The following is a 121,896-nucleotide window of genomic DNA, read 5'->3' as shown; positions in this document are numbered from 1 at the left end:
CAACCTTACTAAGGATTCGACTCCCAGTTCGGCACATGATTTCTTTGATTTAGACCCGATCTCTATGACTGACTCCTAAAATCTGTCTTAGCCATCTTTGTTGAGACACATTTAATGATTTTCAATTTCGGCAGAAGACTATTCACACTTAATTAATGGAGCCCAAGCCACTGGTAGAAATCTGTAACCTTTCTTGACTACGCTCTTGGAATTACATGCCTGTATTTCGCTTTAGATTTTATATGGAAAAGGAAAGTTTTTTCGTCAAATCATCTGTTGAGGCGTTTTAAACTAAAAAATCTCTGGGTTTTTTTTTTTGTTTGTTTTTAATTCAAAACCCAATTTAGCTACGATCATAGAATTTGGTGACTGTAGTTTGCTTTAAAATAATATTGAAGAGAGATTTTCAACTCTAAACGCTCTGTGGGGGAATTTTGAACTCAAAACCATCTGGAGGGGTTTTGAAATTTAAAGAAAAAGCCATCTGGAGGAGGGGGATTTAAACTCAAAACCCCTTTGGCTACGCTCATAGATTTTATAGTGTGTAATTTGCTTTTTTTTTTATATTGAAGAAGTACTTTTTAGCTTCAAACCCCAACTGGAAGGGGGAGGGGGGTTAAACTCAAAACCCCGTTGGCTACGCTCATAGAATTTTGAGTGTGTAATTTGCTTTTTTTATTGAAGATGGGCTTATAGTAAATTTTGGATGGGGTTTTAAAATCAAAATCTTCCTCAACTGTGGTGTTGGAATTTGGGGATTGTTGTTTGCATTTTTTTTGTTTTGTTTTATAGAAGAGGGGGATTTAACTGCAAAAACCTCTGATAGGGGGTTTAAAATTCAAAACCCCCTGTAGGGGGTTTTAAACTCAAAGCCCCCTGGTAGAGGGATTTGTATCTCAAAACCCCCTGATAGGAGTTTTTAAAATCTCAAAACCCCCTGGTAGGGGGATTTAAACTCAAAACCCCCTGGTAGAGGGTTTTTAACTCAAAACTGCCTCGGCTGTGCTGTGGTAAGTGATGATTTAGTATTAAAATCTCACCTAAAATAAACAAAATGAAAGCAAAAATCAGTCATTAAGTCCGTCCCCCCCCCCGCAGGGGGGGATTTCATTTCGGGGGGGGGGTTGAACCCCAAGAACCCCCCCCCCCGGCTACGCCCATGCGTAGCATCCATGGCAAAAGTAACATCATATTCTTTTACATAGGGAATCTTTAAAGATGTTGAATTTTTGAATCACCTCCTGTGAACGAATTGGGGAGGAGGTTAATAAAAAATTTCAAGATAGAGCGATGATTAATTTATCATGGAATAATGTCTATCACTTGAATGGCTGCCTTGTCGTAATTTGTGTGCACTGGACTGTCGTTCGGATGGTCTCGTGTTTATACCCTGAGACAGAATCAATGTTGTTTGTTTTCCAACCGAATTAAAAAAAAAAAAACCTACTAATGACTTCACTTCATCAACAAGCTTGTCAAACATTCAAACTACATGAAAGACTGAGAACGGTGGATGATGTAAACAAAGAGCACATTGAAGAAGTTGACAATGGACCTCATTCACCAATGGTAAACAAACAACATTTAGTCACCAATGCTTTGTCAATATGTAATTAAACCTCTTGTCTTCAAGTACTCTTGTGTATTATTAATATCATTCAGTACATCTGCACTAAAAGGTCAAATCACAGCTAGAAATAATCCTTTAAGATTCCCCACCCCCCACCCCCAGGTGATGTTGACATGTCCAGAGCGATTTCCAAGAGCTTGAACATCAATTTTAGTGTTTCTCAACTTTGTACTTGTGACTTTTGTTAATCTCCTATGTTCTTTCTTACATTAAACGTAAGCTGTTGAATCAAGTTGACCAGATTTGTTTAAATCTCCGAGGCAACGCACTTTTACACGCTCATGTAGGCTACACTTTGTTACTCCATTGCTCAGTACGCTGGTTTCATCTAGATCTAGAGCTTATAAATAAATGACTTAGAGTCTAAAACAGCCCTATCTGGCACTTAATGGGCATCGCGAACAGGTTGAAGAAGAATGACAAAAACAAAATCTAGGTCGTTTCTAGGGGTTTGTGAAATTACTATCCAAGTACGATCCACTCCTGAGAGAACATTTGCTTCGAACTAAGCTTAGTTCCAGACCAAACACGTATATGTCTCTACAACTACAAAACAAGCTTATTGTAATATTAGGTGATAATGAGCCAAATATTTTTCGATTTTTTTAAACGGTTAATCTGACCTCACAAAATAGGATCAATTTTTCCAAATGTTGATATTACGTTGTCATGGATATTGATGGGGTTCAAATTCTGTAGTATTTCATTGACATCATCTTAATTCATTATCTGCTCGAACCATTCTCTGAGTTTGGCTGGAATTCGGGCTGAAGCTGAAATCTATTCAGTAACATTTTTCGGTACATTGGACCGTTTACACACCTTTTTATTGATTTCAGCACACCGCTAGGGCGTTCTCAACAAAATAACTGAAACTAGCCTTAAACGCTTTGTTAAAACCCGCTGGAGCGCAAGACAAGTCATTAAGATAGTTACGGATTCATTTCAAACATTATAGAAACTCTAGAGACATTGACTAGAACAGATGAAAAGTCTTCTACTAGGTCTGAAGCAGGCGATTGTTAGTTGTTATGTAGTCTTCATTTTTTCACCTACCTTGTGTTTTTGGCCCCTGTATTAACTGAATTAAGGACGCGTAAGTCTACCTTCAAAAACAAGAGACTGCGCACTTAAACGGACAAGATTAAAAACATTCTTAACTACTAGTCGGGAGAACATCGCTGAAGCCAGTGTTACCTTTACAGAATGCATGTGCTCAGATTTGCTGATTAGCGAAGAACCTCAAAGACGTGTTAGCCACAAGATGCCAGATGAAAAAGGTGAATATTCTGTATTAACACACAAGAAAGAGCTAAGAATGGAAATGTATTCTTCCTTGGACGGGATAGTTCAAGAAATAATAACCTGATATGAGCAATATCATGATGTGGTATGTAAATATGAATTTGTGTCACCATCCCAACTAGTGAACCCTCAGATCGAATTCAATGTCGATAGTTCTCATGAAGACATTGACAAAAACGAATTTCATCTGGAGTGAAAGAGACTTCAACGGTTTGTCGCAGTCTCTTCGGAAGCATTTGAACTTCTGAAACAAGGACACTGATTGAGATATTAAGTTTTAATTTTAAAAAATGTTGGATAGATGATTCAGTTGTAATATTGTCTCCCCCCCCTCCCCCCATATTTCCATATTTCTGACAATTCGTGGTAAGCGAGGTTCTGTGCGAGCAAAGTTTTTTCAGACTTAAGCTGATCATCACTTAATGGCAATCAACGCTGAATAAAAAATTGCATCCCACTAATTTGGCTTCGATTTTGCCAACAAGAAAGCAGCTCAGATCTTTGTAGTATCTTGGTCATTTTTTTTCTGCCAATTAGTAATATTTTAACAATAAATACACATTAACAATAAATATACTTTAACAATAAATACACATTAACAATAAATATACTTTAACAATAAATACACATTAACAATAAATATACTTTAACAATAAATACACATTAACAATAAATATACTTTAACAATAAATACACATTAACAATAAATATACTTTAACAATAAATACACATTCGAAAAAAAAGTCATTTCGCTGTTTTATTTCGTTTTTTACTTAGAGGGGGGGGGGGCATCACGGAGGAGTATGCATCTATTTGTAGACCCGATTCGAGTAGTGCAACGTCGCCAGCGAAGTCCAAATCCGTCATTCGATTCTGTTCACGCCATGGAGTACAATGAGACGAATCCATATATTGATATTAATCAGTTCTTTGTACAGCTATGGATATTAACAATGTAATAATAACAATAACAACGTCTGCCGACACAACAATACAATCACGCCGGCAACACTTTCCTCCCGCAAGCGTTTATTTTGTATGAAGTTTGGTAAGATTGTGGCTATTGATAGTTTGTACTTCACAGCTTTTGATAATCGCTCGCAAAATATTGAAGCATAGATCTATATATTAAATCTACTTGAAACGCGTTGGATTTAGTCTGAAAACAAGAACTCATTGTAATTTTGTTTTAATGCTGATTTGTAGTAAAATAAATTGGCCTAATTACAAAATCTTTGTCATTATTTAAAGATAGGATATTAAAGTCTAGAGCAAAATTGTATAGACAGTCAAATAAGGCAAAGTTCTCAGTTAAGAACGGATGCAGTAGCATATTTCACATGACCACCCAAACCTAGATGCGATCAGCGTTGAATAATATAAGAATATTTTGCCTCATAATATAGCCTATCTCATGCAGAAAAAAAGCCGCTGAACGTTGTATCAAATTTGACTGTTTTAAACTTTAAATTTTCCGTCCCGAGATGGATATATAGGTGCCTGTCGTGTGGTATGCGCTCTGAACTGTTGTCTGAGTGGCCCCGGGTTTGAACCCTGCCCGCCGCCAACCCCAGCCGGTCCTCCGTCCTAGAGCCGGGTTTGGACTACGATGTTCTGAATGAACATTCGAAACATTTAGAAAAAATTTAGATGTAGTGAATTACCATATCTTTGTCGACAAAACTATTCGTCGGACTACACCGACTACATAATAACCGTAATCATCAACAATTTAGCATATTCGTTAGAAACTTTATAACATTTTTCTGTCACAATTACTTGAATTAGAATAGGCCTATATTAAAGAATGAATAACCATAAACAAAAATTTTATTTTATGCAGATAAAGGTCTTATCTACAAATACAGCCACAGGCATTTAGAGTTCTAGACTCTGTAGTGCCGACTATGCTAGTCTTTTTTTTAATTATTTTTTTTACGTGATAAATATCAGCACCCTTTTTAATCTAGGACAGGGAGAATCAGACCACAAAACACCAGCCAATCAAAATACTAGATTTATTGCTCAACTGGGGGTTGCCCAGTGAGGCTGTACATCAGCTGTTACATTTATTTGTGCTGTGCCTGTTTGCCATTTTAGTGTTAAATCTCAATTCATAATAATGAAAATAGTATAAGCAGTTCTATCTGTAAGATCTATGTTGAATAATCGATACATATGTTTGTAGTTTTAAAATTGTGAAAAAAAACCTGTTCTATTTGAAATTTATTAGATAGAAACAATATTAGCCAAAGAGGCAAAAACTAAAAAAGTATTAGAAATATTGATATAGGTCTAGATCCGGTTAGCCTAACATTTTCCGTAAATCTGCCAAGTAAGCCGGTATGACTAAAGTATTATTCTAATTCTTGACATTATATAATTCCATAGACTATAACTCTATTAGATTCGATTATCACATTATATTTTGTTGATTGGAAAGTACCACAGTTTCTCAAATGGATAATTTAACAGATCATTTGTTTCACCCACAACAAGTTTTGGACTTTTTACCTGAAAATCCAATTAAAGAACCTTTTGCAAATGCATGGATTTATATGACAAACAATTATACAAAATTTCAAATAGCTACATGGGGATCTCTCATTGTTCACGAGGTAAGTGCTTTTTTTTTAAATATTAAATATGAAAATCTAGGACATGATCTAGATCTATGTTGAATTATCTATCTAGATCTACATGTTCTGGCTAATCAAATCTACAGTCTCTGTCTACTGGACACTATAGTATTTCAGTAGTATGCTATTTATAATGAGTGTTGACTGTATAAGTATATTGAATAGTACTATTAGTAGATTTATTATAATTTATATTGTATTTAATTATATTATATTTATAATGACAATAATGTTACTGTTACTTGAATACATGTATTATTATATATATAGCAGTGTGGCTATTATCATAATAATCACCACTGCCACTGGTGACCACTAAGTAAAAAGTCTCTAATTATCTTATATAATACATGTACATAAAATCTTAATGCAAAACATGCTAATCATTGCTAAAGTGCCTAAAGAAGATAGATTGCTCTTAAATAATTCATTTTAAAGAATGGTCTTAGAACATCTTAAGTCTTAACTCATAATTATGATAATATTACATCATATTTGTATTCCCCAGCTTATTTATTTTGCAGCATGTATGCCAGGTATTATTTTCCAGTTCATTCCTTTCATGAGAAGATTTAAGATTCAGGCAGTAAGTAAAATACACATTCTAGAATCTAGTATCATTTATTTTATATATATATAATGTGAAGTTAGATTTTTTGATATATATATATATATAATAATGTGAAGTTAGATTTTGTGATCAGAACTTTTTGTCCTGGGAAAAAAATAACTCTAAGTCTTCAGTGGAACTAGAAGAGTCATAAAAACAATTTCTTAAACTTAAAACATTGAGAAACAAATTTCTGATCACCTGCATAACATTAGAATCCATGCTTTCTGCCCTCATTATACTTTGGCAATTTATATCTAAGTAGGAAATTGTTATAATGACAGATTATAGTGGCTTTTTTAAAACTATATATTATACCTAGTTGGTGACGTAATCCTTGTCATAAACAAAATACATGGAAGCTCAGTCTTTAAGTATATAACTCCCTCTATTTTTTTTTAATTTAAATTCTAAAATGTCATATATATATCACAAATTAATGTTTTGCCTCACTTAGTTTGTAATCAAGTAATGACCTCAAAAACATATGTTCTTTCTTTTAGAATCGACCAGAAACTTTTGAGGGCCAGTGGAAATGTTTCAAGCTAATTATGTTCAACCATTTCTTTATACAGGTAAAAGTTCATTGATATTGAACAGTTATGTAGTTTGGACTAGTTTGATACTGAACATGTATGTAGTTAGGACTTGATTGATATTGAAAATGTGTATGTAGTTAGGACTAGATTGATATTGAACATGTAAATGTAGTTAGGACTAAATTGATATTGAACAGTTATGTAGTTAGGACAAGATTGATATTGAAAAGTTATGTAGTGTTAGGACTAGATTTATATTGAACATGTATGTAGTTAGGAATAGATTGATATTGAATAGTATGTAGTTAGGACTTGATTGATATTGAAAATGTGTATGTAGTTAGGACTAGATTGATATTGAACATGTATATGTAGTTAAGACTAGATTGATATTGAACATGTATATGTAGTTAGGACTAGATTGATATTGAACATGTATATGTAGTTAGGACTAGATTGATATTGAACAGTTATGTAGTTAGGACAAGATTGATATTGAACAGTTATGTAGTGTTAGGACTAGATTGATATTGAACATGTATATGTAGTTAGGACTAGATTGATATTGAACATGTATGTAGTTAGGAATAGATTGATATTGAATAGTATGTAGTTAGGACTAGATTGATATTGAATAGTATGTAGTTAGGACTAGATTGATTTTGAACAGTTATGTAGTTAGGACAAGATTGATATTGAACAGTTATGTAGTTAGGACTAGATTGATATTGAACATGTATGTAGTTAGGACTAGAATGCTGTAGCAGATATAAATGCTGAACTAAAATGTGTACCTCTTTTTCCACAGCTTCCCTTGATAGCAGGCACTTATGTTTTTACTGAATATTTTAATATACCTTATGGATGGGAAGAAATGCCTCCATGGTAAGATAGTTGCATTTTATGACATATTAAGATTATTGCATAAGATATACATGCATGTAAAATAAATATTTTCTAGATCGTTACTTAAGAAGTAAGAAAAATTTAGATTGATTTACGATTGTGTTTCCTAGATTCAATACCTTTGTATTTCAAAATATATTATAATCAAGATTTAAATTCAGTTTTTAACTTAATACAAAAATGTTATATTTACAAATTCTTTTCAATTCAATGTGCAATTTCTATACAAATAAAAGCTACTTAACAATTTGAATTGTAATTAAGGGGATGTCATCATGGATGTCTTCCCATTAGAAAATTAACTAATTTGTCATTATTTATTATTAATATTGAATAGAATATAAACAGAATCATTATGTTTTGTTTAACAATGTTGTCCCTAGGTATGATCTAGCTCTGAGAGTGTTTGGCTGTGCAGTAATTGAAGACACATGGCATTACTTTCTTCATGGTGCATTGCATGACAAGAGAATATACAAATATATTCACAAAGTACATCATAATTTTCAGGTACTTTTATTGCTGTCCATTCGTAAGGAAAATCCATTTGCTGTCCATGTGCTAAATGATGTTATGATCTAGGTTGTCATGTGGCAGGCACAAAAAGCTTGACTTTGTATAACTTTTGCCAGGCACAAGTTTTACTTATTATAACTTATGCCAGGCACAACATTAATCAGGATCATTTACATGTGTGCCACCTTTCAAATTTAAAAATGTTGCTTGCAGCAAAGTACCAACCAATCAATCACCTGATATATTTTGCATAAAAAAAGTACAATTTCTCTTTTAAACATGGGACAGATGAAGTTTAGGTAATTATTATTGAGGAGGTCAAATCAAGATCAACTTATCTTTACTTTCTCAAATTAATAATTTCACGTCATGTGCATTTTGCTGATTTAAACTTTAGATACTTTCAGAGCTAGTCAGTTGGTGAGGGTAAAACATAGCTTAGCCTTGATCTACCAGTGCTGGTGTGATACTTGCATTTATATGTGGTTGTAAATATGTCAAGTACAATAAATACATAGGGTGGTGCATAGTTTGTTGTGTTCTGTAGGCTTTATGTAAGTTCACATAATGATCTAGTGAAACAATCAATCAAAAACAATAATTTCTTCAAAAGAAGAACAACTTAAAAGATATTAGGAAGATTTATCTTGTACCTAACATAATCAAATGTTTGACATCTAACCATCTCATTTTTTCTGATGAAAATAATTATGACTAAATTAATTATCATGCAATTTTTTTATTTTTTTTTCAGTCACCTTTTGGTATGACTGCTGAATATGCTCATCCTGCAGAGACTCTTAGTAAGTGATTCATTAATATTGCTTGAGATGGTTGGTTCATATAATGTTAAAGGATTCTTAGTGATAATGTACCATTGATTTTTGATTCTTTTAAATTTCAATTGTAATGGTAAAGTAATTAGAACTAATTTTTCCCTTACTTAACCCAATAGCTCCTATTTCCGATTAAGAAAAACCCTTCCCAGGCCCTAAGCAAAGAGGGATACCTCCGAATTAAAAAAATCCTAGAAAATATTTTTTTTTGAAAAAAAAAATCAATTTTAAGATCTAATACATATAAACAAACAACTTAAAAAAATAAAACAATATGTCTAGTTTTAAAAAATATATACTTTTAATTCCCATTTTCCCACATGGGGGTTTATACACTGGGGCTATGGGCCTATTCATCTGAAAGATTATTTAAGTAATAAAAATCTTCCTGATTTTATTAAAAATAGAATTAGTAATCTCCAAAATGATTTGTAATCACTCTTGCAATGAGACTAGAAGAAATCTTCTTTTTTTTAAAGTTTAGCAACAATAATGAATAGGGGATTTTGGAAACATTCTACAATGGTTTAGGACTAAAACGGGAAAATGTTTCCAACTGCAGAAGGAGCTAATGGGTTAATAATAACTGTAATAGAAGACAGGTAATGTATGAATTACTGTGCTTACTGATTTTATCTTGACATAAGGTATTTGAGGTTAGTAATGGTGTATTTTAGACAAGTAAGTATTGTATGGTGTTTACATATAGGGAGTAAAAAAAATCTACAACTGAATTATGCATTCTGTCAGTTGAGTTGTAAACATTATTATTTTGTTTCAGTTCTAGGTATGGGATTTTTCTGGGGCATCCTGTTGCTGGCTAACCACATGGTCTTACTGTGGGCTTGGGTGTGTGTGCGTTTGTTTGAAACAATAGACGTGCACAGTGGATACGACATACCTTATCTGAACCCATTTCATCTTATCCCTTTCTATGGAGGTGAGTTGTAGTGTCTTCTTAAGATTGTATATTTAATAATAGACATAGTCCAATGTCTCAACTGAAACATTGAAGAGAATCCAACAGTTACTGTTACATTTGTAAATGAAATGTTTTGGTCGCTATACGTATTAACACAAAAACTACTGGTACAGTAGAATGCAGTGTTTATGAAGGATTATTGTGGTGCAATGCATTAGAAAGTTACCAATAACTTAATATAATTGGTGTTAAAAAAGTTCTTGTGTCTGGTTTAGAATGAGAAAGATAGCAGGCATATATGTTTTTACTGAATATTTTAATATACCTTATGGAAGGGAAAAAAATGACACCATTGTAAGATAACTGCATTTTTGTAATTTAAAAAAAAATTTTTTTAGTTATTGTGAAAATCTGATTAGTATGCATTATTTTATTTTTTTTTATCAAAGTCCAGATACCACAATGTATAAAAAAAAAATAATTTAGGGTTACCTCTCTTCATTTAGGACCTAGAAAAAGATTAATCATTATAGAAGGCCTGAAACCTGACCTGTGACATGTCAGTGTTTGGTCTCGGTTAGACACAACTTTTTCATAATAGTATCTATTGGACTAATACAATTTATGATTCAATGTATATTAGTTTCAGTGTACTTGTTTTGGAATAGTATTTTCCAATTTTTTTTAAGCAACACTTTATCTTTAGCAAGCTTTTCTTAAATATGTTCGCAGTAATAATACCAAACTCTGTTAATATTTGTTGTTGATACAAGCACTTTTCCCTAGGCTCCATTTTTTGTGGGGGAAAAATATTGTTTTATTTCTGACATTTTCATGTATTGTTTTCAAGCTCACATGATGTTTTGTTTTTTTTCTAGGCTCTAGATTTCATGACTTTCACCACTTTAACTTCACTGGCAACTACTCCTCAACATTCACATGGTGGGATAAAATATTCGGCACTGACAGGCAGTTTAAAGAATACTACGCAAAGCAAGAAAGTTTAAAGAGTGCTCAAAATAGCAATAAGACTCAACACAATAGTAAAAAGACTCAACAGAATGGCAAGAAAACTAAGTCTCAATAGGCATCATCATCTCTTCACTAGTGTTAGTATACTTTTAGGACTATATTGTAATGAGAATTGCAACTAGTATTAGTCATTTAATAGTAATGGCAACTAATCAATGTTCATATAAATGAAGTTAGTTTATTGAAACAATACTATCCATTAAAAATGTTTATTTTTTAAAAAAAAAAAAATAAGCTATAAAAAAATAAATAGGAGTATTACCTCTACTAAGTTGCTGTGGTAAATTTTGAAACATACACTTGTATGCAACATTGCAAAGTATTAATTTAAAAATTTGTAATGTCAAAATGAGTGATAGTCATTTGAACACAAACAATATTTGTTCCCTCTGGTCATTATATGTTACCTCGTTTGTACTATTTATTAATATTACATACTAAATATGTCAATTATAACCTGAGAGCTTACCACATTTTTAATGAGCCATGTCTACAATTTACTTTCTCAGACTTGGATTGTGTTTCTTCACAAAAAAAATAGTTTATGAAGTAAAGGACTTGAGGTGTTCACATGCCTTTTTTTAAAACATGATTATCTTCTGATGATGATAAACTTTTGTATGATTATACTATAGTTTTTAAGCACAATCATTTGACCTTGTGTATATAGAGTATATACTATATGTGTTGCTTTCATTGTCTTGCATGTCTTGTAAGTAACAAAAGATTCTTTTTTTTTTTTTTTTAAATCAGCATTTGGTGTTCAGCTGTTGGGAAGAATGCTTTGTCATTATTTTAAGGATAGTAATAAATCAACCCTAAACCACTTTCATAACTGTGTGGGATTAACACTGCATTGTTATTGATAACCAATGTTTGTACAACAGTTTAATATATCATACTCATGATTTCCATTTTAGTGTCTACAGTAATATATTCCTCTAGGCTATCATAGTTGATCAAATTTTTTATTTATTAAAGAGTTTTAATGTATCTAGCTACTTTGAGTAATGCCCCCTTTCAGCTCTGACATTCTAGACTTGTAGACTAATAATGTCCCTTACCATCATTTGTATTATAATATTATCAAAGACAAAACTATTTTTTTTTCAAGATAGAAATACCGAGTGTTATTTATTCTGCAAGCTTGTCTTATCTAATGAGTTCACATTTCTGATATTTATTTTGTGTACAGGATTTGTTTTTTTATCTTTGACTTTATCTGTCATCATTTTGTTGTTGTTAACATTATCAATTGTGTCGGTGTGGCGTGTGTAATATAGTTAGAGAAATATTTGTTTACTTTTAAGCCTAAGCCAAGAAACTATTTACAATGTGCTGGAACATTTATAAATGATGCTCTTGTGTAGTTTACTTAACAAATTGATTGCTTTTAATTTGATGCTGAAATTAGTCATAAGCTTTAATTTGTAAAATTAGCCAAATGTTGAATTAGTTTTAAGTTATAAGGAACTCAAATCTATAAACCAGCCAGTCACAACATACACTTTTTCTTTGAGCTTTAAAATAAAAAAAAAAAAGAGGTTCTTAAAATCTACTAAACCCCATTCTTAAATAAACCTGATCAATAACACTCTTCCAAGAGTGTGGTAACTGTACCTGTTAAGACATCAGTATTTTGTTTTGCAACTAGTTTCTAGTATCATCAAACTAATACAAAACTTTATTCCTGTTGTAGTCATGACTACTGTGTTTTTGATCTGGCTTGATGAAATGATGATAACTGTCTGATTGTTTTGTATAGGCTATGAATGTTTTATTTTATACTTTGTAAATACATAAATAAATTGTTTGTTTTTTTATTAAATATATCTTGCTAACTAGTTTTATTTTGTTGAAAGGTTAGATGTTTGTTGTTGGAGTATTGCCTACCTGTTCATTGGCTACATGTTGAAATGATAATCAAAAGTATAGTTTCAGTATTTCATTGCCTTTTAATGTCTTTGGGAGAAATAAAATCAAATCTTCACTGTGATGAAAAGAACATTCCAAACAAATAACTATGTCTAGTTTCAAACAGGCTTTTAATTTCATAAATGGTACATCTATTTATTTAAACATGCTAGATGTAACAGTAATAGGGCACTGGTCTGTGACATTTGGATCATCTAGGAGTTTTTACAGTCCATTGCAAAATGCCCGTGTCTTTAGTTTCTATTTGGGGGAAGGGGGAGTGCCTTTTGTGATCATTTCCAATATTCTGGATTGTTAATCTACCAAGTAGCCGATTGAAATATTTACTACTTGAAGTTTAAAGTATGGGGAGACAGTCCTTGAAAGAAGTAGTAAGTTATTGTAACAAAGTAAAACTGGCTAAGGCTGGCTCCTCTAACAGGACAAGTTATTGTAGAATTAAAACGGTAAAGACTGGCTCCTCTAGCAGGACAAAGTATTGTAGCAATCTAATTAAAACTGGTAAAGACTGGCTTCTCTAATATGACAAGTTATTGTAGCAGTGAAATTAAAATGGTAAAGAATGGCTCCTCTAGCAGGACAAAGTATTGTAGCAATCTAATTAAAACTGGTAAAGAATTAATGGCTCCTCCAGCTGACAGTCAGATGCTACTTTCATACATGATGTGAAAATACCTTTCCAAAATATTATTACAAACACATGATTAAAAAAATGCATTACGACATGAGCCATAGTTGTTTTATGACTGAAGGCGGCAAACTAATTGAATGTTAATAGGCCTAACAATCTTTATTATCCGTGAGGATGATCTATTATTACAAACTTGAAGGCGCTATATGCACACCTCTTGCGTTTCTTAAATTTCAGTAGATCTACCAGGGTTTCCTTCTTTGAATCTCTTCGTTTTTGTTGACATCATATTACTGGAGTGATGGGTAAGGCCCTTGGTAGACACACCTGTAGTAAATCCGGAGCTGTATAATAGACCTATTCAGGTCTACTTATTCCGGGTGTGGCAACATATGTAGGTCACAGGTGGGGCTGTGTATCCACGGAAAATACTGCATTCCTCATTTATCTTCGGACTCGAAGACAAGCCTTATTCCGAGCATGCTACAAGTGTACACTAAATTCTTAATCACGACATTTTTGCAAATCGTAAAAATGAAAAAAAAAAAAACCCCTTAAAAGTTTCTGACCCATCGAGATTCTGATATATTATTATTATTTTCTGTGTGTGTGTGTGTGGAGGCCCCTTTATTGTGGAGTCCCCGAGCTGTAGCCCTCTGTCTCCACACCTTTCTCTTTCCCAAAGTGCTTAAAATTCGAACCGATGAAATCCTTGGATCTTTGGACGAACCAACTCAATAATATAATGCACATTTGAATGGACGCTCTGAGTCAATTTTGGTAAAAGTGGATCTATAGCAGCTTAGATTAGGCCTACTGTCTACAACTCTACCCCATTATAACGGTAAATTCGTTATTAATTTATAAGCTCAGCGTCTCGTTATATAAATTGACCCGAGTATGTTCTTATCTTATGTTATATAATACAGACGTTACTTCAAAAAAGAAGATGATTATGTCCTACGCGTCATGCATTCAGTCATGCATAATAACCAATGACTTAAATTCTGCCAAATCACTGCAATGGTTTTCCTGGCTAGCTCAGGCAACCCATTCCATATTCTAATAGCACTAGGGAAGAAGGAGTATTTTTATAAATTTGTCCTAGCATATGGGATGAGGACTGTGCCTCACACTAATGTATTATAACTTCTACAGGACTATACAAAATATAAAATAGTTCAACTTGATATTGGATCATAAAGTAGAATAGGCCCCTATGTCGTAAATAGTAGGCCTAATAGTTGTAAGCAACCTTCAATACATTTATCTTATCTTATATGATACAGACGTTACTTCAAAAAAAAAAAAAAAGATGATTACGTCCTACGCGTCATGCATTTTAACAAATAACCTAAATTCTGCGAGAAGTCACTGGTTTTCCTGGCTAGCTCAGGCAACCCATTCCATGCTCTATCTAGAGTCTAATAGCGCTATAGGGAAGAAGGAGCATTTGTAGAAATTTGTCCTAGCATATTAAATATATTTATAGCATATTTCATTCTCGTTTCTTTGATAGATTTTAACAGTTCTGATGCTGATTTTTTTCTTGATATGCATTTCACCGCAGAGACACATTAAATATTAATGCTAGGAGCAATAATGATGCTCTTTGAAGCTTTATTTGCATAAATCTATACTAAAATAACTTTCAGTCTGGAATGCTACTAATTTATAACCTGTACTCGGATCTGTAGTTGAAAGGCTCAATGGATATGTAAACTTTTGACAATTCTGAAGGAAACAATCATTGAGATAACCTACTCATTTCGTGCATTGGAGTAAGGACTCCATCAGCTTGCATTTTTTTTACGACTTTCTTTCCCCTTTCTAACCCTCTTTCTTTTTATTCGTTATAAAGTAGGCTACCGATCGATGATGGAACAACTAAGCGCAAGTTTAATAGTGATGTCATGAAAAAAGAGTTCTGCTTCCTAAATCCTCTGACGTCATTAGTCAATAGGCTGCCATTTTCTTCCTCTCTCTATCTCTTGTTAATTTTATATGATGCCTTTATCATATGAAAAGTGAACAATCTACGAGTTGTTAAGGATTTTTCGGTTTTGGTAAGGCTCTAGTCTATATTTACTTAGATTATTTATATAATTTAAACTCGTGGTTCCATGTTGTTTTTGTTTTATAGCTACTCGATCTCCATAAATCATAAAAAATTAAACTAAGACTCGTTTTTTTCGTTCTGTGACTGACTCGTTTCGAGACTCCTCACTCAGACCTCAGTCAGTCTCAGTCCTTTCAGACTAGACTCTATTCCGTATTCGCAGTTTATTTTTTCTGAGTATAATGTATCCTGAGTAGACGGTAGAGTCTACTCTAACTAACTAGATCTAGAGTCTAAATTGAAAATTCCAGAGATTCTTAGATTGATTTTTTATTTTTATCATACTAAGACGACTAACCAGTCTAGAGTCTAGTCTAGATCTAAGTCTAAGTAACTCATCATAAGATCATACTTACTAGATAGATCTATTAGTCTTAGTACTATGAAATAGAGTTTATAGACTTATACTTATACTATTTATATTTATAGTTATAGAGATAGAGTTATAGACTAATAGTAATACTAATAGTAAATAGTAATAGTGATAGTAAATCTGAGTGTAGATTCTTAATTCTTAGGGCAGGCTGTCTATTATTATTACATATCTAATCTATAATCTATATAGACTCTACAATACTCTACATATAGACTAAGTATTATTATCTATATTAATATTTAATAAACAAACATTAGCATGATTACATGATTCTAGAATCTAGTCTACTCAGTAGTAGATTCTAGATTAGTAGATAAGTAGATCTTGATCTAGAATTCTAAATCTAGAGTCTAGATGCTAGAGTAGTGACTGGTGTTTCCCATACCTTTTCACTTTTCCTTAAGTACCTTAAGTTAACAGAACACTTCGCACATTCAGAGTATTTAAATTAATGGTACACTTTGATTTTTTTTTAGAGAGATTAATTCATGTGGTGGCCTACAAGTTAATTATTCCAGTAGTTTGTGGAACATCTGTAATCCTATTCAGAACTTATGGAACACTAGGGTTCAGTGAACACAGTTTGGGAAACACTGGTCTAGAGTCTAGATCATGTTGACAGTAGTCTGTAGTCGCTATAGTCTTAGACTCATGTAGAGTGAGAGTCTATATATATATAAAATAAATGTATCTAAGTAGAGATCTACATCTATTCTAGAGTAATCTAGAGATATTTCCTAGTCCTTAATCTATAATCTATATATTGTTACGATCTTCTCTACCAGGCCTTCTGTAAACACTGCTTAACACAACACATCTAATACAAGAACTTGACGACAAGAGTTTATAATTACAAATACATCAACAGCCAATACAACTCATTGGTTACATTAACTTCAAATGCTTTCTTGCACTTAACAGAACTGCCTACTAAACACTACAAGTCTCTCTCTCTACTCCCGGACTCGTACAGCTACATTTTCAAGGACTCACATTCTACTGCCTTGCTGTCCTGAACTCACTTGCCTTTCTTATACACTGTCTCTCATCTGTGAAGGCTTTCAATCACATAACCATAACACAGGTTATATTTGCGTGTACTAGCAGTAATGCCCCTTGTCCATTGACAGCCGTTGACCTGTGTGATTTTCCTGAGTCAGATGTGTCAGTAGGTTGCACACACATTAACCCTATCAGTCTGCCACTGGAGTTAGAACAATATAGAGATCTAGATATTATTTGATATATAGTCTAGTAGACAGCACTTGTTACAACAGTCATATAAGAATAGAGAGATTCTATTTATCTATAGACTACTAGAACTAGAATTTGTATTTAAGAAAAACTATATATAGTATAGGTCTAGGTGATGGAACAACTAAGCACAAGTTCAGTTCAGAGCACATCACATTACTAGACAGCCATCCAATAAGATGAATAAATCTAGATCTAAACCTGTCTAGACATCATCCTGAAAGATTTAGATCTAGATTCTAAATTTATACTCAATTTAAAAGTCATAGATCTAGATTCTAGATTATACTCCTAATTTTAGATAATAAATCTCTTAATCCATGCTCTCTAGATACAGATTTGACTTTATTCTAGGCTAAATTTATCTTCTTTAAATTCTAGATTAGACAGTAGATCTCTTTACTTAGTTTCTAGACCTAAATCAAGTTAAAGTCTAGATGATCGAGATCTCATTTTGTAAGTGTAAACAGCAATGAAACATATATAATATATATATATATATATATATATATATATATATATATATATATATATATATATATATATATATATATATATATATATATTATGGAGAAAGATGCTAATACTCTTCTAAAACTATACATATTATCATTAGTAAGAAATGTTTTAGACCACACTCATATGTATATATATATTTGTATATGTATGCATTCTTAAATGTTCCTTTGCATGATATTTTTAAATTCAATATTTGAATAGTTAAAGAATCAATCTGTGTGAACTTATTAAAAAAAGTGAGATTTAATGATTTGAATAAAATGTTGCTTGTGTAAGGTACATTACTGTGTGTAGGAGACAGAGAGAGTGAGAGAGACAGAGACCAAAAGGAAAAAGACAGTGCTAGGAGGGCTCAGAAGGAAGGCAAATAGAGTGGGGGCGACATGTATGTTAGGAGAAGGAGGGTTTTCCAAGTTTTGAGAATATCATCACTAATCAATATTGCTTTTCAAGTTGTATTTAAGTAAAGTACAAGATATTTAATATCACTGAATATCTGGACGTACTACATTTTTTACGAAGAGCTCATTTAGAAAGTAAATTGTTAAAACTCTGGGAAATACATGTCTGTGATGAGACAGATAAGACAGATATTCATTATGCATATAATTCAGTTGTTAGAAACAAAATTCACCATTTGGAACTTTTTTCAGAAATTGTGTAGTGGTTGTATAAACTCAATAAAAAAATTTTTAAGCTGGTAGCTAGTTTACGATTTTTGTTTTTCAATAATGGCAATGTCTTCGATTACGAAGATTGAGAATGAGTGCAGTGTGCATCACATGACAACACCAACCCAGTTGTGATCTGCATGTTTTCCAGCATTTCATGCAGACAAAGCCATTGTAAGTTTTCTTTCCATCTTCTGCGTCTGTCTACAATAATGGCTTTTCTTTGAGTTAAAAAATATGTCCTGCAGCCTTTGTGAGAGCTCTCCGTCTCTTTGAGAGTCTATCTGCTGCCAGCTACTTTCCTCTATGCAAGTAAGGATGAAATGGTGCCTGAGTTGATCTTTATAGCACTTATGGGGGCACCTCTGTTACGTCGTCCAACTTTAAGATAGCCTTTGGCATGCGGTATATATGTCTGACCCAGCACAGCTGTCTAATGGTAATTAGTGGCTTCCAGCAGAACATGGCTATTTGTAATGTATTCTTGCCAGCCTATGTCCATCATAAAGTGATGGCATCTTGGATAGAAGCGCTCGAGGAGCATTAAATGCCTTCAGTAGGGCATCCAGGTCTCAGAGCCATACAAAAGTTTGGTGAGAACGGTAGAGTAGGTGCTGTATGTTAAATATGCTGCTGTTGGTGTGGGACCTAATGAAGATGCCCCCATGCAGAAGTCGCCTCAATTTATTTAGCATTGCTACAAATAATTTTGCAAAGAGCAAGCACACAACCCTGCTTCACACCATTCTCTGTAGAAAATTGAGCTGACAGGTCACCGTTGAATCTCATTAGACCCTTTTGATCCTCATGCAGTTGCTTCAGAATGGTGGACTGGGCTCCACAGCCTTGGTCGGATGGAAACTAAAAAATAAAACCATCTGCTATCTACATCCGTCTCAGACTACTGAGCCACTACTGTGGTTGGCTTCTAGCCTATTAATGAGTAGTTATGGTCTTCGCAATCCACATTCCACTATAAAAATACCTAGCGCAGGCTTGATGCCTTTTTCAATAAATTCATTATTATTAACTTTCTTACTTAGAAAATTTGATATTGTGGTTTGTCTGATTGAATTTTGAGATTCTTAGAATCATTTTAGTTATTTATCCTTGATAAGCATTTATTTATTTAAAAAAAAAAAAGAAAATAGGGGAAGTTTTGAAAATATTCCCTTCAGTTTGTGAAATCAGCCCTGTATGAGAAAAAGGATGGGTCAATGTAACCTTTGAGTCAATCTACCTATTCAGGGAAATATTAATTGTAATTTATAAGTTGCTCAATAATTCAAAGGTTTCATCATGTTCTTTTAAGCTTTAAATTATACATTTTAAAAATTCCAGTTTTCTTTACATTTTATTTTGATTGCTCCAAGCCTTGAATTTTGTTGTTGTTTATCAGAAATTTTCAAATGTAGATTATTGAAGTGGCTGTCAACATCAACTTAAAATGATAAATCAATGCACAGAAAATCTTGTGGAATTAAAAAAAAAAGTCCTGGAGATCTTAAATATTTACATTTTACCAGAGTGTCCTTGAATTTTGTAATCCCCAAAACTATCTATTTTCATTAAATAATTAGAAGCATTAAGTCAGAGATTGATTGTTTTGCCAGTGGGGGGTGGGGTGTTCATTTTTTTCTAGCTGTTTTAATGTTTAATCTCTTTTTATTTTATCTCTTTTTTGTTGTATAATAAAAAAAAACATAAATAGGATATCTGTGTTATGTTTTGCCAATAAAACTTGGTCAATGAAGTCACAGAGAGCTTATTAAAAAGCTAAGAGGTTAAAGTTTGCAGAAATATATGGATTAACACAGCATGATCATTGAAATGAACTAAACACTTGAAATAAATATTTCAAGTGCCTAAGGTGGTAGCAGATAGCAGATTTGAGATTCTGTAAGGTCATTTGGATATAGAGCATGTATTAGGTTATAACAATAAGTAGATCAAGTCTCAGACTGAAGATGCAGAGATAGACTTACAACTGTTCTTGCTGCAGACTTAAAAGAACAAATTTTGCTTATAGAGCAAAAACTATACGGAGAACTGCCTGATGAGGAAATCACTGCGTGGTTCATCTCTGATATAGGATTCATCTCATCATCTCTGCCTGTGGTCCCTTCTGGGGCATAGGCCACCAACCAGCTTCGGTTCTGAGCGAGTCTCTCCAACTGTCCCCATGTCTTGCCCATCTGCTTGGCATCTGCTTCCAAATCACAAAGCCAATGTGAATGAGGAACTGTGGCAAAGAACAAAGCAGCAGCCCATTGAAGTAGATATCCATCAGAGACGTTGGAGATAGGTCACACCCTTCGCAAGCCTGCATCCAACATAACAAGGCAAGCCCTAACCTGGAACCCCCGAGGAAAAAGGAAGAGGGGACGGCCCAGGAATACATGGTGCCGATATAGGATTACTGATCTGACCTCTCCGACATGTAAAATGAGAATGAAGAAGAAGGAAGGGGGTGAGCAACAAAAATGTATTGGTTTAGTAACCTTTTTTTTTTTTTTTTTGTTCAATCAGGTTTGAGCACTACTTCTTGAGGCTGTGGAAAGAACTCCGCAGCTCCATCACTGTAGATGTTTTATCACAGGGAGGTCTAATTCTTGGCAGGAACCTGATACTAACAACCATTCCCTCTTGAAGGGAGGCTTGGAACTCAATCAGGTATGTCCATTCTTTTATTATTCTTGTATATCTACTTTAGGGTCATAATGTCCTAAGTTATCTCTTGTTATTTCATTTCATATCATATTCACTTTATACCCTTTTCAATGCCTCTTTGACTGCCCTTTTTTTTTTTTTACAAAGTTTGTATTAATACACTGTGTATTTTTTCTTGTACATTTGGATTTTTGCTATGGGTTTTCTGCCACTTCTACTCATCCAATTGTCAACAAATTCTCCATACAATCTCATGCGTTGTGACAACACAGGAATGAATAAAAACATTAACCAATTAGTTGTAATAAATTAATTTAATTTTTATATAGAAAAATCTACTAAGCTTAGGGGAGATAAGTCATGGTTAATATGTTATTAATATCACTACACATCAGTGTGATTTCTCTTGGCGAATGGTAGGGCAAGCTTGACACACATAAGTTCAATATTTGGGTTGTCTCAAGTTGTCTTAATTTTTATTTTCGTTAATGATTTTTCCTTGTACAAAAAGAATTTTTATAAATAATTTATGTGACAAGCACACTTGCAGGGGATTATATTATCAAACTTGACAATTCAATGAAACGAATAAAGAACATCTCTCTGTATTTTCTTCAAACTTCTTTAATAACTTCTTCAACTTTCACATCAAATTAACTTCTTAATTCAATAACAACTTGACTTGATACTTCATAAATAAAACTTAAAGATACATAAAACTTCACTTAGTATAACTTCAACTAATAAAACTAATGGACCCGCTAATTTCACAAAACTTATAACCATTACTAATCGAGGACTGAGCGAGGACCATCGCTCTACAAGAACTACTACTATGCGAGGACCCCGTCTGACTTTCCCTTAATTTATACCTTTCTTAATCGTACATTCCAGAATCGTGGAAACTTCTCAGATAATTATTTTAGTAACTTTGACCTTCTAGAAGCTGACGTGTGCTTTTTTTTCCTTAACCCCTTTCATTGATTGGATACCTAAAATTAACTTGTTTACGCTGGACACTTGCATTGGTTTGAACTCAAGCTTCTAGAAACTGGTCGAAATAGGTCACAGACTCGACTCGTGACAGTTTAAAGTGACTAAAATTTATCAGAATTTGAAAATGATTGTTAATTTTTATCACTTAATAAATAGTACAATAATAGTACAATACAAATACTTACTAAACTAAACAGTACAATGTGGGTACAGAGTGGCCTAAATTTGTGCCTAATAACCAGATCCATAACAATCTATTTCTTTGTTTGAAGCCACTTAATGTTTTAGAGGAAAGTTGAATTGTTTCATTAATAAAGTAACATCTTTATCTTTTTTTTTATGTGGGTTAATAGAGAAAAAATATATTCAAAACATACTTTGAGTGCTGGGAAAATAAATTCTTATTTCTAAATACAATACAATACTTGCAATAACAATCAGTCATTTACCTATTTAAATAAGAACTGTGAGAAATATATTTTGAAAATTACAGTCTTATGTCTTATTGATCATACAAATATGATTTTTATTGAGGTTTTGCAATAGAAGCATGGCCAAGTGATCAATGTTGTTAGTTGTATGCTCAAATCTCTTTCTTGTTGGTTGTATGCCCCAGCCTCTTTCTTGTTGGTTGTATGCTCAAGTCTGTTGTTGGTTGTATGCCACAGCCTCTTTCTTGTTGGTTGTATGCCACAGCCTCTTTCTTGTTAGTTGTATGCCACAGCCTCTTTCTTGTTGGTTGTATGCCACAGCCTCTTTCTTGTTGGTTGTATGCCACAGCCTCTTTCTTGTTAGTTGTATGCCACAGCCTCTTTCTTGTTAGTTGTATGGCGTGGGTTTGAATCCTACTTCTGCCTATATTTTTTACACACTTGTTTTAAACTTCTAAACGCGCGAGAGACTGGATAGACTGAACAACTGCACAGACAGATAGGTTCAATAAAAGTATGTAATAAGAAAAAAACAACTTTTGGTTAAATTATCAACAGACAAGGTGTATTTGTTTACAGATTTGTCTCTGTCAATGTGATGTCTTCACAAACTGAACCTTATCTTTCATTCGTTATACACCGCACACGATTTATTCCCCTTTTCATCATGGTAGGGTCATGTAGACTATGACTTGCGTGTCTGTGGTGTATAGTAGTTGTTACGTTTTCATATTGGATGAGACTCTTTAGACATGTAAACGACAAAATCACAGTTTATAAATACTTTAATCTTTATTAACACTGAAAACACTTTCTTGTTCATAGTCCTCCATTTCGGTTTTTCTTTCCTTTCAACACGCAATCGCACCATTTCACATTCACACTAAGATGCGCACGTAACACCCCCCCTGTTTAACAAGTTCGATGCACATCGAACGTCCAAAATACAAATCACTGAATATATTATCAGACTATTCCAAGTTAAAACAAATCGGTAACATATAAAACCATAATGTAATAACTACACAAAATCAAACACAATGTCATGTTAATACCAATACAATTCCAACATGGAATAACAATTATATTCATCACAATAATAACTGTTATTATGAGCAATTGAAACCACTTCTGTTAACATATATCTATAAGTAATCATATTTTTATTAATACAACTCCCCACTCATAATCGTATGCCTGTACAAAACACCATCATTCCAGTCGCAATCAAATAGTTAACAAACAAAGTCTATCTTGCTCCATGCATATTGTAACAACAATATTCAATTCATTACACATATATTTATTCATTGTAGAATAGAACAATAATTAATGTCCATCATTCCCACCTTTTCTAATCCTATCTATATAATTCTAACATTATTGACATGCCATCCTTTCCGCTTCCCTCCTTTGCAATGATGTCCCATTGTGATCCTACTACCTAATGATCTAGCTGTACTGTTTTCTAGGCTGCTAATATCCCTCTCTTTTCTCGTATACGCCTCTTCACTATTGTACCTTGAATCCTTAATTCTAATTAATTGTTGACACTGTCTTCTAATATGCCCCCTTCTCCCACAATTAAAGCATAAGATGTATGAACTTGTACGTCTATATGTGGGTTTAAATCGCTTTCCCTGTACCACTGATTGCCTTACTTTACTTTGATTTGGACCCATTCCTATTGCATTGCTTTCTACCTTATCTGTTAATTCTTTCTTCTCGTGCTCTCTGCTACCCATGTCATCTGATGTATGAGATCTTATGTCTTCTTCCACATCCCCATTTCTACCTCGCGTAGACTTTATCCCATAATATTTCTTCCAATTCTCAATCTCCCTTACTGAACATATTTTCACCCCATGGATATTCCCAATAATTAAATCTATCTCACCCTGATCTACAACACAAGCTTCCACTGTCCCCTTAACATACGGTGTGTCTATACTAACTTTAGCAATCGGTAATTGTACAATATTCCCATTAAACATAACACACTTCCTAGATTCGCCTGTATATTCATGGTCTTCCACTAAATTCTTATTCACTCCAATAATAGTGCTCCCAGTATCCCTGATGGTCTTGGCTGCCTTGTTCCCTACGAATGTATGAAAAATCTCCAATGTTCCAGTATCAGATGACAATGATAAGCCTTGCTCTATTCTACCTTTCTCCCAGTCCTTTCTTTCCTGTCTGTTTCCTTGATATCTTCCGTTGCGGCTATCATTTTGTCTTTCATATGTACCACTTCTATACTGTCTCTCCTGTGTCTCCCTTGTTCTGTGAGAGTTATTCTGTGTCTCCCATGTTCTGTTAAAGGCAACTATTTCTTCTATATCACTGCCTCTAGATAATTTCTTCTCGGGATGTGCCACTTTATAAGCCCTTATCAGTCTTACTATGTCTTCTATGGATTTCGGTTTCCTCTCCAACAGAAATATTTTTAATTCCTCCTGACACTCGTACATCACTTTGTCCAGCATGAGAAATGTCTTAAGACTGTCAAAGGTTTTTTCTACCTCAGCGGTTTCTATCCAGTTATCGAAATGGCTGCTCATTTTGTCCAAGAAGGTCTGCGGGTCATCCTCTGGTTCTATCTCACAATTAAAAAACTGTTGGCGATAGAAAGCTTCTGTTTTCCCGAAAGTTCGAAGTAGTTGTTCTTTCACAATGCTGTAGTTACTCTGGTTCATACATATTTTTGAAGGCACCTCCGCTGTAAATGATCTTGACAATAAGAATGTCCATTTGTCTTCAGGGTACTCCAGTTCTCTCATTTCTATTTCGAACTTCTTCAAAAAAATGTCTATGTCCATTTTGTCTTCGTTGAATATCAAACCTTTATATTTTGCCAGTTTATTCCCTGTAGATTCACTCTTTCTTTTATCATTCTCTTTTCCTTGGTCTGTTTTTAACTTTTTCTCTGCTGTCTCTTTTTCAAATGCTAATCTTTCTCTTTCAATGGCGACCAATTCATTTTTCTTTTCCCTTTCAATTGCTACTATCTCCTTATCCTTTTCTCTTTCTCTTTTGTCCTCCTTATCTAATCTCTCCTTTTCTTTGTCTCTTTCCATCGCTAATCTCTCCTTTTCTTTTTCCCTTTCTCTTTTGTCCTCCTTATCTAATCTCTCCTTTTCTTTGTCTCTTTCCATCGCTAATCTCTCCTTTTCTTTTTCTCTTTCCATCGCTAATCTCTCCTTTTCTTTTTCTCTTTCCATCGCTAATCTCTCCCTCTCCATCAACCTTTCTTGTACGTATTTTCTTAGTTCTGCCCCTTCAAGCTCCAACAACCTTCCCTCTTCCTTCAACGCTGCTACCTCAGCCCTGTCCGCCATAGTCTATTTCTAATAATATCGAATCGAATGTTCTCCTGTCTCTAGATCTAGATTTTACTATCTCTACTGTCTGCTGACAGGAGATCCCCTGTGAATAGAGGGATACGTGGGTTACCTTTGCGTTGGGCGCCACTTGTTACGTTTTCATATTGGATGAGACTCTTTAGACATGTAAACGACAAAATCACAGTTTATAAATACTTTAATCTTTATTAACACTGAAAACACTTTCTTGTTCATAGTCCTCCATTTCGGTTTTTCTTTCCTTTCAACACGCAATCGCACCATTTCACATTCACACTAAGATGCGCACGTAACAGTAGTCAACAATCATTTTGGAATCTATACGAAGGATGATCAGCTGACCACCCCTTTCATTCATATGCAGTCTGACTAACCTAGCACTACGCCTCTAGCTCCTTTTTTTTTTTGAATTGGATAAACTTCTCGGTAAGCTCTGTCACCTCTTTTGAATTGGAGATCGCTGTCACTGTCTGCCTTACGCTTGATACATAGTTAGTCGGAAGAGCCCGACTATCATTGACCCTAATGTGCAAATATTACCAATAAGCGTCAGCCGAATTCTGTTAGAAAAACGGGGAGAGAAAAAAAGGTTGGGGTTGGTGGTGGCTGGATTTATCAGTAGATTAGGGCACAAGTCAATAAACTCTGTCCAGAGGATGTGCTGTAGGCTTTAAGATAATCTCCCCTTTCTCTTCACTTACTGAAAATAGAAATATTGCTCACACAAACGGCTTAAAGATTGCGGGTCACACTGGGTGGAATCGAATCCATTCATTTGAGGCTTCCGGGAATCACCTCGTTTGTCATCGCGTGTTTTAATACCGCATTATTCCAATGTTCGCGATCGATCATTCCATCTTCGTTAGTCGAGTCCGCTACTTAAATATTTGGACTAGGGGAGGGGGGGTGGCTCGATTCCCCCCCCCCCCCCCAGGATATTGGTTGTCTCTGACATTTAAAGACATGTCTACACTTTTTTTTTGTGGTTGCATGTCAGCTTCGCTTTTTTAACTTGGTATTTTTGGTTTGTGTTACCCACAATAAACGGTAGCGATAGAGTGCCCACACGAGATGGTAGTGATAGAGTAACCACACTGGACTGTAGCGACAGAGTATCCACATTAGACGGTGAGATATTGTACTTACAGTAGACGGTAGCGACATGGTATCCATATTAGACGGTAGAGATATTGTACCTACAGTAGACGGTAGCGACAGAGTACCCACAATAGACAGTAATGGTAGCATAAAGGCAGGTAAAAGCTATAATTTATTTATATTTGTAAAAGAAACTTGAAAAAGTACATTTCTGTAGTCTCAAACTGAAATCTTATGACTGGACAGCCTTACATGTCAACCTCAGACATTGAATTCTGAGCCAGACTTTTTCATATATAATTGTTTTATCTAGATCTACTTACACTACTAAGTTATGTAAATATCAGACGTGTAGACATCGGCAGTCTCTGTGCATGAAACGATGTCTTGTTTCATTGATGAATGAAAGTTGGACACTCATTAAATGAGGAAATGTCACAAAGTCTTTGTGTACCCTACCATTGGTCGACTATTCCCTTTATTTGCTGGTCGATCTTTACTTATACTTTAAGGAGAAATATATTAGTCATTTCCAAACTTTCATGAAAGAGACAAAATGGTTTTCAGGTTTCCGTCACCGGTTCAATGCCACTATTTATAATGTTGAGAAAAGGTATTAGACCCTTACGGATGTCTTAATTACGTCCCAAAAGATGGTTCATAAATGATTTCCATGACATCAAATGTGTTCCCACAAAATTGTTTTAACTGCCGTCCCCAATCACGAGTTTATGAAGAGAATATTCCAGTTCGTTCAATATCAGTGAGATGAGCTTTGAAAAGGTGAAAAAAATGTGTGTGTGGGGGGTGAGAGAAGACTCTCTACTACATTCCCCCCCACACCCAAGGTGCATCAGAACTTCTTATCTCACGGAGGGGAGGTAATTGTGTTTATATTTCCTTGTTTTCTACCAAACGATTGATTCTTCTAGTCTGTGTCGTCTGCAGTTGAACGAGATTCGGAAATGTAAACAGACTTGCACTAAGCGATGACAAATTGAAACATGAAGGGGACGTTTTCCTTTTCTTGAAATGTCAGGACTATAGTCGAGGCTGGCTGGGGAGGGGATATTAAGCAATCACTGGCAATCTTTGAGAAACTGAGAGATGGGGAAACGGGAGGGGGAACACTTAAACCTTTTTTTTTTTTTATGATCACGACCTTTTGAAATTGTCACTTGAGTTTGCTGAATTTTAGTCTACTGCTATGATGTGTGCATGTGGCTTTATGTATTTGTGTGTCTGTGGGCGTAGCCAGTATAGTATTGGCTCAAATTTGTTTGGATCAGATTCTTGTATGTTTTCCTCATTTTCAAGTTAAAATTGTTAAAGAAAAGAGGGTATTTATTTACATATGAGTCTTGTAGAATATTATTGTGCAGTCGCATTCATGCTTTCAGTTCTGTGCTCTTATGAGAGCGTAAGTCAGGCGTGGCTGCTTGGGGCTACACAAGTCTCGAAAGTCTCGTTGATGGTTGTTGAAGAACTCCTTGAGCTGGTTACGCATCTATTACTTCTATACCGAAGAATTTTTTTTTTTCAGTGTCAGAGCTCCAGGGGTAAATATCCGTGCGTATTGCGTCAGCACTTGGGCCCCCTTTTGGTCTCCACTGCCCACAGGTTGCGACGTGGCTTGTCAGTACAGAAAAGTTCATAAAAATGCCATTTCTTGTAGATCTGAATGACATTGTTGTGTTGTGCTTGGTCGTCTATATGTTAATGTTACGCTTTGACGTGCACTTTTTTTTTTTATGAAAGATACAACAAAAAAAAAGTTTTAAAAGACTTGGTGAAATGCCCTCTTCCCCCCTTCCCCTTGTGTGTGTCCCAATGGAACCACTTCATATCACGATGGTCCCTTCCTTTGTTAAAAATCCACGAGCCGACCCATACGCACCCCCCCCCCTCTTTTTTTTTCTCTCAGACTCGCTCTGTCACCGCGAAAGTTACGTGGGGTAACTCTAGTCCGACTTGCAGAAATGAAAGAGTTATCTTTCCATGACCTTTTCATCGTGGTGTCCTGCATGGTTTGGCCTCGAAGAGAATTATATATATAGATGTTTACCGGCAGTCTAGGAAGCATGTTGTTTGTTCCAGGAGGTAAGACACGCATTCTTTCTGTTCTCTACCTAGTCTAGTACTTTCACTTGTAGTCTGTGTGTGAGACACACGCCCTTACCTTGTCAAAGTTTTTTTTTTCACCTGATATATAAACGTCAAGGTGTACAACTGTGTTATGACGTGTTGTGTATAGCTGTGTTATGACGCGATGTGTACAGCTATGTTAAGAGGTGATGTGTACAGCTGTCTTATGACGTAATGTTTACAACTGTGTTTTGATGTGATATATTCAGTTATGACGTGATATGGACAGCTGTGTTATGACGTGATATGAAAGCTGTGTTATGACGATATGGACAGCTGTGTTTTGACGTGATATGTTCAGTTATGACGTGATGTGAACAGCTGTTATATGGACATCTGTGTTATGACATGATATGGACAGCTGTGTTTTGACTGAATGTGTACATTTGTGTTGTGATGTGTGCACTTTTGTGATATAGCTGTGTTATGACGTGTCGTGATGTGTATAGCTGCGTTTAGTGGAAATGCTTAGGTACACATTCAGTATAAATCAACGTTTTTTCATTACCATCTCCCCCCCCTCCCCCAAGAGACGTTATCGATAATTACCGGTATATTGATTTTAACCAAATCTAAATATTAAAAAGATGTAGTATGTATGAATGTATGGAGATGAATCAGTTTTAGGTGAAGAACAGTGTTTTGCAATCATTACTGTCTATAAAAGGCTGGCCAGATTTTTTGTCATCCTCAAAAGCCAAGCATCCAAAATTCCACAATTTTGTATTTGAACTAATTTAATGTGAAATCACCGTGTTTACTTTCATGCATGCTCCAGAGCGCTATGGTTCCAATCTCATAAAGTAAATGGGTGTGGGTCGTTATTTTTAATCCTATAACATTCTCATGAACCAGGGCCTACACAAATGGCCCGCAGGGCCACATTGAAGTATGTGGAGACCCCTGCACTTTGTACACAACTTTCATCCAAATTAATAGTAATCTTACACCGTGACATAGTTGAGAAGAAAGAACTAGTGTACTTGTACATAGACGCTCATTTTCCTTCTTTGTTTTTTAAACAGTAGGCTTTTTTTTTTAGTTCTGGGTTGACGGACTGACGTAAATCCGGAGCTTCGTTTATATATTACAAGCACGCTAGAATTTGACATTTCTTATCCACGACAGTGTAGCCGACCGTAACATTCAAGGCAAAAAATGAGAAACAAAAAATGAAATTAACAAAAAAAAGTATAAGTTTATCACTTGGCGAAATGGGGATTTTTTTTTTTTAAATCTCGATTGTGGGGAATCCTCACTTGTGGAGTCCTGGGGCAAGGTCTCTTGAGATTGTTTAGCATTCAATAAATCATCCTTCCACTAAATGAACGATACATCAAAACGTACTTAGTAGATGTATGTTAGCGGATTTTCCTGATTTCCCCCATGGCTTATCAAGGTGTTGAAAGGAGTGCACATAGCCTAGAGTACAGACCCGGTTTAAGTGTAGGTACATTCCAACACACTTCTTGTCCGCTATTGAAGTCGTCAGCCCATTCACCAGTTTCTACCGCGAGGTTACAGTGACACAATATGTTGGGGGGGAAGGGGGTTAGGCCGAACAAGTCAAAAGGTTGCGTTCCTTGTTTTGACCGAGTTTGTCACTTTGAACACTATGGGAAGAATTTTTTTTTTAAATGGTGATATTTAACTGGGAGGGAGGGGGGAGGAGAAATGTACTTTTGTAATCCTCTTTGAAATAACAAGAGATTCCACGTATCTCATCCCCCCCCCCCGGCAAATGACTAGATGCTCGTCTTCAAGACAGATGCATGAGGCGTGATGGCTGAGTAGTAGAGCGCTTGTTTTCCAAACAGGGGGCTTGACGTCGAATCCTGGTGAAGACTGGAGTTTTTAATTTCGGGATCTTTACGGCGTTGTGTGTTTGTATTTTATGTTATACGAAAATATCCCTCTCCTTTTTAAAATTAACATATATAAATATATATATAGGTTATGTTTTATTCTCTCTGTATGTCATGATGTAAATGTCATGTTTTGTTTCATGATGTTTGTACAATGTTCAAGATAATTCACAAATATAAGCAAGTCTCAACAAAGAAAGTTGAAGTCGAATGTTCAAAGTTTATTTTTTATTCTATACCCTTGAGCTTTTGTTTTTCTCTTGCATATGAAAAACTTGGATCTTTTTTTTTTTTTTTTTTTTTACAACTCCTCTATTTAGCTTGCAAATCGTTTGTTTTGTCCCTTTTGAAAACGCATTCATTAATCATTAAAAGCAAAAAACTAAATGCTTTTGCAAAGGTTGGTCAGCTGTAGAAAGATGGAAATTTTTTATAATTTTTTTTTAATTTTTTTTTTTATATTTCGTTTTTTTTTTTTTAAATTTGAAAATGTAGACACCATTCTTTGAGATGAATGCGTTTCAACATCTTGGCGATAATGATGAGCGAAGTAGTAAATGTACAGCATGTAGCAGCATTGACAGGGTGAATTGAATTGACGCCTTAGGTAGCAACTATTCAGTTGCGTTTTTTTTTTAATCTATGGCCAAACTACCTCGTATCTTATCCCCCCTCCCTTCCTTTTTTGTCCAACCTGCCTTGTCCATTTATAAGAACTCTACAGTATTCACCTGTAGAATGATATATGCCAATTACGCAATAATTTAAGCGTTTGACATGGCGTGACGTATTTTTTTTTAAAGCGCCTCTCCCCCTTCCTTCTCTCTTGTCTCTGCAAATAATGCTCTCTAGGACATTGCAACAGTGCGATTGGTTTATTGTGAAACTGTTTTGTTAGCTGGCTTCAGGGAATGCAGTCTTTCTCCTGGTGGCACGCACGCGTCATCTTTTTTTTTTTTTTTTTGTCTTGTTGAAATACTCGACATTGTAACTAATGAAATATATAGTTCGTGGTTCGATGATGACCACTTTGTCATCCAGGGGGCTGAGGGCTTTGCACTGGGGTTTTGTGCCTCCTCATGTGGCTGGTAAGACCCATGTGAGCCCGGAATGTTCGGCTTCACACTGGGCAGGTTATTCCAGCTAGTGTCATTGGTCTTGCTTTTCTTCTCTGGCGTTTTTCTTCTGCCAGCGTTGTTCTCTTTTCAGCAGCAACCTGTGCGCCAGTTTTCACAGCGCGACGCCATGATGCTCGGCCATGTGCCTCTGTCTCCCAGATGGCTGGGTATATGCTGAACGCCTTCAGAGAAGCTTTGAGGGTGTCCCTGAAGCGCTTTCTTTGACCACCCTGTGAGCGCTTTCCTTCGCTTTTTGTTTTTTAATCGAAGAAAAACTAATGAAATACTAATGACTAAATCTATGTATTGTTTGGTTTGGCTTCTTCACTTTATTGGCTACTCCGGGTCCTCGCTATAACGTGTAAACAATAGTCACGTCTATATGCTCATCGAAACAATCACGTAAGCTTGATGTCTAAGCCATGCAGGTAACGAGGCCAAGTGGATGAAACAAATGAGTTTGGCAAAACAAATCTAGAACTTCATTAAAAAGAAGAAAAAACATCCTGTGCTGCCCATGACGTAATCACCACGCGACTTATGGACAATTTACGTCCAACGTTGCCTTTAGGCTCCCAGTCTAGAGAGACAGGGTTGTGCTATTTTCTGGTGACATTTTCAGGCTGTCTCACGCGCTAAGGGAATGATTCCCCCCCCCCCCCCCCCGCGTCTCCATACTTTTTTTTTTTAAATCAAGTCACCGTGACCTAATTCATTGATGTCAAAACAATTATAACAGCTCATTATTTGGTCCGCTGTCTAAAAATAACTCTAATTAGTTGCATAAATCGTTCTAGAAATGTGTGTAGGTATGTCGGTAAGAACAGAAAAGGTGTTCCCGGGTTAAGTGAATCAATACGACGGACCTGGAGGAGATGTGCTGGAGCCATCGGCAGCTCTCTCTCAGCCACTCTACAAGTTGATTGCGCAATTTTTCAAACAAACTTATTGATTAGTGTATGGCTCAATTCTAGACTATACCTCCCCCACATCCGCTGTGTTTTTTTTTTCTCAATTCATTTTACTCGTAATCAAAGAAAATATGAGGAATTCAATAGAGAATGAGAGATTTCATTAATTGATAAAATGTATCATTAATGTATTCATCAATGTGCAATCATTGCTTTCATATTCGCCTGTCTGTCCATTAAACCAAGAAATGACTTTTAAAAACAGTTCTATAGGTACGTTATGGTGAGAATTAGAATCACACATAAAATAAACAGCATTTATTGTTTGGTATCAGAGGCACAGACGAACATTTTAATTATTCTTTATTGTTATAGTAAAAAAAATATCAAAAGTGCCTATTTGTATGTATGTTTACGTAGGCTTACATTAGTGTTTCTCTAAGTCTGTGTTTTCCTTTGCAGATACATAGCAGTGTAGGTAACACAAACGTGGTTGTTTTGTTTTCTTTTGATGACACACGTTTGAAAAGACTTTCACTGTGTATCAAATGTGTGATAATGTTGCTACAAAACTTCGTTTGCCTATCATGGAAGCCTTCAAACATGTATGAATGACTTGTAGATGTTTCATTTGTGTGTGTGTCTGTAAAATGATGAGTGTTACGTTTCACGTTTGTACCATGATAAGGGGAAAGTACTCAGTGATACAAACAAAAGACTATTCGCTTATGTTTTGTTTGATCGATCCTTGCGGTGACATTGGTTTATATTTTGAACAATGCGGATTTCACTTCCCCCCCCCCCTTTTCTCATTATGGTGTTTACCTTTTTTTTTTAATCTCCCCAAATTTGTTGTCTTTGATCATTAGCATACACACGATACTACACGCAGTTCCTTGACTGTACACATTGCATCATTGAATACACACATTACATCATTGAATATATGCGTTATGTCCTTGACTATACACATTGCATCATTGAATGCACGTTCACAAACTTTTAATAAGACAGACATACAGACAGAGAGAGTTTATAGAGACATGGCAGATATCAGTTTAAAAAAAAATTCACTGTTTAGTCGTATTGTGGAAGTAGTTTATACTATAACTATAACACTACATTTAGTTGCAGACACATTCAACGGATAGGAACGCTTGCAACTCTTTGATTCGCAACTGTTCACCTCGACATATCTGAAAAACGTTGAACTATTTGACTGGTCTAGATGTTTAGGAATGTGGGGGACCTGTGCTTACATTGATAAGTCAGATCAGGCAAGCCACCAACAGAATGTCAACATCGTGTGGCTGTTGAATATCTTCTTGTTCGCTGGATCTTAGTTTAGTATGATGGATCAGTTTAGGGCGTTTTGTTTTTTCAAAAGTAAAGCTATAAAATATTTCTACCTCTCGTATCCCCCCCCCTCCCCTAACCGAGGGGGGAAAAGTATTATTGCAATGAGTCTGGGACGTGTCGTTGATAAGACAGTGGTGACACACCCAGCGTGAGACTTTCTGTTCTAGATTTCCACGTGAAGTGACTGCACAGTAAACCAATATGCACAATTGAGAGTACCGGTACATACAAGTTACTAGATAGGTTCACTCCCATTCTGCCTCAAGTTTTGGGTGTGTCCCAGTCTTTTGCTCGGTGTCTGGCCATGACTAGATTTACTTCTGACTTAAACACTTCAAGATATTTAGACCACAGCGAGTTCATGTCGATAGCCGCCGTTACGCCCCCCTTTTTTTTTTTTTCGAATAATTTACATTTTTTAATTGGATTCTAGATTTCTCTGCATGTGTGTGTGTGCGTGGGGCGATCAAGTTTTGAATGTACTTTTGTGGTGTTACTTTGTGTATAGAAAGATCTTTATCAACTAACACTAGGTCAAGATAATCTTTATCATCTACCATCAGATGTAGATCTTCAATCACAAAATAGTTTCACTTGGTCTATATAAATTACGACTATATGTAGATCTTAATGTATCTTTACTTAGACTATATCAATCATGACTAGATATAGATCTTCAATCACGAAGTAGCTTCACTTAGTCTATATCAATCACGACTAGATATAGATCTTCAATCACAAAGTAGCTTTACTTGGTCTATATCAATCTCGACTATACGTAGTTAGGTCTATTGTTTCTATAGAACTGAAAAACCACCATTAGCTGATAGCTGTTAAATCAGAGACTGAAAGTTTAGTTAGTCACATTGTTATTGGCTTCTCTCTGGAACACAGTCACATTGTTATTGGCTTCTCTCTGGAACACAGTCACATTGTTATTGGCTTCTCTCTGGAACACAGTCACATTGTTATTGGCTTCTCTCTGGAACATAGTCACATTGTTATTGGCTTCTCTCTGGAACACAGTCACATTGTTATTGGCTTCTCTCTGGAACACAGTCACATTGTTATTGGCTTCTCTCTGGAACACAGTCACATTGTTATTGGCTTCTCTCTGGAACACAGTCACATTGTTATTGGCTTCTCTCTGGAACATAGTCACATTGTTATTGGCTTCTCTCTGGAACACAGTCACATTGTTATTGGCTTCTCTCTGGAACACAGTCACATTGTTATTGGCTTCTCTCTGGAACACAGTCACATTGTTATTGGCTTCTCTCTGGAACATAGTCACATTGTTATTGGCTTCTCTCTGGAACATAGTCACATTGTTATTGGCTTCTCTCTGGAACATAGTCACATTGTTATTGGCTTCTCTCTGGAACATAGTCACATTGTTATTGGCTTCTCTCTGGAACACAGTCACATTGTTATTGGCTTCTCTCTGGAACATAGTCACATTGTTATTGGCTTCTCTCTGGAACACAGTCACATTGTTATTGGCTTCTCTCTGATAATAGTGCGAGCTCTGTTTGGCCGTGGTTGCAGTTAACTGGGTTTCTGGGTAGACTCAAATTCAAATAACATTAATGTCCCAGCCACCACTTTGTACAAAGACACATGCTATGTTGTATGCGTAGTATGTTGATGATCTCGCTTATACTGACTCCCTCAGCGTAGTGTCTTGTCATTCTATCAATGACGTTTTTGCAATAAAAAAAAAAAAACGCGGGCTGCTTACGAGTTCAGTTTCACAAAATGTTTTTTTTTTTTTTGTTGAATGTATGTATACATATAATTTATTCAGCCATGACTCTCAGGTTTTTGTCTTGTGCCTGTAAAAAGAAGGCCGTGTAGGCCTCTAAGACCCTGCAGCCTCACAGGGGAACAATGTCATGACTTATGTCACAAATGTTCACCACTTGATGTAGCACCTGAAATGTGTAATACACAGTAGACTAACAGTTTCGCCCTGGGAATGAATGCTTATGAGGGTCATGACTTTTTCATGGTTATTAAAGGCTCATTTTTTTCTCTCGCTGTAGCTTAGTTCGTATGCAGTCTTAATGTCTCCACAGTCTCTACGTAACTAACGTATATACCTATCTATTCAGTCTAATGTAAAAGGGAACAAACTCATGTAAAATAAAATGTGTATCATGACGATTATTCCTGTATTTATCTCCCCTTAATACTCTAACAAGAGTTATTTGTCTTCTGGGAGAGGCGCACAAATAAATATAAATACCGTATTGTTCCGGGCGAAAGTGCGCATTGAAGTATAATTGTTAGGTGTACATGTTTCAAACATTTCTTCAGATGTGAGCATCGTTACGTCCTTACCCCAACCTCCTGCAGGACAGAGGGTAGCGGGCGGGTTTTGGACTCGTGACGACAGTCCTTAGCGCATAAAACACGACCAGTCAACCATCCGTTGGTCATTAGACTATAGGTTATTACTATATAGAATATCCAAAGAAATGTGCACCCTACACACATGATTACACAGTGACGAAGTATACTTATTAGAATGAATAAGAAATGAAATGGAGTTAAGTAACGTATGTGCTGTGTCTTGTAGATCCCCTGTAGTACAAATGAGTATCACTAACATTCCTTGTTTTGCACCAAACTGTCAATTATCTCGTTAAGACACCATGACTTAAATTTTTATTTATAAAGTTTTTTTTTTTTGTTATTGTTGTCTGTCCTGGACACAATGGTTGCCACATTTAAATAAAATTCATTGATTAATTCACTATCAGAAAAGGTATTGTTACTGAAGTCGTATGGAACCATTCCAACTAGACTCTGGTCTAGACAACACTGATACAACAAACAGTGTCCGACGTAGTTCGTCTGTCTACTAGGAACACAGTATATACCAATATCTAATAACATTGAAATAGACATAGTGAGAGAGGGATGTTTGAGACACTCTCCTTCTCTTTGTATTCTCTTAATATTGTGTTAAAGATACAGCTGGACACATACAATCATAGTAGTGGAGATTTTCACGCTAAACCTAACAATAGCGAGGATATATATATATATATATATTGCCAACTAAATAAAAGTCACAACAGGAAGAGTTAAAAGAAAAAGATTCTGCTGTGCTAAAATGTGCGCAAAAAAAATATCGAATGTAACCACACCTTATTAAACACATAGCTTGTCAATACTTTATTTTGTTCACCGGATACACCAATTAATAGGTTTTTTCGCCATGTTTAAAAATGTCCAAAAGGATTGCCTTTAAAACTATTCCCGACCTCCTTCCTACTGACTGAACTAATCTTAGGTCATCTAGACAGTTATTGTTTGATGCCTCTAACCCAAAAGAAGAGCACGGTATCAGAAACAAGAGACCTACTTGTAATGTAAGAGAACAAGGGGGGGGGGGGACCAACTACACACGCCGCACTTTAGGCTTACAACTTAGTTTTGGGCCCCAGGGGTATGGGCATTAGGCGAATCTGGCCCAGGCCTTTAGTGTGCTCGGCATCACAACGTACTGGACATAGCCAGGCTGTGGGTTGGAGTAGGTATGGAGTAGATAGGATTGAGGTCATGTCACAGCGCGTGGAGTTGTTTTGTCTCTGCCTACTCCACATGCTCCTGGACTTGGTTCAATACACCGCTGGTGGGGTAGGGGTGATCTACTGACCCAGTGGTTGCTGATAAGACTAGTCTTATTGAACATACTAGGTCACGAGGCCTGTGTACATGTGTTACCCCTATTACTTAGCCTGCTGACCAGCAGCACGCGTGATTCTCTTGCAGCGACGGGATAGCACGTGTGGGAGGGGAGCGTGCGGCGGGGCTGGGTGGTCATTGATGTGTAGTTACTAGTTGCAGTAGAGGCTGGCTTGTCCCGCAGATAGATAATAAAATAATACTGATAGACGAAAGTGGTCTGAAGTGGGTCACTCAAAATGACCACATCCGCAGACAGATCTATATGGTGTCTGGTTAGGATTTCTTCACAGTCACAAAGCAAGGTTTGTTGTTTTTCTCCAAAAATAAATAAAATCTCTATACTCTATTTAGTGACTCTATTTGGACGAATATACTCTGTCGACTTTTTTGAAACAATGTAAATGAATGTTTCTAGTCTACTTGTCACTTGAGTCGCTTGTAGTCACAGTACTGTTGTCTCTCATTGAACTCATTATTCGGTGGTTGGTTTGCCTCCGTCTTATTGGCATAAGGGATTCGTTGTTGTTGAGCCATTGATGATTGAAAATCTCGTTACTTGACCCATTCAATCATGGCTCAATCAATATTACATACGCCCCCTCCCAATTTCATTATAGGCCGCGTCATCCTCTCTAAATTAGTCTAAGCTGACTAAACTACTGCCACGGGAATTAACTCGACATTATATATAAAATGACATTAAAAAAAAGACCTGATACAGTTACTATGACTACATTGAAAATTATAAGCTCTAAATGTCTATCACATTCACATGAACGTCGGTAAATTTGAGCTAATACTAGATTTTTTTAGATGCAGATCTAGATCTATAAAATAAAGTTTTAGTATTTAGATAATTTTATCTTCTAAATATATTGTTAGTTGGTCATTGTCATATATAAATATTATATTATATAGAATAATAGAATAAGAATTGGATAGTCCATGTAAAGTCATAGAGTACCCTCCCCTCCTTTGATAACACAAGTACCTTTAATTGTAACCAATATAATAGATGTAAATGGCAATGTCTTCAATTCTGAAGATAAAGAATGAGTGCAGTGTTTCACATATTTTCACCATTAATAATCAATATAGATATGTAGCACACTATTATAATCATTAATAGTATCAATACTAACACAGTAACTCAACTGTGTATGTCTAGGCCCAACAGTTTCTTCTAAAATTTATTGGCTATGGCAGTTAGTTGAGTTAGGCTTATTAGTACTAGAGAAACACTGGTCTGGTTGGAATAAGCACTGTTACATCTCTACTAGACTCTGCTGTAATTTAGCACTAGATAAAAAAATTAGGGACCCCCCACCCCAGTGCCCATTGTTCATGACCATGTGTGTGATTGTGTGTTGAGAGACTTGTTGATTACAGACAGTCCTAGCACCAAGTGTTACTGTGTTGGACTCTAATAGCACCATTTATGTGTAGTTATGCTACATAATTCATAATAAATGTATGGTCTAGAAGTGAGAGATAAGTGATAGATGGGGAGCTTTCAACTTTTTCAGCTTGTTATTTTTTATTTTATTGAAGGTTAATGTTTAGTCAGCTATTTACTTAATCCATTTTTTTAGTCTGGCTACTTCATAGCCAATGATTGCTAAGCTAGTCTTCATCTCTCAACTCACAATGTTTTGAGCCTGTATTAGCTTATAAGGCTGTTTTCTTAATCATGCTTAAACTTTAAACCTAGTTAGTAGTCCAGTACAGATGGACTCTAACCTTAATAAAGGTCCAGTAGGGAATCTGGCCTCTAACCTTGAAAAAGGTCCAGTAGGGAATCTGACCATTATCACATTGATCGCTGGGAAGGCTTTTATCTAGCGAACAGGCATGAACCTGGAGTCCTTCATCCTTGTCTAAGGGTTCCCAACAGTAACGGCCATGGACCAAGAAGGAAACCATATTGTGTACACAGACCGCCATACCACAGTCCTGTTCACTATAATCGTCAGAGGGCAGCGCTAACCATGGGGGATTGACCTATACTGTAACCACAACTGTTCTGTGCAGAGGCTATTATTCCAGTCTCAAGTTACAGCCTCCTTCGTGGAATGGCTTGGCAGACTAATTTACTACTGAGACTTCTTTGGACTGGGTCACCGGGCTATTTGTTTCATCCCCAGATACTTTTAACACTTAAGGTCAATGATGCAGCCCTAAAACTATAGTACTTTTTAAATCAGCTTAATAGTTAAGCATTCAATCTTCCTCAGACTAAAATGTCAGAAAATGAAAAGCGATGTGCCAAACTCCATAAACAAACAGAAGTAGAAGTGTATGATGAGGACCCTAGTTCAAAATGTCTATCAAAAACTGCATCTCCAGTATGTGCAGGTATGTATCCCACTGGCTAAACTAATACTGGAATTAAAGTTACATCATTATGGGTAGGGTTTATATTTTTAATTGACACTGCACTATTAAGCATTCAGTATCCTTGATAGTATGATCTGAATTATATGGTTCTGAAACTTTACAGTGCTAACTAGTAATTATAAATTGTGTGTTTATTGTAGACACTGCATTGTGTGTAAGGTTTACTAAACAAGGGAAGATGTTTGTGTGTTACACATGTCTCTATTCTTTCAACTCCAGGAGTACCCACACCAACAGTACAGCCTGCTAGTAGCTCATCAGAAACATCTCCAGATGACCCTGTCTCCAAGCCAGTCCCGGTACCTGTATGTTATTTTCTAGTGAAATTATCTTGTCATAAAGCTATAATTTTTACTATGCTTATATCATCTCTCTCTGTCTGATAAAAAGTATACATTATTTCTCCAACACCCTAGCTCGATCAAGCTGAAATTTTGCACAAATATTTCTTTAACCTGACAACATTAGAATCAATTAGTTAATTAACTATTGGTAATTATTTGTAATGTTTGGTATCTTGAACAAGTGAAAGAAATTATATACTAAGCTGAATTAGTCCCTTTATAGGTCACGCTCTAAATTGAAACAAACAACATATAACTACAATCTTCTCTTGTCATAAGTACCTCACTAGCAGAGAGTTTAGCACTTCAGCAAGAGGTGCGAGTACGAGTTTTATTTTAGGTCAAAACCCCCCTGACCCTTTTTTTTGTATTGCAAATGCTTTTATAAACCTACATTAAAATCTACAGAACATATAATATTGAGAAATCTAAAAACATGAAATAGCACTAAACAAAAAACAATCGGCAATAATATTCATAATTGCAGATTTATTGTTAGTGGACTAGATCTATTACAAAATTAATTACATGGCTAATCTAAACTAATTGATACTATTCCATTTTGCATATGCTTTTTATTATTATTATTATTTTGTAAAAAGTTTTTAAAAATGTTTTTCTTGTTTAATGAACTTATTTGTGGTTGGATTTATTGCATTGACAGCAACTCATTTGTTTGGTTTGTATTTCTAATTCACTGTTTGTCATATACTATTAGGGATACTGTCATACTATTCATTCGTAATATATTTTTTTCCTGCAGCCACAGATTACACGTAAGCAGACACTTATACGAACGCAAGCCTTAGAGGGCACTTCGCCACCACCAGAGTCATTCTTCAGCCAAATCAGATCAAATGGACCAGCCAGTGATAGCCTTTTAACAAATGGGACAGCTGAGGGAAACAAGGGCACCAAAAACAAATACCAGTCTTCATCTCAAGAGGCTAAAGAATATCTGTTGACTTCACACAAGGTCTCCAGTGTAAGCTTGACCACTGATTGGGCTACACATTTTTTTTTAACTTTACTTAATTCTTACTTTACTATTCACGAGAAGTATTAAACATTACTTTGGGGTTTTTGAAAGTCTGTAATTTAAAGGCCCGAATTCTCTCCTCCCCCCCTCCTTTTTTTTTTTTTCAAATTTTTAATAAGTTAGGATAATTTTCATTTTCAAAGAAAGTTTTTGAATTCCACTGAAAATGAGATCTCAAGCAACTGGTAAAGAATTGTCTAGTGTGAAGTGTTCTTTTGGGTTGATTCTCAGTTCTTTACAGCCATAGTGCTAGCAGTATAGCCCTTCAAAACAATAAATGCTTTAATATCTTGATCGAATTTTCTACAAACTGCAATGCTTTTTAATCAAGCAGTAACACCTTTTGACTTATCTAATATCATTATCAGTTAAGTTTGTTTTTTTTTTTTTTTGCTCAGTGCCAAAACTGTTTTGCTATTTGAACAGTAAGTTCCCTCCCCACTTCACATATCTATGTATGTATATATTTATTGAATCAACTGTTATATTTTCTTCTAACTTTTTTCGTTCAGGATTCTGGTCTCGGTACACTTGACAACAATGATGGTTCCAGTGATACTTCAGTTTTATCTAGAGGTGTGGCTTCTGTTTTGTCTTCTACATAAAACCTATTCTTTACAGTGATCATTTTTGGTGTTTAGTTGTAATCACTATGTATTATGATTATGTATATAAACTGTTGTCTAATGATATATCAATCATCAACTTTCAGATTCTAGTCTAGAAAATGCCTCTTTAGATTGTTATAAAGATTCTTCTGGTGTTAATATACCCAAGTTTATTAGAGAGACTCTACTGAAGGGACCAAAAGATAAAAAAACTGTTTTAACAATAGAAGCTCAATTGTTAGATTTTATCAAAAGTGACGGGTAAGTTGTGCCCACATTCCAAGTGGGAGAGGTTTACAATTAATACAGTAGCTTTATTTAAAATGTATATATTTTGAGGCTTTAAATAGCATTTTATCTGGTTAAGTAGTTAAAAGCTATTTTCCATAGTCTTACTGATAGAGTAGTATATATGGCCAGCTTTCTCTGGAGTTTCACAACTAATTCCTATAAGAGTGGATGATCATCTCTCTGGTTTGCTTTTCATATTGTGATTTATAAACTATCAGCGCAACATATAGGACCTTTCTGTGGTGTGTTCATTCTTACATATTTAGTTTGATTTGAAACCTCCAGTCAGGTACCCCTGAAGACAAGTGAAATGACATCCTATGATCGTATGATAGTTCATCGCCTGTCTGCTTACCTTGGACTAGACCACAATGTGGATACAACAGGCAAGAGCGTGGTTGTTAACAAGACAGACAAGACCAGAGCGTGAGTGTTTCTTCTTAACCAAAGTTTTATAGTTGACCTCATAATATCAGACACACCATACTTTAACTTGTAAAAACAATTTTTGTGTTATAGCTGAGCCAAAAGTAATTCTTTGAACTTTCTCTTATCTATATATCTATATTGTACAAAGTTAACATCACACTGAAGAAAATAAAAATGCCTTGCAGCTAGAGTCAATTAGAATCTTATTGATGCTGAATTAACTGTTTTTGCTTTCTCCCTCAGTGTCAAGCTAACAGATCTAATTTTAGGAGATGTTGGTGAGGAACCAAAGAAGAAAATCTTGTTAAAAAAACCTGCTAGTCTAGATGAAAAACATGTAAGTACTGGAGGTATTGCATAGCACAATTTCTTGGTCTATGTTTATAAACTTAACCCTTTTTTTGGTTTGGCTGTTCTGTGTATTGGACATCTTGCTATTTCCACAGGGTCGACATACCAGCAAAAATGCCTTTGGGTCCCACAGAGCCAAGTCACTAGAAGAAAGGCAACAGTTTTATACAGAAGTAAGGGAGCGCATCTTTAATAAGGGTGAAGAGGTATTACATAATTACACTCTGTAGGGAGATAGGATAGCTTTGTGCTCATGGTGTACAGTGGGGTGGTATTTTATTGTAGACTAAAACTCTTACACAACTTGAGATCTCTAGCTCTGATTTATACCTTTGTCTCTCCAGAACCTTCCCGATGGTATCAGAAATCCTACCTCATCTCATTTGTCACCGTAAGTATTCTTACATTTAATTTCCATATTATATTTGACTTGAATGTAACAAAAAATGCTGACAGTATACAGGGTGGTCGCTAGAAAAGTGGAAAATTTGTCAGACAGCTATTTATTGTTTACAAAGTTGTATAAAGGCTTTTGTTATATATTGCACTTCAGAGCAGCCTCTTAACTTTGAAATCCAATCTCGTGTGATGTTTTGAAGGGTAACTAGTGAGATTATTATTCCAAGCTCATTTTCAAATCATCAGTAAAGTTTATGTGAAGTAAACAATTCTGAAGCTCTGTTAATAAGCTCCAAATGCCGTCATCTGTGACATTTAAATCTGGACCTTTTGGAGCTTGTTATCCATGATCTCATCAGACCTTCAAATTTTCTAGTGACCACCTAGAGATTCATAGAGCAAGCTCGCAGTTTAAAAAAAAATTTTTTCATTTGTATTGGCAAAACAATGTTATGTAGTTGTTAGCCTGTAAGATTTATAGTTTTACGAAGTAATGGAATCTTCACTCCTTTCTGAGGCCATTACTGAGAGTTTCACAAAAGGCAAAATCATTTACATTCCCTATGTCCAGGTACCTGGGATGGGCTGGTTGAATTAAGACAGCCTGTGTATCAGAGTGAAAATTCATATCATTGGTTAGCAGCCTAGTGCTCTACCACAAGGTCCACTAAGTAAATGAAAATAAAATTCACATCATAAAATTTTCTGGTAGTAAATTCTTTTAAAGAACTATAAGTAAATGGCTAAATTGTAAAGAATTTATTTAAATATAATCTTTTAAATAGATTATTAAAAACAAAAAAAGTCACTACCAAGAAAAGAATGTTCTTTCTTTTTTTTTATTGATTTATTACCATTTTACAGTTAAGTGGTAAAGGACACACTAATATATTACATTCCATAGCTTGTTTTCTGTTATCTAAAAAATTGTAATCCTAAAGTTACTGTTTCTACACAGTGATTATATTCCACAAATGAACCATCAACAACGAAGTCAAGATATTGTGAGGTTGACTTCCAAGTGGGCCAGCCAGGAGTCCAGTGGCTACGGTATGGAAAACAACTTAATGCGTAGTGCTAGGCTGCGTGCCAACATGACAAAGTCTCACAGTTATGGGGGCACCGTTCCGATGTCCAACTCTCCAAATCCACATTTGTCTCAACAGTCTGTTAGCTTACACAAGGCTGGTGAGGAGTCCTAGAGAAAGATCTAGTTGTTGTCTGGTGGTGTAACTAGCTGGCTTTACATGTCTTTGATCAGTTTGTACATTAGGAAATAGCTGGTAGACTTGGCTACATTCTGATGCATTTGTAGTAAAAGTATCTTTTTATAGAACTAGAAACTGATGTGTACATTGATGATCATGGATAACTGATGTGTACATTGATGATCATGGAGTATCTTTAATTTGAAAAAAGATCTGAATTAGTCTTTGAATATAATTCAAATTGCAGTGAATTACAATTTTACATGCCATAGATTTATACATTCTGAAGCAAAACTTATTTGTAGACATAATTTTCATGTGTGTCTTTTGGCAGTTAGTCTGTTGTGCTACTAGTACCAGGAAGTTGTATGCTGTTTAGCAAGAGGTGCAGTGGACCAACTCCAATCACATTACCATTGCTTGTCATTCACCTTGCCCTAAAGCCTTAGCAGTGTTGTTTGTTGTAGAAAGCTTTCAATATGAACCCACAAACTTTGTTGTCTTGTGCTGTCCAATTAAAGTACACTTCATGCCTATGTAGATATAAATTCAAATAGATTGTCATTTTAGTCTGTAGCTAAGTCTTTCATTGCTGAAAAATATTCCACTGATTTGATCCACTAATTGATAACTGATTTATTTCTGGTGCAAGAAAGTTGCAGTGTGGTAAACATGGAGAGGTAATTGCGAAAATAATTTTTTTTTTCTACATTTAAATATTTTTTGATTTTGTTTGTAATGGTTTTAGTCGAATTGTGAGTGGTTACGTTTTAGTAAGTTTAATCTAGATCTAACCTGGCCAGTAGAACATGAAAACACAAAGTTTTAAATTTCTTGTTTATTTTAATCTTGATTTCTACCTGTTTAAACTCTATGCAGCTTTAGTTCTAGTCTAGTTTAAAAACATAAACAAGCTGTAAACACATATATATATATATATAAATATAAATATATTTGTATGCATTATTATATATGTATATTTTTTTAATTGACCAAGATATCTTTCTTAAAAGAAGCACAAATTTTCTTGTTCATATATTTTAAGAAGAGCTATGTCAAAAATGACAGCTTTAATAATTTTTTTTTAGTATACATCAGACGATCATCTCTTTCAAACTTGGTGAAATTTTCCATAAAGATCGATATTAGCAACTTTTTGTCTATTGAGCTATTAATGTTTTGTTTTTGTGTGCAAATAGTTTTTTGTGTGTGTGAACATTTCAGATTTGTGGATAGCATAGTGTGGCATAAAAATTATTTTTTGTTGTAACCACCTTAACTCTCGTAACATTTCACATGACATTTTTATTTATAGGCTTTGTAAAAGTTTTCATAGAATATTTTATTGACCTTGTACCATTGCCCTTTTGTGGGTGAGGTATTGAAATTTAACTTTGAGAATAAAAAGTCCTAACTGGCTTCAGTTCTAATAGTGTGTATCAACACAGTTTATTTCCTGATATAATAGATTAGTTAGTTGGCAAGGTATTGCATTTTTCTGTTGTACATGGTTGATGAAAATTTATCCTGACTTTTATTCATGTCCTCTCTTTAGAGTCTATGAAGGATTCTCCGACAGCTCACTATATGGGCCCACCCAGTTTACCTTACACCTGCCCGATGCCTGGTCTGCCCTTGGACCAGTCTCACATGCCCAGGTCTACTCCTGACTCCCCACACACTCAGTGTAAGTACATGTTAATGCAGTTGACTGTGGCAGGAATTGTTTGGAGGTGGTCATTTTGGGCTTATACCTTTCAGTTGGGGGTTATGTTGAATTTTATCGGCCTGTTGTATTTTGTTTTCTATGATCATTATACTGTTGGCATAGTGTCCATTGAATACTTACTGTTGATGTTGATGACGATTGCTAGAAAGCTACACACCATAAAAATCATGAATTAACTAATTTCTAGTTCGTCTACTATTTACTTAAGTGATAATCAATATTAGAGACACAGTTGTTAGCGTTGCTGAGAAATCACATGGACTCATGATTTCTAAAGTTATATTTCTATATATTATCATCACCTCCTTATCAGTTATTTTTTCTTTTCTGGATCGATTGTGTTTGTAGTAGTGTGGTGTCTCTTGAACACAAGTTGTATTAAACCAAATATTCTATCTCCTCTCTCCAGCAATATCATTATATAAATGTTACCATAATTCATACAACATTCAATCTTTATTACTTATATAGACATAGTGTAACCAATTATTTTGATTGAATTAAAATGAGCTAAGTCTTTGATTACTGCTTTGACCTCCAATCCCTCTGATTACTTTCTTTAATGAATAGACTGAAAGAATGACAGTCTTCTGGAATGTTATACAAATAGTTTTGGTTTTATTTCCCAACTGATGAACAGTTTATTTATGATATTCACTCTGAAATAATATCAACAAATCCTCTAAGAAGTTCTGATGGGAAATTGTTTGAGATAGTTTAGTGTTCTAACTTCATCTCAATTTCTAACTTGTTTGATCAGCAGTTAGTTATACAAGAAGGAAAACAAATGCGTTTATGCAAATCTTGGTATTTGACCCAATAGGTGAGCGGATGATGGCCAGTACGATTGAATGTGTGAGAAACTTTCAACTCTTCTTTAAATAAAAACAAAAGCTAGGGCAATAAATGCTTACAAAGATGTATTTGTATACAACAAAGTCTGGCTGGTAGTGTGCGAAGTGTTGAGGTGTTACCGCTCCTGTTGTGTTTTGTTTTCCTAGCTCATCAGTACCCAACAACTTACGCCTACCTGGTCTCCTCTGACTACAGTAGTATACCAGTGGGCAGTCTCATTATCAACCCTCATACAAGTAAGTCTCTTTGCTGGAAGCTCTGCACTATACAAGCACAGCTACTACCTCCCCCTCTCATTTTGTAGTGTAGAGCTCTACATCCTGTTGTGTATCTGTCCAGATGTACATTTTCATTGCTTGAGCAAACCATAATGTTCACTTTTTTAGTCTCTCTTTGCTCTTAGCTGCCTCTAGAGATTGCATTTTGCTTTGTTCTGTTTTTTTTTTTTTTTTAAATTTCATATTTCATTTAGATGTTCAATATTTGAAAACTACAGGGGAGGGTGGATGAGTGGTCTAAGAGCAGTAAAAGTTAAAATGAAGTTTAATGTAAAACCTTGAAAAGAAAAGCTTAAAAAAAATAAAAACTTTATTTTTAATTAAAATGAAAATTAACTAGATCTAGATCTATATTAACTTTTCTTGGATACATTTGTAGGATTTTGGCATTGGGTTAACTTTCCTCTTAAGCTAGTCCTAGCAATATACTTAATTTTGCTCTACACTTGTCTTGTGTTTCCAGATTAACTTGTATTTCTTTCTACTTGTATATTTTTCTTTGTTTCCTATATTTTTGGTCTCTCCAATGTTCCAGCTAGTAGCTTCATTTTCCCCTTGATTATTGTCTGGACCAATGTATCTGTGGTGAATGGCTTCACTGTGACTTTCATTAACATCTAGTCATCTTTCCATATTTCTCTTGACACATGTATACACTTGTAACATAATTAATCTGGTGTATAAATAGTGCAGATTTTTAACTTGCTCACTTAATAATAATGGCACAAACAATGACTCTCCATTAACTTGGTAAATTGCATTAACTTGGTAAATTGCTGTATGGTATTAACAAAAAAATCTGATCTCTTAGCTTCTACTGTCTGCTACATACAATTGTGCAGACTATATTGTGCACAATGTGTAGACAGCAGATGAAATTGACCGAAACCAACTGTTATAGAAGGCCTGAACACTGACCTGCAACGTCACAACCTGTGGGGCAGTTTAGACCAATACCTTGTTGCCACGTCGTACACTTGATGTAGCAACGAGCTATTGGTCTAAACTGCCCACATGTTGTGACGCTGCAGGCCAGTGTTGAGGCCTTCTAAAACGAATGGTCTCGTATTGACACGCTCTCGCTCTCTAATCTAGGTATATATGCACTCTAAAAAAGCACAACAACCCAGACACATTACCATTGTACTTGTCAAGATCACTTTTGTGGAATGGCATCAATTCAGTGAATTGTCTCTGTGCATGGAATTGTCTATTTTGTGTGTGTATGTGTGACAGCAGCTAGCATGTCAACATCCATTAGCCAGCTGGCATTTAAAGAGGGAGAAAAGTTTGGAAAACGGGCTTCATCTAAAAAATAGATTTTCTTGGAACAATTTCTCTAACATTCAAACTGAAAAAATCTCAGATGCAAGCGTTAGGTTCAAAGTTATATGCAAATTTACTGGAAATTAAATCCTGATTGTATATACCAGTACTAAGTAAATGTGTTTGTAGAAAAAATCTCACGATTTAGAAATTTATTTTCATAATCTGGGACCTTTGATGGTAATTATTCTTAAATGTTGTATAGATTTAAGTTTTTTTTAAGTTACAAGTATTTCAGTCAAAATAACAATAAAAATATCTAATTCTAAACTGAATAATTTAAGAATGAATCAAATTTGCATCGTTAGTTTCATAGCTTTTTTTGTTCAACTAGCTAACTTCCCCATTCCCATTCTGTTTATTACATAAGTGTACAAGTGTACATCATATGGTTTCATTATGTTTACTACATAAGTGTATGGTTTCATTGTGTGGTCATGAAAGTTTTACTTTGATCTATTTCCCCATTAGTATGTAACAAAATTGAGTTTACTTATCTACTGACGTGTTAACATTGGTGATGTCCAAATTAAATTCGTGGTTTACTTTAGAAGCAATATTTTCTTTTAAGATGACCAAGCTTTACTAGATTACTGACAGAAGAAAACACCTAATCATTTGTTGGTTAACATTGGTGTCCAAATCTCATCAATCTTTTAACTTGTCTGCATTCAATGTTTACATTAAAATGTGTGTTTTCTAGTGAATGTTGGCATTGAAACTACATGCTACAATATTAAATTCTTGGTGTATTTTAGAAGCTATATTTTATTTTTAAGATGACCAAGCTTACTAGATTACTGGCAGAAGAAAACGTAATAATTTGGTTGTTAAACAAAGAGAATAGAGTGATTATTTGTTTGATGTTTATCAAAATAAAATGCCTTGCACTGTACTAAAAGGTTGTAAGCTTGAAGCAATTGTTTAATGACATGAGATTTATCATTCATATTATCTTTGTAACTTATAGAAACATTGTTTTCCTTGATATTTCAATTTCCAATGAATATCATTCAGAATGGTTCCTGTTTTTTGTTTTTTTACGTACACTAATTGTCTATTAAAGCAAAGAACTTTCTTTCGTCTTTCTGATTACTCAATACCTACAATGTCCATCATTGTTCTTTGCACTAAAACTTGGGCTTATACAACATATGCTTCTTGGACTGCTCTACATTTTTGGGACAACATGAAGGACCGTCAGATCATGTAAAACTTTTAGCTAAACACTCAGTGTGTTGGCAAGGTTAATGTTGTGATTAAAATCTTGATAGTTTTTTGTTTCACCATCTCAGTGTGGCTCCCTACACAAAGCTATCCACACAGCTATGAAGCCTCCATCACGTATGGTATGTATTCTTTACACACTATGGCTTATGGGGAAACCTTCTTTGCTCAGATAATACTTCTGTTTTGTTTTTGTTTAACTGCTTCATGTTTTATTTTATTTTCCCATCTTCCTTCCTTGGTTTTTTTTTCTCCTAGGAGTTAAAGGTCTGAAAAGAAGATTGGCATCATTAAAAAAATATGATGATCACAAGATGTATTTAAAAAAAAAAAATAAGCTGGTGTTTACTAGAGCCCTAATGCATGATGAAAACTGTTTGAAAAGCTATTTTGAAAGTTTGACTCATTTCTTTTTATATCTAGCCCATTATTGAAATTGCGTGCATGACTTTTAAAATTTTCTTACAAATCTTGACACTACTGGAGCTTTACTATTTTTGTTCTCTTGAACATGTTGAGTCTCGTCAAATTTTTAAAAGTTTGAATTAATGTGTCTGATGCATTAATGCTGGAAAGAAGAAACCTTTTTTTTTTCTACACTGCTCATACTGGCATAGAAGATCAGATAGCAAATTGTGAACTCTTAGACCACTGAGAATCTTGAATCGTGATTGAAAAGTAATCTTGAAACTGAAAAGTTGATTAGCTCAGTCAGAACGTTTTATGCTGGGCTGCAACTACAGATGAATGTTTAGTATCTATTCAATTTAGTTCCTCCTGCATGTTGTAGTGTTGATACAAAACAGTTGTAGTTTTTTTTTTGGTTGACATTTCTTTGTTCTTTGTAAATGACAATGATAAAAATATATATATGTATATATCCTATTTTGCCATTTTGGATCTTTGTTTTGCCAAATAACATCATTGCTTGACACAATTCTGTTTTTCCAAGGGAGGTGATCTCTACTTTTCTAGTTCTAAGGGGGAATACCCTACTAGTTTAGTAGTAGTAACTCATTATGCTTGCTACAAATTGTCATTCATGCAGACATTTCTCTTAATGTTCACTTCTATGGTGAAATCTTTAAGAAGCCAATTTACTCACTGCCATTAAATAGTAGTGTCAACTTACTATGCTTGGGTTTTAACCTAGATCTAGCTTTATTTACACTGAGGAAAGTTTACTGCCAGTACATGTTCACAATTTTTATTTTTTTTAGTTGTTTCTTTGTTTTCCAGAAATGACTTTTTACCTTTGCATGTCATCTGGTACTAATTATTACATTTTTTTTCTTCAATGCTTTCTTTTGCTTGTAGCTTTGAAGTCTATTTATAGATAAGTTGAAACATTTCTACTTTTGTAATGTTGGATAATTTTGTTTTTCTGCAGTGCAACCACATGTGAACTCTGATGGCTCACTGTACCACTTCGATCCCAGCTGTCCACCCCCATTTATGGTGGCAGCGCCCCCTCAGCCACCTCCACCCACGCCACCAGTAGGAAATGTGGTGTACCACACTGTAGGCCCTGCCAGCTCGGTGAGTTTTCTGCTTTAATATTATATTATAATGATTGCAAGAATTTCATTGCCCCTGTAAATCATATAAAATGTAAAAAACTTCGCTCTATAGTTTGTATGAAATTTACTGAAAAAAAAATAAATTGGCCACTTCATTGACTTTTGAACATCTTTTGTCAGGAATCAGTGAGTGAACTAAATGCCAGATTGGCTGCCACTACTCTGTCTCCAGTGGAACCTGAGGCCTACACTGTAGGGCAGCCGGTGCCAGTGATGCCCACCACTATACTACAGCACCCACACCCTGTCTACACAGCAACACATCCTTCACAATATGCACAGGTTACTTAAGTTTGCTTGATCTGTAGAGCCTGTTGCTCTGTTAATTTAGTTGTATGGCGTTGAATTGAGATTCCAGAATTAGGCTAGTTCGGCAAGTCTTTTAGAAAGTAAACAAATTTCTTGTATGTTGAAGTTAACACACAAGTTTAACATTCCTCTAACCAGTTTCCATGATAAAAAATCAAGAGATGTGTGCTAGTACATTGGAATCCCTTACAATGCTCGTAATAGATGTATGGAGACTCTTGAGATATGGGGCATGCTGGCTGAGTGGTAAAGCATTTGGCTTCTAAACTGAGGGATCAAGTTTGAATCCCAGTGAATTTTACATTTTGTGATTTTTTGTTGCCGGCCATAGAGAGCTTTGCATCATCTGCCCTGAAAGGTGTACCATATACCTTAAGATTTGGTGAGCTGCTCAACTGCTGCTTTCAATAAGGTCAATGGAAAATAGTACATGTGATAGGAACATTTAAATCTAGATATTATCTTAGACAGATCTGTCACAACATTTACATTCTAAGAAAAATATAATTTTTATTTTACCAATAGAGGAATCTGGTCAACAACTTGTCATCCATATTATTTTTAAGATTCAAAGTGCTTTCACTTTAGTGAAGGCTGGGATTTGTTTTTTTATTTTTATTTGTTGGGGAAATTTCAAGGCAGTTGGTCTTTCTGCAGGCATCAATATCCTTTATTACTGTTGACCCCAGAAATAGGTTTGCCAGTTTTAGAAAAACATAGTACAAAATATGAGCCTATCCTAATGTTTTGTTAATCTCTTCTCTTAGGGTCAGTACTATACCCCACAATCTCCAGCAGCAGGCCAGCAAGTTAGATACGTGACTTATGGATTTCACCCTCAAAGCCAACAACCTCTTTTGCAAGCAACTCCGGTTGAAGGGCAGGGACAGACAACTGTGCCCATGCCTGCTGTTGGAATTCCACCAGTTGCTGGCCCTGGGGGTTTTCAGGTTATTGGGCCTCCTTTTTCTAATGCATCATTACCCCCTGGGCAGGCCACACCTCAGTGTGTTGATCTTTCATCTGTGTATCACTACACAGCTACCGCAGAAACTGTAGTCAGCTCTGCCAATGCAGTCACTGGTTCACCAGTTGCAGTGACTACACCTACAGGACTATTACAGGCATTCAACCTAGGTTATCCCAGCCAGCCTCAACAGCCGAGCCAGCACCCTGTGGCTCATGGCCACCAGGGTCAGTTTACACCGTGTTCAGTCACGCCCACAGGAACAACTTACTATGCTGTGCCAGTCTCTACGCCAACTCCTTCACAAACTCTAGCTCCACCACCACCGTCATCTCATCATTTTCAGCCCCTTCACCAGCAGCATCAACAAACAGTGTTTTATACGCCCTCCAATTTGACTGTTACCCCAGTGAATTATCCAGTTCCAGTGTCAAATCCATCTCAGTCATCCACATCGTCATTTAAAAGTATACCAGCGCAGTACTTAGCTAACAACCTTCGTTCATTGACTCCACCCCAGCAGCAACATCCACAGCATTTACAGCCTTCCTCGGCTGTGGCTGCGGTCTCATCCAATGGCCACCATTCTGCACCATTGACTTTAAACTATGGCCAGCCCATGAACTTTCCAGCCAGTCAGACTCTTCCTCCCCAAGGGGCGAGTCAGCTGGTAACATTTCAAGGTAGTTCTTACCAGGTGCGACCAGTGAGTGCAATGATTCAGCTAAACCCTGCCGTTCAACAGCCACAAATGTCATATCAAATTTACAGACCTGCAGGGAATATAACAGGTAAACTGTGAATGTGGTAGTCTACTCATGCAGCTAGTTAGTTGTGGGAGCTGCTTGGAAACGATGAATAATAGTAAACAGAAAATGTAAAGCTATTTGATATAATAACTACAAAGTTTCACTAATATTTTAATAGAATAGATCGAAACAAATAGTGGATAACAAAAAGACTTCCAATTAGTTCCAGTTTCTGCTTTGAAATTATTTCACTATAACTTGCCCATCTGTTTGATTTTATCATATCTATCTCTTTGTTTTTAACATTTCGCTCAGTTTTTTAGTTTCCGTTTCTCATTCAAACTTATCAGTAACTAAATTAGATATTTAGTAACTGCCATTTTGGATGCTTCTGATAGCTAGAGTTAGTAAAAAAAAAAAATCAAATTGTTGTAGGTAAAATCAGCCCAAGATATGTTGTTGTAGTGGAGATAACAGACAATTGTTTAACTTAGGCTGGCCTGACCTTCACCTAGATTGAACCATTTGTTTTGTTGAAACTTTAAAAAATTTCTTAAAATTTTACATGAGTATTAAAAAGAGTTCTTTTCAATATAAAACCTGTTGTTTAAAATAAAACTTGTTTTAAGAATTTAGAATTATTGTATAATTTTCAGGAACTTAGTGAGCTTACATAAATACAATGTAGGAATGCTGTATTTTGCCCAGAGTGCTTTAAACATGAAAATGTTGAAAAAAAATTTTTTTGTCTAAGTGTGCTATCTTTGTTGTTGTTTTTGTAATTTAACAATGGCTCATCAAACTCACTCTATCTTGTGACCTTTTAATCCTGGAATTTCTCTGCTCAGTTGTAGGATTTGTCAGAGAACATGTAATATAAATTTTATGTTGTTACAACAGTGGTGACTTATAATAATAAATTTGTTTTATGTGATTGTAAGATTTTAAACTGATGACTCAAGGTGCTCTACATAGACAGCCTTCTCTACCTGGTTCCAACCAGCAGCCTAGGCCCAAGTAGGTGACCTGTCTTGTTTTCTTTTTTTGGATTAAATACTTGTAGTAATGCTTGCATTAATTATTAAGCTTATTTTCATTCCATTTGGCTTTGTCTGTTTACATTTGACATCAAATCTGTAACCTTTAGAGCAAAGTTAAAAAACAGTGTTGCAGGGTGGGACTGACTGTGGTACAATCTTTCTTTTTCAAATACTCATCATCCTGACCTTTTATTATTATAGTTGAAACAGATGAAAATAATTCTGGCCACTCCATAACATGAATTCTAACTTGTCTGTTATCATTTGGTATTATATTTTCATTCACTGGCTGTCGATATAAGGCTGACAGGATGTAGATTTTTTAACTTAGTACAATATCAACTTTGTTAATATTATTATATTAGAAATTATGAATATAGAGATTATTTTGGCAAGCAAGGCCCTAAAAATGTTTTAGTTAATTCATTTATGTAAAATAATTATGATAATTAGTAATGAACATGACTTTTTGTACACTCTATTCCTGAGCTAGTAACAAAATGTAAAATGAAGAAAGATACAGAATGCATTAATGCTTAACTTGTAGCTATATCTCTCTCTTTGTCTTACTGATTTGAACACTTGTGAAATCACAAGCTTGTATGTGAACAGCCCAAGGTCCTACCTCAAAACTAGGAGATAGGAATGTCCTTATTGAAATCTTAATAGCTGAGACAATTAAGAGCTAATGCTCACTAATCTGCAAATGTTTTTATAACACTTTTTCTTACCTTGAAGTTTGTTTTTTTTTTTGCAGGGGAAGTAACCCAGCTCGTCAAGCTAAGAAAGGTCAAAAGAAACCTGGAACTCGAGATGGAGAAGACTATCCAGTGGGCCAGCAAAGGAGCACAGCTCCACAGAATGTAGCTCTAACACTGACGCCACTGATCCCTAGTTCTTTACCCCAAACTTACCAACAAATGCCCTCCACTTCTAATAGGTAGGCTTTGCTATTGTGGTGTGCATAAAAATATTTCAATGCTAAAAAAAAAATGTTTCCCTATCAAAGGTCTCAAAAGAAAATAAGTATACTCTATTGCTTTGCATTTTGTTTCTCCTCAGACAGTAAACATGGTGCTTATGGTGTGGCTTGTATAAAGATCTGATGTTAATGGTGCCAGAGTATAGATGATGGAATAAAAGTCACTTTGAGAATAGCTGATTTTATGATTGCAAGCTCAGAAGTATTGTGAAAAATGCTTTCTAAATTAGTCATAATAAATGAAACAAAACAAATTATTTTCAAGATGTATTTGTTAAGAAACTATTACTATAACAGTGAACAATATATATATATATATATATAAATATATAAATACATGTTCTATTTTTTGACTATGTGTAGATTTTAAGTTACCTAACAAGTGAGAGGTGCCACATTGCTAGCGTTTTTGAAGAAGGATCAGATACTTAGTTTTATTACTTGAATGCTGAAAACAAAATGTAACATTTTGAGTTCATAAAATTAACAAGTAAAGATACTTGTCTATCTTTCTATCTTAAAAAGTAAACTTTTTTTTTTGTCTTTTTGTAGACTTTTAGAGATAGTGTCTATATTAAGATATTTTGCTTCCATTTTTGTTTGGGTAAAGAAAAGAAATGTAGAAATTTCTTGCAGTTTGCGCCCTGGACTGTTCTGACTTAGCAATGGTCCTGGGTTCAAACCCTGCCCGCTTCCATCCCCCCGTCGTCCTGCAGGAGGTTTGGACTAGGAAGTAAAGTATTTTTACCTCTGAAGGAACATCCGAAACATGTAAAACATTTATCAACTGGATACCAAAAAAATATTATTGAAATACTAAGCTATCACCATATTATTCAGTGGAACAGTAGAATGCCCAGGTATCTGAGAGTGATTTGATATTGTGATTGCTTTAAACATTCCATGCACATTTTCAAAAATTATTATTTCATAAGTAAATTATAGATCTAACAAAAATCTATTTTGGGGTTAATATAATCATTTGCATCATAAAAAAATAGCCTAAAGCATTTAGGTAAGTCAAACATTATATTTTTCTTAAAAACAAAAAAACCCAACCAACTTTAGTCGTTAGACTAAAACGATGCTGTCTTTGTACTTTAAAAAAATTAATGCTTTTAGAAACAATGTTGAAAAATAAGGCAAAAATCCCTTGAGAGCTAAAAGCCTTGCTTATGTTAGGTCGCCTTTTCATTTGTGACCTCACAGTAACCTTAAGGACCATAGTTAGCATAGTATGTCCATTGTACCTTGTCAGGCATGGGTTATGCCATTCAACTTGGCTATAGCTGTTGACTAACACTAGAGGCTCTAAAGGGATATATAAATGGTGTATGATAATAGAGAGCTTGTCATGCATTTTCTATCATGCAAGGAAAACAAAAAGTCCTCAAGAGAAGTATTGAATAAGCTAGTGGCACCTCCACTTTGCAGTCAGTCTTTCATTGTCTGGTACTGTCAGTCTATAGATGTCTTGTGTACAGAACTAAGTCATTAGAAATAAATAGTCCAACATTGGGTTTTGTTTTTTGTAAGATAACTAGGGTTCAATTAGGTTTGTGTTTACTTGGGTTTTTTTTATTAGCTATAATGTAGGTTGGATTAATTTGATAAATATATAGTTTTTTTTTCCCTTCAGTTACTAATGATGCAGTCATATAAATCTGTTAATAAAACATCTGTAATAGACATTATTTAACAGTAATCCAGTCCTAACGTGCTAAGTCAACTCATTTTTTTTTATATATATACAATTCTTATTTCCTGTTCATGTCAATATGTTTGTTTTTAATTCAAGTAGATCAAAGAATGTTTTCATCTGTTGTTTTAGTTGTCTCTTCTTTTTTTTTTTTTTTAAAGCTTTTATTACAATAAATATTCTAAATCAAATTATTTACATTGATGAGTTTATCTTGTCTTTAAAATGTTACATAACTCAATTAACAGTTATACTTTGTTTCGAGACAGCACATCCCATCATTATGAAGTTACAAATAAAGATTGACACGAGACCTAGTGCGATTTACAAATGTTTCTTATATTCTTTAGTTATGTACAATTTATCTGGTAGACTGCATCTCATTATTTTGAACTCTACTTTAGAGGCTGATGATGCATTATGTAAATCTAAGATGATGGTGTAGTGTTTTATTCCAAAAGAAAAAATAATTTCAAAGTCTGCTTTTGTTGTTTTTAAGGAAAGTATTTGAAGACTTCAAACAAAAAAAAAACTATTTAAAAGTCCAAGTTTCTAATTAAAAACTTGGTGACATCAAATGAATACAAAAGTATTTTAGAACAGAGCCAATTGTTCATGAACTTGTGTTCACTTTTCTTGTACAAAAACAATGTGAATAAAATCTTAGTGACCCTGGTACTTCCCCCATATGTGAATAGGATCTATTTTCTGGGTAGCACTGCTTTCAAAAGTTTTTGTTTGTGTTTTTTTTTTGTTTTTGAGTGAAAAAATGTTGCGACTGAAAAAAAGGAAGGGAAAAAAAAATCTTATTTCTATGATCTTCACATTAACTCATCTGCCAATTATTGGCTTCATTTGGAGCCACACTGCAAGCAGAGACTAATCTTCATTTGCCAAATGTGAGCAATAAAAAAATGTAAATGGTAAGGTGCTCACTATGTATCATATGAGTTTATTTTTATCTCAACAAAAAAAGTTCGTTTTTTTTAACTTTTTTCTTCAAAACAAAAACTTCCTATTTTCAATTCATTGGCTGTGCCAATGTAAATATTCTTCTATTGGTACTCTCTCTAGTTATGCATTGCCTTCCCCTGGCCTAATTGTTTTTCTTACGTACAGATCAAAAAGCTTTCAATGTAGCTACGCAGTATTTTAATCCTATAATAAACATGAGTTTAAATTAATTTTTTTTTTTTTATTGTTTTTTTTTTTTTACATCATAGTCATTTTAAACAATGTAATCTAAAAGCAGCAATCAAAACCTTACTGTTAGTTACCTACTGTCTTCGCAATGTTCACATAGTGGGAGAGGGGCTTGCTACTGACTAGTCAATTTTTCTTTATCCTTGCTTTAAACTAAATATCACATGTTCCAAATTATCTTGGCTTTCTTTCCCTTGTTGAGAACATACCATGTTAATGGGAAAACTTTTTTTTTTAGCATGTGAGTTTTAATAAGTTTGAATTGGTGAGAATTTTTTGAAGATATTTTTTTTGTTCATACAATGTTGAAATAAGTTCATCTGTTTGTTCAACTAATGCACATTTGTTATTTCATTTTAGAGCAGTTATTTTCTTTTTGTTCAGACCAATTAGAATGTGTCCACATTCAACATCTCACTACAATTTAGGTGAATAATGTGTAATATTTTAAGCTGTAAGCTTCCCCCTTTATGGCTAGGTAATTCTTGTATAATTAGATGACTGCTCCTTAGTGCCAAATGTCTCAGAAAATTGCATTATTTTTATTTAACTTTTTGGATTAGTTAAAAACTATTGGTTTGACCTAAAGATAGTACTTTGAATGATTAGAAGCAGCCAATTGCTATTAATCAGGAGAAAAATTTGTTAAACTCTGAGTGAAATGTCTGTTAAATTACAAATGGTGACATTAGTTGCCCTGGTGAAATTCCCTTTAAGCCTCTTTGAGCAAGTGAATTTTGATGGTTTCTGGAACCAACTTTTGTCTTGTGGCCAACATAAATAAAGCATTATTATTGAGAAATTATTTAACGACCCAATCAGAGCTCTGCACTTGTGTGCTGTTTTATCATTTTAACGTTACTAAGACTTGTACTTAACAGTTCTGACAGTCTCAGAAAAATAAGATGTTTTGCTTACAACTGTCTAAAAAAAATAAAACTCAAACTGACAATATGATTGTGTGTTTGACATGAGCTGATGGAGGATTTTCTTTTTTTTTTCCTTGCTTTTAAAAAAAAAAAAAAGATATTTACATATAAACTGTTGGGTGAAAACAAAACTTGGAATATAATACAGCCCCTGAAACAATTTAAATCAAATGTTTTGGATTTATTATGTTTTTTTATTTTAAAAGCTTAATTTCTTTTAGTTAAGAATTTATGGGGCTGTGCAAAAAATGTGGACATTTTTTTATTTCTTTATAAAACCAATAGACATCTATCTGACAATAAAAGTGTAGGTCAGAATTTCAATAATAGTTCATCAGAAAAGGCCTTTAAAATGAAAACATCAATAACATTTCTTAACTGAGTTATATTTTTTTTCTAACTTTTGTTGCTTTGATTTTAAATTTTTTAATTTTAAATCTAATGTATGACATGACTAAAGGAAACATTTTTTCAGCTAAAATACATTTTTTAAAATTTTAATACATTTTTTTTGTAGCAATTTTTTCAATCTCATTGCATCAGAAATGAAAATGAATAATCAATATTTTAATAGTTAATAATCTTCACATATTTTACAACTAATTGTATGACTGATTCTTGACAAATTTCTTCAGATTTGTTATGAAAAAATTAGATGTAGGTTTGAGTTGTTATATTATGTCAACCAATCATTTCTGTAAGTAACTAAAAATATTTTCATTGGCAATATTTGATCTTAATTTGGTATCATCTGTTATCTTAAAATGTATGGTACATATGTTTTGATAAAAAAAAAAAACAATGTTCATTACAACACCTCCCCTTAAAAGGCTTTCATTCTTTACTTTAAAAAGTTTTGTGTACAGCAAGAGAGTTTATGCACATTCTTAAAAGAAGTGAAAAAAAATAATTTGTGGTTAGTTAATATGGTGTTTAAACAAATTAGATTTGGTATTGATTCCTAGTTTTGTGTGTTTATAGTCAATAGATTTGAATACGTTACTGTGTTTGACAATGGTGTCTTTAAATTAGTCTATACACATAACTTAGTTTTCTTAACCATTACTGGTTTGGACATTGACAGTGTTCATAAGAGTTAATTTGGCATGCCTGAGTTATCTTATTGAACCATTTGAACTACTGTGACAGAAGATCTCATCCAATGTGTCATGAGAAGTATAGAGCGTTCTATACCAACTCTATGCTTTTCAAAAACTAATGTACATACACATGAAAAGTTACCTTAAAAAAAAGGGGGGGGGTGCTTCAGTTAGAAACCTTAAAAACACAGACCTTTATTAAAACTGTTTTCCAGCTTCAAGCAACAAAATAATAGAGGGGGGAAGCTTTTTAAATGACTGTTATTTATAGTTTTAAAGATTTTCAAATGAACTGATTCTTAAAGAGGATATTTAAATGCAACTCTCATGATGCTGCTTAGATAAAATTAGATGGATATAATAAAATAATATTCATGTTTTAGAATAAAATTATTTTTATTTTTTTTAGGATTTTCTCAGCTATTTTTGACTTGCAGTTTGGTATTGTTTTAAACTAAGACTGCACACACTTGATCAGAAGTTTCTTTAGGTAAAGACATTTCATCTGACTGAAGGGTATATGGGCCATTGACACTTGTACTGTGTCCAAACTATAGGCTTACTTGCTGAGCTCAACTTTTCAACTGACACACCAACTCTCTTGTGTTCATACTGCAATAATGCCCAGGTGTCCTTGTGTTTGCTTGACCTTGTAGTTTGAATAAAATGTCTGCAGTAACCCTCACTGTTCTATTCATGACTAAGCAGGCTTACTAGTATAAAATGTGTAACAATCTGTAAGACCTAACTTAACATAATACATAACCATGATAGTAAAATGTACTAGTGTCTCAATAAACTAAGCTTTCATGTAATTCGAGGTTGGATTACCATTGTGTCTGTGCTACAGCATTAGTGTATTTTTTTATATCAATTGAAATTGGTCTTTATCTCTTCCTTCTATAAGACAAAATCTGCTTAGTTACAGGTTGTTATTATTTAGTTTTGGTGCCCATATAGTTTCTAGTCTTTTTAAAAAAATATTCTATTTACTGTTAATTTAAACTTTTTTTTTAATTTTTTTTTTTAGTTATTTTAACTTTAAAATCTGTATTATTTCCATTAAGTTGCATCATTGCAAATATTCTTTTTCATAATCCAGGAAACTCAAGCTTTGTTTTCTTAGATGTTTGAGCAAATGTATTTTTTTATTTTTTTATTATTTTTTTTCTTTCTTATTACTATATACTATACAAGTTTGATCTAAGTGACTTAATTTCCAGGCTTTTTTTAAGCATAATAGTATTCCTGAAAATGCAAATCTAGATTTGTGCAAAATGTTGCTTCCCGGTTTAATGTTGATGTGTACATAGATAAGAAAGTACCAAAGGTCTGAATGGAATGACATAGGTCTTTGGCTGAGTTGGATGTACTGTGTGCCTACATACTGGATGTTTCTTTTGAGCTATGAATGAATAAGATGAGGCTAATAGCGAGTAGCTTTATTAGTGACTGTATAACTGTGCTGGATATGGCTGTACATGCCCCTTGTGGCGGCCTGTCAACATTCACTCCAAGTGGTATTGTTAGAAATTTTTATCATTTTGTTTTATGTCTTTACAGTTAGAAACTTTGCAAGATGTTGAAAGACTAAGAAGTTTAAAATTCTTGTAGAGTGACTGAATTGTGAGCTCATTTTGTTGACTTGAGTGATTTCATGGAAGTCAGTGATGTTAGTAGACTAAGAAGTTTAATGTAGAGTGACTGAATAGTGAACTCATTTTGTTGACTTGAGTGATTTCATGGAAGTCAGTGATGTTGGTAGACTAAGAATTTTAAAATTCTTGTTGAGTGACTGAATTGTAAACTTATTCTGAGTGATGTAATTTCTAATTGTGTATCTTCATTCAAAGAATGAATGTATGAGATTTGCATGACTTACACTTGCCTAGTGTATGTGCTTGAACTCTTGCTGAATGGTCCTTAGGGTCTCTATTAACTTATGACTTACAAAATGAGTTCATCTCATCTAGATCTGCACTTGACTTTTCTTGGTTTCTTGTATGTTCTGTTGACATCTTTACTGACATGTTGTAGATGGCCATGTTTAACTTGTTACTGCACCAGTATCAAATAATTCAATGTACAGTAGCTCTTACAACCCCTTACCCCCCTCATTACACATTGCCCTCCCTTCAGCTATCTCTGTTGTGCATTGATTCTTGTAATGAACTATGAGAATAAAAACTTGTCCCCAACAGTTCTTGTGTTCTGTTTTGTTTTGTTTTCAAAGTTTCGATAATTCATAAGAATTAATTTGTCTGAACTTTACAGAAAAAACTTAAGTAGAAAATAACGGTAAAGAACTCGTAGCACAGTCTTATACAGCAATGCAAGCGTATTTAACTAAACGAATTAGTATCATTTTTTAAAAATCAAAATTTGATCTAATCCAAGTTTTAGCTAGGTTTTTATAATTACAAGTTGAAACCAGCCAATATGAGAAGAATGTTTGATCTTACCGAACGAGTGAAAATGGCCATCGTAAGAAATGTTTAATATTACTATGTTATACTGCAAGAAACCCGACTGGCCGAAAACGGCATGCTCCGCGAGACTGACTACACTTTCTTTTGGAAAGGGAAAGCACAGGATGAGACTCGAATACATGGTGTGGGCTTTGCTGTAAAGAACAGTCTTCTTCCCATGATAGTCCCTCCAGTTGGTGGCTCAGAACGGCTACTAAGCATAAGTATGATGACAGCATCTGGAAAAGTCCCTCTAATTATCGCCTATGCCCCCACACTATGCTCGCTTCAGGAGGACAAAGACAAGTTCTATGAAGACCTCAAAGAAGCCATTGCAAACATTCCTCAAAAAGAACATATGATCCTTCTAGGTGACTTCAATGCCAGAGTAGGATCAGATCACACTACCTGGCCAGACTGTCTTGGGCTTTTTGGAATCGGAAAGATGAATGAGAACGGACAAAGACTGCTTGAATTCTGCACATACCATAAGCTCTGCATTACCAACACATACTTCAGAACAAAACCACAGCACTGTGTCTCATGGAGGCACCCTAGATCTGGGCACTGGCACCAGCTGGATATGATACTGACACGAAAAAAGGACATTGGAAATATACTGCTGACACGTAGCTACCAAAGCGCGGATTGTGATACTGATCATACTTTAGTGTCCTGCCGGACAAGACTGCTGCCATCTAAGATCCACACTTCACAGGGAAAAAGAAAATCACGCCTGAATATTACTAGCACAAAAAATCCTGATCTTTGCACCGAATTTGAGAACAAATTAGAGAAAGCTTTTAAAAACTTCTCTGTGACTGAGGTAGAAAAAAGCTGGACGTTTATGCGTGATACAATCTACCAAACATCATCACTGGTCTTTGGAAACAAAACCAAGAAAAGCGAAGACTGGTTTGAAGCTAGTCTACCAGAAATGGAAACTGCCACTACGAACAAGAGAGCAGTCATGCTAATCTACAAGAAGGATCCCACCCCAAGCAACTTAAAAAGGCTCAGAGCTGCACGTAACAATGCCCAAAGAGTAGCGAGACAATGTGATAACAAATACTGGCAGGAGCTATGCGAAGATATTCAATCTTGTGCCGACTGTGGTAACATAAGAGGACTATATGAGGGCATGAGAAAAGCCTTTGGACCTCACACCAGCAAGTGTGCTCCGCTCAAGTCAAAAGATGGCTCAATCATCAGTGATCGTGCGCTGCAAATGGAACGATGGGTAGAACACTCTGCAGAACTCTACCAGATTGAAAACGCCATCTCACCAAATGCTGTTTCCAACTTCCCATCACTTCCAGTTTTGACGGAATTAGACGAAACGCCCTCAGTAAAGGAGCCATTGACATGCTTGCACATGGGAAAACACCCGGAGGAGATGGCATTCCTGCTGAAGTAATTCAGGCTGGAAAACATGCCCTAATCAAACCACTCCATGAACTGCTAAGCTTGTGCTGGGAACAAGGAATGGTCCCCCAGGAATTGAAAGACTCCAACATTGTTACAATTTATAAAAATAAAGGCGACCGCTCTGATTGTAACAATTACAGAGGCATCTCACTGCTTAGCATAGTCGGAAAGCGATTACAGATCCTGGCAGATCGTGTTTATCCAGAGTCGCAGTGTGGCTTTAGGGCAGGTAGATCTACAACAGATATGATTTTCTCTCTGCGGCAGCTACAGGAGAAGAGCAGTGAACAAAAGCAGACCCTCTTCATAGCTTTTATTGATTTGACCAAGGCCTTTGACCTTGTTAGCAGAAGCGGTCTGTTTGCTGTACTAGAGAGAATCGGCTGCCCAAATAAGTTAAGAAAACTAGTGTCAGCTTTTCACGAAAACATGCAGGGCACCGTTCAGTTTGAAAGTTCTTCCTCCAGGCCATTCTCCATTAAGAGCGGTGTAAAACAATGATGTGTACTGGCCCCTACACTATTTGGCATCTTCTTCTCAGTCGTACTATCCAGTGCTTTTAAATCCCTGGAAGACGGAATATACATCCATAGCAGATCCGATGGAAGGCTCTTTAACCTGGCACGTCTTAGAGCCAAAACGAAATGGCGTCGTATCTTGATAAGGGAGCTGCTGTTTGCCGATGACGCGGCACTCGTATCTCACTCACAAGGAGGTCTACAGAAGCTAGTGAACGCCTTAAAAGCTGCTTGTCAAGAATTTAGCCTTACTATAAGTCTCTCCAAGACCGAAAATCCTGGCACAAGACGTCGCAGAAATACCTATAATACAAATTGGGAACCACACCCTTTCAGTGGTGCAGGAATTTACCTACTTGGGTTCAACAATTGTCAGTAACCTAGACTTAGAAATCGAGCTGACAAAAAGGATAGGAAAAGCTACCACAGCATTGGCAAAACTCTCCAAGCGCGTCTGGGAAAATGGTAAATTGACCACAGCGACCAAAATCCTAGTCTACAACGCCTGTGTTGTGAGCACTCTCCTTTATGGCAGTGAAAGCTGGTCAACATACATGTACCAAAAGCACAGATTGAATAGTTTCCACTTGCGCTGCCTGAGACGCATAATGGGCCATATATACTATGTTACTAGTGAAAACAGCCACGTTACATGTTTTATATTGTTAGAGAAAATGGCCGAACAGTTGACTATGCTACTATATGCTACTAATGTGAACAGCCGATCAAAGGAATGGGGTGGATAACAAAAAGTTCAGTGTTTATTGGTGACCCCCACCCTCGCATTCAAAATGTATGTCTCCAGCCCAGTCAGTTAAAGGATCTTTGAGAGTTGTCTATCATATAGCGGGATCTGGATCTGAGATGACGATAGTAGTTGAGGCCTACATCCCTGGAGAGAAGTTTGAGCGTTCTTACTGGTAGAATCGCGTTGAGACGACATTGAAATGTCTTCTGAAAGAGAACATTTTGAGTCGATCTTGGTGCAGACGGCCCTGGCGATAACGATATATATATATATATATATATATATATATATATATATATATATATATATATATATATATATATATATATATATATATATATATATACAGTGCTTTTTTGTGACGGTACGCACCGGTACGGCGTACCGGCACGTATCTTAACGTTTATTATTAATGTATTAGTAGTTAAAAGTTAGGAACTCCATCACTGAGTACCGGCACCTATTTATTTACAAAAAAAAAAAAAAAAAAAAAAAAAATAATAAGCACTGTATATAGGTCCTGGATTTACTTGGGAAGTGAATAAGTCTTTTTAATTCAATAGTATAAAAAAAACCCACTTTTTTTTTAATTTTTAAAAAATTGTGTAAACACAAACTCAGAGGCGGCCTCCAAAGAGTCTCCCCATGGAACATGTGTTTGATGAGAGAAAAAAAAAGTAGGGCATGTTTGGTAAATTGTTAGTGGCTTATTGAATAACAGAAAAAAAAATGTAGGCCAATCTTAATTATATGTTTTAAAATCATTTTTTGGGCTCCTAAACCAGTAGGTTCTGGCAGGAGGTATTTCTAATAGCCTACCGTTTGATCGTCTAAGAGCTGAGCCGATCGAAGGCTCTTTGAGCTCTATGTTTGAAAACAAAACCTGTTTGAGCGCCAAACAGTAAAAAAAAAACCTGCTTGAACCGCAGTTCTGTCTGGAAGAGACCCAAGTCAATGCCTATATAAAGCATTGCTATTTCCGACATAACTGGCCTCTACGCATGGGCACCATCTTCCTATGTTATACCAAGCTAACCATGGGGGAACTCGCCATTAATGTAACGGTCCCTTGAGGAACGGCGCATGGATTATCGACAGGGTCGTGAGAGCTCTCTTTCAACTCCGTCCGTGCAATGGGTTCGCAATGGACACTCCCACGGGAGTTTTGTTTTGCAATTCATTTAGCCTAGTTACCCCCTCAACTAACCGTTTCCACCCGGGTGCCACGTTGAGGCAGAACAGCGTACCCGGGTAGTAGCCTACCTGACAAAACAATAATTAATCAATTATTTTGTTTTGTATTTAACAAGGGAAAAATCATAAATGACAGATCTTCTTATCTTATATAATACAGCTTAATAAGCTTAATTAGTCCCCCTGAGGAGGCTCGAGACCTGAGTTTGAATTCATTTTAAAAGCGATCACGGTAATATAATAGACCCCCCCCCCCTCCAATCCTCTTCCTTCACCCCCGCTCCTTTTCCCAACTGGTCCAAACAAGTGAAAGGATCATAGCGCATTTAGAAAGCTAAACATGAAATAGCGCTAAGCAAAATCAATTGGTAAAAATAGATCTATTTGTAATCGCGCAGATGCATGCATGTTAACCAATGACTTGGTTTTCCTGGCTGGCTCAGGCAACCCATCCATTCCATGCTCTAATAGCACTAGGGAAGAAGGAGCATTTGTACAAATTTGTCATAGCATATATGGAACAAGGAATGTGCCTTTATATCTTTAATTGTGTCTTTCTGAATATCAATACATAAATTTATAATCTATTGAAATCTATTTCATCAAAATAATTTTATTTAAACTCAACTTTTCGGGTGGACCATAGATATAATATTATAATTATATCGTTAGACATAGACTACATATAGGATGATATATATCTAAATTCTAAATCATAGACATATAAGTCTATCATAGTCTATGATCTAAATATAAAAAATAGATCTGCGGGTTAGTGGGTATTGTTTTTATTTTGCTCGCTTATACTTTTTAATTTTATCCAATGACAATATGGAAGCCTCCATGGCTCTCATACATTTCGACCTCTACTTTATTCTCAGTCTATCGATTTAGATCTAGATCTAAGTCTTTAGTAACCATAGGCCATAGATATAGATCTAATTCTCTCGTCAATCTGCTTTTAAATGCCATTAGAACAGAGTCTAGATCAATTTGGAAATTAGATTCTAAAACAGGCAAAGCACCGACCTAGAATAAAATTATAAATAAGTGAATTAGACTAGATCTAGAACTATTCAATTAATTAGATCTACTCAATTAGTCTAGAATCCAATCTAGATTTACTCAATTTAGAATAATAAATAAAGAATTGTAATAGAGTCTACTAGTACTAGATCTAATAATAGTATTACACTTAAAGATCTAAATAGTAGAATACACGACTTTAAAAAGTTTTTATTTATAGCAGATCCACTCTTTGACTTAACTAAACTTCTAGAACTAGATTTCTAGATCTAACTCTAGCAGCTAGACTAGCTGCTCTAGCCTCTAGATATAGCTAAACAAGATTTAGTTAATTTACTATTTAGTTCTACTTAGACTTAGTCGTAACTTAGTGTAGATCTAATTAAATCTAATTTAAAATCTAATCTCCATGAGTAACGTCTGTATTATATAAGTATAAGATAAGAAGAATTAAAATAAATATTAATCACCAGAGTTAGAGTAAATCTAGCTAGAGACACTAAGCTAAGTCTACTCTAGATTCTAGATCTAAATAGTCTAGCAGCTTTCAACTGCTTTGTGCCTGCCTTCTTGAGTCTTGATCCAAGATCTATTTTAGTTTTAAATTTCTTTTTACTAGATCTACATAATATAAATCATCATGTCCCTCTCAAATTTGAAATCATTTGCAAGTTCTTGGCAAAAGCAGTCACAATGCTCCAAATTCAGACATCATCTTACATATCTCCGCATGATAAATCCTGACCATCCTTTTGATCTACAATATAAAAATGTCAACAGTTCTGTAAAAATAAGGTAAATCTTGAGCATCCCAGTAACCTGCTTCTTAATTTAGATAAAAAGATCTCTCTACATTTTATCAAAGGACTAATAAAACTTGTTTGCAATGAATGACATTAAATTGATGAGCTAATAGGGTTTATATAATATATATATATACTACATAGATCTATCTGTGACGTATGTTTTAACTTTGAAGGTTGGATCCTCCTCTGTTGTTTACTACTATAACATTCCATCAATTGAATTAATCTTTCCTTTCTAGTGGTTTAAACTTTATTTACACTCAAACTCAAATAAATAGTAGATAGTTTATTCAGTACTGTTCTGAGTGTTAAAAACACCTCTTTACTCAGCTGCCTAAGATTTATCAGAAAATACAATAAACTTACATTATATTATATATATAATGTAACCCTGCCGGACCAAAAAAAAGAAACAATGCCTAAACAAACAAAAAAAGACAAACAACACAAAATAGGCTTAAGTTATCTTGGAGGGTACCTGAAATGTAAATGTTTGTTTTCGATCTGCAAATGGGTATTTTTGTTATTGCATTGTGGAGGAGATTAGTGTGATAATATGCTGAAGATGTCAAATGCTCTACATTGGAAACACAGGCAACATCTTAAAAACACAACTCCAAAGAACACCTTAGAGACATTTGAAATTTTGCAACTAAGACCTTCTCTTATTTATTTCAATAGCACACATCCTAGAGGTACCACTGATCTCCTCATCACTCCTCTACAGCATTGCAGCCTCCAACTTCATGGGATCAGCAACCAACACACTTTTATTTAAAATGAAATGAGGACTAACACTCCACCCTTTCCCCATTTATCTTTGCCTTACATGACAGCCCCCTTCTGATTACCTGCACTTTTACACCAGCGTAACTCATTTCTTTTCTGCCTCGATAGAGAACAGCATTGAATAGATGTTAACTTAAGCCTATTTTGTGTTAGTTGTTTTTTTTTTTTTTTGTTTGTTTAGTAGCTGATGAAGGCCTCATGGTTTAAACATCCTTTCTTTTACTTGGTCCAGCAGGCTACTTATATGCATGTTTATTATATTTTCTATACATATACTGTCCTTCACTCCTGCAGCAGTAAATCTTTGTTATTAAGATTTATCATTATTTGCTTTCGGATTAGTACACATAATTCTACTGTTAAAATAGTGTTTTCACTAATCAATGCACTATTGACTCAGCGACAGGTATTTTTCTCACTAAGTAATTCAGAAGAAAATGTCTTGCAAAGAGTTCTATACTTGTATTTATGCGAATTCTTCTTCTACGTTCTCATTTTTCATGTCGGAGGGTTCATATCAGTAATCCTATATCTGAGATGAACAGCGCAGTGGTTTTCAGATCAGGCAGTGCTCTGTATAGTTTTTCTTTTATAGGAGGGTTTTGGGGGCAGAGTCTTGTTCGACCCTCTTGATTATGCAGCTTTGAAGAACATGGTCAGCATTCAAGGGCATGTTTTGCTAGTCCTGACTTTTAGCTTTTTGAACAGTCTCATTCTGAGTGTCCAGTTCTGAGTCGAAAAATTATGCGTTGAGATAGCTTATAATAGGTGTCCTTTTTCTTATAATTAAGAGCTGGTCAAAGTCACATTTATTCTGCACTCTGTAATTTTTCTCATTTCTTCTGGGTAGAGAGGAATTTTCATTTGTTTGCTCATTCTTCCATCTTTGGCCAGTATATCTGCTTTTTCATTGCCTTCTAATTCAATGTGTGCTGGAATCCATTGAAGAACAGTTTCCTTGCTGTTGATGTTAAGGTTTACAAGAGCTGTCTTGCTTTATATAGGAAGTATCCAAGTTTTTCAGGCTTTGAAGGACCATTTTGGCATCAGTTAGTAAGACAATTTTTATGCAAATGATGATCTACAATGAAAGTTCTTTGATCTATGAAATATGGCTCTTAATAATGAAGTATTTTTAAAAAGTCCAGTCCTTGTGATCTATGGGGCAGATGATGTAAAAGCCATCTGTTTCTGTGGCCCATGTTTAACAAAAGTGTCATGTGTTCAGTACAATGACCAACAGCCTTTACTTTTACCCAACTAATGTCAGATACCCATTAGAGCTGGGTGGACTTTGAGGTGCCCTAAAAATCCAGAAAGTAAGATTCTCAGTCTTCACAATGATTCAAACCCGCGACCCCTGGTTCGAAAGCCACACGATTTACCACTCAGCCGCCATGCTTCCAAGACGTGCTTTTAAAGCCTTCGATTCACTGACATAAATAATGAAATGCATTAAAAGCCTAGTTTTTAGTAATATTACTTTTCCCCTTGTTTTCTTTTTTATCAAACTCCTTCATGTGTCTGCCGACCCTAGAAATAAATCGACAAATGTTTGGTAATCAAATCTTTATTTTTTCACCACTGAAAATTGGTTGGGATCTAGTTCATAGCACTCATCAGCAGTAAAAAAAGAAAATGCTGAACAATTTTATAACCATTCAGCCTAATAGTTTCTATGCCTCAGCAATTTGACCTATCTTTCATGATCCATTTACTTTTTTCTTTTTAAATCACTTTCCTGCAGTATAACTTTTATTAAGTATTTTATCATTACCTATAGTACCTTTTAAAAGGTCATACATGTTGTGTTAGGTGTGCATATCAAACTAGAAAATAATTGTTTCTGAAATAGAACAAATTACATTAAATTTTTCAGGCACACAAAGTACTAAATATATTTAAAATGTAGTGGCCGTGTACTGTCTAGAGTACTTTTTGGTTCAGTATCATCTTGGCTTGATTTGAGTGCTGGCTTGATGATTCTAGCAACTACGGCTCACCTCTCTTCTTAATCAGAAAAATGAGTCTGTTATTTAACAAGACATTCACAGGTGTTCATTATTAAAAAAAAAAGAATTATTACATTGGTTTCCTTGTATTAACCTAGTTATTCTTGTTATGTGAAAAACATCTAGGTTTAATTTTTACTTTTACTCAAACTAGTTTTAGTTGTCAATTTTTTTAAATTAAAAGCTTTATGCCATATCATTTTAATGTTGGAATTAATTTTGTTTCAAAAACAAAAGTCAATTTTATAGGGAGTCTCAAATGCTATCTAAAATTATAGCTTTTATATAGTGCTACTTTCATGCTTTGTGGACCAGTGGGGGAGGGTGTATCTAGGAGGGGCTGTAAACACAACTCTACTCGAGTTGAGTGTTGAGCGTCAGCCCCCTTCATAGGTAGCCAAACCAAGTTCAAGCGTACTTAACCTCTTGACCAGTAATTTGGCTTTAACTGCTTCATTAATGCATTTTGGGGAGACATTTTGAGGTTCCAAATAGTACCATATCATGGCCCTGACATGGCCTGGCTGGCTGTAGCCCTGACATCACTGTATAATACAATTAAATAAGACTGGCCACATTATCCAAAACTGGGGAGAAAAAAATCAAAATATTATTTAGTTACTGGAATCAAGATTGTGTTAGAAAAGTCCAAAGAATGTAAATGTGAATTAAAAAACAACAACTGACAACATGTTTAGCAAGTTTGGATTGGGTCGTAGAGTTGCAATGCCAAAATGTTTTCTCTTCCCCATGCAGGAATGTGTAGTAGATTCTCATTTAGGACTTCAATTTATCTTTCAAGACCAGATCTTTGTTGTAGTTTAGATGCTTGGGTATCATACTAAATGTGTCTACCTTCTCTACTGCAGAGTTGATTAATAACATTCTCAAAGCAGAAAATCTCTGCATCATGTTTATGCCATTGGCCATTAATTATAATATATCTTAGTTTAATAAAAAGCCTGACAAATTTTTAAACAATCAAGATATATTATTTTGCTTTACTTAACTCCCTTTGAATTGATGAAACAAAAAAAAAATATTCTTAATTTTGTTTTTTAAGGTTAACTCACTCAACACCATCTTTAGGCTCCAGGCGATATTTTTCTACTAAAAAAGGACTAGAGGTAAAACCAAATGTTAATGTAGTTTAAGAATATACATTTGTTATTATATTATATATATATATTATATATAATTAAAATAAAGACTTAAATGTATATATATCCAGGGTTAGTATAATATTGTAATGACTTACTATGCAGGCTGCACCACACAACACAACCAATTCAAAGAACTTGACAACCTAGGGCTCCAAAGTAATGTAACAGTCCAATAAGTCACAGCCATTACTGTACAATTGGCAACACAAAATGGACTGTACAAATGTTTTCACTGTTAACAACCATACCAGCATATCAACTCTTGTGCTGCTCTATCAAACTCCACTGGCCTCTCCACTGTTCAGGACTAACTTCACAGATTGGGCTCGTTGTGTCAGACTTTATCGTCTAGATTAACATAACACCAAGACGTCATCTCATACTCATGAGGTGTCTTGACTTTACTCTCCACCGAACCGTAGATGCCCACAGAACCACACAGCTGAACCACACTGACAAAATCGTCTGTAGTGAACTGTGCTTTTTACATAATGTTCCCGCTGGCCTTCCAGAAACCAACGAAACATCGCTCGATTACTCTGTTTGATCACATGACTACATCCAACTTGACTGGCCTGAGTTACTTTCACAAAACAGATCCCAAACCGTTGTGTTTTTACTCGCTGTGGCTGACTGTCGCCACTTGTCATGCTTGACTGCTTGTCTAGCGCTGGCCTGGAGCGATTTGTGGCTACACACACTTAACTACCCCTATCCGCACCACCACCAGAAGTATAACAAATGTTAGATCAATATATTGAATACTTGTATATGTCAGACACTCGAACGTACTGGTGTGACTGTTAAGTTTATTTGTAATTGTCTATAGGTCTAATAATTCTCTATGCTCTCCCTACCAAAAATGAAATAACAGCACAAAATCCTTCACACAATATTTATTCAATATATAGATCTAATGATATTATAGTCTTTAATAAACATCAGTTGTATTCACTTGTAAATGTTTGTATATATTTAACTTTATTGTATATTATAAATTTGCTATTATAAATACATGGCCATACAAATCAGGATATGTGCATCTCTCTGTCCCTTCTGGTCTTATCCCAAAGTCTATCATAAACAAACTTTGACTCTTAATTATCAAATTATACTAGCCCTGATATGTCTCTTTAAGTTTTTATTTTAAATTGTAAGTTACAGTTACTATGTATATAGATAGAAATAGAACTTCAATAAAATTGCTTTTACTTATCACACAAATTGGTGATATTAGAAGCACTTGTAGGAAAAATGAAATTTTGAGTATAGTGTTTGTTGTCTTGGACACCCCTTACAAGCTGTGCCGTCTTTGGCAGCTGATGTCATCAGTTTCTTTGATCATGTAGCCAGCACATTGACCAAATGCCTTTATTTCCCCATTTTTTGTCAGGTACCCTCTATAGTTTAGTGGACTCAGAGGCAGCCTAAAAATTCCAAGCTCAGCCAGAATCACAGTCTTAATCAGGATTCAAACTCTAGACTCCTTGGTGGTAGCCAAGCTCTTTACCACTAAACCCCCCCCTCCCCTCCTCCTCTCCTGTTATATGATGGTGACTAAAGGTTAGATTAGACATGAAGGTTATTTATGGTTACCTGATACCAGTTTGTGATTGGCTTAGGTGAAGAGTTTTTAGACTCTCTGCTCAGTTTGATGTTTCCATGACATCAAATAGAAACATAAATAGCAACTAGATTTTAAATAAAGTATTAGTACTAATAATTTGTTAATATTTTAAACAGAACATTTTTTTTCTCCAGCCAAATGTTAAAAAGAAGATTTTGAAAGAACATCTTTTAGAAGCAGACGCCAAGAAAATGGATACATCTTGTACTGAAGCCATCTCAGCGAAAGAAGATACCATTTTTTCAGAAATATTGAGCAATGTTGAAAAAACCTATGCTAAAAACACCATAAGGGATTGTGAGCACCGGTTGCTCCATTGGGGTCGAATTTTGGCAGAGAAAAAAAATGCCAAAGAGGAAATAAAATTAGAGACCATTGTATCGGATTCGATTCATTCTGTTGTGGAGCTGGTCCTTACTCCGTCTGCTCCAGCTTACATGAGACATAAACTGTTAGCTTTACTTTTAAGTGAGAAAACAGACTTAATGATTACACAGAAGATGCTGAGACAAACTGCACAGGATGTGCTTATTTTGCCTGTTAATGTGGTAGCTGATATTGTTCAGGAGCTGACATTGTGCCCTGAGACAGCATTAAGGAAGCAAATTAGAATTGAGCTAGTCCAGGCCATAGTGAACAAAAGGTGGTATGACATCCCAGCTAAATATGTTGTCTTTTTTATGTATCAGTTAGACAGCCTTTTTGACATGAAAGACATCACACATAAGTTGAGCTCAAGAGTGCATGAGAATAAAAGCATATCAAGTGAAGACAGCAGTCATTCTGTTGCAGAACACATCAGTCAAGTGATTGACGCTGAAACCTTGCCTGTAGTTAGTGTTAACTTAGAGACCAGAATTTTGAATCTGGTTGATGAATTAAAAAGCAAGGATTTGTCTAAGGTGATAATCCTTCTATCCAGATGGAAAAACAGGAATTTAATGGTCCTCAATGCAGTCTTTCATCGATTGTTTATGGCCGACCTCAGTGACTTCAGTGTTGTACAGCTGAATAATCTGCTGTATTCTTGTTCTGTTTTAAACTACAGGAATGAAAGATTTCTCGACAAATTGACTTCTCAAATGTCCTTAGTTCCCCTGGACTCTGTTAGCCTAGCAGCGACTGTGCTAACATCTTTGTCTCACCTTCGATGGAGAAATGACAGCCTTATGTCTGCTTGCAAGAAATCTTTATATGATGACTGGAAACTCCTATCAGCAAAAGATGCCAAAAACAGCTTGTTGTCTCTGGCAAACTTGGCAGAGATGCCTTCTAATGATAAAGAAACTCACAGTGTTAAAGGTCGGTTATCACTTGATATCAATCATGAAAGTTTCCATGAATATGATACAAACATTTCACTTACATTTTTTAAAATTAAAATTGTTTTACAAGCAGTATTAATGTACAAAGCTTTATTCTGTTTGTCTGGGAAAAGTTTGCACACGTTATTTCTCTGACACCCAATCTCGGATCAAGCTGAAATTGTACACAATTATTTCTTTTACCTGACAACACAAGAATCAACCAATTAGTTAATTAACTATTGGTAATTAATTTTTTTGTTTGGTATCTTGAACAAGGGAAAGAAATTGAATTTAACTGAAGTGGTGATATAAGCTGAATTAGTCCCCTTTATAAGTTGATGCTTTAAAGTAAGTTTAATTAAAACAAACAATATATTGTAACTTTACAATCTCCCATTGAGCCATGAGTTAAAATGGAATTTTGGTAAAATTCCCCCAGATATCTCTTTCTCTCCACTCCCCCCCCCCCTTTTTTTTTCCCATTTTCCCAACTATTCCAGATAAGTGATAGGATCATAGCGTATTGAGAAAGCTAAAAGCATGAAATAGCGCTGAACTAAAACTATAAATATTTCTAATCTCACACATTAATTGTTGTTGGTCTAGATCTCTTACAAATGTAATGACATGACTGATTCCAAACAAACTGATTCAAGTACACCTCATATAAGTTTTGCTTTTTTGTAAAAAGTGTTTTTGAAATGTTTTTTTTTTTTTATTTCTCTCTTTAAGTCTATGGTCCAAACACTTCTATCCTATAGTATAGCAACCACCTTAAAGAGTTGTTCAAATCTCACAATGTCATGACATCCTTTCACAAACATTTTGGATATTTGAGTGGCCTCCCTACCCCTCCCGCCACGTCCACCAAAGAGATTGGACCATAATGAGTATGCTGTAGCATGAAAACTAGGCTGTATACAAATAGTCTGCCCAATGTTTTCTTGGAACAAATAATCTTCACAATCTATGTGAATGTTTGAGCCTAAATGAAAACTGTTTTCGTTTGATGTTTCAGACTAGCCTTAATATTTTCTTTGGTCTTTTTATTTAGATGAAACATTTCATTTATTTATTTTTTTGCATATATACCAACTTTGAAATGTAATATTAGTGTATATTAATTTTGCTTAATTTTATATAACCCGTAAATACTTATTTGATTTGTTTGTGTTTGCCTATGTTCCAACTTCAACAGAAATAGCAATGGTGGCTGTTGAAGAAAATTTCTTGCCTTTTGAAAAAGTCACCTGTGGCTGGTGCCTGGCAGTACTGAAGTCCCTTCCTTCTGATCAGGCTAAAAAATTGCTTCAACCAGAGTTTGTTTCAGAAGTTTTGGGTAAATATTGAATTTTATTTTGCTTACAAGCTCTAAAAGTATTTAAAGTTACCACTAGAGATATATAAAGATATATTGTTGCAGGATAAACAAATGTGTTGAAAGTATTGTAAACAAAGATAACATAAAATGTATAAATATAGAGAGAAATATTGCAAACATAGATAAAATAAAATGCATAAATATAGTGAGAAATATTGTTAACATAGATAAAATAAAATGTATAAATATATTGAGAAATATTGTAAACATAGATAAAATAAAATGTATAAATATATAGAGAAATATTGTAAACATAGATAAAATAAAATGCATAAATATAGAGAGAAATATTGTAAACATAGATAAAATAAAATGTATAAATATATTGAGAAATATTGTAAACATAGATAAAATAAAATGCATAAATATAGTGAGAAATATTGTAAACAGATCAAATAAAAACTTGGCTGGACCAAATTAAAACAAGAAACTTAAAGCATTAACTACACTATTGCAAGCCAGCCATTTTTACCCCCTGTGATTGACATAATTGCTAAACCTGAAAAACCTGAATACACAATTAATATTCTAATGGAATGGGGGGTAAAGTGTTTGGCATCTGAGACGACGGGTCGCGGGTTTCAATCTTGTTGAAGAATAGGGATTTTGACATTTTTAAGACACCCCACTCAACTCTAATTGGTACATAACCTTAGTTGGGGGAAAGTAAAGGTGTTGGTCATCGTGCTGGCCGCATGACACCCTCGTTAACCGCTGGCCTTAAAAATTGCCACATCAAATAAGGGTAAGGGTAATATTCTAAGGTCAATTCACTTGTAGCAGCAGAGGGTATGAAATAATCAATAATATGTGCAATATTTCAAATGATAGATAACAAGAACAGCAAGCCTTGAGAAAGATTTCTCTTATTGAACACTCAACTTCAGAAACACATTATTAGCTTTCACTTGTACAAAACATGTGTCTTTGTTATTGAACATAGCTATCTCTTGGTATGTTCTATTCTAGTGCATATTTATTTGTATTGTGTTTAGAAATCTGTGAAGGCCACATGAAACATGCCGCTTTACAGAGGCTTGCTGTGATCAGCTTGGCTGCTAAATATGAAATTCCAAACTACAAGGGTGCTTTTCTTTCTACAGAATTCTTCAGTTTAGCCGAGGTAGGTTTGTTTTGGGGCATTTTCTTTCCAACCTCACTGTAACCTTAAGTTTCAAATTTTGGCATAAATTGTGCCAAGGGTTTTGTCATGCAAGTTAATGGTTACCCACATTTTACATAGATGTCATGTTTCTTAAGTCATATGTGCCCATAAGACATGGGAGTCATAGATTGTCTTTGTTTCAGGTAACTTCTGGCTGTACAGACAAAGCTCTGACTGAGACTTTTGAGAGAGCCCTCAGCAAGTTTGCAGACATGAAGACATATGTACAGAGTGGGCAAGTTATACAAGATGGTGTCAGGACAGGTCAGTTTTATCTTTGCACTTTTTGGCCTATGAAGAGTTATGTGTCCTTGAAGCAAAGCATTAGTTTGGTAACTGGTGGCTCACAGGAGCAAATCTTAAAACTATCTTAGGCTGGCTTTCTTTAAAAGTTACTACTTTGACAAGCATCCCCAAGTCAATCCTTGTCAGTATTTACCAATTAGCACATCAACAAGCGAATAACATTTTATTTTGACCTCGGCTATAACCTCTTCCTATTAGAATGATAGGTTACACTAGTTCAACTATTAGTCCATTAGTCCTCTTTCTAAGTACCTAGCTCACCAATGTTCATCTTCCATAGACTACAAAATGGTTCTGTCTTAATCTTAATCTCCCTTGTTTGAAATGGTGTTTGGCCAGAAGTATCTCAGTATATGTTTCTACAACTTGTATACCTCATTTGTGGATTTTCCATTCTGAAGAATCACATTGCATTTTTTTTTTAAATTTTGAATTTGGTGGCCCTGCTAGCTTTTTACATTGCCTCTATTCAAGTCACTAATTCCATGGAGGGTGGAACCTGAAATCTTGACATGGATCTCAAAAATGGCTCTAATGATTTTCCTATAAAATTAACAGTTGATGTACTGGTATAGCATTTGGAAAAGAATTACTAGCTTGTTTTGCTGTTATAATTTTTCAAAGTAAAAAAAAAATAAATTTAACTTTGGCTAGAGAACTAGGTCTACATCGATTTTGAAAGGAACATCGTGTTCATGAATTTCCAAATTTAAGGCCTTATTAATTCAAGAGTTGAATAAATTAATGTAAATGAAATTTTTTTGCATTGTCTTCTAAGTCTAGATCTAAATGCCTATTATTAGAATATTATAGAGTGTAGTAGATCTATACATTTGCTTAACCAGGATTCTTTGTTGGGGAAAAGGGGGGGGGGTTAAAAAATAGTCCATTGTTTTTTAATCTAACATTTATTGGTTATTAACAGAAAACAAATCGCTCTATAAGTTGTATAAAGGAGGTATTGTCTTTTTTAGAAAAGCATTTTTAATGTTTTTCTAGTGTAAAGGCAAGAAGCATTTAAAAAAAAGCCATTCCAACATAAAGTAATCTTTATGTCTTTCTCCCCTCACTTACATTATGTACTATTAAGCAAGGAGTTACAATATGCACATAAAAGCAACTCTTTTGTTTTGGATTTAGATTATGTCATGTGTGCCAACAAGAATGGAGAAGTCAGGCCTATAACTGCTATTCAGAGTGAACAGGGCCATGAAAAACTGTACAGGTAGATACAAGTTCTTTAAACCTTTGTATTAAAGAAGCAGTTGTTGTATTTAGTCAACAAGAATAAGTAAGTAAAGGTCCCCGTTCAGACCTTGTGATCTATCGGGCAGATGATGTAAAGGTCGTCAGTTTCTGTGGCAAAGGGTTAACGAGGGTGTCATATGGCCAACACAACGACCATCTGCCTTTACTTTTCCCCAACTAATGTCAAGTACCCATTAGAGCTGGGTAGACTCAGAGGTGCCCAAAGATCGTGAAAATAAAAATACCTGTCTCCACCAGGATTTGAACCCGGGACCTCGGTTCGAAAGCAGAGAGCTTTACTGCTCAGCCACCACGCCTCCAGTCAACAAGAATATGAGCTTTAAAATGATTTCATTGTTTAAAATATTGTTCTGTTTTTGAATGTGATTGAACTAGAAGATTTATTGAGATGGGTTTGTTTCACTCTTAAGTTATTTTACATTTGTTGCTTCTATAAATGAGATGAAGTCAGATAGAGATAAGCAGACAGAAGGAATGCAGTTATCTTTTTGTTGTAGTTTTTGACTCAAAGGGTGCCGCTACTTTATTTTGGAACTGCACTGGTTGTCTGCTAAATTTGGTCTTTGGGGCTGAATTTTTTAATGGACTGGCCAAATGCTGCTATGATGTGGGAAGTTTGGGCTATGATGTAATAATTTTAAATTCTAAAGGAACATCCAAACATGTAAAACATACATACATCCAAACATATACATAAATACTTGTATTTGCAGTATTTTTAAAAACCTTTCACAATAACCTGGTATTTGCACAAACTTAGGCACCCTTGGGAACTTATTAGGCAGCACTTTTATGAACATATTAGGCAGCACTTTTATGACTTTACTCTAGGGTTATCATTTTTTTAATAATCTTTTTTATAGCCATACATCAAGCGTGTGATATTTATTTCCCTGCAATAGATTACCATGCATTATGATATGACATACATTTCATTGTTTTTACTGAGGTAATAATCATTTGATATGTACTTTTTATTCCTTGTGAATGCCACAGGCTAGCCCTACAGTTAGTTCCCTTCCCTGGTGTCGTTGGACCTGACCAGTCGCCCACTGGCTCTTACAACATCGCTGCTAGGCTTTTGAAACATTTAGGCTACATACCTATACATGTAAGTGGAAGGACATGCTCATGTTTATTGAACTTAATCTTTACTAACTGGAGAGTCAGATCAAGTAAATGTTTTGTCTATATTCTATTGCAGATAACATATTTAGATTTGAAGCCAAATATGGGTGTTCTTGAGCACATCAATAAGATCACAGAGAAAATAAAATTGGCTGTGAAAAGTATTGAAGATTGAATTCAGTTTTTAGAGTATATTTATTTCTTTATCCACTTGAAAAATTAATAAAGAAATTTTGTTTTAATGTGAACCATACTATTGTTGTTTTTTGTTGTTGTTGTTTATATTGCTTTCATTTTTTTTTCAATGGCTTTAAAATTTTGTGTTTTCTTTATTTGTATCCAGACCAAACACACCACTTTGAGTTTTAACAGATCATGTCACTGTGTTGTAGTTAGTCAGAAGGGGGAATATAGTTCACAGTATTTCATTTGCTGCTTTTTTTTTTTTTCTTTTTCATTGTTACATATGAAATCAATCAGAATCCAGTAAATGTGATAGATATTTATTTGTCTGTGGCATTTTACGTTCGAGAAACAATCATTTCCCTTTGCAACCTTGTGTGACTAAAGAGGCCAATCCTTGATACACAGCTGCGGTCACAGGTTGGGCATATGTAATCACCAGGCGCCGTGATTCTTGTTTATAATGCTTAACAATAGCAGGGTGGATGTGGGATCAAAATAATATCTTCAAAGAAACCTTCTGGTCAGTTGTTACAGGCTGTTCCATTCATATTTAGAACAAGTAAGAACTAGTTTTATTTGTGAGAAGAAATCTCGTAACTAAAAGTGTAGACCGGAAGTTACGTCAAAAATAGTTAGAGACGAATAGATAAATAAATTAGGTTTTATATAGCGCTATTTTCATGCCGAGTTTATAGCATGCTCCGATGTTATTTATGGGGAGGGGGTATCTGGGAGAAGGTTTTCCGTACTGGCGCTCAGTAAACACAACTCTGCTCTAGTCGGGTGTTGAACCTCGTGCCCCCGTCTTAGGTAGCCAAGCCAAGTTCAAGCCTCTCAACCACGCTTCCCATAGAGTAGTGACACTTAGTAGTGACGTCAGGGGCGCTCAAGAAAGAAGACTTAACGACAAGTTTCCCCATTGCAAATAATTGCTGTAAGAACTCGGATTTGTGTTATGCAGACTGAGCACAACAAGGCATCCTGGGATTGCTTTGACACATAACTCTATGGGTCTGCTATAATTGTCTTATTAGCCAATTATCAGCAGCAGAAGCCTTGGCTGGCTTGGTCAAGTTCGTAGAATGCCATAGGCCGAATTCCACAAGACATTCTGTATGGCGATCTAACAAGTCAGGAGAGCCGCTGGTCGTCCACTTTTACGGTATACGGATGTATGCAAACGCGACATGAAGCTTTTCAAAATCGACATAGCAGCTGGGAAAAAGTGGCACTGGATTAGATCCACATGGAGAGCGAGCATAAAAGAAGTGTCGCGGATTACAGATGCCTTGAAGTTGCAAAGCGAAAAGATCGTCTCTCGAGACGTAAAATACTACAGCAATTAAACACACACTACTTCATTTTAATTGCAATCTTGACCATTTGCTGTTCAAATAAAAAGGACTACGGGCTAGACTAAACGTGATAGACCATCCTAATAATCAATAATTTATAGTTGTATGACATTTCAAACTAAATATAGAATAGAAAAACAAAATCCAATGGTGTAAAGAACATTCCTATGACACTTAATGACACGTCTCGGGATGTGGCGTGCCAAAGTTAACGGAGGAAAATAACGTGAAATGAATGACCTAAATAAAGGGCTGATACTAAGAGGTGGGTTGGGGTGGAGAGGAGGAAGTAACATTCTTAACTCTTTCTCTCCGTTATTATGTGTCCGCGTTTCGAAGGAATTCTTCATACTGTCCATTACTGTCTCACTCCCCTGTTATGATTAAGCTTCAATAGCTTTGTTGTTTGTTATCAGAAAGTGTTGTATTTGGTATAGAATTGAAGGGAAGTGCATGCTCTTTTATATAACACAAAGTCAGGTTTATAAAATGAAACATTTATTTAATTTAATGAGATCAAATCAACGATGGTATCGTCGATCAGGAGAGAAAGAGTTAAAGGGAAACAATACGTGTTTTTTTCTTTTGCAGGTAGGAGTATAATTAATGGTATACAATTAAAACAAAATTGTATCCTGCTTTTGAACTGCTCAATTCAATTTGTTGCCCCATACTCTGTAATTCAGCAAAGATCAGAAAAATAATTAGTTCTGCCAATTGCTTTTGAGTTAAATCAGTTGTAACAGAGGAGACCTGTGGAATACAGAAACACTTAGTCTATACTCTAGAACTATAAAAAAAATTTTAATGCCGAAAAAAAAAAGTGTTATTGAAATATATATGATGTTATGTTCCAGAAGTCGCCCAATTAAATACACCTAGCCCCAAATATTACGTGAATGGATACCCCCCTTAGCAGGGTCAGACTTAAGTATGTGGATACCCCTTACACTTTTTCAAAACCTTAATAAAAATGCTAGCCTACTATCTAAAAGCACGCGCCATATTATAAAAAGAGAGAGTACTTGTACATTAAATTAAATTAACCTATTTAAAAAAAAATGATCTCATTGCATATTTAAGTAACACAAAATGTAGGCTACATCTTTTTAAAAGGGTTTACACATGGAGCGAATTCGATATATATTACGAGCAGACATTTTTTTTAAAAACCAAGGCTATGTTGCCAACTGGAAGATTTAATAAAGTAGGCCTATTGTCGGTAAAAATGCGAAACAATATTGTATAAAAAAACGTGAAGTTGCTGACCCTTCGAAATATAGCCTGTTTTTTTTTCTCTGTTGTTGAGGTCCCTTTCTTGTGGAGTACCGTAGCCCCGCCTTCCCTCCCTTCAATCTCGGAAGCATAGTATCAAATGACGTATCGCTTTTAAGGAAAGTTGATAATATTCTGACAAACTCCAGTAGTGCATTTGTTCGCCTCCATGCATTAAGGCTCCGTACTGGGATTAATCCATTACAGCAGGTAGCTGACAGTGTTCTGTAGGGTTCGCTTGTCTCCGCACAAGGCGAAACCCCCGCATGCACCAGTTCGAGTAATGGGTTGCATGTTAGACTTAGGGGTCTCACCAGTTGAGACATTGCTACCTACCTAAAACTCGAGCTCTTGGCTAGCTTAAGCCCTCGTCGCACTGCCGAGCATACCTGGAAGGTATTGGAGAGGTTGTCACGACCGTTATCCTCAGGGCCCTTCGGGCCGCAATTGGTGTGGCGGCTTAATGCAATGGCGTTGTCTCCGGAAACAAAATTTCGAAATCCCACGACGCTTATTGAACGTGCCTATCGTACCAACGCACTCTGTCCACTTTAATGCACAGGTTCCCACACGTTGGGCTGGACTCTGGACTTTACGTACTCCATTCGTTCGATTTTTGAAACCACGAGCGGAGGATGGTCTTCGTTAGCCGCTGCTAGAGACGTTCACAGCGTTTCCATGGGCCGCCGCGAGGAGGCCGAGACCAACAGTGATCCCCGAATTACGAGAGCGAGTAATACGGAGAGGACCCCTGGTTTGCTTCCAGTGGAGAGTTTCGTTCCGCCTGCCTATACAAATCAGTGCGTACCAAGCAGTGACTCTCTCAACCCTTCTATATGGATCTGAGACACGCTATGCAGAAAGCAACAGAGACTTCTTGAACGCTTTCACCAAAAGATACTTGCACACCATCATGGACATGCTGGGGCAAGATTGCACTACTAACAGCGATGTTCTTGTGAATGCCGGTAATGGACAGTATAGTCCGGCAGTTACGCCCAGCAGGACACGCATCCCATAAGGGCGACGAACGCGTACCAAAGGAAGTATTTTTGGTGAGCTGAAAGGTGGTCGCTTAACAGAGGTGTCCCACGGAAACGCTTGACCAGTTTAACGCCAACTTGCTTTAACTGACGTATTCATGTACAAACTGTTTAAAATTGATTAACAATTAGGAACAAACCTTTTCTACTATCTCCATCAAGAAAAAAAAATATCAACATTTGAAATCTAAAAGTGAAGCCACACAATGGAAACATTAAATGACTGTAAAGTTGCCTTCGGGATAACATATCAGTAAATATTGCATTAATTTAATTCATAACTTTTTGTTGACGAATTTTTTTTTAAACACCCGATCCTCTTCAATTTGAACACCCAACCCTCTTCAAGTTAAACACTCAACCCTCTTCAAGTTAAACACCCAGCCCTCTACAAGTTGAAGACCCAGCCCTCTTCAAGTTAAACTCTCATTCATCTTCAAGTTAAACACCCAGCCCTCTTCAAGTTAAACACTCATTCCGCTTCAAGTTAAAGACCCAGCCCTCTTCAAGCTAAAGACCCAGCCCTCTTGAAGTTAAACACCCAGCCCTCTTCAAGTTAAACACTCAACCCTCTTCAAGTTAAACACCCAGCCCTCTACAAGTTGAAGACCCAGCCCTCTTCAAGTTAAACTCTCATTCCTCTTCAAGTTAAACTCTCATTCCTCTTCAAGTTAAATACCCAGCCCTCTTCAAGTTAAACACCCAGCCCTCTTCAAGTTAAACACTCAGCCCTCTTCAAGTTAAACTCTCATTCCTCTTCAAGCTAAAGACCCAGTCCTCTTGAAGTTGAACATCCAGCCCTCTTGAAGTTGAACACCTAGCCCTCTACAAGTTGAAGACCCAGCCCTCTTCAAGTTAAACTCTCATTCATCTTCAAGTTAAACTCTCATTCATCTTCAAGTTAAACACCCAGCCCTCTTCAAGTTAAACACTCATTCCTCTTCAAGTTAAAGACCCAGCCCTCTTCAAGCTAAAGACCCAGCCCTCTTGAAGTTGAACACCCAGCCTTCTTCAAGTTGAACACCCAGCCCTCTTTAAGTTTAATATCCAACCCCTTTTACGTATTTTCAACTCCAAAGTCTCATACCGATACCCCCCCCCCACTTTTTGTATTAAAAAAAACAGAAAATAAAAATCCCCAGCCCTCCCCATTCCATTATCTTTCAACAACGATATAATGCCCCCCCCCCTGACTATTAGAAGATTTATAATAAGGACTTAAATATACACTAGAGATATGTTTAACTAAAGATGTACAGCTAAAGATAGATATACTTTAGAGATGTGCATAAGAGATTTATACTAGAGATGTACAATTTGAGTTTTACACTAAAGATGTAGAACTACACTACATATATATATATATATATATATATATATATATATATATATATATATATATATATATATATATATATATACACACACACGTACATATACACACAATGTCACACATACATACATATTACACACACACGCACACGCACACACACACACACATATATATATATGTGTTGCGTTGCGCTGGCCACATGATACCCTCGTTAACCGTGGGCCAAGGAAACAGATGACCTTTACATCTGCCCTATACATCGCAATGTCTGAAAAGGGGAACACCCAGCCTATAGTTGTACAATACAAATAAAGTAGAACTGTACACTAGCAAATGTAGGGCTGTAGGCCACACTTAAGATGTAGAACAACTTGAGATGTAAACTAGAGATGTACACCCGAATGCACTCTACTAACAAACCCCCGGCTCCCCTTTCATTCACAATTACAATGCTACGTCCTCCCCCACCCCTCCTCCCTCTATCAATACACCCGCAGGCCACTGAACCAAGACATGAAAATTATCACCCTTTATTTAGCTGCCTGGCAGATTGCCCACCTTTCCTTTTCTTTTTCTGTCTCACTTTTGTCAGACCCATTTTATTATCATCTCATTTTCTATTTCTGTCTTTGTAAAACATAACAGATTTAACACATCAGTTAAATAAATAATAATAAAAAAAGAACTTTAAAAAACACTTTTAAAAAATTATTCCTTTTATTGAGTGAAATTATTTGGAATCAATCATGTAATTAATTTTTAGCAGCCCCTGAAAGGGCAAAAGATGCTATTAGTTTTGTGTGGGATGTCTGTCCGTCTGTCAGTCCGTCCGTCTAGTTTAGATCTTGTAAACTAGAAAAGATAGTGAAAATCCGACATCATAATATTTTAGATCATTTAAAGTTCTGATGAAACGGCTACTTTTTTCTTTTCTGAAGGCGAATAATCTAATTTTTTAAATCACATATGCAAGCATTTTTTTCATAAAAATACACCAGGTTCACATCTAACTTCAAATTCACTTTCACCTATACTTTTGTCTGCTGGACCGCTGGGGAACCACACAAGATCTGTCAACATACTTTCTCCATTCTTCTCTGTCATTTGTCTTTGATAGAATTTCATTCTGATGTTCTTTCTGAAAATATTGAAACCTGGACCACTTTGGGGGCCGATTTTGAGTTTGTGTTTCCACACTAACTGTCTGTGTAACCTTGTTAGGCCTAATTACTCAAAAAATAACCAAATGCATGTAATACCATATAGGTTTATTGTTCGAAAAGGATAATCCGTTTGGATTATCAGTGGACCTTACCTTTTTAGTTACGATTCGAGAGCACTACTAGAATTTATCAGTGTTTGTATTTTGTGATCGTTGAAAGTAACTTTGGCCGATTTTCATTTTGGATTGGAACTTGATTAGCCCAACTTTCATGCCTAATAACATTCTCTATGAACTATGATCCAGTGATTTGGTGGGTGGTGGTTTGGGGGGGGGGGTGAGTAGCTGGTAGGTTTTCGTGTTTTCTCTTCAATAGCAATAAAAAAAATACTCGAGTCTGAATTCGAATTCGTGCCTCCATGATGGAAGGCCAACATGTTTGCCACTGAGCAACTCAGTAATAGAAATAGAAGAAATAGCTAGTTTAATTTTTTTAGCTTCCTTGTTGGGGTGTGACTGGTTTGTCACTGGTAGCCCGCCAACGATTTAGTATATTTTCCAAATAAAATAAAATTAATTTAGCATACTTGATTGACTAATTTTTCTACTTTGTCGGCGCTTTTTTGTCCGCGCTATTTTGTCGGCATTATTTTGTCCGCGCTATTTTGTCGGGTCACCCATCATCTAGATTCTAGATCAATGCTATCAAGTATTTTTGACTCGACGTGACTAGCAAGATTACATTGCAGTGACGTAATATTTAATGTTAAAAAAAACACATCTAGAACATTTATTTGTTTCATGTGTGCTGGTATTTTTGCCTTGATTTAAAACCTTTAGGAAAAAAAGGTACCTTTATTTTTTAAATACTATATGGACTTATTGGTTCCGCAAGGTTGTCATTGCTGGAAGTGGTAATGGAAGTAAGCACTCCACTACCTATAAAATGCTTCCTAATGGCATGCGTCTCGAATAGCCTCTGGCAACCAGTCCAACTCCTGGCCTTCACGTGTGGCTCAGATATTGAGTCCAGCGGAACTGTTCTCACTAACAGGAGAAGGGGCAAAGGCGAGTAACTGGCGCCTTAACCAGTAAGCTTCGGGCAGGAGGGGCTCGTTAGCAATGGCTGGCTACCCACCTAGGAGAAGGAAAACTCTGAATTCAAACCTCTGTTGCCTTGCAGCTATACCCATTCATAGGAAAGGCTTCGGGAGTCAACCCTGAAGAAAAATCAGGAGCTGGCGACCCTAAGGCAGTTTGCAGCACCCAGTGCTAAGCTCTTGCAGAACCTGCGACACCGCTGACTCCAAACAATCGGCGCTGCCGTTCCTTTGGATACATCAGCTGTGTGGAGAGGGGGGAACTGATATGTGGGCGACATCGTTCCGACCATAGCTAATGTCCAGGCATTCATCTCACCTAGTCGCTTCGCGACTGAAGGAGGCCATAGATGGACATAGATATAACGGAAAATCTCACAGTACCGGTAAAGTTTAAACTCTCATAAAAGAAATTGATCTAGAATTTCACATTTAGATCTTAACAAAAGAAATAAAAACGAAATTTCTTGAGTTTTAAGAAACATTTGACCAGTGTAAATAGTTTAGTGTAAAGGTAGATCTACGTACATTCTTCATTAGCTAGACCAGAAATGGGCAAACTAGGCCCGCGAGCAAACTCTGGCCCCGGAATAGTTAAACTTGTACAGTCATTCCCAGTGAAATACCAGATGAAACAAGCTGTGTTCCATTCTTAGAGTTTCATGGGTAACTTAAACTCTATTTTGGTGCGCGCTTTAGGACGCCCTTGAGTGTTGCCAACTCTAAAGGGTACCCGACATTAGTTAGAGAAAAGTAAAGACACTTGGCCATCGTGCTGGCCTAATGACACCCTCGTCAACGGTGGGGTCAAAGAATCAGATGATCCACAACTTACAAAGTCCAAGAGGAGCACTTCCTTTTTGTTATAAAAGCTTATATCAACTCACTCTGTCTGGTAAAAACATTGTACACGTTATTTCTGCCACACCTAATCTCGGATCTAGCTGAAATTTTGCACAGTTACCTGACAACACAAGAATCAATATATTAATCAATCAATTAGTTAATTAATTATTGGTAATAAATTACTTTGTTTGGTATCTCATAACTTCTACCACCATCTTATTTTTACAAATCCCTCTTCAGATGCAGAATTTAGTAAAACTAAAAGTGTCTAACTTCTAGTTAACTTTTGCCCACCACAATGATGACACAGTGGGATAACACAACCCCTGTTGACACAGTGGATCGTAACAAATATGCTGTGGACACAGTGGATAATAAAACAGCTACCGATGACACAGTTGATGATGACAGAGACACTGATGACACAGTAGATGGTATCACATATACTGATGACAGTTGATGATGACAAGGCTTACAGTTTCTATGACCTCATTAAGTTATTTCGTATTTTTTTTCTTCAAAATAAACAAGGGCCTTCCCTTGTGCACGTCAGAATTAATTGTTGTCCCAATCCTTTAGTCCAGTGATGCCCAAAATGCGGCCCGCGGGCCAGATCCGGCCCCGACGTGATTCCATCCGGCCCACCGAAACGTCGGCACAAAGTGTAGAAATCTCCTTTGCAAACCAAAAAAAAAAAGGTTAAAAAATGAATCTTTACATACGTTTGGGCCCTCACCTTTTCTCCGATGGATTGATACCATAACCTTTAACATTTGTGTATTTAAAAACCTAATGTGCTATTCTTACAGACTTAGACACTCTCGAGCCGTTCGGCGCATTTTTCGGCAAGCTGTTTCCGCAACTCTTATTTTACGTAATTCATTTTGTGTGAGAACATGTCCCGCAAAACCTCATGCGACGCTCTGTCACAACCTTACTAAAAATTCGACTCACAGTTCGGCATATGATTTTTTTTTATTTAGACCCGATCTCTATGACTGACTCCTAAAATCTGTCTTAGTCATCTTTGTTGAGACACATTTAATGATTTTCAATTTCGGCAGAAGACTATTCACACTTTATTAACGGCGCCCATGCCACTGGTAGAAATTTGTAACCTTTCTTGACTACGCTCTTGGAATTACATGCCTGTATTTCGCTTTAGATATTTATATCGAAAAGGAAAGTTTTTTCGTCAAATCATCTATTGAGGGGTTTTAAACTAAGAAATCTCTGGAGTTTTTTTGTTTTGTTTTTAATTCAAAACCCCATTTAGCTACGATCATAGAATTTGGTGACTGTAGTTTGCTTTAAAATAATATTGAACAGAGAGGTTTTCAACTCTAAACGCTCTGTAGGGGAATTTTAAACTCAAAACCATCTGGAGGGGTTTTAAACTTTAAAGAAAAAGCCATCTGGAGAAGGGGGACTTAAACTCAAAATCTTTTGCTAAGCTTATAGATTTTATAGTGTGTAATTTGCTTTTTTTTTTATATTGAAGAGGTACTTTTTAGCTTCAAACCCTAACTGGAGGGGAGGGGGGTTTCAACTCAAAACCCTTTTGGCTACGCTCATAGAATTTTGAGTGTGTAATTTGCTTTTTTTATATTGAAGATGGGGTTTATTTCGGGGGGGGGGGGGTTGAACCCCAAGAACCCCCCCCCCCTGGCTACGCCCATGCCTGTAATACATATTAATTGTTATTTTAGTTGGCTTAAGTTTGAATTTTATCAGTTAAAAAAAGATCTCTCTAACTTTTGATGTAGCTTTCAATTACTTTTTCACTCTTCGACTCACTAAAGTTAAAAATAAGTTTAAAAAACGGAGTTTATGAATGTGCAAAAATGCAATACAAGTTAAGCAGGGGGTCTACCGAAAACCAAAAAACATAGCAAGGAGTGTACGAGACAAAAAAGTTTAGGAACCACTTGTCTAAACAAATGTAAATTTAGTTTGACTACAATTGTCCCCGCGGCATAACTAACTATAACACTAACAATAGAGATGCAAACACGAACAACATCAACATATTTGACATATGTGCGCGCGCACACACACACACACACACGCACGATCATAATTGTTGTCTCAATCATTTGGTCTGTCCAGTCTATCTATTGCTCACTAATCTATTCATTCCTCTTTTCAACTGGCAAAGTCTTCATAGGAATAACAAAAAAGAAACATAAAAAACCTGCCTGAAACGGGATATCGAAAACATCTCTAACGATTTTCAGAAAAAAATATTGACAATTTATGTAAATCTTTTGGGAAAAGAATGACCAGATTATTGTTTGACCGTTATAATTTTTCGAAATATGATAATGTTATTATAATTCTAAAATTAAATTTTGTCTGGAGGTCAAGACAGTCTATATCTTCAGCTCATAAACGCCAGAGGATATTCCCGCATTTATTTATAGATATTCAAGAAACATTTAAGTTTCTTGACCTATTGGCATATCATTAGAATGGATAAACTATGAGTAGATTTATACATTCTTTTAACCAGGATTTTATTTCGGAGGGGGGGGGGAGAACTGGGGAGCGTTAAGCAATTCAACAATTTATTTTTGAAAAGCTATCATCCATTAGTTTTGAGAAAAATTAACACTCTTGCAAAAAGTAATCAGCAGCTTCCATCCATCAATCCGTCACAGTGGCGCTACAGCCCATGGAGGGCTCTGGCCTGCTTCAACACATCCTTCCATTCAGATCTCTCCTGGGCCTTTCGTCTCCACGCCCTAACCCCAAGCTGCTTCAGATCTGCTTCCACGTCATCAATCCAATCAGCAGCTTAATAGGAGGAAATTGACTTCTAAACAACAACTTTAAAAAAAAAATATTACGTTACTTGTTAAGTTGTGGCACCAAGTTCATTTACCATTCTAACAACAACAACAACAACAAACAAACGTAGCCATCGTATGGATTGTTGTTACAGAAACTGGGGGCTGCTTCATCTCGATAGAGATGCACCAAGAGTTCATTGATTATCAACGCCTACCACATCAACTTTGAATTGTATTACCTCTAGCTAGAAAGAAATAAAAAAATAAATAAAATGATGCTTCAGGGAATGAGAAGAAGAAAGTGTTAGGTTGTAGCTGATATAAAAAGTACTTCGCCTACGTAAAAGAATAAATAAAACGACAGATAGAGAGATATGGATCCATCAAAGGCAACTTTGACTCATCGGGAGCAAGTCATAAACAATTTAAAAACAAATTTACATTTACAAAGATAGAAACGTCTCACTTACAATTTGACATTAATAAACAAATATTTATAGTATCTAAACTAAAAAGTAAAGGAATAACAGTGACCTGAACTTTGAATTTATATTTATTCGAGGTAAGAGCGATCTTGCAATCCAATGTATTTCATTTTTTTTTTCAATTCTTAATTTCAATTTGATAGAAATCGATTATTACTTCTGACTAAAAATTTGTAAGCATAGTGTTGAGTATGGTACTTTCTTGGCATGCTTGGTTTTCAAGGCGAATGTCCCAGGTTTGAGTCGTGTCTACAAAACGTTTTTGTTTTTCAAAGTGACATAAATTTTTATATCACAAATCTTTATTTGACTCCTTTTTTTCATATTTAAAACTAACGTTACCCACCGGCTACGCCCGATGAGTTATTCCCAGTCTATATATTGTTTATTTTGCAATGAACCCCTCATTTTTATTTACTTACGTATAACAATGAAAAGGGCCACAAGTAAAAGCTCCCCCCCCCCACCTTCCAATACTATTACGTAGAATTGGACTGACACGTAAATGCGAGCATTCCTTGGTTCTCACACTAGTCCCAGCCCAATCTACACGTTAATAAATAATCTTATTTACAATTTCTGACCACTTTTCTCCTATTTAGCTCTTATTCAAAATATTTAATAAGCATAAGCTCAATGATATTTTTCAGCATGGTACTTTAAAAAAAAATAAGTCCTGCAAATCGTAATGTTGACAATAGAACTGCCCGCTTTCCAACGATCCCTTGCGTTCTAGTTTATTTATGTTTATTGGACCGGTTCATTAAAAAAAAACCCAAACTATTGGGTCGAAATTTTGAATAAAAATCGCTATTGGTAAATTTAACCGCTGCGGTGTCGATCGTGAAAATGGCTTAGTTGTCCTAGACGCAAGGTGAGTGACACCAGTTTAAAGTGTCGTATTTTTACGCCCGCCGCAAGCGGGAGAATCATTGGTGAATTAATGAAACAGTTAGGGCCCTTGCATATGCATAATATTTAAAGATAACACATTTCTTTCATTTGCTTCAGTAAGCCTAAGTATTATTAAAGAAATGTGAAGTTAGTCAAAGAAATGATCTTTTGTTATATATATATATATTTATAAGATTGAAAGAAAACATCTTTTTTTCCCCTCACATTAAGCCTTCGTATTCTAAAAGAAATGTGAAGTTAGTAAGAGAAATGATCTTTCCTTTTATCAATTTTCTAATACAATATTCCTAACTCTGTTCTCTTCCTTTTAGATGTCTATTGCAAGGAATCTCTTTCTTCTGAAGACGTTCGCTACAGTTTTAAGTCTTTCATTGTCCTACTTTCAAAACATTGAGCCAGCTAACTTCTTCTATCAGATCAACATAATTCCACATGGACATTTTAAAAACTTTCTTTGTGGCGTCTTCAGACAAAACCCAGGGCCCTATGGAGATAGCAGAGAGGCTCAAATCGTCCATAAGACTGACTTTCAAGCTCTTGATTACCTTTTACAATCCTGGATTCAACGGACCAGAAATAATCCGTTTTTCTTTTCCGAGTTTGATCCTAACAACAGTATCAAAAAACATGATCAGAAATTAGCTAATCCATTAGCTGGCAATAGATTATTAAATTCAGTCAGTGACATACATTCTTCACCCCAAACCTCGTTCCAACATCAATCGCAGTACAAAGATTACATCAGAATATTTCTGTCCCTAAAGTTTTATTTACAATCAGGATTAAACCCCAACCAATTTCAGCAGATGAGATCAACTTTATTATTGTCAGTAGCAATGCAAGATCTGGATTTTCTATTTGACTTGATCTATGTGGAAAAAGGGATATCGTCTGAAGACGTTCTTGACGTTGTCCAGTATTTTTTCGCCATAGATCCGTATTCTAATTCCCGAAGTTTGGCAGACGTGGACAGGCGTAGAGCTTTCATAGAAATTATTTTGGCAGCTAATGGACGAGTACCATGTCCAAAATGTCCAGTCTATTTCCAAGACTTCAAAGATGTAGCCCGAGCAGTCTTCTGGAATCTCCTTCCACCAGGACCATTTGAAGACATGAGAGTTGCCGTGACTGCGATGATAGCTCTAAGTGAAGCGAAATTCTATCCGCAAGGGCTGATCAACATCTTTGACAGCTTTCTACAAGGTAAAATATAATAATGTACTTAATTTTCAGTTTTTTTTTAAAATACTAAAATTATTAAATTTTTGCGTAAAAGCTATAGTTTTACTCTTCTTTAAAAAATATGTTAAATAATGTTTTCTAACATGTCAATTTTTTTTTTTCAAATTAAACAAAAAGATTTTTTAATGTCAAATCCAAGAGAACCATATTTCCTTGAGCCTTTGAATTCTTATAGTGACAAAGGTAAGAACTTCTTTTACATTGCCAACACAAAACAACACTAAACTAAAGATTGCTAACACAAAACAACACTAAACTAAAGATTGCCAACACAAAACAACACTAAACTAAAGATTGCCAACACAAAACAACACTAAACTAAAGATTGCCAACACAAAACAACACTAAACTAAAGATAGCCAACACAAAACAACACTAAACTAAAGATTGCCAACACAAAACATTCCTAAACAAAAGAGCTTTTTATCTGTTTACATTTTGATTCTATTTTTTTCCACTAAATGAACCAATTTTTTAAAATAGCAAACCAAAAACCAGACCAAACTTATTCAGAATTTAGTTTACAATGCAGCTACATTTTTATTAATTAATTAAAAGTATTTTTTAAAGTTAATAACATTTCACTTAGCAATTATTGGTTATAGTAAGAAGCGATTTTTAAAATTATTTTTTGTTATCTTCACACTGTAAATATATAGTCATTGAATAAAATATATGTCAAAGTAGATGTTATACAACTAAAAAAAAAAATAAATGTTTCAACATTTAGAACTGTACAGGTTTAGCAAGGAAGCTGCCTGTTTGGCTCTTGTGAAATTTCTATCCAGTTCTGAAACATGCAATGTCCAGTTACCGACAAGGTAAAATTTATGTTAAATGTTTGTTGTAAAATGTTTTACTTATTTCGGATGTTCCTTCAGAGTTGAAGATAATTACTTCCTAGTCCAAACCTCCCGCAGGACGACGGGGGATGGGAGCGGGCAGGGTTTGAACCCGGGACCATCGATAAGTCCGAACGACAGTCCAGCGTGCAAACCGCACGACCAAATATTATATTAATTAATGCGTTTAGAACAGGGCTTTGTACATTTTTAAACATGTCTCTCTCTCTCTCTTATTTCTTTATCTATAAAAGTCACTCATTCCACCACCCAACCTCCCGAAGCACACTGTATTAAAATAGTAAGTGTCACGATTTTATTTTAGAGAGTAGTATTTAAAATTAGATAACCACAGACCTATATATATTATATCTAGACTGGACACGGAGATCTTTTAATACTACAAAAAATGTCATGTGAAAACTTTTTTAAAAGATGAAACAAGCCGTTGTTTTGTAAAGTAACTGTAAATTAATTTTTTTTTTCAACCCTAACCTATGTAACATATAATTTACTGTTTAGATCTAGATTCTAGATCTAGTAATTAAACATCGAAAATAAGAGCATTCTTGTCTCATAATTTTTTATTTTTTTTTGCTAATTTTAGATGTACATAAAATGAAAATCAATATATTTAAATTTACATAAGATTACTAAAATAGACGTGAATTATTTCGATCTAGGATTTTAAAGTATTGTCTTAATGGAAACTAACAGGAAATGGCTTTATTTCACGAATTTGCGTGAATATATAGTTCTGTGATTAATATATAACAATCTCTCTATATAGTAAAGTCACTATTGCGGAACAGTTTGCTACTACTTTTAGTTTTGAATTTTTTGCTCCATAATTGTTAGACCTATGGAAAAACTAAAAGTACCTAGGCGTTGCCCATCCATTTTCCGATAAAATGGACACATTGTTTAGTTTTTCAACATATATTTAAATTTAAAAATTCAACTCGACTGAGATATGGTCAGTCACAATTACGGAACAGGATTTTTTAAGAAGTCACAATTGCGGAACACGGTAAAAATGTCGGAACAAAGCCTATATAAAGTCTTATATAATACTTGAACTCCTTATTCTTTACATTTTTTTAAAAAATTAAAGCTAAAGACAAACATTAGATCTAAGACTCACATTTTAGATTCTTTACCTCTTCTTTAATTGTAATTGACGTCACACTACTCTGATTTTCCTTACAAGGTTTATTTTCCACATTCTTTTTTGTTATATTAATATTATATAGGTCTATATGATATTTGATATTATGATTTGTCTACTTTTTTCTGGACGTCTGGTAATCATAAATTCTATATTATATCTAATATTATTCACTAAATGTTTTTAAATTTATGTATACTAATGCAAACTCATATTAAAATTCCAAAAATCCAAATCACCATGTAAATATTAAGCTAAACGCGCAGGTCAAATGAATAACATTTATAGTGTTCCACAATTGTGACTATCTTTAAAAAAGTAAAACCTGGGTAAACACCTCCCATTTTTTTAAAAATTCAATTCCAGAAGGATAGCTATGAAATTACGTTTTTTCACATCCATTTATAAACCGAAAATTAGGTGTATCATGCAGGTGATGGGTCATTATCATTTTTAAAAAGCCTTAAGCCTTGACCTATGCGGTTCTCCTGGTACGTGAAAAATAATGGACGATTCCACACCTGTCAACTTTAACCTAAAGTCAAAATTAATTTTCTGCTGTTAAAGGAAAACCTGTATATTGAAATGTAGAGAAATGGACCATGTGCAGTACCGTTAGAGTAGTTTAGCAAAATAAAGTAGATTTTAACTAATTTCGACGAGCTGTTCCGCAAACATGCCTGTTCCGCAATAGTGACTCTACTCTATAGGTGTAGATAACATATGTGAATTCGGGGTGTCTATTTTCGAACACAAAGTTTTTCTTGACTTAAATGCCTTCAAACTCAATTCGGTAAAAGAAGTAATCCAACGATGAACAAGCTTACATAAAATATATATCACTTGTACTAAAAGAACAAAATAACTTAGCTGACATATACTATTAGTGTTGAATAAATAAAGCACAATGAAAACAGACGATTAGTAACTATACATCTTAGAATAATGTCCTCTGAACCATGATATTAAACAATAACCCCGATAGCTAGCTTTGTTTTACTTCAATAGTATTCTAAAAAAAACTTTTCTAGATTGTAACTTAATTCTGAGTTGTTGTTTTTTTGTCTTTTTCTTCAACCTACCATTTTTCTCTTAATATTTCTAAATGACGTCTGCTGACATCAGTCATCTCTCCAACGTCTTTGAGATTTTGTGTTTAACAATACACATTAACAATGTGACCAAATAACCACGTCAGTTCTCGTACTCTGGCCAGCAGCACTGTGTGAAGTCATGCGTGACAGTTAGAACAGAAATGTAATATTATTTAAACTGTGGTATTTTGTGTGTGTGTGTGAATATGAATAGAATCAAAGACTTATAGAAAGTTATAAACTTCCCTAAAAAACTAATTAACTACTTGTTAAAATTAATAATATCTTGATATAAATCAGCGTTTCTCATATTGTGAGGCATGCTCACCTTACGCTATATGCTAACAAGGCGAAGACGTTCTGTTAGTCCTACAAAACTACAAATATGTTTTTTTTTCATAGTAGTTATAAATTTATGTTGAATATTAATGAAGTAAATTTGACATTGTGTCCAATGTTATCCTAAAACGCATATATCGTATTGGATAGTACTTGATTTGGACCGTTGCAACGTATTTTTAAAACTAGTTCGCCTTCCTCTAGAAACTCTATGCTGTACTTAGAATTTCAACATCAACACTAATTAATAATGTTTTCTTATTTTAAAGGTTTTCAATCGTTCACTCGCTCTGCAAAGCGCAGCAGTATCTTTATAATTATAATTCACCGGATAGCCATATTTATCCAGGCAGTATAACAGTCAAACCAACATCAACTTTAACAACGTTATTGACAACAACTACCACTGAAACAACAACTCCAACTACCACTGAAACAACTCCAACTACCACTGAAACAACAACTCCAACTACGACTGAAACAACAACTGCAACTACGACTGAAACAACAACTGCAACTACCACTGAAACAACAACTCCAACTACCACTGAAACAACAACTCCAACTACCACTGAAACAACAACTGCAACTACCACTGAAAAAACAACTCCAACTACCACTGAAACAACAACTCCAACTACGACTGAAACAACAACTGCAACTACGACTGAAACAACAACTGCAACTACCACTGAAACAACAACTGCAACTACGACTGAAACAACAACTCCAACTACGACTGAAACAACAACTCCAACTACGACTGAAACAACAACTCCAACTACGACTGAAACAACAACTCCAACTACCACTGAAACAACAACTCCAACTACGACTGAAACAACAACTCCAACTACCACTGAAACAACAACTGCAACTACGACTGAAACAACAACCGCAACTACGACTGAAACAACAACTCCAACTACGACTGAAACAACAACTCCAACTACGACTGAAACAACAACTCCAACTACGACTGAAACAACAACTGCAACTACCACTGAAACAACAACTCCAACTACGACTGAAACAACAACTCCAACTACCACTGAAACAACAACTCCAACTACGACTGAAACAACAACTGCAACTACCACTGAAACAACAACTCCAACTACCACTGAAACAACAACTCCAACTACGACTGAAACAACAACTGCAACTACCACTGAAACAACAACTCCAACTACCACTGAAACAACAACTCCAACTACGACTGAAACAACAACTGCAACTACCACTGAAACAACAACTCCAACTACGACTGAAACAACAACTGCAACTACCACTGAAACAACAACTCCAACTACCACTGAAACAACAACTCCAACTACGACTGAAACAACAACTGCAACTACGACTGAAACAACAACTGCAACTACCACTGAAACAACAACTCCAACTACGACTGAAACAACAACTGCAACTACCACTGAAACAACAACTCCAACTACGACTGAAACAACAACTCCAACTACGACTGAAACAACAACTGCAACTACGACTGAAACAACAACTGCAACTACCACTGAAACAACAACTCCAACTACGACTGAAACAACAACTGCAACTACTACTGAAACAACAACTCCAACTACGACTGAAACAACAACTCCAACTACGACTGAAACAACAACTCCAACTACCACTGAAACAACAACTGCAACTACCACTGAAACAACAACTCCAACTACGACTGAAACAACAACTGCAACTACCACTGATACAACAACAACTCCAACTACGACTGAAACAACAACAACACCAACTACCACAGAAACAACAACAACACCAACTACCACAGAAACAACAACAACACCAACTACCACTGAAACAACAACAACACCAACTACGACTGAAACAACAACAACACCAACCACCACTGAAACAACAACAACACCAACTACCACTGAAACAACAACACCAACTACGACGGAAACAACAACAACACCAACCACCACTGAAACAACAACAACACCAACCACTACTGAAACAACAACAACACCAACTACCACTGAAACAACAACAACACCAACTACCACTGAAACAACAACAACACCAACTACCACTGAAACAACAACAACTCCAACTACGACTGAAACAACAACAACTTCAACTACAACTAGAACTACTACAACAACGCCAAGTACTACAACTTCAACTACAACTAGAACTACTACAACAACGCCAAGTACTACAACTTCGACTACAAAATCAACTACTACAACAACGCCACGTACTACAACACCAAGGACATCTAGAACTACAAGAAATCAAAACTAAGTTTTGCGAGCAAAGCATAAATCATGTTCATACCTTTCTTACAGCTCTAATGAACTAAGTAGCTGTATAAAATCTGAAATTTATTTTTTTGTCTTTTTTTTTTTAAAATGCGGACCAGAACGGGAAATATATCCAACTGGTTTGTCTGCATTCTACCTGTCCATCTGTTTACTCTGCTTGTGTACATGTCGCTTCTAGATCTAACTAAAAGTATTATTACAAATTCAATTTGATTATATTTTGAAGAATGCTTAAAATTGTAATAAAAGCCACTTATTGCGTACTTACAAAACGTACTTATTGGACTAAATATTAATGTTTAAATATGTAAACCTTTTTACATACATTGGCTATAAAGTTTTAAATCATTAAGGAAATATTTATTCAATGACCATATACGAATTATAAGTGCACTCATGGGAAAGAAGCCCATCTTGCAGCATTTTTATGTAAAGTTTTGTTCTATGTTAAAGAATGTTTATATACAAGTTATTTAGATTTTCTTAGGCGCACCTGTAATTTGTAGGAGATTTTTCATCTGCAGTGGTCAACTATAAATAGTAATCTTTTTGGTGTATCGGGTGCAGAGAAAAATAGGAAGTGTGCTAAGCCAGTTCTCAAACTGAGGTCTGTGGATATCCAGCGGTTCGCGAGATGACCGTTTTTTCAAATTTTTCTTAAACATTTTTGTTCATAAAGCTCATTTAAATATGATAATGTTGTGCGTGTGATTTTTGATGCCCTTTTTATAATGTTTTCTAGGCGGCGCAACAGTTTAGATGAAGCGTTGCCTTGCCAACAAGTTATTCCGTATGTTAGCAGATTTTGCATAGCCGCGCTGTAAAATGTATCTAAGATCTTCTTATTTAGTTTAAAGCAGTTGAGTTTGTATAGGAAAAAATAGTCGCTGGGCTGTTTTCTTTGCCAAAGTTCCAAGGTGGTCTTCCCATTAGAGCTTGTTATCAATGATGACGCCTAGATATATATATGACTTCACTTGTTGTATCAATGTAGTCTTTATCTGGAGTTCGTGTATCATCTGTTGTTTTTTTTCTGAAATCTATTAAAGTTCTTTAGTTCTTTAGTTTTTGTGACAATCAGTTCTAGAAAGTTGTCAGTACACCAGTTTGTAAACTCTTCTATCGTGCTTCGATACTGAGTTTCGTCTCCTGAAGTAAGACCCGACTATGGCAGTATCATCAGCGAATTTAATGAGTTTAACTGAGTCTTAGATGGTTCTTATGTCATTAACGTAAAGAGTATACAGTACAGGAGAAAGTACACAACCTTGTGGAGCACCTGTACATAGTACTCGAGTTGACGATTTGGTGTTGTTGACTTTAACATTTTGGGACGTTTGGGTTAAAAAGTTTAGAACCCATGCTTGTAAGTAAGGGCTGACATTTACGTTACTCAGTTTGTTTATCATTAGATATGGCTGTATGGTATTGAAAGCCGAGGAGAAATCTACAAAGAGCACTCGTGCATAAGTTTTGGGTGTATCGAGATTGAAGATGCTTATAAAGCTGGTCTAAAAGCAATAAAATTACATCCTTATTTCCCCTAGCTGCTTTATTTACAAATTGGCGAGGGTCTAGGCTGTTCTTGACTTTTGATACAAGTTATTTAAGCATATATTTTTCAAACATTTCATAACTATAGGTGCTACTGGGAGGAAATCATTTAAGCAATCTATTTTTGGTTTCTTTGGCACTGGTACGATCTCTGAAGTTTTCCAGATGTGTGGAGTTACGCACGTTTGCAACGAGTGGTTAAAGATGTGAGAGAAGATGAAAGAGATTTGTTCCGCGCATAGCTTGATCAGCTTGCCACTAATTTTATCTGGTCCAGAAGCTTTTGTTACGTTTACTCTTTTAAATAATAAGCCTCATCTTCAGTTACAAAATTGACGTAAGGTTCTTGTTTTTCTTTGGTCAGAGTGTTGAAAATTTCTTTTTGTAGGTCAACAAAATCTTCTTTGTCGAAACGAGAATAAAAATCATTTAGTTCGTTGTCGAATGTCTCCTCATCATCCACTGAAAGTTATTTCCTTTTTTGTGGTTAACGAGGGTGTCATGTGGCCAGCACAACGACCAACCGCCTTTCCTTTTCCACAACAAATGTCAGGTAGCCATTAGAGCTGGGTGGACTCAGATACAGAAATTAAAAATCCCATTCTTCACCAGGATTCGAACCCCAGACCTCAATTCGGAAGCCAAACGCTTTACCGCTCAACCACCGCGCCTCCCTTTATTATAAAGTGTACTAGAGCTATATTTTAGCTTAACCAGGATTCTCTCTTGTGGAGAAAGTAGATGGGGGTGAGCTTAAAAAATGTACCATTGTTTATTAACTCTATCTCTCCGTAATTATTTTTTATGTTCAGAAGGAAGTATTCATTTTTCTCATTTGTATTTCACTAGCATGTTAGGGTTAAACTTCAATAATGGTTCTCTTTTAATCTGAAAATGTTTTAATTGGAATAGATGATTGCATGCCCTTTTTATATAAAACGAATTAAAGTGTACAAACACCCAAATTAAGTTAATTTGATTGGGTCAAATCAACGATCGTATCGTTGATCGGGAGAGAAAGAGTTCATCTAACATTTCATTAATGTTTAAGAGAAAATCCATCGCTCTATAAGCTGTATAGAGGAGGTATTGTCTTTAACAAAAAGTATTTTAAATGATTTTCTTGTTGACAATTTTAGCCACTATAAAGAAAAAAGACATGACCCACATGGTGAAGATGGGTCATAAACCATTTCCTTAAAGATAAAATCTAACATTCATTGAACCCGGTTTGTCAATGATAAATTTTATTGCTCTATAAAATAACACCGTGTTACTTTTTACCCCTATACATCTCTAATGGGAACGGGTAATTGGGACGAGTTTGGCAAGCAGAACTGTAGGACATAGAATAGAGAGTTTCGTCCAGAAGGCTATACATAGACGTTATGGTTTATCAAAGACAGTGGCGTCGGAGTGTAGGAGGAGCCTAAATGGGTATCAAAACACTATATAAAATATCAACTATAATTTATTATAACTTAATTGAGAGCTTCAATGGGACAGGAGTGTTTTTCTGACTAGCCATCGCTAACCGTCGAGAGGAGCTGGTCGAAACAATATATTTTGATGATGTCTTTGTCTACTTTGCGAGTGCTGGCTCTAATTATCCTAGCCCTCTTGAAAAAGGAGGGAAGCGCGGTGGCTGAGCGGTAAAGCGCTTGGCTTCCGAACCGGGGGTCCCGAGTTCGAATCCTGCAAAGACTGGGATTTTTAATTTCAGGATCTTTGGGCTCCTCTGAGTTCACCCAGCTCTAATGGGTACCTGACATTAGTTGGGGAAAAGTAAAGGCTGTTGGTCGTTCTACTGGCCACATGACACCCTCGTTAAGATGATCTTTACATCATCTTCCCTATAGCCTAAAAGGGAAACTTTTTTTTTCTTGGAAAAGGGGTGGGGTTTGAAGTTCTGACTAGTGGGTTTTACTAGGGGCACTAGCGAACCAGAACCAGAGGAGAGTGCTATTCCAAACCTTAACCCTAACGCCCAATAAACCCTAACTCTATTTATTAACGCACATTATATATATTATATACCAAATAATAACATAGTGTTCAATAATAAGAGAAGTTTTTCCTTAACTTTCGGCGTTGGTGGCCCACATCTTAACAGATAGGGGTCTGGGAAATCGATGTAAGCTCCCCCAGCGGGGTTATAAGCGGGGCCCCGACGCCAATCGTTTTCGTTCATTTTTCACGCATTCTCCTGAATCTAAAGTTCATTATTCATCCTACCAAAAAGTAGTTCAAATTAAGTAAACTAAAGTAACTTAAGGGGAAAGAGCTGACACCGAAGAGTGACTGACAATCAAGGCACAGGTAGCGTAAGTATATCTTTATTAGGCGTATTTATCGTACTATTATTTTCCTGTTAAGCGAGATCTCCTGTAGTAGGCCTGTTTTTTTGGTCAGAATAAGACTACAACAGAACGAGGGTTAAACGCTCTTTGGATATTCGAATGTTTAGACAAGCGCAAAATGTATAATTTTTAAGAACCTTATTTATAACTTTTTAACTTGAAAAATATTATAATATGAACCAATAGGCTCTAAATACACTACATTTGTTCCTTGAAAAGAAAAGATATCCCACAGATTTAGATTTAGGCTTTGGGGGACGCTGTCGAAAGAAAAAAAGTCTCATATGGGGCTGGGGGGATTTCGAATTTGGACCCCCCTTCCTCCACCCTAGCTACGCCATTGGGGGGGGAAGGTTGATCTAGACTTAGCTAATCATTCGACATTGTAGAAATCTTTCTCCATAATAGAATTAAAAAAAAAAAAGATGTCTTAATAAATATGTCTTTTTTTTTTGCCTTGATGTAAAACCTTTAGAAAAGAAGGGTCAGGGTTCTATAATTATATATATATATATATACTGCTGCAATGCTCTGCTTGTCTCTTGTTCTTGTTGACTATGCTCGCTAGGGGTATGAATCCTCAATAACACTTAACAATACTTGTTTAATTACTCAAATAAGAACAGTTACCACTAGATAGCCTACACATCAACTCCAACTCCAAATCTCCAAGAATATATCAATATTTTAATATCCAATATTGCTCAAGTAAATATTAATAAACAAAACACCAGTCCATCAACTTATAAATACATAAACACCAGTCCAGGAAGTAAACGTCCAACCTTCCTGGACCGGGAGCAAGACCTTACTGACTTAACACATTCTCTCGCACATTCAACGAAGACTTCATCACTCAGTTCACAACACGTACAACACTTCGCATTCATAACAAGGGGATATAACAATCATATCAAACTAACATTCATTCTCGCCATACCTCTCCCTGACATCCCCCCTCTCACGATATGACTGTTATTAGATAACAGTCATTCAAATATATACATAAATATACATACATACACACACTGTGTCATACACATACTTATATACATATATATATAAACATATATATCTACACACAAATGTATATAATGTACATGAAAGTGAAATAGCCCTTATAAACCTAACAAAAGAAATATGTCCAGCTATTTACAACAAAGGGAAAGAGAGAAAAGAATAAATGAGAAAAAAAAAAGTGGCATGGAGAATTAAATTACAATTTGAAGTCGGCAAGCCTAGTCCTTTCCACGTTAATATTTAATATGTAAAACAGCAAACATACAAGAAAAGATAAACTCCTATGTATAGCAATAATATACGACAAGATACCATCTCTAATAGTTAAAGGCACGTTTCACATTGTATTGGGAAAAAAAATAATTTTACCAATTATAACTAATACAAATATGATAAGTCTTGACAGTGTATCTGCTAGTAGACAATGGTCTGTGGTCAAACTGAATTGTGCATCCTCCTGGGTATCAGAGGTATCTGTCTAGGCGTTGGACACTCACGCTACTAATGAAGTAATGCTACTCTCCATGTATCAGCTCTCTGCACTTAACCGGAAGGAAGCCATCTACTTGGTGCAACACACAGCAAGCTATTTCGGATGTACTGTTTAGATAAACACAATAACTATTAAGATTTGGTACAAAAAAATAATTAAAATACATGAAGACAGACAATGCTGAATTTTCTCTATTGCCAAGTCGCACTCGGGAATTCAGGCGACCCTCGTGGACATTCCCCTTCTCAGCAACTGGGAGAGGGGAAACACTACGTCAAGATTTTTTTCTTTTTCTTGGAAGTTTTAGGTACAAAAACATTTGTAGCCTATTGGGGTCTGGTTTAACTTTACCCCCACCAACAACTTGACAAACTTCTTTAAGACTTTTTTTTCGTCTTCTGGGGATTTTTAGGTACAAAAACATTTGTAGCCTATTGGGGTCTGGTTTTACTTTACCAGTACCAACAACTTCATAAACTCCTTTTGTTAGGTTTAATCTCTTAAATGGTTTGTGTACTCTGTGAAATGGTCTCAGAACATGAATAATATTATTGTCAATAAACTGACAATCAATAAGTTCCTTATCAATAAGTTCCTCAGTAGTTATGACATTTTCTATTACTTCTCCAATTTCTATCTCATTAATATCATTAAGTTCCTCAGTAGTTAAGACATTTTCTATTACTTCTCCAATTTCTATCTCATTAATATCATTAAGTTCCTCAATAGTTAAGACATTTTCTATTACTCCTCCAATTTCTATCTCATTAATATCATTAGCAGTATAATTAAAATCATTTAGTTCCTTACTAGATAAGACATTCTCAATTTCTTCATTATCTTCTGTTCCACTTATATTGTTATCAATATCCTGACAGTTATTTTGTTCCTCATTAGTTAATATGTCATTTTCAATTTCTATTTTATAGTTTACATCTCCCTGTAATGACAGTTTTACTTCCAGTTCCATTTTCAACTTTACCACTTCTATTGCCTTTCTTTCTAATTCTAATTTAGATCTTTCTAGATCTAGTTTTTGTCGGTTAAAATCTTTAAATCTTTCTAGATCTAGTTTTTGTTGGTTTAAAACAAACTCTCGTAATTCATCACCCTGAATTCCAAACATGTGGGCCTGTTCTATTAATACATCAATTGACCTAGGTTTAAACTCGTCCAGTTCTATTTCCAACTTTACCACTTCTATTGCGTTTCTTTCTAATTCTAAATTTAATCTTTCTAGATCTAGTTTTTGTCGGTTTAAATCTTTTAATCTATCTAGATCTAGTTTTTGTTGGTTTAAAACAAACTCTCGTAATTCATCACCCTGAATTCCAAACATGTGGGCCTGTTCTATTAATACCTCAATTGACCTAGGTTTAAACTCGTCCATGGTAATCACAAATAATAAGAAATATTACTGAATAAGCGTAAATTAACTTATAAAGGTTAAGTTAACAAGTAACGTTCAATTTACATAAGACAATAAATTATAAAAGAGATCAACAAAAAAAAAAATTTCACCCTTTATCTCCCCTACTGAAAAGGCAATGTACACTCGACCCTGAATGCCCTATACAACAGACAAAAGAAAACTCAACTTATCTGTGTCTGATGCCAGGAAAGAAATGACAACTCTTCCCACACGACAGTGTTGCTTTAAGAATATAGAACTTCTGGAGTGTCAGGTCGCTGTTCGGCCTCCTTGTAAACGCTTTATGACTCACAGCAGATTTAGAGAATGAAACAAATACAAAACAAAATTATTCAAACATTGATATGATACTAATAGTAATAATATGGGTGCATAAAAAAAAAGATTATCTAGTCAGGTAGTACAATAATAATCCAACATCAATGTAGCAAAGGTAGATAAATCACGATTACTTGAGTAATTGCATTCATGCAGAATAATCCAATAGTAAGTGAAAACTAGTAATAGTAGTGTCTCTTTAAATGGTGATGTCCCTTTAAATGGTGATGTATCTAAATGGCGATGTCTCTTTAAATGGCGATGTCTCTAAATCCCATTATCCAATAGTAAGTAAGTAGTAGTAGTACTAGTAGTGTCTCATTAAATGGTGATGTCCCTTTAAATGGTGGGTGACGCAATGACCTCCGGTATACAAGAAGTAGCTACAAGTCCACATTAGTCAATGACCTTGACTTCAACAATAACGTGTTGATGGCGAAAAAAAATAGTTCCTCCGTGTTCTCAAAAATGTAAACAATGTCAAGTCCTTCAATTTGTGTCAAGAGACTCTCAAATACTGGCCGAACGAGGCCCAAAAATGTCAACGAGTAGTAGGTTACAAATACTACAGATTGCCTTGAATCCAACTTCAGTAGACAATGTCATGTACAATAGTTACTGTCCCAGACCAGACGAAGCTCAAAAAATTCGGTATCCTTTTCTTTGCTTGTGTTGCTTATTCTTTATTTTCTTATCGACTTCTTCAACGTGACGAATGACATAACAGGTATAACTGACCTGCCCGGACTAGCCCTCAGATAGATGTCAAGAATAATACTGTATTAGTACACCGGTTAATACACTGGTGTTTAATAATACAGGTAACAGGTACAACGATACCTGCCCGGACGAAGCCTCCAGATGTCAGGGTTCTAATTTTTATATATATATATATACTGCTGCAATGCTCTGCTTGTCTCTTGTTCTTGTTGACTATGCTCGCTAGGGGTATGAATCCTCAATAACACTTAACAATACTTGTTTAATTACTCAAATAAGAACAGTTACCACTAGATAGCCTACACATCAACTCCAACTCCAAATCTCCAAGAATATATCAATATTTTAATATCCAATATTGCTCAAGTAAATATTAATAAACAAAACACCAGTCCATCAACTTATAAATACATAAATACCAGTCCAGGAAGTAAACGTCCAACCTTCCTGGACCGGGAGCAAGACCTTACTGACTAACACATTCTCTCGCACATTCAACGAAGACTTAATCACTCAGTTCACAACACGTGCAACACTTAGCATTCATAACAAGGGGATATAACAATCATACCAAAATATCAAACTAACATTCATTCTCGCCATACCTCTCCCTGACAGTAACTTTATTTTCTTTTAAATTATATTGACTTGTTATATAACGGAAAATCTTTAAGTTTATAATCTCATAAATGGAATAAATCTTTCAGCAAAGAAATAGGAACGAAATTTCTTGAGTTGTAAGAAACATTTGACCAGTGCAACTATTTTAATGTAAAGGTATATCTACGTTCAAATACTTGACAACTAGATCAATTTGTTCTTTTCATATCTAACTCTTAACATACACTACTACATAATCCGCAAGGAAAAAAAAACACGGGGTGGTCTCATTAACATATGGATTACAAACTATAGTACACTAGGCCTACATGTGTACGTCTATCTGACCAGGTTGTTATAATCAGTTGGACCAACAGTCTGTTTACTTTTTGGGCAGGGAGGGTGTGTAACTATTTGAGTGTAAAGCAGATGTACGTACATTCTTGACTAACTAGACCACAAATGGGCAAACTACGGCCCGCGGGCCAACTCTGGCCTGATCCGAAAAGGTTTAATACGGCCCGTTACATGTTTTGAAATAAAAAAAAATATAAAGTACAAATTTCATTCTCAATGTAATACCTGATGAAACATTGGAGTAGTATTGCAAATGTTAATCACTATGCTTCACTCAATTGTTTTATTATTAGAGTTTTAAGAGTAGCCTAAACTCTATTTTGGTGTAAGCACGCCCTTGATTCCAGCCAAATCTAAAGGGTACCTGACATTAGTTAGAGAAAATAAAGGCAAACTTAAACTCAAGAGCTACATCACAAGGTTCACAGGGCTCCTCGCAAAGACCTTCCTTCAGTAACAGAAAAAAAAGAAGAGGTAGATAGGGAAAGCCATGGGATGACAACATTAAAGAATGGACAGGCTCTAACTGAATAAAAATTCTATCGAAGACAAAACTCAGAGAGGGATGGAGAAAAAAGGTCAACATATCTTGTGTGGTGCCCCAACAGTTCACAAGACTTAGAGATAGGTGAGGTGAGGTGGCTCATCGACTGTGATTTAAGGACATTTACAGTTTTAAACGCAATCAACTTCAGCAATCAACGTCACGAGTCCCGGGTTCAACACCTTATTACAGAGATTTGTTGGTTAATAATGAGTTACAGTCGTACAAGTTCAGTTCATTTATCTCGACAACTTTTATAAAGGCTCTTGTTGCCAGTTCCCTGTGTCATCCAGACATACTTCCGGCGCCATCAGAAGTCCCTGATTGTTCAAAAAAATATAGAAAGAGCCGCAGTACACGTTACTTCTCCCACAAACAAACTCGGATTAAGCTGAAATTTGGATGGCTGCCTGGTCGTGCGGTTTGCGCACTGGACTGTCGTTCAGATTTATCGACGGTCGAGGGTTCAAACCCTGCCCGCTCCCATTCCCCGTCGTCCTGCGAGAGGTTTGGAATAGGAAGTAAACTATCTTCAACTCTGAAGGAACATCCGAAACATGTAAAACATTTTACAAACATTTTTACAAATTTTGCACAATTATTTCTTTTACCAGAAAACACAAGAATCAATGGAAAAAAATATTTACCAATTAGTTAATTAACTATTGGTAGTAAATTAATTTTATTTGGTATCTTGATCAAGGGAAAGAAATCATATTTGACAGATGTGGTTGTATAAGTTGAATTAGTCCCCTTGAGGACTCGAGCCCTGAGGGAACATTAAAAAAAAAACGAATAATGAAACATTCAACCCATGCTTCCCTTTCCCTTTCACAACTGGTCCTGGCAAGTGATAGGATCATAGCGCACTGAGAAATCTAAAAGCTAAACAAAAACAATTGGTAAAAATATTTCTAATGGAACAGATTTATTATGTAAGGGTCATTGCTACACATGACTACATGACCGATCCAAACTAATTGATGCAATTAAAAAAAGCCCACAAAAGAGGCAGGAGAACCCAAAAAAGGTATATAAAGCCCCCCCAAAAAAGAGGCAAAGAAAAGACGCCTAAGGCCCAAGGATTCCTAGGATGACAAAGCTAAAATTGCATAGCGCAAATTCTGAGGTTTCCTTTTAAAAAAAAACATTTTAAAGAAAAACCTCTGACGGATGAACTACTCAGTTAATTTTGATAATTACTATGTCCGAAGCTGATTCAATTTAAGAAGAACGATTATCGAAAAATCTCACAGCTTCATACAGCCTTAGTTTTAGCTCTATTGAGATATCATTCATTTTGAAGTTAAATTTCTGTATTTTTTAAATAAAACATTATTGGCCCGTCACAATTTTTCTTTTCATTTTTTTACCCCGCTGTTCAAACTGTTTGCCCATCACTGAACTAGATCAATGTGTTCTTTTCTTGTCGGACTACTCAAAATACAACAAACACAAAGGCATAATGCACAAGGGAAAAAAACGCAGTTTGCCTTGTCACCATCGACTGCACACTACAGTACACTTCAGTACACTACAGCACACTACAGTACACTTCAGTACACTACAGCACACTACAGTACACTTCAGTACACTACAGCACACTTCAGTACACTACAGCACACTACAGTACACTACAGTACACTACAGCACACTACAGTACACTAGACTTGACTTGACCTATATGTGTGCCTTTGTAAAATGCTTCGCATGTTCCTTCAGAGTTTAATATAATTTACTTCCTAGTCCAAACCTCCCGCAGGACGACGGGGGATGGGAGCGGGCAGGGTTTGAACCCCGGACCATCGATAAGTCCGAACGACAGTCCAGCGCGCAAACCGCATGACCAGGCAGCTATACGTCTATCTGACCAGGCTGTTATAATCAGTCGGACACACAGTCTATTTACTTTTTGGGCAGTTGTGGATGAATTTTTGTGTGTGTAGAGTCGGCTATCCTAATGCGCTTAGGCCTAACTTTAGATATAGGTCTAAAGACTTATCTATCATAAGCTTCGGCTTCATCTAAGGTCTAAGATATAAAATGGGTGTGCTTGATGTTCTTGCAGGCAATAAATTTTCGTTTACCGCAAATAAATTAAAATCACTTAATAATTGACCTTACACGCTTATCACATTACCACTATAAACCAACAGAAATTAAACACCACCACGTGAAATTGAAAATTCTGAACAACCTCAATCATAATATTACATAGAAGCTTTAACAACATTTATACTGCTGCTACGTACAAGTGCAGATATTGGCTCAATAGCTTCTACCAGCATCTTACTTCACCAATCTCTCTTCAAATGCAGACTTCACCGTTAAACTAAAAGTTTCTAACTTTTAAGTTAACTTTTGCCCATCACTAATGCTGACACGTATACTGATGACACAGCTACTGATGACACAGAGGATGATAATATATATATATATATATATATACTGAGGACACAGTGGCTACTGACAAATACTGAAGTACTGCTACATGGTTGTAGGTCTGCATGTATTTAGGATGTTTTCATGCATTGGGTTTGAAAACTTTCTTAGTTTTAAGATCACTTCTTATCCTAGGCTAGGGACGCCATTTTCGCTGCGTCACTTCCATGATTACTAGACCTAGATCTAAAAAGCTTGTTTACTGAGACAGTAGATCAAAATAAACCAGTCAACGCACGTTCATTTTTTTTATCTTCATTTTTGAATTTTGAGGAAATAGAACGGACCCATTGCTTCTTCCAGGACAGTGATGAATATGAAATAAATTAGGCGGTAAATATTATTCACCAATGAGTCGAGTGTTTACTGAGGGTAATTCACAACCTCATGACCAAACACAAGAGGTCGGTCTACTCCCTGACTCGCACCCCACACAATTGAGAGGTGCTGTTGGTGGTAGAACAAGAGGAGCCAAAAGGATCAAATGGACGAGAGAAATGAATATAGACATTATCAAATCGTTCTTCCGTGTAAACATTTGTGATGATAAACCTCTCCCAGGTTATAGGCAAAAACTCTCCCTGGAATTTAACAAATTATACCCTAATCTAAACCTTACAGAGCAGAATGTTGTAGACAGAAGATCTGTAATAATTAAAAAATGTTATTTGACCCCTGCAGAAATTGACGTGATAAGAAGGGAAGTAGGTCATGAGCTTCATACACAAGAGCTCATCTCAGATATAAACGACACGCCCACACAGCCGACCAACGAAGACATTAGTAGAACACCCAACCAACAAGAGAATGACCCAACATCGGCAATAAGCAATGAGCTACACTCAAAATTTTCTAATCTTATAGACCGTTATAAAAACACCAATCTTAACTCTAGGCCTCGTATCCCCAAGCTAAACGTCAAGAAAGAGACAAACACATATATTAACGAAATAAATAAAGTCTTAGCCAACCATTTTGAAACACCAAGAAACTTGTTTGAGACACACCTCGCTATATACTGCGCCGCTGTGGCTGTCACGGAGCTCTCTGGACAAAAGACCTTCGAGCTAGGCCCAATTAATCAAAGACCAAAACAACATGTGCCAGCATGGAAAAGGCGCCTTGAAGACAATATTAATCAACTGAGGAGCCAATTGGATACAATTGGACAATATCTGGGAAACAACCATTCCGCGAAAATACTTAACAAAATGAAGACAATACTGTGACAGGTGGGGAAATGTGACGTGTGTTTGGCACGTTTTATGTCTAGGGGATGATTATTTTTGAAAGCAATCACACCCCCACTTATCAGCATGTGAATCGGGAGCAGACACGCAACGAGACAAAGCAATGAAAGATAGATACAAAAGTTAAAATAAAGGATATTTATTTACATAAATATACATATAATAATAAAAGGGGGAGGGTTTGCATCTATCTCTAGTATATCCTATGTTTAATCATCACTCTTGCACATAATAAGAGAGTATGTCACTTTGTCCTCTGACTTAGCTGGTATTCCTGTTGATGTCGCAGCTGGCTGTGTCCTGGCTTGAGGTTCTGCAGCTGGAGGTGGCGCTCTAGCGGATAGAGGGACGCCGGCGATATAGTTCTTGTGGAGTCTCAATCCCCAAAATCTATTATCTGTAGTGGGCACAGTAGGGCGGGTGTCCGGCTACCGTGGGCACAAGGTTACTGCGGGCAGAGCGGATCTGCCGTGGGCAGCGTAGTTGACAGGATATGTCCAGTGAGTTGCAGAGGGTTGGCGTAGCTATGACGTCTCACACAGACCTGAGCCCATAGGGACGTCGCACCTAATAGCTTGACAGGTGGGCTGTCGAATAGGCGGGCAATGCCGATAGCGCCAAGTAGTAGAGTTGAGTAGTGTCGTGTAGACACTGAACCGCAACAGCAAATAAATAGGCAGACACCTGAGGGAGGCTGCGGATAAACAAAGACAAGTTAGGACATGTCTCTCATGCATCTTATCGATGCCCTCCACTGAGGTGCATTCGTCAGATTGGTAAAATTGCTTTAGAGCATAATTGGGAGAAGATGACAAATGGGGTTTGGAATAATAGATGGCTGATAGTAGCAATATAAAATGTACATAAAAGGGAAAGTAATAATATAAAAATGTACATAGCAGGGGAAATAATAATCTCAAATAAACACCACAGGTGGATAGTGAAAGAAAAGGGGGGGGGGTGAGTTGGGCGGTGGTCAGTGACCGAGACGCTTTGTTTGCATATGACCGTGGGTCGAGAACAATGGAGCGTGCTTGAATGTCCCTTCAAGCGGCGCAACTCTCCTTAGAGTAAAATGAGTAAAGGGGAGATAATTCATATATCTTCTCTAAACGCAGTATCAGTGCGCTAGTAAAATTATCACGGTTGTCAGCCGAGATAAAGAAAATAAAATAAGATGTACAAGTATATACATGGTTGCATCAACTATCAATCGAGCAACATAGCATTAATAGATTAATGCAATACATAAATAAATACATAGGACATGTTTATGTTTTCTACTTACGCCAGTGAGAAATACACAGTGCACTAATTAAATATAAATGAACTAAGCAAAATACACATGATAATATCCAATGGAAATAGCACAAAGTAATTGAGATGGAACTTGTGATTAAGTTCGGCTTACCACCAGGTATTCCTCTAGGAGAAAGAATGAGTGATATAGTCCAGACTCGATAGCTCAGCTCGAATGAGAAATGAAAGAGGGTCTGATTTGAGTTGGTTTACTTTATATAAGCCTGGAAAGTGCGGCCGGACACAGGAAATGCCCTAGGCTAAGATTTATCTTACACGTGGGTGGATTTGACTCGAGGTGGGAACCGCACCTTGGAATATAACGCGGTGTGTCGACCAGGGTAATCTCTTAGATCAAAGAGAGACGTGAGAGAGGGGGGGGGGAGAAGGATTAGCTTGCATTCAAACCAAGGTGGTGTCAACCGCGACTGTCCTTCAGACATCCGGCGGGCAAGACAAAAGAGATAGGGTGTTTACCTTTCCCCGATCAAGGGCAGATAAATGAAAGGACGCGCCTTCGCTATCTCCAATGTGGTCAACTAAGTCTAGCCTGGAGGAGAAAAAGGTGGCGCGGGTGAAGAAATTGGGGTTAGGACGGGGAAATAATTGAAATAAAATAAATAAATAAGGAAAAATAATAATTAATGCTGTGATAAATTTGAGTGACTCTGACAGCGAGTTTTTGACTTGTCACAAATACTAAGAACAACTGGAATCAAATTGACGGACTGTGATAGCCACGCACGACTCTTATGTTTGAAAGATACTCTGAGACAGAAAGCTAAACTAAAGGGAGCTAGGTTAAAGCGCTACAACGAAACCACCAAAAGAAAGGAGCATAACGCTTTATTTCAGCACACGAGAAAACAGTTCTTCCGTAAACTAGCTGATAATGGTGCTGACAAAATTCAAACCATTGATAGCACTAAACACGGCTCCTTTACCGACTACTGGGCGGCGCTTTGGTCCGACCCGCTACATTACAATGTGCAGGCTGACTGGATCGAGGAAATCCAAACTAAAAACAACCTAATACCAGAAATGCCTGATGAGGATTTCACAGCTGAGGAAGTCTCCGCAGCTATTTCAAAAACCCACAACTGGACTGCTCCTGGACCGGACAATACACACAACTTTTGGCTGAAAAAACTTACAGCCGTACATGCACCACTAACATCAAGTTTTAACGAGCTAATATCAGAACCGTCTTCAATGCTGTTGGAACTCACTGAAGGGAGAACATCTCTCCTCCCCAAAAAAGGGGATCCGAACCAACCATCAAACTATCGCCCTATCACTTGTCTGTCAGTGGTGTATAAACTATTAACTTCACTTTTAAAAAGTAAAATGTATAAATTTTGTTCTGCCCATAAGCTACTAGCAGATGAACAACAAGGTTGCATTGAAGAGTCGATGGGCTGTAAAGTACAGCTAACTATAGATGGTATTATATTGCATCAAGCTAATAGAAGAAAGAGAAATTTACACATGTGTTACATCGACTACAAAAAAGCTTTCGACTCAGTTCCGCATGATAGGCTTTTAACCTTTAAGTGCTGAGCTGTTTTACAATGAGTACATAAACAATGGAATTACAATTCTGATGTTTAGAGGCTAAACTACCACACGCGTTTCAGGGGTTAAAAACCCTGGACATTCATAGAATCAACCCAAGAATAAAACAACTATTGAAAGTCTGTATGAATAATTGGAAGATAAATCTGCACCTTAATCGTGATAAACTAGGTTCTGTGCACATAAGAAGAGGTATATACCAGGGTGACTCACTATCTCCACTCTGGTTCTGCCTAGCGATTAATCCTCTATCTACATTACTCCAAGACTCTACAAACGGTTTTAGGGTTGACATTAAATGTACAAAATGTGTGTCCCACTTATTATACATGGATGATCTAAAACTATATGCAGAAACCGAGCAAAAATTACACACCTTAATCAAAACGGTAAAATGCTTTAGTGACGATATCTGTATGTCTTTTGGCCTGGATAAGTGTGGCATCATAAGCATTAAAAAGGGCAAGGCAACGAACACAAACATTGAATTTGAAGGCATCGAGGAATTGAACTCCGCCTCTATTTATAAATATCTTGGAATAAACCAGAATGCCAAGATAAACCATAAGAAATTAAAAGAGGACTTTCTTGGCAAATATAGGCAAAGAGTTAATAAAATCCTCAACACCAAACTGTCTGGCAGTAATCTCATCACTGCAATAAACAGCTGGGCCGTCCCTGTGCTCCTTTACACGTTCGGTGTGATCAAATGGACTGACACCGACCTACATGACATTGACAGACTCACTAGAAAATTACTAACCAAGTTTCGATGCCTACACCCCAAGTCCTCCACCATAAGGTTATACCTGCCCAGGAAGGATGGGGGTCGTGGATTGCAGAACATCTTTAAATTGTGTAAGATGCAAGTTTTAAAAATACGATCAAAACTGCTCGCCTCCAGCAACAAATTAGTTTCCTTCCTACGGAAATACGACTCCGATGCAACCCCTCTGAACCTACACAATGCTGATGTCAATATCGGTTTGGACGACGCAGGGCATGAGATTCGCCAATGGGAAGAAAAAACACTCCACTGAAAATTTCCGGCTTCATTACATGGGGACAACATCGACAAGGCTGCTTCCTTAACATGGCTCAAAGCAGGTCATCTCTACCCTGAAACAGAAGGCTTTCTTACAGCAATACAGGACAGAGTTATCAGGACAAAAAATTACGAGAAGCATATCCTGAAACTCAATGTTGTCGACAAATGCCGAAAATGTGGAAATGTGGGCGAGTCGATTGAACACATTATGGCAGGATGTCCAGCCCTATCAGAATCAGCCTACCTAGGTCGCCATAACCAAGTTGCAAAGTTAATACACCAACACCTGGCTTTGACGTACAAATTGATCGGTAAGGACACTCCCCCTTATTATAAATACTCTCCGCAAGAGGTTCTCGAGTCTACTGAACATCTGCTGTACTGGGACAGGCCTATTCTGACCGACAAAACGGTAGATTTCAATCGCCCGGATCTGCTGTTCATTGATAAAAAAGAAAAAACCGCTACCATTATCGATATCGCCGTACCACTGTCTCATAATTTGAGAAAAACTGAGACAGAAAAACAAAGAAAATATGGGAACCTAGGCTTGGAGATTAAGCGTCTATGGAAATTGTCCAAAATAACAATATACCCCATTGTTATATCAACCGAGGGGATAATAACAACTGACCTCACAGACACCTTCAAGGCCCTTAACATTCCTAGGAACATCTTCGTTGCCTGTCAGAGGGCGGTACTGCTGCAGACCTGCCACATCACCAGAAAATTCCTCAGTGGAAACTGTTAAAGGGACTACGATGAATTTTGTTTCTCTTTAGCGAAACTCGACCCTGGCAGTGCCAGAGAATGACTACTTGTTCATTTCTAACATAATAATAATAATAATCTTTATTGTCCGTATGGAAATTTGTCTTACAATTTGTGCATTACACCAAACAAAAAATATTATAACTATAAGAAACCAAGATGTACATTCACACCAGACTCACTCATAATTTACATGTGACAAAGTTTATACCAGATTGTTTTTATTTAATGATTTGATTGCCAGGGGAGTGCCAGGGGAGTGTTTGTGTCTGTTTGTCTTTGCTATCGGTGTCTTGTATCTCTTTTGTGATGGTAAAATCACAAAATCCTGACACAAAGGGTGATTCTTTATTTCGAGGATCTTGTTAGCTTTTTTATAGATGTTTGTCTCAAACAACTGCTCAAATGGGGTTTGTTTTTTGCCAATGATTTTACCATCAGCATTTAGGATTCTATAAAGTTTATTTTTATTTTTAATGCTCAGATTGCCATACCAGGCAGTGATAAATACACATGGCTTGATGTCGCATATAATCATGACACAGTTTATGATGACACAGCTGATGATATCACATAAAATGGTGACACAGTTTATGATGACACAGCTGATGATATCACATATAATGGTGACACAGTTTATGATGACACAGCTGATGATATCACATATAATGATGACACAGTTTATGATGACACAGCTGATGATATCACATATAATGGTGACACAGTTTATGATGACACAGCTGATGATATCACATATAATGATGACACATTTTATGATGACACAGCTGATGATATCACATATAATGATGACACAGTTTATGATGACACAGCTGATGATAACGACAAGGTTTACAGTTCCCATGACCTTCTCTGTTATTTCATAATTCAAAAATTTACAAGGACCTTCTCTTGTTCACGTTAAAATTAGTTGTTGTCCCAATTGTTTAATTTGTCCAGTCTATCGACCTTCCATTGTTCACGTCAGAGGCAGCCTTGGCAGAGTGTCATATACGAGCCCTGAGCCTATACAGACCGTACCACATTCCGCTAATGGGCTCGTCCGCCTCTAACGATGAAGGCCTTGTTTTTTATACTCAACTTGCTAGTTTACGTAGTCACTGTACTGTTGCCATGCACAAATTACAAGATTTCGGCTTTTAAGGTTAATGAACTTAACGAATGATTCTGAGACATTTTCATGAAAAATTAACAAACTAGATAATAATTTCTGCTAAGCACGCTAGAGTCTGAAAGTAACTAAATTACGGAGAACCAGAATACTTGCAATAACCTTGTGGTTATTGGCCACAACGAGAAAACTCTTGTTTTGGCCGTTATAATTTTTCGAAATTTGATAATTTTATTATTATTATTATTATAGCTTTTATATAGCGCTACTTTTCATGCTTATAGCATGCTCAGAGCGCTTTGGTCCAATCTCACTTATGGACCATTGGGGGGGGGGGGAGGGGGTATCTAGGAGTTGGTTTTCCGTGCTGCCTTTAGGCGATCAGTAAACACAACTCTGCCCGAGTCGGGTGTCGAACCTCGAGCCCCCTTCTAGGTAGCCAAGACAAGCCAAGTTCAAGCGCACTTAGCCTCTCGACCACGCTTTATGATAATTCTAAAATTAAATTTTGTCTGAAGGTCTAGATAGTCTATATCTTCAGCGCACGCTGAGGGCTGCTTCAACTCGATTGAGATCCACCAAATGTTCATTGATTATTAACGACAACCACACCAACTTTGACTTTGTATTACCACCAGATATAAGGAATTAAGAACTGATGAGTCTGGGGATAGGGAGCGGAAAGTTGGGTTGTAACGGATTTATAAAAAGTACTTCGCCTACGTACACGAATAAACAAAAGGACAGAGAGAGAGAGAGAGAGAGAGAGAGACAGAGAGAGAGACAGAGAGACAGAGAGAGAGAGAGAGAGACAGAGAGAGAGAGAGAGAGACAGAGAGAGAGAGAGAGACAGAGAGAGAGAGAGAGAAATATAGATCTATTCAAGGCAACTTTGACTAATTGGTAGCAAGTCATTGTCAAATAACATTTACAAAGATAGACAAAGTCTCACCAACAATTTGACATTAATACAAAATAATTATAGTAACTAATAAAATAGCAAGCCAAGGAATAACAGTGACCTGAACCTTGAATTTAGGCCTATATAGTTATTCAGAACTCAAGGTAAGAGCGATCTAGTGATGCACTGTATTTACATTTTTTTTCAATTCTTTATTTCAATTTGATAGAAATCGATAATAACTTCCGATTAAAAATTTGCAAGCATACTGATGAGTATGGTACTTCATTGGCATGTTTGGTTGCCGAGGCGAATGTCCCAGGTTTGAGTCGTGTTTACAAAACGTTTTTTTTTTCCAAGTGACCAAATTGTTTTTTATTAGAAAGCTTAATTTGACTCTGTCTGTCTTTAAAACCTGTCTAGGTTAAGGGTGGCCAACCTTTTGCTTCCGTGCTCCATTTTGTTGTTCACTTCTCATTCTGATGCGCCACTTACACAATTGTAGACATTTCAGAACTTTATAGAGTATAGTCTTTAGTACATCTTTGGTTTGTGAAACACATTTCTGTACAGTAGAGAAGTTTTAAATCAAAGTGTTTATAATTTGCTCTGCTTTCACCCAAACTGTAATATTAATAAATAATTTCATGATCTCAGTTTGTTTTTGATCATTTGATGAATAAAAATGCTATCTCGCATCAGGAGCTGACAGCCATATCTTCCTGGGGAGGACTGGCTCCATGGGCATTCGAGCAAATGCCCGGTACCCCAAAAATGGGCCGGTAGGACACAGAAATCATCTTCTTTTTTTTAAGTCACGTCTGCATTTTATAAGGTAAGGGCTACATGTATTAACTCTTTCTCTCCTAACTGACGATACCAGCGTTGATTCCACCAGAATGTGGTAAATAATTGCGGAGAGAAAGAGTTAAATTGTTAAAAGTTTTCTAGTATTCTCTTATTAAAAAGGACCCTCTGAGTGACGTATTTTAAAAAATAATCTTATACAGACTTTACTAGGGCCAACTAATTTAATCTAACACATTTTCCGAAATAATGTAATAGCCTACATCCGTAGACAGTGCTACTAGATCTACTAGGCTTCATCTTGTTAGGGGCCTACACACTTAGC

General features: G+C 35.8%; 4 protein-coding genes and 1 long non-coding RNA gene across 12 annotated transcripts; 4 read left to right on the top strand and 1 right to left on the bottom strand.

Moving 5' to 3' along the window:
• Positions 1-5,116: 5,116 nt before the first annotated feature.
• Positions 5,117-12,763, top strand: LOC106050519 (methylsterol monooxygenase 1-like). Its single transcript, XM_056004426.1, has 8 exons — positions 5,117-5,553; positions 6,083-6,160; positions 6,688-6,759; positions 7,532-7,608; positions 8,013-8,139; positions 8,900-8,948; positions 9,763-9,921; positions 10,782-12,763. Exons 1-8 carry the CDS (start codon positions 5,395-5,397, stop codon positions 10,988-10,990), a joined length of 930 nt encoding a protein of 309 aa, XP_055860401.1. The 5' UTR covers positions 5,117-5,394; the 3' UTR covers positions 10,991-12,763.
• A 2,666-nt stretch (positions 12,764-15,429) lies between these two features.
• Positions 15,430-63,333, top strand: LOC106050524 (cAMP-regulated phosphoprotein 21-like). 8 transcript variants are annotated; one of them, XM_056003592.1, is made up of 21 exons: positions 15,430-15,567; positions 20,970-21,113; positions 40,329-40,449; positions 40,711-40,796; positions 41,599-41,820; positions 42,387-42,450; positions 42,587-42,743; positions 43,059-43,199; positions 43,446-43,539; positions 43,649-43,759; positions 43,898-43,944; positions 44,911-45,002; positions 46,716-46,847; positions 47,891-47,980; positions 50,644-50,697; positions 51,966-52,114; positions 52,276-52,437; positions 53,232-54,222; positions 55,122-55,197; positions 55,978-56,160; positions 56,283-63,333. In XM_056003592.1, the coding sequence occupies exons 3-21, from the start codon at positions 40,335-40,337 to the stop codon at positions 56,287-56,289; spliced, it is 2,973 nt and encodes a 990-aa protein (XP_055859567.1). In that variant the 5' UTR covers positions 15,430-15,567; positions 20,970-21,113; positions 40,329-40,334; the 3' UTR covers positions 56,290-63,333. The 8 variants fall into 8 exon arrangements, with proteins under 8 accessions (XP_055859567.1, XP_055859564.1, XP_055859565.1 ...); XM_056003589.1 differs by lacking the exons at positions 15,430-15,567; positions 20,970-21,113 and adding an exon at positions 38,236-38,396 and having other exon boundaries at positions 41,599-41,811; XM_056003590.1 differs by lacking the exons at positions 15,430-15,567; positions 20,970-21,113 and adding an exon at positions 38,236-38,396 and having other exon boundaries at positions 43,649-43,726.
• A 4,964-nt stretch (positions 63,334-68,297) lies between these two features.
• LOC106050517 (FAST kinase domain-containing protein 4-like) lies at positions 68,298-81,716 on the top strand. Its single transcript, XM_056004423.1, has 10 exons — positions 68,298-68,505; positions 69,135-69,310; positions 73,186-73,249; positions 75,047-76,214; positions 77,418-77,558; positions 78,596-78,723; positions 78,909-79,029; positions 80,212-80,296; positions 81,337-81,451; positions 81,545-81,716. The coding sequence occupies exons 2-10, from the start codon at positions 69,156-69,158 to the stop codon at positions 81,641-81,643; spliced, it is 2,076 nt and encodes a 691-aa protein (XP_055860398.1). The 5' UTR covers positions 68,298-68,505; positions 69,135-69,155; the 3' UTR covers positions 81,644-81,716.
• An 8,350-nt stretch (positions 81,717-90,066) lies between these two features.
• LOC129928970 (mucin-2-like) lies at positions 90,067-101,193 on the top strand. The gene is made up of 5 exons (XM_056045580.1): positions 90,067-90,202; positions 94,741-95,163; positions 95,320-95,385; positions 95,933-96,023; positions 98,915-101,193. Exons 1-5 carry the CDS (start codon positions 90,067-90,069, stop codon positions 100,929-100,931), a joined length of 2,733 nt encoding a protein of 910 aa, XP_055901555.1. The 3' UTR covers positions 100,932-101,193.
• A 4,339-nt stretch (positions 101,194-105,532) lies between these two features.
• On the bottom strand, positions 105,533-109,459 carry LOC129921838 (uncharacterized). The gene is made up of 2 exons (XR_008773823.1): positions 107,900-109,459; positions 105,533-106,485 (listed from the first exon to the last, which is right to left on the bottom strand). It is a non-coding gene; the product is annotated as an uncharacterized LOC129921838 (long non-coding RNA).
• Between the last annotated feature and the right edge of the window lie 12,437 nt (positions 109,460-121,896).

Source organism: Biomphalaria glabrata, chromosome 11, assembly GCF_947242115.1.
Source record: "Biomphalaria glabrata chromosome 11, xgBioGlab47.1, whole genome shotgun sequence".
Taxonomy (NCBI): domain Eukaryota; kingdom Metazoa; phylum Mollusca; class Gastropoda; family Planorbidae; genus Biomphalaria; species Biomphalaria glabrata.
Note: the sequence above shows the minus strand (reverse complement) of the source record. Positions and strands in the feature narration are given on the sequence as shown.

Bases quoted from the DNA above. Each gene is read 5' to 3' on its own strand.
- LOC129928970 (XM_056045580.1), top strand. From the start codon at position 90,067: ATGATGACACAGTGGGATAACACAACCCCTGTTGACACAGTGGATCGT. The intron at 95,164-95,319 runs GTAAAATATAAT...TTAAACAAAAAG, and splicing joins CTTTGACAGCTTTCTACAAG to ATTTTTTAATGTCAAATCCA. The intron at 95,386-95,932 runs GTAAGAACTTCT...TTCAACATTTAG, and splicing joins GAATTCTTATAGTGACAAAG to AACTGTACAGGTTTAGCAAG.
- LOC106050524 (XM_013205495.2), top strand. From the start codon at position 38,331: ATGACCACATCCGCAGACAGATCTATATGGTGTCTGGTTAGGATTTCT. The intron at 43,760-43,897 runs GTATTACATAAT...TTGTCTCTCCAG, and splicing joins TCTTTAATAAGGGTGAAGAG to AACCTTCCCGATGGTATCAG. The intron at 45,003-46,715 runs GTATGGAAAACA...TCCTCTCTTTAG, and splicing joins CCAGGAGTCCAGTGGCTACG to AGTCTATGAAGGATTCTCCG.
- LOC106050517 (XM_056004423.1), top strand. From the start codon at position 69,156: ATGTCCCTCTCAAATTTGAAATCATTTGCAAGTTCTTGGCAAAAGCAG. The intron at 69,311-73,185 runs GTAAATCTTGAG...TTGTTTTTTAAG, and splicing joins AACAGTTCTGTAAAAATAAG to GTTAACTCACTCAACACCAT. The intron at 73,250-75,046 runs GTAAAACCAAAT...TTTTTTCTCCAG, and splicing joins CTACTAAAAAAGGACTAGAG to CCAAATGTTAAAAAGAAGAT.
- LOC106050519 (XM_056004426.1), top strand. From the start codon at position 5,395: ATGGATAATTTAACAGATCATTTGTTTCACCCACAACAAGTTTTGGAC. The intron at 7,609-8,012 runs GTAAGATAGTTG...TGTTGTCCCTAG, and splicing joins TGGGAAGAAATGCCTCCATG to GTATGATCTAGCTCTGAGAG. The intron at 8,140-8,899 runs GTACTTTTATTG...TTTTTTTTTCAG, and splicing joins AAGTACATCATAATTTTCAG to TCACCTTTTGGTATGACTGC.